We start from the raw sequence: 144,179 nt of genomic DNA, 5'->3' as shown, positions 1-144,179 counted from the left end.
CTCTATTTTCTATTCTGTTTCAGTGTTGAATTTAGAATGGGTCATGAAGGGAGGAACTGCTTCTTTCATAGTGGCTAGAACATAGGAGAGAGTGAGAGAAAAAGAGAGAGAGATATAGAGAGAGATACAGAGACAGAGAGAGACAGAAAGAGACAGAGACAGATGAGACAGAGAGACAGAGAGAGAGAACAGTTTCAATATCTCATTAGCGACATATCCCCAATTTCCACACTTTCTTTTTTTAGAATGCTTAGAATTTATTCTCAATTTTATTCTTAAAATATTTTTCCCAAAATTTATGTATTAGTTTATTTTTAATTGATTGTTTTTTTTTTATTTTTAAGGGCAATGGACTAAGGACAAGATCTCACAATCTTGCCTTGAGCTTTCCACTACCTCTAGTAGCACATAGACTGACCACAAATAGGCCCCTAAAACTGAGCCTTTCAGGAAAAATTTAAGTATTCTTTTTTTTTGGGAGGGGGCGGTTGTGGGGCGCTGTCCCTCGGCTCTTCAGCTCAAGACTAGCGCTCTACCACTTGAGCCATAGCACCACTTTCTACTGTTTCTGCTGATGTGGTGCTGAGTAATCAAATCCAGGGCCTCAGGCATTCAAGGCAAGCGCTCTACCACTGAGCCACCTTCCCAGCCCCTCAGGAAAAATTTAAATTCAAACACTATAGGATTTTCAATAATTTTTAACATAGCAAGAAAAAGGCTGCCCTACTTTATAACATTTTTAGAATAAAGGTATAAATGGAAGTTAAAAAAAATTCTTCAAAAAAGAAAAAAGAAGGCCCAGTGGAAATCACAGGTAGAATTAATATCTTTGCGTACTCAGCCAAGAATTCTCACTGCACTCTTCATCCAGTGAATGATTCATGCTATAAATTCTGAAACATAAAAGGTAAGTACCTTAAAGGATACAAAAGCCTCCAAAGTTGCCCAGGAATGGAATAAGAATTATTGAAAAATGATTTCTGTGACTACTAACTCAGGACTGCCATGATATAGCAGCAATTGGATGCTTGGTCATAACCTGGTATCTAAAGACTATCAGGAGTTTCCCATTCAATTTATGGTCATCAGGTGCAACTTGACCGTACAGACAAGACAGAATTTAGTTGTTGTTGTTTGTTTGTTTGTTTTAAGATGAGGAGGGAGGGAACAGTTTCTTTGGTTGATTTAGTTTAAGTAGTGTGGCACAACAGGGCATCTTAACAGTGATAATGATATGACACACTAGTATAGTGTGTCTTTGAAGACTAGTAAAGAGTGGATATTCAATAAAACAATAGTTTGATATTCACTTGATTGTTTGATGAAAATGACTTGCATTCTTTCTATATTAGGTACAAAATGTGGTTCTGATGTCAGTTGGGGGCTGATGTACTATAAGAGTAGTTATACTTTATTCCTTCCAACAGGCACATTATTATTCATTTCTGATTTCTTGTTTGTTTTTGTTTTTGATGCTTGTTCATCTTTTTAAATCACAATCCAGTGGTGTCATGGTTATGGAAAAGATGGTATGAGTAAAGTACCATAGTTAGCAATTTAAATCACAGCTAGAAGTGATAGGTGAGTAAAGGGAACACTACCGCCACTGCTGATGTGAGTGAATAATTAATATGAATCACTAGGATCATATATAGATTGGATCAACATCCTTTGTAAAATCACAGAAGTCCCGGGAAAATGCAATTGAGGAAAGGAAAACTAGAACTATTCCTAAAAATAGTTTCTTGTGCAAAAAATCATATACCTGTGTGTGTGTATTCACTGAGGATATAGTTATTGATGATGTGCTTTAGTGATAAGATTAAGAATATTTCTTTTTATTTTATTAGTTTACATTATGTATGAAGGTGCCACAGTTATATTTATACACATTTTGTAATATACTCCAATCAACCTCACCCCCTTACCCACTCTCCCTTTTCCTCTTCTCTTCCCCAAAATGTTTCAACAGATTCCTTATTCTTCCTTTATAGTTGTAAAAAAAATTCTTTCAATCTTATTCATCCTTTTATTAGCTCAGCCCTGTCCAGGAACCTATTTCTCTTTCTGTATCTACATTTTATGTATCAACAGTTTCAATTAAAGTTCTTTATGTTACTATTATATATTCACCTCTGTCTTTTTTTCTTTAGTAGTACCTCAGTGAGATTCACATTCTGTAATAAACTAGTTTTTCTCTGACTAGATTTTATTGCTCTTCTCTGCCATTAATGTATATAATATACATAATGTATATAATGAAAAGGAATATTAAATGATCCCGATGACATAATTTTTTCTTCTATTTTTTCACATAATGTTACTTCTTAATCCATGTATCAAATTTGAGGTTAAGAAAAAAAAATAATGACATAAGAAACCTCATTGAAAACTGTTGAACAGTAGAGGGATGGTGAAAAAGAGAACAACAGAGGAGGTTAATAGCACTAAAATATAATACATGCATATCTGAAGTATGGTAATGAAATTCCTCTGCATAAGTAATGCACTAAATATTGAAATAATAAAAATGAGTGACAGTAAATTAAAACAGGTTCTCTTGGTATTGAAAAGGGATAAAGCCAACAGAGATGAAAGAAAATGAGTATGGTCTACTTTACAAGCCTTTATGAATACAGAACAATAAAAGTTTTAGAAGTTGTTTTAAGATGTGAAGACTGGTATGAGAGAGAGTGATAGTGAGGTAAATTTGTTTGGGGTACTTTGGAAACTTGAATAAAATATTACATTTGTAAAACTTGTACTACAAGTATGTGGTAAGAAATATCTCAAAGAAAAGATAAGAAAATTAAAACCAAAACTAACCACAATGTTTAAGATACGTACTAAATAGGAAATGCTTACCTTATCTTAGTTAAAAAAATGCATTGTATGAAAAAATATTGATCACTGAGATTATGTGTTTTAATAATAACTTTTGTGCAAAAATTTAAAATAATTGTCTTATTTTTAAATTATATGCATACCTACATTTAAATAGCAATGCAAATTCTTGGAATCTCTAAAGTATAAAATCCTTGATTTAAATTAAAAAAATTAAGTTTCTACCATTATTAATATATAGACATTGCATTGAATTAATTTGACTTTTAAAACTATTATTCCAGAACATAAATATACAGTTTCTTTTATTAAAATGACAGGGCTGGGAAGGTGGCTTAGTGGTAGAGCGCTTGCCTTGCATGCATGAGGCCCTGGGTTCAATTCCTCAGCACCACATAAGCAGAAAGATAAAAGCCAGAAGTGGTGCTGTGGCTTAAGTAGTAGAGAGCTAGCCTTGAGCTGAAGAGCTGAGGGACAGCGCCCAGGCCCAGAGTTCAGGCCCCATGACCAGACCCCCCCCCAAAAAAAATTTAATTACAGATTACTATAATTAAGTGGGTGTCAAGAAATTCTACTTGAACAATTTTAGAAAAATTCTAAATATGAAGTAAAGACAAAATGAACATTTATATTCAAATTTTGAAACTGAGGCAAACCATTCAACAACATTACATTGTTTCTCATTAGAAAGAACCATTGAAACTTCAAACTCTTTTTTTTTTTTTTTGTCTGTCGTGGGGCTTGAACTCTGGGCCTGGGCGCTGTCCCTCAGCTCTTCAGCTCAAGGCGAGCGCTCTACCACTTTAGCTACAGCGCCATTTCCGGCTTTTTCTGGTGGTTTATTGGAGATAGGAGTCTCACAGTCTCTCCTGCTGGGGCTGGCTTTGAACGGCGATCCTCAGATCTCAGCCTCCTAAGTAGCTAGGATTACAGGCGTGAGCCACCAGCGCCCCTTCAAACTCTTAATAATTTTGAATTTTTTAAAATTTATGTTAAGTACTTTCTAGGTCAAAATATTTTCACCTGGATTTAATTTTCTATTTTTATTGCAGGATGACAATAGAAGTCTACAATCCAAACAAGTATTCTCTGAATATGTATTGATAAATTAGATTTATTTGCGCACACATATTTGCGTTTTTTATAATCACCTATCAAAATGTGACCTACTCTCTTTTCTCCAGAATATTCATTGATTATAATATATACCTATTCAAATGTTATCCATGAAATAAACAGGCAGTTTAACTACCAGGCCTGGTGTTTTTGAGGTACAGTAGCAAGCCTCATTAATGTCAAGGGAGGCATAGGATTAAAACATGTTGCACAATAGATTAGTTAATGACAAGTCTTAAATAACAAAGTAAGATATCCAGAAATAATAACATCATGCCTGTGCATTAAACATGCTTCATTATCTGAATTTTTAAGAAGGCCACTAAAGACAGATTAGATGCTCACACCTAGATGCCATCTACTTTCTGAGATTTACAGTCTGTCAAGAACTCCAAGAGGTATTTGCTATCCATGTGAGAAAAGAGAAACTCCAGGAGGTTAAGTGACTTGTAGAATCACAAAAGAATCCAACTAGATCCTTTTGATCCCAACATGTATGTTCCTTGAGATTTCATCTTATATTTGTTTTCCTTTGCTAATTTATGTTTGTTGGAATTATTGGATGAAGGCATATGCATTTGTAATACTTCTGAAATTAGTACATACTGTAGTGTTTTTTAACTTTATGACATTCATATTACATGTGAAAACACTAAAAATATAACAGTAAATTAGAATGTTAAAATGTGCACTTATGTACACTTTCATGCACATAATGGTATATACACATGCATAAAATTGCTCACTTGGACCTTTTTTTTTTTAATCTTGACTCTGACCGTACGATCCATATTCTAGTTTGATTAAAATATTGATAGAGAGCAAGTTAAACTTATCCATGACAGACCAATGCTAAACACAATATGGTGTTGGCTGATATGATATGAGTGTAAAATTGTCTCTTAGGAGATGCTAGGGAGAGTTCACCTTGTCTTCAGTGTGTTGATGCTGGTGTTCTAGATGGAAGTCTCCACAGAGGAACAGTTGTGAATTGTACATGGCTGAGCTGATCAGTGAATCAAACCTTTTGTGGCTTCTTCTGAAGCAAGAAATTCTCCAGGTTTGTGGACACATCTCCCAACAGGTATTTATCACAATCAAATCAGTGTCCACACTATGCATTGAAATAACCAGAACAGTGAGCCAAATAAACTACTTTTCAAATTAATAGGTTTTTGTTGGGGGGGGGGAGGGGCTTGAATTCTGGGCCTGGGCATTGTCCCTCAGCTATTCAGCTCAAGGCTAGGGCTCTACCACTTGAGCCACAGTGCCACTTTTGGTTTTGTGAGTGCCTTATTGGCAATAAGAGTCTCACAGACTTTCCTGCCTGGGTTAGCTTTGAACCGTGATCCTAAAGGAGCTCAGCCTCCTGAGTAGCTAGGATTACGTACATGAGCCATCAGTACACAGTTTTTGTTGGTTTTGTTAGTTTGTTTTTAATTTTTAGCTAAACACTATTCTGAGGTGCTGCTGTCTCTGAATTTTAGACAATTGACCTTGCTGGTATTTTATGCATTCAACTTGCTTGTTGCTGAATAAAAGCTCAGCTAAATTGAAACAAATCTAAAAGTTGTTTACATAAATAAAACTGTGGCAGTTTGTCTTCATTTTCAAATTCATGATTCAATTTTTAAAAATTTTGCTAGGAAAAAGATATACACTAAAATATATATATATAAAATATTGATAATTTTTAAAAATGTATTCAGTCTATTTAAGTAATCATACAAATAGCTACTAAATTAGAACACAAGTGCATCTCAAATTATACTTTCAATACAATAGAAAAATAAAAAATAGCATTTTTGTTTACTTCTGAACCTGGGTTGATAAAAGAAACCAAATTTAACTAAGGACACTATGCTTGTGCTATTATGTTATATATTTGGACTTGAAACGTAAATTTAATTCCAAAATATTAGAGAATGCCTAAATTTCAATATCAAATTTTACCTTTTTGTTCTTTTATTCATCAAAAATTTTGAATAAATACAATATAATAAGATCATCTGTTATATATTTATCAACAAATTACTCTAAATTCTAATAGTAAATGATAAATATTCTTGCAAGGTCTTTTAAAGGGTATTTATGAGCAAGGAAACTGGTAATATCAATTCCAAATATGATATAACCCCTTTCCAAGATTTTATGTGTTTTTTGGATATTAAAAAAAAAAACTGTATCAATTTTATAGTCCTAACATTTTGCTTTATACCACCAATTAGGAATCTATTTTTATGTAATATATTTTATCTTTTTTTATGAGAAGTAGAGGCTGGAAATAAATACACGTGGTTTTGCTCATTAGAGATTATTAAAAAGTGAGATTTATTTAATATATTTTGGTAAAAGAATAATATCTATAAAACAGATGTATGTATAATCTAAAAAAAAGCACTGTTTTCGAGTTCTTATGGAAGATCAATGAAGAAAGCCTCTATTGCATGAACTTCATCAAATATAGTTTGAACTCCGAACCTTCCACCCTTTAAAATGTTTTCTTCAAATGTTTGTTTCTCTCAAGATGTGATAAATAACCAAGCAACAGTGTGGCTCACATTTCACATCTAAGATGGGGTCACGTTGATTAAACCAGTAGGCCTAACCTCATTCTCTCATGTTTACTTTCTATGGTTTTACATGGCACTAATGGATAGTATTCTTTTTTTTTCTTTTTATTGTGAAAATACTGTACAGAGGGGTTACAATTACATGGGCAAGATAATGAGTACATTTCTTATCAAGCATTGTAGCTTCCTCCTTTGTTTCCCCTTCCCATCCTATTCTTCCCCTCTCCACCTAACCCTCCTCCCCCCCCCCCCACCAAAGTTGTAAAGTTCGTTTTTGACATAAGGACTTGTACTTTGTGAAAATATTGTACAGAGGGATTATTACAATTACATGAGCAAGGTAATGAGTACATTTTTTTTAAATTGTGAAAATACCGTACAGAGGGGTTACAATTACATGAGCAAGGTAATGGGTACATTTTTTATCAAGCATTGTTGCCTCCTCCTTTGTTTCCCCTTTCCATCCTTTCCCATCTCCCTCCCCTCCTCCTCCCTCCCCAACTCCTCCATGCCCCCCCCCCTGCATCAAAGTTGTAGAGTTCGTTTTTAGCATAACGCCTTGTACATCTCATTGTTGCAATGGGTCCACCTGTATCCCCATTTAAACAATTTGTTTTTCTCTTCCCCTCCCCAAATTATACCAACATCAAATACAGTCAAAACAGGGGTTAACCAAGGGGGGAGGGACATACAAAGCAACAAAGAAATCATCTTATAAATATGTTAGAAACAAAACAAGAAAGAAAACCATTTGAGTCATTATCTTAGGGTTCATTTCTCCTAACATCAACTTATCTGACTGTTTCTGCTTGTCTTAGACATATACTAGTTATTGCAAAATAAGGGAAACCATGGGACCTTTGTTTCATTGGGCCTGCTTTACTTCACTTAATATCATTTTTTCCAAGTCTTTCCATTTCCTTACAACTGGGGCAATGTCATTCTTTCTGATGGAGGAATAGAATTCCATATGTTTCTATACCACATTTTCTTGATCCATTCATCTACTGAGGGGCATCTGGGTTGGTTCCATATCTTAGTTATGGTAAATAATGCTTTAAACATTAATAATGCTTTAAATAATAGTAATAACAAATAATGCTTTAATTTAATGCTTAAAATAATAAATAATGCTTTAAACATAGTCGTGCTGGTAGCTTTAGTATGGTCTTGTTTGTGATCATTTGGGTAAATGCCCCAAAGTGGGATTGCTGGGTCATAGGGGAGCTCTATGTGGAGTCTTTTGAGGAACCTCCATACTACTTTCCAAAGTGGTTGAACAAGTTTACACTCCCACCAACAATGCAGTAGGGTTCCCTTCTGACCACATCCCTGCCAGGATCTGTTGTTATTAGAGTTCTTGATTATAGCCATTCTAACTGGGGGGAGGACAGCATTGAGATATTGGATTAGTATTCTTATGTTGGTTAACCTACTATGGCTTGAAACCATTCTTCAGCATTTCATCTCTATTTCAGTGTTGGTACCCAGTCCATGATCACTTCCTCCTGATTTTCTTTACATGTGTAAATATGTTCAAACTAACCAGCTTTCTCTGTTTCTTATATATTTATCATTGCATCTCTAGCTTTTAAGTGTACCTATAATATTCATAAGTTTTTTAAAATCTGTTTTTGTTTCTGTCTCTGTAATGGTACCCAGTGGCATTTTTGCTCAAGGCTCACCCTGTCACTTGAGCTACACATCTTTTTCCTCTATTCTGGTTAGTTGGAGGTAAGAGTCTCACAGACTTTTCTGACTGGGATGGAACCAACCTCTGAATCTCTCATCTCAATTTCCTGAGTAGCTAGGATTACAGTGTGAGCCACTGCTGTCACTGTTGTTCTGCTACCATACCTTGAGACAACAAAACAAGCAACATGTTAAAAAATTCTAAGCATGGATATACATAAAGTTCTTTTTGTTTTTGTTTTGCAATTGCAAACACTTCTGGGCAAGTAAATTAATAATAAAAGTATCCCATAGCTTTCCAACCATCTAGGAAATTTTAGAGAATAATATGAGTCTAAAATTTTATATTTTGAGTCACCAAGAAATGAAAAGCAAGTCTTTATAAAAATCGTACACTTAAAGTTCAGATGGCTTAATTAAACATTTCTAGTCCTCTGTATTTCAAGTAGTGAAATAAAAATCCATAATAATCTCAAATTTCCATGCTAAGTAAACTGTACTCTAGTGACTTAACTTTTTTATTATTTTTTTTCTTTACTTCTTCCTCTTAATGGCAGCAAGGTTTAAGAGCTTGAACTTCCTAGACAAGTAAGTACGCTACCAGTGCAGCCACACCTCAGCTTCTATGTGTATGTAGTGTTGCCTAGCACCTGTACTACCTACATTGCTTACAATTTTTGCAAGTTCATATGTATGAGGTATTGTTTTCTGTTTGGGTCTGGTTTTTGTTCTTGTTCTTTTCTTGAAGTCTGTGTTTTGTTAAATTATTTCCTCATGCTCTGGACATAGTTCTGGGGCCTCAGGGCTGCAATTTTACAATCTAGTCTACACAGGCAAATTGATGAAATATATATTAGTATATATAATTGTTTTGTTCTAAACTTAAACTTGAACTCTGTATCTGATGCTTTTGCTCATTGGCTGGAACTATTCCACCTAAGCCATGCCTCCATCCCCTGAAAGTGATCAATTTTAGTACCATTTTCAAATGGTAGCCCTTTAATAATTAAAATTTTTGCATCTTTGAAGTATGATGAATATTGATGTGTAAAAAACATACAACTTTCTGTAGTCTTTTTGGCCACATAAATACCTTACTTATAAAAACATATGGCTGGAGATTGTTAGGTAATGCAATGGCAAACATTTCATACTTTCTACTTCTTTGTCTTAGTCTCCATCTAAAATAATGGCCCAGATATTCCATTTCAGCTTTCTTGATAATTATTCATTTTGTGTTTTGTCTTAACACATATGTGCATAATTATGCACAAACTTGTTACAAAATAATTATATTTCCTTACAAAAATACATTCTGAACAATTTAAGGAATATTTATCCAGATATTTCCTTTGTGGTTTTCACCTGAAATGAGAAAATAAATGCAAATAGTATCTTTTTTCTCATTACCTGTAACTATTTAAAAGAAAACAAAATATCCATCCAGATGAACTGTATACACTTAGGCACAATTCAAAAGTTTATGAGCTGGAGATAAATCTCACAGAAAATAAATGAAAGACTACAATAAAGAGATTTATTGGACAGAATAAAAAAGTGTGCATAGAATTCAGAAGCTGTTCTCCCCTTCCTTGAAAAAAATGGAACAAATTATGTTTCTTCCCCATATCCCACTCCACATCAAACCTTGATTTCATTCATCATTCTCTTTGTCCACCAAATCTCAACCAGCTGTTGCTGTCACTCAAAAGTAGCATCCTAGGTCTGCAACTCTCAGATACCCAGCCAATTCTAAATGGAATATTTTCAGCCAGCACTTGGATGTCAACTCCTCATTTGTTTGTTCTTTGCCTTTTATCTTCCTTATAGCCCAGGAGCTGACTTTACCAGCAGAAATGCATATACCATGTGTTTAGTCCTGATAATGACTATCAATGTTTAATTATGTTTTAAATTCATAATGGAAAGAATTTATTAATGCATTGCGATAAACAGGCTATGCGAAATCTGTAACAACTTGGTGCTGACAAAGTTGTTGGATTTTATGACAAAGTTCCTGGATTGAAACTCAGTCATGCATGCCTAGAAAATTTACACAGCAGTTTGCTCAAATACAAAGGAGATGAACTATTTATTTATTTTTTTAGCATTTACATACAGTTATATGCTCTGCCTGCATTAAACTCAGGAATGTGGTTAAGTCGCCTATCTTTTCTAGAATATGAATTATAGACTTCTTGTCTTTTCAAGTGTTTTACAGTTGTATTATGTAATATCTATGAATATTTATCTTCTACAGTGTGCAAAAATAGACATGACGTATATGATATAAATGTGATTACTTTAATATTTATCTGTTTACACAAAATCATATGTCATGCTTTTAAGTATCATAGATATCATCTTACATAAGATTACATATTTATCTATTAAATTTTGTAATATGTATGTATATATGAATGAATGGTTGTATTCATGATGCACCATCTCAGTACTAGGGCTTGAACTCAGTCCCTCACATTTTTGTTGGACTTTTTCACACAATGATGGAATTTTCTAACTTGAGCAATGCCTCCTTTCTTAGCCTTCTAGCTTTTTCCCCCTTTTTTGATTAAAAAATATTGTAAAGGTGATGTACAGAGGGGTTACAGTTACATAAGCCTGGTAATGATTGCACTTCTTTTTGAACAACATCCTCCCTCTGTTGGTTTTTCTATCTTTTTTCTTTTCTTTTCTTTCCCCCTCCCCCCCAGTTAATTGGAGAGAAGAGTCTCATGGGCTTTGATGTCCATGTCAGCTTTGAACCACAGTTCTCAGATCTCATCCTCCTGAGTAGCTAGGAATACAGGTACAAGTCACCAGCACCTAACGGTTTTTTAGGGTTTTGCTTGTTAATTGGAGATAACAGTCTCAAACTTTTGTCTACCCAGGCTAGCTTTGAACAGTGATCTTCTATTGTAGCTCCTGGAGAGCAAAGAATATATGTATAAAGGACTTTTGTTCATATTTGGATAGAAGATATAGATGGACAGGCACAGACAGACAGACAGATAGATAGAAAATAGACGTGAAATATAGATGTGATATATAGATATATAGATGTGATATATATGATATATATCATATGACAGATTGCTTAAAATAATATGGACAATTTTTTGATCATCAGTGGGTCATAGTTTGGGGTCTGTAGCAAGTTCCTGAGTACTAGGAATATCTACTCTTAATTTTTCCCCAGAGATTAAAATAAACAATGCTCCTCAACCTGATCAGAATGACAATCATCAAGCAAACAAACAACAATGAATGCTGGCAAATATTTATGAAGAAATGAACCCTCATTCACTGTTGGCATAAATGTAATCTAGTACAGACACTACAGCCATAAGTTTCTCAAATAACTGAAAGGCACTACTTTTGATACCACATATCATTCTTAGGCATATAATCAAAGCAAAGTGTTCCAATATACAAAAAAAGCCCGCAGAGTGGTTTATTGTATTTCTCTGCACAGTATCTAAACTCTGCAATCAACTGAGGTGCTCAAACTCCAAGTATGAATAAAGAAAATACAGCATAAACTTATCAGATGTAAACTTACTCAGATGTAAAGAAACATGAAGTAATGCTATTTTCTAGAAACCTGAATGATCTGAAGATCATCATGTTGAACCTGATGAACCAAACTCAAAATGACAAAAATTGCATAGTCTCATTCATTTGTGGAGTAATGAACATAAAATGATGATGATGATGATGATGATGATGATGATGATGATGATACTAATAGCAGTGGGATAAGATGAAAATTAAGCAGAGAAGGCCTGGGGACAGGAGGGGATACTTTGAAATGAAGGGGATTGAAGGCTATTACATACATAAAATGTTTGTGAATATGTATTCCTATAAATGAATTCAGAATAATAAAATCCATCAAGCACTATCTGAAAATGGGGAGAGGAAGAAGAGGAGAAAAGGGAAGTGTAGGGAGTGAATTTGCTCAAAGTGTACTGGTGTATGTATGGAAATATCACAATGGAACTTTTTTCCCCTGCTTTCACTGTATTTGATGTTGGTATAATTTGTGGAGGGGAAGGGAAAAAACAATGGAACTTCTTTATTTTACAAATGCTTCTTTAAACAAATGTTCCTACATATATTAAAGTGTCCTCTGAGTGACAGAAAATAAAACCAAATGGGTAGAACATAGATTGTCCATATCTATGAATTGCTTTACTCTTCCTGGACAATTTTAGTGGTGGTGTTTATTGTTTGATTGTTTTTCAGTTTTGAGGTTGGAACTCTTCCAACAGGGCCATAAATCCTATCTTATTCTTCTGGTATATTCTCCAGGTTAAATATATAAACATATATGAGGAAGAGTTTACTTATTTACATGTTCATTTTCCCTCTGCATGGCTTCTGAACTAACTTTCAGTGCCAAAACCAACCAAACAAAGACACTTTTAAAAAGACAGTTTTGCTTATTTTGGTAAATGGTCATTCACTGTGATATTTTATATCATCATACCATAGCAGTCAATACATTGAAATGTTTTTCCTGCAATTTATATATGGCTTAACAGTTGTAGATATTTGATTCCTTTTTAATAATCTTGGCTATTTTTCTCATTTTCAGGTTCTCAGGTTATTCATAAAACACAGTGGAACGCCAAGGATATAGGTCATAATTAATCCATGTCCCAATGGCCAATTCATTCTCTTTCATTAGTCTTAAGACTGACAGGTGATCCAATACTGACAAAAGAATGTAAAAGAAGGAAAAGAAAGGAAATTATGGAAAACAATCTTCCTGGTAAGACTGAGATTCAAAAGGAGAGAATACCATTGTTGGCTCTTCTCCTTTGACCGTAGTTTAATGAGGACTAGAGGATTAGCTATGCAGAATCTGTTTGTAATTATGAAGAACAAACTCCAATGTGACAGACAGTGAAAGGCTTCATCTTTTACAACATTGTTGTCGCACCAACACAATACCAGAAGAGCTCACCTCTAGACATCATTCTGAGTATAACACATCCCATGGGTTAAAGTGGTATATTTTTGTATTCCCCATTCATTATGTAGTACAGTCTAATAGGAAAATCTTCCAAATCTGTACTCATAAAATAGATTTCAGAGGCCTAGATTTTTTTTAAGTCCTGTCTATTTTTTCAGTTAATAGGCTACATACTGAGACGGTAAGAACACAATCAGTCATCCAACATTTTGCTCATCAGAAAAAGATGCTGTAGTGTTATTACCAGAGTTTTACTTCCTTTATATAAGAGGTCCACAAAATAAAAGCCATTCATGACTCATGCCAAAATATGAGGGCGAGTATGATTAAACTTGAAGGAGAAAATGTAAACCTGGGTTGGAAGTAACCCAAAGAAAGTAACCCAAAAGACCACGCAGACAGAAGTTAAGAGGAAGGAAAGATTTATTGCCAGCAGAGCTGACAAGGCCAAGTTCTCATGAGGAAAGGGAGAAAATGGCTCTTTGGAGGCCCCTTTTATATTGGAGGTTGGAAGTGGGAGGTACCTTACTGCGCAAGCGCTGCCATCAAGGGCAGAGATCAGGCCTGAGCTAGGCGTTTCCTTACAAAATTGTATTACACACATGTTCAGAAATGAACAACCACGCTTTTTAGGTTGTTTTTTTTTTTTTTTTTTGGTCATGGGGCCTGAACTCTGGGCCTGGGCACTGTCCCTTGGCTCTTCAGCTCAAGGCTAGTCACAGCTCCACTTCTGGCTTTTTCTGCTTATGTGGTGCTGAGGAATCGAACCCAGGGCCTCATGCATGCAAGGCAAGCACTCTACCACTGAGCCACCTTCCCAGCCCCGCTTTTTAGGTTGTTTTTGAAGAAGTAGGAAGAGAATGGGAGAGTAAAGGGGATGAGTCTGATTAAAATTCTCTGTATGCATTTCTAGAGAAATCAAAACCCAATAACCTTGTTCAACTTAATTGATGCTAAGAAAAAATATGATGATGAGTTTGTTAACTTGAGGGTTGCTTATCATACAGAAGTATTTTAAAGCAAAATTGTTCATATTTTGGCACTAAAAGCTCTCTTTAGATGCTGTGAAACCTGAACAAAATATAGCAATTTTAGGCTTGGATTACATTTTGTCCAGGAAATATGTCAAAAACTCCCTTTAGTCCCCTTGGACCCAAATTCCAAGAGCAACCTTCTTTATGGTAAATTCCACTAACTACAGCTAATCAGCAGATAACAGGAAAAGCCCAAAGTTCCAGATGTTCCTGAAACTTAAAGACTACAGGATCGCGGCTCAGATCATCTCCTTTAGCCAATCATTTCGAAAACCTTCAACCCCATGAAACAGTCAATCCCCAGTTCCTGGTCAGTTCCCACCGCTGGTTACGCTAATCATCTTTTAGAATTATTTTATGATTTTCCCGCGGTGTGATATGATTTGTTAAGTGTTGCAATGATGCATAGAAGTCCCTAACAACCCTGCTAGAGAAAAGGGTCGGGGCTCTCAACTCTCATCCGCTGCGTTTGGGAAGGTTGTGAGTCCAGGCTCCAGCTTACAATAAACGACTCTCATGTAATTGCATCAGAATCAGCTCCTTGGTGGTCTTTGGGATCCTTATTTGGTCTTATTATTTTAAAAGCAGAAAGAATCTGACCTTTAGATTGACTCTAAGTTCTCTGGCAAAAATGTCAAATCTCCTGCCTATACATACCATAGTTAACCTTTCTCATCACAATGTACTACAACCCTGCTAATGACATTGGATATATCACTGTGGCATCCAATATTTTTTATATCATATTTTGTCCACTTTATAGGTGAGGAAATTGAGGTCTGAATAAATAATGTTTCCCATTTCACTGAGATAATTATAGGCTTCTTAGAATCACCATCTGTGTTCTAATGAACAAGCTTTGCTCTGACATGGCCAGACCTGGTCAGTTATTTTAAAATCAGCAAGTAAAAAAGATATAATAGTGTACTTTAAAACATGTAAAAAATATGTTCAAAACGAATGAGCAGGCATTACAAAAATAGAAATTGATTTCTTGATTGGGAAGTGAGGGCAGGGGAAAAACAAAGGAGGAGGTAATAATGCTTGATAAGAAATGTACTCATGACCTTGCTCATAAACTGTAACCCCTCTGTACAGTATTTTTACACTTAAAAAACGTATTTAAAATAAATAGAAATTGAAATAATCCCGTCTGTTCAGAAATTCATGAGAAAAAATATGGGATCAAAAGCAATTATTTCCTCCTCCTCCCCCTTCCCCCACCTCCTCTTTCGTGGTATTTGGATGCTAACAAAGCCATCACTTTGTTATTTAAGCCACACCTCCATCCCAATTAGCCACTCCATCGTTTTCAGGAGCTAGCCTCAGACCTTGACAGTCACAAAGGTCCCCTGAGTAGTTGGTATTACAGTCAGATGCTACCACGCCCTGCAGCACTGTACCTTGTTTTCTCCAATACACTTTAAAATTTCTGTGGACTACTGTGGGAGTCACAGACTTGCGTGACCCTGCCTAAGGATTCCTGTGCTATGCGAGGTTTATGTATGCCGGCAAACGAGGAGAAAGGTCCGGTACCCAGCTGCAGCCTCCAGGTTGAAAGAAGGAAGCTCTTTCCCTATCTGGACAAAGGTCAGGATGCCCAGCCACGACCTTGGTGGAGGACATGGAGAAAGTGCCCTTAGCTCTTCCAAATAATTCTATAGAACAACACCGCGATTCCATTCCTGTTTCTTAATGGATCCCACCTTCACCTTGCTTTCTCCTTCTCTTTGATCACATGGAATTGCTCCATCTTTGTTGACAACTCGTCCTGCACACTGATGAAAGGTTGTTAACTTTTATTGTCTGCATTCCCCGAAAACTGTTTAAGATTAACTTTCTGTCCTATGATTGTTCTAAGATTGTCCCGTGATAGTCCCCTGACTATAGAATTACTTTCTATGCCCCTATGCTATTTAAGCATATGATGTTTTAATAAACTTCGTCTATACCCACATGGTATGGTCCCTTTCTGCCTACCTGACGCGGGTTCCCAGGCCACCACTGAAGAATCAGCAACAGACTACAATAAAATCAGTACTCAAAAGCACCTTAAGAATGATTGTAAATTGGAATGAATTCTCTAGAAGGCAATGTTGTAGTACCCTAAAGAATTCTTTAAAATTTTCTAGTAACAGTTCCAAGATGTATTTTTTTAATATCTAAATGTTCTATATTGGCATCTTTGGATTGTTGTTGTTGTTTTTTTCTCTCTCTCTTTTTTATAGGCATAATCCATTTATATCTTTGTCTATTCTTTTCCTAAGCTTTAGGTGTTGAGTAGTATGATGAGGCAAGATTACATTTAATTTCAGAGAAAAAAGGAATTTCAAGGAATCACAAAGCAATTATAAAGCACATAAATACAGGCAGGCGAAAGCATCTCTCTGATCATGTAGATTTACTTCCTATTTACTGAAATACCATGCTTTATGGTTATATTATTTGCCCTTTATTATAGATCCAATCTTATTAGGTTTTTAATGTGTATAATTCATAACATTTTATGCTATTTTTGTTTATTTTGACAAAACTTAACCAGTACAGATAATATTATTACAGTGTTGTTTTTCCAATATGTAATAGTAAAAGTGAAAATAAGAACAAAATATCCAAAAGTAAGACTGTTCATCTACTGATACACAAAGAGAGAAAGAGAGAAAGAGAGAGAGAGTAAAGAGAGGGGGGAGGGTCCTGTGGCTTGAATTCAGGGCCTGCCTCCTTTTTCTTTAAAACTAGCACTGTACCATTTGAACCCACAGCTCCACTTACAGCTTTTTTTTTTTTATTGGTTTGTTTGACAGAGATAAGAGTCTCAGGCCTTTTCTGCCTAAGCTGGCTTCAAAATTAAATCCTTAGATCTCAGCTTCTTGTGTAGCTGGCTTATTGGCATGTGCCAGCTGTATTAGACTTTTTAGTAAGTTTAAGAATACACAAAATGCTGATGACCCATTGTAACAATGAGATGTGCAAGACAGTATATTGAAAACGAACTTTACAACTTTGCAGGGGGGGAGGAGTGGGGAGGTGAGAATGAACGGGATGATAGGGGAAATATAAAGGAGAGTGTAACAATGCTCAATAGGAAATGGACTCATTACCTTGCTCATGCATGTAACTGTAACCCCTCTGTACAGTAACTTTAAAATAATATATATTAATAATAATAATAAAAAGAATACACTTTCCTTATATTAGTAAAAATGAAGCAAAGCTATCATACCATGCAAGTGAAATAAAAGAGAAAGCAATTAATAGAGGAAAGTAAGTTACAACCTATAGAAGGGGAATTAGGAGTGTGTATAATTTTATTTTTAGAGTAGGGAGTTAATTGAAACTGTCTAAAATTGACAAATGAAGAAACAGAGTTAACATACTTAACATGATGCAAAGAATCAACAATGGCATCAATACTGAGAAAGCTTAAATTTGTTGTCTTTGAGTAGTGTCACTGGGATGAAGGTAATTCCAGAGTTTTGTAATATTTACTGTTGCAGTGCACAAATATTTATGTTGTAATAAAATAGTTTATGGGGCAGGCTCCTCATAATTTCAGTTGCTGTGGTTGGTAACAGGTTTCTAAAACATGAAGCAAAGTATGTTTACCTGGCTTTGAAACATTATAATTCACTCACAGTAGTTCAGTTCAGAGGAAACAAACCAATAAAAACCTCCTTTTCAGACTCTGCAAAGCAATCTCACTACAGATCAGCTGCAGAATTTCTGAAAACCAAATATTGAGGTCAATAGCTCAAGATGAGCAGCATGCCTTTGATTAGACTTCATTTATTTTATAAATGATACAACTTAGTTATTAATTAATATGTGCATAGGAGTCCATTGTAAATGAGGAAACACATTACTCAGTCCACATACAACACTTATGACTAACTGTGGATAAGTTCAGACTTTGAGATAAACCATTTATTGATAATTTTCAGGTGATAGTACTTTTTTTTAAGACTTTCATAAGTATATTTTCTCTACAAAGATGTGTATTTTTATGGTTGCAATTGTGGTCTTCTAAAATCTATATGGCAAAGCCATCATTTTAAATATATCTTCATTTGAAACAGTTGTTTCCTAATAGCATAGTTTTCTTTGTGAAAAATGTAATTAGTATACAACTGAAATTCTTCATATTTTAGGTAATATCAACATCAACATACACTGTATATAAAATGTAAAACACACATGTATTTTTGGCAAATGTCATAAACATGTTTTGAATACATCTTTTGTACTGTGAAAAATGAACTAGTTAAACAATAGACAGTATTGTAAATGTGACTTTAGTGAGTGTTCATTTCTCTGGCGTGTAGGTAGGAGGTTGAGAATATGAATGAATCTCAGTTTTCAATTTGTGAACCATTTAGTGTGATGGCATTCCCAGGAACAAAAAAGTGAGAAAATTTATGTGAGTGAGTATCAAAAACATTGAGAGTAGGTATTTTTCAGAGCTATGAGAAAGAAGGAAAGAAAAAGACAAATTATTTGTGATAATAGGGAGTAGGTGGCTATCCAAGTAGGCAGAGGAATAGTAGAAAGAGGGTTATTTATCATTGGCTTGAAACTTTGAAGTCATTCATTTGTTCTGCTAACATAGAAAGCTTGTTTTCAGTAACCTGAGATGTTAAGGTCAGCGATAAAATGGAAACATTTCTTTAACAACAACCATTTTTTTCTTGGAAGTCTTCTATTTGTGGAATATTTTTTGGATTAAACTAACTTTGGTAATCCTTTTGGTATCCTTAGCTCATAAACAAAATTGTCCCCTGAATGGTAATTAGTAGTAATCAATACACTCTTCCAAATCAATTGATATGATGATGATGATGATGTAATTTGATGATAGGGTTTTATATCAACAGGTTAGTTTATGAGTACAATGCATCTTGATCAATGTCACCCATTCCAATATTTTTCTCCTCATCTGATTCAATCCCACCTATCTTTGTCAAGCTAACTGGTTCCATTTACATATATGTTCATGGGTATTATGATTATTCATCTACCCTTCCTACCTCCATTTGTATGAAATAATATCCTTTAAAATTATGTATAGTTATGTTAAATATGGAAGAATTAATTTACAAAAATGAAAGTCATATAATGATAATTGAATCTATTTCTAATCTTATCTAAATGATTCTAAATATGAATGATGGCCCTATCTAATTTGTTAACTGTCAACAATATTTCTACATTATGGAACATTCAGGAAATTACATAGTATTCAAGGTATATAAATAGAATTAGGAAAATTGAAGCAATTGATGAAATTAGGTGAGAGGAGGGAGAATGATGAAAGAGGTGATATTGATTAAGATTCATTTTACCAAAACATTACAGGATGGAATAGGAGAAACCCTAGGTCTCCTTGGCACAGGCCGAAATTTTCTTAATAAAGACCCAGAAACACAACAAATCAAAGAAAGGTTGGACAAATAGGATTGCATGAAATTGTACAGCTTCTGCATGGCAAAGGACATAGCTAGCAAGATCAATAGGAAGCCCACGGATTGGTAGATCTTCACTAGCCATACAACAGACAAGGGTCTCATATCTAAAATATACCTGGAACTCAAAAAATTAAATCTCCCAACAACAAATCTTCAAAGAAACAACTGCCCAATAAATAAGTGGGCTAAAGACTTAAAGAGAAATTTCTCTGAAGAGGAAAGGATGTCCAATAGACACATGAAGAAATGCTCAGCCTCCCTAGCCATAAAAGAAATGCAAATCAAAACAACATTGAGATACCACCTCACCCCAGTTAGACTGGCTATAATCAAAAACTCTAATAACAACAGATGCTGGAGGGGATGTGGAGAGAAGGGAACCTTACTGCATTGTTGGTGGGACTTAAACTTGTTCAACCACTTTGGAAAGTAGTATGGAGGTTCCTCAAAAGACTCCACATAGAGCTCCCCTATGACCCAGCAATCCCACTTTGGAGCATTTACCCAAATGTTCACAAACAAGACCACACTAAAGCTACCAGCATGACTATGTTTATTGCAGCATTATTTACCATAGCTAAGATATGGAGCCAAGCCAAATGCCCCTCAGTAGATGAATGGATCAAGAAAATGTGGTATATATATACCATGGAATTCTATACCTCCATCAGGAAGAATAACATTGCCCCATTTGTTAGGAAATGGAAAGACTTGGAAAAAATTACATGAAGTGAAGTAAGCCAGGCCCAAAGAAACATATGTCCCATGGTTTCCCTTATTTGCAGTAACTAGTATATGTCTGAATCAAGCAGAAAAGGTCAGATAAGTTGATGTTAGAGAAATGAACCCTAAGACATGTATTCAAATGTTTTTTTTTCTTTCATGTGATTGTTTCTAATGCATTTATAAGATTATGTCTTTGTTGCTTTGTATGTCCCTCCCCCACAGTATAACCCCTCCTTTCACTGTATTTGATGTTGGTATAATTTGTGGAGGGGAAGGGAAAAAACAAATCTTTTAAATAGGCTACAATGCTTGATAAGAAATGTACTCATTATCTTGCCCATGTAATTGTAACCCCTCTGTACAGTATTTTCACATAAAAAAAGATTCATCTTACCATTAACTGACATGTTGAATTGAAACCTCTTTGTACAACTACTTAAAGATCATTTTAAAAGGAAACAAAAATAAATTAAACAAAATAAAAAGTAAATAAATAATGTTTATCTTAAAAAATAGGAAGACAACTCTTCTTCATAAACAGCAGAAATGTATGTCATTTGGGATAACTACAATAATCTGCTCCAAGAAAGGACAAACTAAGGCAGGTGGACAAATTAAACTCTCTGCTAATTTTCAAAAAATATTGTGAAATATTGTAGGGCATATATTATCAGTGGCAGATTTTCCATTAAAATGCCAGATTTGCAAGTTGCACTAAAAATATATGGCTATCAAAGTAACACTTGACTCGTTGCAGAAAGTCTGTCAACTCTATTAATTCACATTCTACTTGTCATAATTTTTTGTTTGTTATTGTAAAGGTGCTTTACAGAAGGATTCCAGTTACACAAGTCAAGTTTGTAAACAGTGTTGCATCTTCCTTTATTTTCTCCTAGTGTTGTCCTCCAGAACCTCCACCCCCCCCCCAAGTTGTATAATTCATTTTCAACATAACTTGTAGTAAGTGTCTCTGCTGCATTTGTTTACCCTTTGTCCCACCATTTCTGTGTTCTAACTCACCCTCCCCAGAATAGATACACTTACATACAGGACAAAAGGTACAGAAAAAAAAGTCACAAAGAGAAAAAATAGCACAAGTAAAATCACATCAAACCTCTTATTTCCCTTTCTTGGTGTTTTATTTCAATAAAAATCATTTTATATGATCATAGGCCCATAGCTATTGAGCCCCTGTGATCCTTGCCTTAGAAAATCCTCCTTTGGTCTCACTGCGTGATTGTCTAGAATCCTGTATAATTTATCATATCCACATGTAATCTTTGTCTTTTAAAATTCGGTGTGCTTACTTGTAGACTTATAGATACTTTCTTGTTACAACAAATGAAGGAAAAAACACAACCTATGTTTCTGGCTTACTTTGTTTAATATATTTTTTCTAAGTCTATATTTCCTTACAAATGAGGAAATTCTTTTGGATGGAAGCATAGAATTTCATTTTGTATGTACACCACATTTTCTTGATCCATTTTTCCAAGAAGGGGCATCTGTATGGATTCCATATCTTGGCTATAGTAAATAATTCTGCAGTAAACATGGTTGTGCTGATGGCTTAAGTGTGGCCTTGTTTGTGTTCTATTGGATAATTACCCAGTAGTGGAATTATTGTGTGAGAGGGGAGCTCTATGTGCAGTCTTTTGAGCATCCTTCATACTGCTTTTCAGAGTGGTTGAACAAGTTTACATTCCCACCAACAGTGCAGTACACTGTACATATCCCCACCAGCAACTGTTATTGTTAGTTTTCTTCTTTTTAATATGGGATTATTGTTTTTTAATTAATAAATTTATTATGAAAATACTGTTCAGAGGGCTTACAATTACATGAGCAAGGTAATGAGTACATTTCTTATCAAGCATTGTTGCCTCCTCTTTTGTTTCCCCTTCCCATCCCTGCCCTCCCATCTCCCCTCCCCCCACAGGTTGTAAAGTTCGTTTTTGTACATAGCATCTTGAACATTTCATTGTTATGATGGGTCCACCAGTATCCTTATTTAAACAATTTGTTTCTTCCCTTCCCCACCCCAAATGATACCATCAAAAACAGTGAAAACAAGGGTTATACCATGTGGGGAGGGACATACAAAGCAACAACAATAAAAAAAATTCACCTTATAAATATGTTAGAAAAAAACAGCAAGAAAGGAAAACCACTTGAGTCCTTATCTTGGGGTTCATTTCACCTGACATCAATTTATCTGACCTTTTCTGCTTGTCTCAAACATATACTAGTTATTGCAAATAAGGGAAACCATGAGACCTATGTTTCTTTGGGCCTGGCTTACTTGACTTAATATATTTTTTTTCCAAGTCTTTCCATTTCCTAACAAATGGGACAATGTTATTCTTTCTGATGGAGGCATAGAATTACACTGTGTTTATATACCACATTTTCTTGATCCATTCATCTACTGATGGGCATCTGGGTTGGTTCCATAACTTAGCTATGGTAAATAATGCTGAGATAAACATAGTTGTGCTGGTAGCTTTAGTATGGTCTTGTTTGTGATCATTTGGGTAAATGCCCAAAAGTGGGATTGCTGGGTCATAAGAGAGTTCTATGTGGAATCTTTTGAGGAACCTCCATACTACTTTCCAAAGTGGTTGAACAAGTTTACAGTCCCACCAACAATGCAGTAAGGATCCCTTCTGTCCACATCCCCTCCAGCATCTGTTGTTATTAGAGTTTTTGATTATAGCCATTCTAACTGGGGTGAGGTGGAATCTCAATGATGTTTTGATTTGCCTTTCTTTTATGGCCAGAGATATTGAACATGATTTATGTGTACATTCTTTCTTTTTCTGAGAAGTCTCTCTAAGTCTTTAGCCTACTTAGTAATTGGGTAGTTGTTCCTTTAAGGGTTCATTTTGGGGGTTTAATTTTTGAGCTCTAAGAATATTTTAGATTTGAGGACCTTGTCTCATGTATAGCTGTGGGCTTCCTATTTATCTTGTTAGCTATGTCCATTGCCATCTAGAAACTTTTCAGTTTGATACAATCCCATTTATACATGGTTTCTTTGATTTGTTGTGATTCTGCATCTTTAATAATGAAAATTTGACCCATGGTTAAGATCCCTAGAGTTTCCCCTGCCTTCCTGTAATATTTTCATGGTATCTGTCCTTTCAATGAAGTTTTTTATTCATTTGAAATGGATTCTGATGTGGGGTGATATAGAAGGGTGTACCTTCCGTTTTCTTCATGTGTATAGCCAATTCTGTCAACACCATTTGTTTAAAAAGCTGTCTTACTTTGATTCTGTGTTTTTGGCTCCCTTATCAAATATTAGGTGGCTATAGGTTTGTCATAGATTTTAGTTTAAGAGTGGTAGATAATACTACTATTCTTCATCTATTTTAACAGATAGAATCAAATATGTATATCTGCATTAACAATTAATGTTTGCCACGCCATGAAGAAATTGAGCTAAAAATAACAGGGTAATATTTATTCTTTTGCAGCATGTAGGCACTTGTTGACTAAGGCTTATTTTTATCACATGATAATTAAAGAAACATTGTCATATTTTCTAGATTAAATTGCATTTGCTTAACAAGAATAACTAATTCTGTGTACACATACACTTCCTTAAAAGTAAGTTTCAAATATATATGCATGTTATCAGTACTCAAGTATTTTATAATACATTCAATTGAATTGCCTTCCTCTTCTTTGTAGAATCATGTTTACTTCATTTATAACGGACTAGGGTAATACCTTCATAAAACAAAGTTAGGCAAGAAGAGAAATATGTAAATGCTTTTATAGCTTCTTTATTTGAAGTTTCTCCACTATGCTTATTTGAGAAAAATGCACAATTTTATCTAATGTTTGTTTCATTTGAGATCTTGTGTTCAGTGAAGGAATTGATTATTATTTTCCTTCACTACATTTACTTTAACTCTAAAACAATTGCCAGGCTTTGAGACTATAATTGTATTCTAATTTGATTTAAATAAAGCAATCTGGATGCCATTTTCATTTCTTCCCTAGGCACAAAGATAGAACAAAGAAGCATTTAGTCATGATGGAGTTCCTATTGCTATCGTATTCAATGTATGGCCTTAACAATCCATCTGGATATTATTTCATATACCTTGTGTTTCAAATATCAGAATGAAGATATGCTATTCTAAATACTTTAAGAGTATACTCAGAGCAGAATTTAAAAAAAATGCATAATGCCTTGCCATAATGAAAAGTATTAAAATACACCGACATAACCTGGATTTAGTTACTTGCTGCCTAAAACTTAATAGAATAGATATCACGCTGGCTGATAATTTATTGATTTTATGAATATAGTATTGAATGTTACTCATCTAATTTACAAGCATAGTTTTACATTTATATTTTATGTTCACAGGCAGTGTTAAAATTATTGGAACTATCTTACTATTGCCAGAAAAAATATTTTCAATGCTGTATTTCATATATTTCTCAACTAATCATTTTGCCCTTCATTTATTTCTTCTTTCATTTATTGTACACTATTTACAGACTACTTACTTTTGTTAGGCACTGTGTTTTTCTAGGTATATATTCTGGGTATATTTATATTTTCTAGGTAATACAAAGTTATTTATTTCAGAAAACACATTAGATCAGTGAAGAAAGTATAAGTAATATCTAATCTTCTAAAGATAATTTTCTCCTTATTATAATTCATAGAGTGGGTACACTTTTCCTAACAACCCTTGATTTAAAGTATTTCTGTATAACAAGACACTTGTTTGTTTTTCATCTATATTTTGCTCACTTCTACCTTCTGTACCTTGCCCATTTATGTTTTTTTCTGGTTCATCTATCTTTCCCTTCTCCATTTGCATATCTTATTCTTCTTCAATAATGACTTCCCAAATTTCACTTAATTTTAGAATTCTGGGTATATTGTTGTATTACTATTATTGAAAAAGCCTTGATTTGTAGCAAAAGTTAGTTAGAACAATTGTCCTGCCTTAGCCTCTTGAATGCTAGCACAGCAGGAATACAGCATCATACCTGGTTACTTTGGAAATCCTTGTTGGTTTTGTTTTTTCAATGAGTTCACTGTAAATGAATTTTACTTTAGTCCCTGGTTATTCTCTCATGAATTGAGTAATTTGTATATAATTGCCATCTTATTGTACTGAAAGATTTTCAAACTTATTTCATTTTAACGGAGTTTTATATCTTGGATTTTCAGAAAGTATATTCAACTTCTGTATCTCTAACAATGAAACAGAAGGAACAGTAATGGCATTTTATGAGAATTTGTTTTGTCAGAAGTTGGAATAAATTATGAGGTCTCAGTCAATACACTTCTATGTATTGGCTCCTTTGCTTCCAGAAACCAGCATTCTAAACCCTCTGAAAACCTTACACTACTCAAATAATAGATATATTTTTGCAAAGGGAAAATACTTTTAGGCTGTAATTTAAGTATATCACATGCATATCTTCAACTGTATGGTTTCTTGAAGCCTGTGGTAAACAGATATTTAACAGATCTTTAAGAAGGAAAGCTTGGTAAAGCTATACATAAAATAACATGATTGTTTACTCTTTGATATTACAGGGATCTAAGAAGTATGAAGGTACATGAAAGAATGCTGCTCTCACACACATACAGATATAGTCGAAAGTTAAATTATATATATAAAAGGACAAGAAAATAATGGACAGGTATAGTCGGTTTTTTTTTTTTAAAAAAAAAAACAGCCACTTTGCATTAAGTAGCAAAAAAAAGGACAGAATTGTGTCAACTATATAGTCTCTGTTCCCTGCCTTATCATAATAACTTTGAGGTCTATGTGGAAGAGAGACACTTAGGTAAGAAACAGAGACAACCAGAGACAGAGATAGATAGGGAAAGATGGTTTCTATTTAATTTATCTTTTGCATGATAGCTAACATCTCTCTTCTAAATTTTAGCATCAGTAAACTTATGTTTTCTATGTGGCAATCAAAACAGAATTACTATGATGGTCTAAAATATGAGCATTCATTTGTTCCCCATTTTCTCTTCATTTATATGGAACTTCAGTGAAAACTCTATATCTTTTTTAAAACTCATAATTATAAAGCTAAATTACCAAATCAGTATGATATTTGGGTAGATAAAGAGAAAAGGTAATAAAGAAATAAAAATTTTTTACAAAGATTTCTTACATTTTCTGTATTTTTTCCTCAGTCTAAAATGTTCAATGTAATACTTTATTACAGGATACAGAAATGATGAAAGCTTTGATAAATAACAGATAATTTCTTTTCTTTCTTTCTTTCTTTCTTTTTTTTTTTTTTTTTAAATTGGTCGTGGGGCTTGAACTCTGGGCCTGGGCACGGTCCCTCAGCTCTTCAGCTCAAGGCGAGCACTCTACCACTTGAGCCACAGCGCCACTTCCGGTTTATTAGTCTTTCCTGCCAGGGCTGACTTTGAACCACGACCCTCAGATCTCAGCCTCCTGAGTAGCTAAGATTACAGGCGTGAGCCACTGGGGCCCAGCAATAACAGCTAATTTCTTTACATAAAAATAATCAAATATTTAAATGAGTACTTTTAGTTTACCACTAATTAGCTCAATACCACTTTATTTTGTGTATATTTCATGTTTTCTCTATCCATTCCTTCATTGACCTGAATCTAGGCTGGTTCTTCTCTCAATAGTGCAAGAAAGTAGCTCCAAGGTGAGATATTTTGGATCTGGATACAAAGTGTTACAGCATGATCATTTGGAAGTTCTATTTCTAGTGTTTCCTTTGGAACTTCAATATAGATGTAAAGAGTGATTTGGGGCTGGGAAGGTGGCTCTGTGGTAGAGCCTTTGACTTGCATGCATGAGGTTCTGGGTTCAATTCCTCAGCACCACATAAGAAAAAATCTGGAAGTGGCGCTCTGGCTCAAGTGGTAGAGCGCTAGCCTTGAGCTGAAGAGCTGAGGGACAGCGCCCAAGCCCAGAGTTCAGGCCCCATGACCGGACCTCCCCCCCCCCCCAAAAAAAAGAAAGTAAAAGAGAAGAGTGATTAACTTACATCCACACCAACAATAAATAAGAATAACTTTCCCCTCCCCTCCTTTCCCTTGACAATATTTTCTGGGTTTTTCTTCCCCCCCTTGATAATACATACTCCAACTGGGGTAAGATGGAATTCCAATTTATATTTTACCTACATTTTCCTAACCAATAAAGAAATTTAATGTATTTTCATTTATATGTTGGGCATTTGTTCTTCTTCATTTGAATAATATCTACAAAGACTACTTGCCATTTATTAATTGAATTATTCACTTTTGGAGTTTTTTTTTGGAGTCCTTTATTCAATATTTACTCTTGTTGGATGAATTAATTGGAAATAATTATCTCCCTTTCTGTTATCTCTTGGTTGTAGGCTTCATTTGCAACGCAGACTTAATTAATTTAATGCAATCTCATACATTCAGTTGTACTTTCACTTCCTGAGCTTTTGGACCCTTGTCAGAAAGCCCATTGTCTTCAGTTGTGTCTTGAAAGGTTTCCTCTGTTTCCCTTTTGTATTTTTGAACTTTTAAGTCTAACAATAAAACTTTTAATCTCTTTTGGGTTGAAATTTGTACAGAGCATGAGATGGGGATCTATTTTCAATCTTGCACATGTGGATATCCAATGACCCAATAACCACTTAGTAAAGATGCTGCCTTTTTATTCGAATATATGGGTGTGTGCATTTTGAACCTTTGTGTAGAATCCCAAGACTTGATGTGTGAGTTGACTTATGTATGTGAGAGCTGATTTCTAGATTTCTCTTCTATACTAAGTTTACATACCTGTTTAGAAGACAGCAGCTTGCTGTTTTTGTTACTAAGGATCCACAGTGTGATTGGAAGTTAGATAGTCTGATATTTACAGGTTTTGTATGCTATTCAGGATCTTTTTATATTCGTACACTAATGTTGTTTTGTACTCATGCCTTGGCTGATTGTTCATTTGTATGATGTCTTTGAAATTCTGGTGGAAATACATCAAATGTGCAGATCACTTTTGGTGATTAGGCCATTTTAACAACATCAATTCTGGCAATCCAGAGAGTGGAAGGTCATTTGTGCTTCTCAATTTCAACATTCAGTGTTTCCTAATTTTCATTATAGAGATCATAAATATCTTTAAATTTAAGCCTAAGTGATTCATAGACAGCTATGAATGAGATTGTTTTCCTGATTTCTTTTCAGAGAAGTTAATATTTAGTACATAGAAAACCTACTGGATTTTTATGAAAGGTTTATCAGATTTAAGCATTATTGTATTGTTCAATATTCCAAGGTTTTTAAGTATAGATGCACACCATGTCTAAATGGAGATTAAAATTATTTTCCTGTTTGTATTCTCCTTTTTTCTTTCTCATACATTATTTCTCAGGATGCTGTCATTCCTCCTTTCTCTCTTTCTTTCTCTCTTTCTTTCTCTCTTTCTTTCTCTCTTTCTTTCTCTCTTTTTTTCTTTCTTTCTTTCTTTCTTTCTTTCCTTCTTCATATTTTTTATCCTCTTCTGCCTCCTCCTCTTCCTATTTCTTCTTCTTTTCTCCCACATATCTGAGATTTAACCAATGTATGATCATGTCTAGTTTACTTGTTTGGTGGTGATGTGCCTTCACTGAACTAGCTGCCAATCTCCCACTATTAAGCAGCTGATACTAGAAGCATGGATCATATCTTATAGCCATGCCAAAATTTGTTTCTTGCTAAGGAAATAACAGACTGGAGATGATTTGGAATTTTTCTTTAGGCTTGTTGCATATTGTCCATTTTGGGGATGGGGAGCAGAAAGCTGACATCTTATTCAAACCCAAAAGAGCTATTTTATAGCCTGAACTATAACCTGATTCACCAACGTGGCATATCTACTGCGCTACTGCTGGATTGAATTTTTCCCAATATTTCCATATACAGATGTTTTAGTATGATAACATGTACAGAAACTACTCTGGAACTGATGCCCCCTACCACCTCCACTAAAGCTGGAGGCCCAGATTCTCTCCAAATGTTCTATGCAAGTGTGGATGTGGGAATTCCTGAGAAGTAGTGTAGTGTCTCTGTGGCTCTTTCAGAGCATAGAAAGCAGTTAGGCCAAAGCCAACTCCACTGGACAGGTGAAATCTGTGCTCTGGTTTTGCAGGATTCTATTCCATTCTCTTGTCACTCATGTTCTACATAGTTGGTGTTCTGCCCAAAGTTAAGGCAGAAGTGTCCAGCTATAATAGCCCTTCATTTACCTCAGCAGCCGGATTAGCTCAATATCAAATATCAGTAAGTATAGCATATCATCTGATTGGAAAGATAACCAGAGCATGTAAATGATCAGAAACAGAAAATATAGTTTCAATGACAGCACCCAGTTATGGTGAAAATAAACTATCATAAATTAGAATAAATTGTTGTCAGAAATGTTCCAAAGCCAACTATAAAAGAAAACAATGATATGATTATATTGCCAATAAGACAAAGTGGAAAGAGAACAAATAAAAATAAATAGAGCATACACTGTAAGAAAATATTTTTCATTTTCAATCAGGAAACATTTATGAATAATACATTTCAAACTAATAATAGAAAAATGAATTGATAGAAATAGAGATGGAAGAAGTACCCACACTAAGATGGTAGATGCACAGTCTCTCAGCATTAGAAATCACAAATTAAAAGAGTGGACAGGAAACTTCACAGGAAAGAAAATTTATTTTGACTTTTCAAAGCTGCAACGTGTTAACACAATATCTAACATTGTCGAGAACATAAACCAATGAGAATTCACATGTGCCTCTTGGAATAGTGTGAACATTGGAAATCAATGTCTTTCATATTTTATTTCTTACAAACTTGTAATATACATACTGAAATGTACTCCAAAATATAGAGTTCTTTTTTTAGTCTTTAGGTTGTGATGATTATGTCTTATTTACTTTACAGATAGTATATTCAAGTGTAAATCTTCTGTGGGGTTGGTGGGAAGGCACAGAACTCAAATGAAAAAGGGTAAAGAAATGCAACAGTGTAGCTGGCTGGACAATGATGAAAGTGAACTATACAAGTGGTGGGAGAAGACAGGAGAGTGAAACTGGGAGAAAATGAGGGGACAAAAGCCACTATATAAAAGGAAATGTACGTTAAAACATTAACAATAAAGACAGACTTCTTGTGTGCATATCTTGGGGTTCATTTCACTTAGCATCATCTTATATGGTCATATATATATAGTTTTTGAGCTTTTCAGCTCATCTGATAAGATTAGCCTATATGTGCACTAATTATTGCAAATGTAGGAAACCATGGGACCTAATTTCTTTGGGACTGGGTAACATTAGTTAATACGATTTTTTCCAAATCTTCAATCAAACGGACGGTGCCATTCTTCCTGATGGAAGCATAGAATTCCATTGTGTATATATACCACATTTTCTTGAGCCAATCATCTACTGAGGGGCATCAGGGTTGGTTCCATATCTTAGCTATGGTAAATAATGCTGAGATAAACATAGTTGTGTTGGTAGCTTTAGTGTGGTCTTGTTTGTGAACATTTGGGTAAATGCCCAGAAGTGGGATTGCTACCTCATAAGGGAGCTCTATGTGAAGTCTTTTGAGGAACCTCCACACTGATTTCCAGACAAATTCACACTGCCACAAACCGTGTAGTAGGGTTCCCTTTTGGCTACATCCCCTTCCCCTTTAGCATCTATCATTATTAGATTTTTTGATTTTAGCCATTCTAACTGGGGTGAGTTTCCCTTTGTATGTTCTTTCCCCTATGGCATATCCTCTGTTTTCACTGTACTTGATTTTGGTACCCTGAACCTTGTATATACATATGGCTAACCTGGGGAGGGGAAGGGGACTAACAAAATGCTGAAATAAGAACACAAGATGATCCATTGCAACAAAGATAGCTACAGGACAGTATATTGGAAACGAACTTTACAACTTCAGGGTGTGGGGGGGGGTGGGAATGCAATGGGGAAAGGCATGTTGGCAGTAGGGGAGGGAGGGAAGGGATAGTGGGACAAAAACAAGGAAGGAAAAGGATAACAATGATCGACAAGTGATGTACGCATTCCCTTACTCGTGTAACTGTAACCTTTCTGTACAACATCCTTACAATAAAATAAAAATAATATATTGAAAAACATGAAATGTTCTCATTACCTCACTCATGTAATTGCAGTCCCTCTGTGCATCACCTCTATAATAACAAAGTAAATTAATTATATTCAAATTTCCTCTATAAGCATCTTTTTTTTGTAACTACATGAAAATCCTCCTTTTCTGAAGACCCATTATTCTTACGCTAGAATTACAGAACTTTAACTGTTTCATAAAATATTTTTTTCCCTATTTTACTTTCCTTTTCCCCTTATCTTCTTTTTTCCCTGTATTTTGCTTACTGCTTTTATTGGAAGTTTTAGTAAAGGAGAAACATATTTGTTCTACCACCTATGTTTTGAATCATAGATGTCTATGTGTAACATAGACTTAACAAAACTTTTTTTCTTTAAAATGAACTGAAAACTAGTTGCCTTTATGAATCATGCATGATTTTAAAACAGGGAACACAGAAGAAAAATATTCTTACTATGCTCTGAGTATTAGTGCCAAAACCTTGACATTCAGAGAATTCATTTATCAAACTGAAAAGAATTACCTAATGCTTTGTAGCAAAGTGATTAAACTCTAGGGTCTCTACAAACTGTAAGGTAAGACCTTCTTTCCTGACCTAAATGTAGGGCAATCGATAAACATGATGACTAGGGACAGAGATCACTATATTTAAGTACCCTTTCCCATTTATGCTGTCATTTATGCAAGAGAACCTACTCTAATTTGTTAGATGGACCCAGTTAACTCCATCTTTAAGTGTAGTCGAAGAGCCAATTTTCCAAACCATAGGGGAAAAATCAATTTATATTCATGGAACAGGATCACCTAATAAAATATTTTCTCCCTGAAAGATGTCATAAGTTAAGTACTGTATCACATGTACCTCATTAATTCCCACCACCTCTAGTGTCATTTAGGTAAGTAGTGATATTGGATATCCTTCAAAGTATAAAGAGGCTTCATGGGCTTCTAAGTTGAGTCCTATAAATGCTAATATCTTTGTTGAGTCTGCAAAAATGCTGATGTGTTTGTTTCATTTTAAAGCAAGGTGGGTTTTTGTTTTGTTTTGTTTTGTTTTTGGGGGGGGTCTCTACTTTAGGTATAGTTACATTAATCAGTGATAAGTTAAATGACTGACATTGCAAAATAATTCTTCCTTTCATTTTTGAAATTTGCTTCATTGTTTTAAAATTTAGGATTTAATCCTATATACCACTGTTGAAAATTAGTCCTTGCTAGTAGACTAAGTATATAACATTTCAGAATTATGCATAGATTTCAACTTTCACATATAGGTTGTAAGGATGAATTTAGATGCATATATATGTATCTCATTATAATCATGGAGAGATAAAAATTTAAATGTTAAATGCATTTTATTCAATTTATTGGATCATGCTGCTTATAAACAGCAGTTTCTGATTTACTACACAACCAGAAAAAATAAATATCAAAGGAGTTTGTTTTGGCAGGAAGTATAAAAACCTTTAAGCCACAGAGTTAGAACAATTCGTTAAGTTCATGGTCACATTACAAGGTAAATCTTTCAAACTGCAATTAAAAGAAACTATCATTGTGAAACTCTGACTTACAAAAGAAACTTTCTGAGAATGATGTGAATAGAAGGATACAAAGACTATATTCAGAACAACAGAATTCTAAATGAGCTGGAAATTTTTATTCTCAGTAGCTAAGGATTTCCTTTTTAAACAGATGTTTTACTTGTATTGGAAAAGTGATGTACACAGGTGTTAGTTACCATTATGTAAGTCAAGTATTGTGTACATTTCTTTTTGAACAATGTCACATCTTCCCTAGTTTTCTCCCAGCTTTTTCCCTCCTGACACTCCTTCCCCACAAGTTATGTAGTTCATTTTCAAAGAGTGTCTAGTGAGTCACTACTACATTTGCGCACCCTTTATCCCACCATTTCTGTGCTTCCCTTTCCCTTCCTTCAATCAAATAAACGTACATACAAGACAAAAGGTACAGAAATAAAAAAAGCAACAAAAGGGGAAAACAAAAGAACAAAATCTTGTTTCCATTTGTTGGAGTTCATTTCGAGAAGCATCATTTTATATGATCATATGCACATAGCTACTGAGCCATTGTTATCTTCTCCTAAGATTATCCTCCTTTGTTCTCACTGTGTGAATATTTAGAGTCCTGTTTAGGATATCATTCCAAGTATAACTTTTTTCTTTTACTTGTAGAATGAGGCACATTCTAATTAATACAATGAGGGCAACCATGCAACCTAAGTTTCTTTGGTTCTGGCTTACTTTGCTTTATATAATTTTTTCCAGGTCTTTCTATTTCCTTAAGAATTGGGTGATGTCATTCTGATGGAAATATAGAATTCCATTTTGTATATATAGCAGATTTTATTTATCCATTCATCCACTGAGGGGCATATAGGTTGATTCCATATCTTGGCTAAACAATGCTTCATTGAGCATGGTTGTACTGGTAGCTTTAGTATGGCCTTATTTGTGATTCTTTGGATAAATGCCCAGGAATGGGATTGCTGGGTCATAGGGAAGCTCTGTATTTAGTCCATTGAGGAACCTCCATACTGCTTTCCAGAGTGATTGACAAAATTTACATTCACGCAATATAGTAGCGTTCCCTTTTGGTCACATCCCTGCCAGGCTCTGTTATTGTTAGTTTTCTTTTTTTTTTTTTTTTTTTTTTTGTCGGTCGTGGGGCTTGAACTCTGGACCTGGGCACTGTCCCTCAGCTTTTCAGCTCAAGGCGAGCACTCTACCACTTGAGCTACAGCGCCACTTCCGGTTTTCTGGTGGTTTATTGGAGATAGGAGTCTCACAGTCTCTCCTGCCCGGGCTGGCTTTGAACCGCGATCCTCAGATCTCAGCCTCCTGAGTAGCTAGGATTACAGGCGTGAGCCACCAGCGCCCGGCTTAGTTTTCTTGATAATGGCCATTCAAACTGCGGTGAAGTGGAGTCTTAAAACTGATTTAATTTGCATTTGTCTTATGGCCAGAGATGTTAAACATCTCTTCAGGTGTTTATTGGTCATTTGTACTTCTTTTTTTGAGAAGTTTCTCCTTAAGTCTTTAGCTCACTTGTTAATCGGGTTGTTGTTCCTTCTTGCCCATGTAATTTTGTAACCTCTCTGTATGGTATTTTTACAATAAAAAAAAGATGATGACATATTGACAGAAAATATGTGTCAAGATCCTCAATACTAACAGGAGCCTATGTGAACCACCATACTAAGGTACACATTTTAATATTTAAGTCATCATAGTATTTACTAAATTAAATAGTAAGGTAGTGGACACACAAAAGAGCAAAGACAGCATGAAAGGGGAGGAATTATCGCCAATACTGAGTGAAACTCTGGTAATATCACCTCTTACATGACCTCCCAATTAGAGACTTCGACAATACATTAATATTAGTTATCTTCATCCTAAAATAGTTATATTTTTCATTCAATTGGTTACATTAGTTTGATTTTAAATGGAAAATAAAGTGTTTCAAAGAGAAAAATACTGAGCACTATCACTCAGAATAATTTTAATGAGTTGAGAAAAAAATGTGCATTATTGAGAATGAATTTTTCCAGTCATCCTCCTATTAATCCCATCTGTAAAATTGTAATGTTATAAAAATAGAAACTGTAAGTGTATGGAACATCAAACTCCACTTCTTTTAAATAGAAGAGAAGGATTGTGATTTTTTTAAAATTTCTGAATTATTGGGTTTATGTTTTATAGATTGCTTTAATTTATTTGCTAAGTAAAAAAAAAAGAAAAGCTAAATTTGGAAGTACAGTTCTGGAAAAAAATACACATTGTTTTTCTCCATTCTTTATCTTTTTTCACTTCCAATTGTGAAATTTTTATAGAAGGAGTTTTCACTTTGACACATCAATTATACAATTCCCTTGATCAAACTCTCCCTATCTGTCACTCACTCTGTCTCATTCCTCCTCTCAACTTCTGAAACAAATGTAAAGCTTTATTATTCTACTTTCACACATATAAAAGTAATATTTCACTAAATTAAGATGATAAATACTAAAGAAATAGTATACCCCATAGCACAAAGAAATACTGAGTGATATCAGAAAGATGGAAATGAGTCTAGAGGAAAAGATCACACTCTAGGAGAAATAGTAAGAATAGACCTTGTGAAATGAGACTTTCTGGAAATAGATTTGAAGTTCCCTAAACATACTTGATAACTATTGAATCAGGCCTTAGAAGAATGGCTCATCAGTGTTGGCTATGAGTCCTGGATAGTAAGGAAAATATGGTAGACCAATAGCTTCATAAACTACCAGAAGAAGAAGTTGCATTATAGTACATTCATTCCATTAGAGGGAATAACGTACACTATGGCAATTTTGTACACTCAGATTCTAATCATAAATAGATGTTGGATGTCCTGCCTTAAGAGTAACAGTTTATTTTCTTATTTTTCTTAACATCTGTCCAGTAAACTCATCTGAATTTCACTTTTCTGTCACAGTTCTGTCTTTTTACAAAGAACCTATGAAAATCAGGTTTTACAACCCATGATTACATTTGTGGCAGCAATGTGGTTAAGACCTTCAGACATTAGCTCATTTATTGTCACTGATATAATAGTGCACAAAAGAAAAAGAAACCAAATAATTCCAAGAAATCTTATTTTCTTCAGAGAAACATGTTATTTGTATTCAATGAGCGATGGAAATTTTATTACTACTTTTCTAAACCTTTTTTATTTAGGCTGTGAGAGAGCTAAGCACGGATTATGAATATATGACTCAGCCAGGGCTATCTTAATTCTCATCTGTCTCCTCAGGGGTATAAATTTTATGGTAATCTATGCTTTATGTCTTCTTTTGCTCTTCATTGATTCTTTTATTATTTATTATATTCATTTGACTACATTTTGTGCTGGTCCTAGAGCTAGAATCAGGATCTGTCTCTGTCTCTTAGCATTTTTGCTCACCACTAGAATTTTACTGTTTGAGCTACAGGTCCACTTTTGATTTTTATGATGGCTAATACAATAGAATCTCATGGATTTTCTTGCTTGTGATAGCTTTGAACCATGATCTTCATAGTTCAATCTTAGGCTGAGGTATCAGAATATGACTTTCATTTGATTTTTTTAACTAATCAAAAAGTTTTCAAATAATTTGTGTTGGTTAATTGATAATGATTGTTGCTTGCCATTTTCCTTTATGCAGAAAATAGGAAACAATGGAAAACTCCAACTCAAGATGGATCTTCTGGAGGAAGAATGGAAGATACTGGGCAAAGTTCTCTGATAGAGAACCTTCTCACATGGCCACTACCTGCTAAGTAGGGAAAGTTTCTGCTTCAGTTGCTGCTGGTTGAACCAAGCCAAGTAAACCTCCAATGTAAGATAGGCCAGAGACTCTCAAGCATCCCATAGCAATGTTCTAGCAGATCCTGCCTATAGAAGTCCAAGGAAATTACCATTGAAAATAAGCTATGAATGTTTAGGATTCGTAGAGTTTCATAATATAGGTTTCATTCCACATTTCTCATAATGCAATCTTTCAACATAGGTAAAATTTTCCTTTTTCATATTCTCATTCAACTTGCTTGTTCACAGATGACACTCAACCATGTTAACCATACCTCTAGTCCTGATTTGTTTGTGGTTAATGCAAGGTAGTTTTCTATGAAAGCTGGCTTTGAACTGTAATCTTCCAGGTCACAATGACCCAATTAATTAGGATTACAGATATAGGTCAATGTCTTTCATCCTGAAATGTGATTTTTGTCAGAAGTGAACCAGGATTAGTTAGTGAGCATTTAATTAGAAGATTAACATACATTATTTTTAAGTGGTTAAATGCTATGTTAGCTTCGTTTTTTTCTTGCAGATAATCTGAAACTCAATTTTCCTGCAGTCTTTATATTTCTATAGAACCTTTGGAGCCAACTTGCAAATTGCATTATTTTTCAATCTGTTCCTTTTCTCTTTCCCCTTGTTTTGTTCTCTGTAGAAATAAGAAAAATCTTGAAGGCACATGCTTTCTCAGGTAAATATTTTCTTTCATCAATAAATATGTGCTGAGAATGCTATTATTTCTTTGCTCAGCTTGTTTGTATTTATACATTTCTAGGTTTAGAAAACTCCACAGTTACTATTTAATCTCACTTGCAAATAATTCATTTCTTCTTACAGTTAATTATTTCTCAAATTTTACTATTTTGAGCCAAATTTGCCATATTTATTTAATATCTTTCTTAGGAGATATGTTTAGTTGAATTACATTTCTTGGTGATTTTTTCTGATTCTTCATTGTGATCACATATTGTCATAATATCCCAAAAGCATAAATAAATTTATAATTATTTCTGACCTTTTATATGCCATTAAGTAGATTATAAAATCCATGGCAACAATGCCAAGCATTAATTTGATTATAATTCTTGGAGCATCTAAGACAATTTATAGCACTGAAATGAATCTACAATGTTTGAATAAAAGGCATAAATAATTTAGGATTTTAATGTGAAACATTATTTTCAAGCACTATTAAAATATATCAAGTATATTTCAATGTTAAATGAATATATTTTGAGATTAATAACAATTAATAATTAGCAGATTAATAACAATACATTTATTAATTGAATGTTAATTTCTATTGACTTTTCAAATAAGCATGGTGGAAATTACATGTACATTGTTACAAATTCATAACCAGATTTGAAAGATTGCCTCCCATTTCAGCAAGCTCAATGTTTAATCCTGAAAATTCTTTTTTGCTCCATGGAATTATCCAAACATATTTAGGACTAAAGAATTAAACAGGAAAAATTTCCTGTACTATTGGGCATTGGTACTGGGAAAAAAGCTCACAAGCTCTTACAAGTAAAGATTTTTCTCAAGCAGGATATAGAAGGTATGAGGCAGAAGTCAGAAGGATTTAATGCACAAAGAACTCAGCCAAGTATTGCTGGTATTGACAATCAAGTAATTAGAAAGGTTTCTAGAAATAGATACCCTAAGCTAAAGCCCTCTAAGAGTCTTGACTGACATCTGCACAGCACTGAAATATGCAATTCCCTGAACACCTACAAAAGCACCTTCATCTCTATAGAGTCTGCCAAAAGGATGCAGCCCTGCTGATCATTTGATTTCAGCCTTGCAGGATTCCAACCACACCCAGCTGAGTTGAGCTGTCTATTGCTTACTCTTCTCTAGATGCTTAACTAAAAGTTTGTATGATGTTAGAGTAACAATTCTGTTCCAACATTGATATAACAGAACCAATACCCCTGCTTGATTTTGCATTCTAATAGGAGAGGGGAAAACACACAAGCCACAAATAAGGAAAGCATTCCAAGAGTTATATAAAGAAAAACATTATCAAGAAAAAATGATACAGAACAATCAACTTGGGAAAATATCAGATACAAATCTATCAGTGAAGAGGTCAGATAAAAAGCTGTCAGAGCAAAGAATGGGGACAGAGAAAAGTCTATATAAAGGATTCCTTATAAGTAGCAATTGGTGAGAAGATGGATATGGGAAAACTGATAGCATTTTCAAGGATCTATCATACTCAATATGAATAAAATTTCATGTTCCAGGGGAGCATAACATATGACTTCCAAGAAGTAAGAGAAGGCCAAATCAGTTTTGTTCTTTACTCTTGAATGTAGCAGAGGGTTATCAGTAAAAGAATAATTTCCACTTTAAAGATTACCTCCAAGGGAAGGAAAGAGAGGATGTCATGATGACGCAGATTTGTAGCCTGAGTACTCTGGAGACTGAGGCAAGATCTCCGTTTGCGATGCTAGTGCAGGCAAGAGCTGAGAAACTTTATCTTAAAACAAAAACACAACTTACTTGGGTTATATCTGGAATGGCAGATCAAGTGGTCTAGCAACAGTGAAACCCACTCAACTGTTAGTACAACAAAGAAAGGAAAAGGGGAATTGAGAGAAATCATATGTTAAATAATATTAATAATACAGTAAAAGTAAAAATATTGGAGTATTGGTGGCTAGAAGCACTGCAGTCGTTATCATAGTTGAGATTCTATAAAAGATATATGCTAATCTGTAGAGAGATTGCATTTATGGTGGGAAAATTGGAATCAATGATGAATTTAATGTTTGGGCTGAGTAACTAGAAAAACAAAATATTAATTAATTGGGATAGAAAACTGTATGGGAATGAGAAGGACACCTGAGAATAATGAAGAGCTTGAAGTTAGTAGATGCCTCTCTAAATTAAAAGAATGTAAAGAAAAACATATTACAGAGATTGGAAAGATTGGATCAGCGTGAATCTCAGGAAAATGTAGTTTATTGAAATAGACAATATCTGAGGAGAAGAAATTAGCTGTTTATTGTCTCTTTCATCTTGGGTCCATGTGTGAATATATACAGAAATTTCTATGAAGTAGAATAAGTACTGATAAAAACTGAAGGTCCAAATATTTGGTTTTGTTGGTATTCCAAATGAAATTAACAAGATAAGTGATATATCTCTATGTATCCATTCATTTATTTTTACTGTCTGTACCTTTAAAATGCTTTCTTATACATTTCATTGTCATCTATCATTTTCTTCATTTTAAAATGTTCTAATGCATCAATGATTTGCAAATTTCCCAGGGAATGTTTTGCTCTTTGTTGCGCTCTTGGTACGTATGTCAATATACATGAAAATTCCCCAGTGATTCCTCAGTTATCAGACTGTGGCACTTTTCCTCTTCAGCTTTGATGTGGTGTATAGGTCACATATTTGTGCACTGATTTCATTCTGTACTTTTCATATGATTATGGGGAGATCCTAGTCTAATAATACAGACATGCATGATCAAATTAGGGCTCAGATATATGTTTTATTAAGAATCAAAAGTTAAAACAAATAAACAGACTTCAAAAATCCTTACTCTATAGAGTACAAGCAAATCAGCTCACTCAGTATGCCATGTAGAGACTGAGAATCTGACATCCTCAGTTCATGACTATACTTCCTAATTATAATAAGCAGGTATGATTTCATTATAATTAGTCTATTAATGTCATGCTAGAGTATTTTCAGGATCATTACATTGATTTAATCCTTACTGTCATGGCACCTAAAAAGGAATCACTTAATCAAAATTATAATTTTAACACGAGTGAGATATTTCGAGTTAGTATAGAACTGTTTAATACTTCATTTTCAATTATAGACTCATAGTATCCACTCACCAATTGGAATATTTGAGTTAATACATAACAAGAAATCGACTTTACTCTAACATATGGTTTCTAACACATTCCCTGCCCACAGACAACTTACTTGTTAAATGAACACTACTTTCTCTGAGTCTTAAATTACATGAGATTTTTTTATTAGCTTATTTTCTAAAAATTCTCCATTTTACCCTAATGTCATTAATTAGTAAGACAAAAGCAATCAACTTAGTATCATGCACTTGAGCACTGGAAAATTAGAATGTTTTAATAAGGAAAATACTGAAAAAATGAAAATATGAATTCATATTCTCTAAGGCAAGCATCAGTTCATTTATGCTTCAATAGGAATCTACACATTCAATAGGAAACTAGATATTTTCTGCATCATTGAGTAAGGATATTTCCTTCATCTAGAAAATAGTATAGAACTGAAATCTTTGTGTATCTCATCTTATTAAACAAAACATAATCAACAAAATCCTCCCAGGATTCATTCTTCATAAAAGATGGTTGCTGCTTGGGTACTTCCAATATCATATATAAAAAATTATAGGGAAACTATATTTGACTTGGGAACAGAGCAGTCCATGAAATGGACCATGAATACTTTGTTAAAAGTTAAATAAGCAAGCCTGAGAAACTGTAGAAGTCAGATTCAGATTTGCAGAATAATTTTACAATGATAAGACACTTATTTAAAATATATTTTAAAATATCAGAGATGAAGAGAAACATGTCTGTCTTCTTTGTGTAGTGACATTTTGCTGATGTTCACACATTCATTGGGTATGAGTAGTAACAAGTTTTTTTTTGATATGTGATGATCAAAATAACACTTGTTTCAAATAATGTGAATGCTCCATCGTTTCACTAGAGTTAGCCTCAGTATATAACATAAGTAAACTAAGGCAAATTAAACCAACATAAATTTAAACAAAAAGATTTCCATTTCAATTTAACATAAGGATATGTAAGCTAAACATGTAGAAAACAATTCCGGTAAGTTATTTTTTATATTACTGGTTAGTCGGAAATAGTGAAAGAAATGTATTATCTGACCTTTGTCATTTCCTTCCTGTTAGTATTTGTTTATTTTGAAGGGGTTCAATTGTTTTAATGTTGGGATTGAAACCAATAACTTTTACCTGCTAAGCACATGCCCTATCACTGAGCTTTTTCTCAGTCCCTGCAACTGAGATAATTGAGAATTTCCACAATTACTTGTCCTTAATTGTTTTTATGTATTGATTTATTTTTCCAGTTCTGGGGCTTGAACTCTGGGCCTGAGTTTTTTGTTTTGTTTTGTTAGAGAGTAGCAGCTGGGACCAGGGGCGGGCCTAAGGCTCACAGGCTCTTGAACCTGTAAGCAAGCTTATTTATTAAGTTTAGTACAGGAACGATTACCACGGGTACGTGTGAAAACCAAAGCCGTCTATCCTTTCATTACAATCAAAGACCAAACAGAGTTGGTGAGAAGAATTGGCTCCCTTATTGTTTTGAGTGAAGACTGCAACTCAGGCATAATTCAAACATGTGTTCTACTTTATCTGGCTTTCAAGGTTCAGTTCTCAGCCCTTCCAGCACCAAGGAAAAGGGGCAATATTGCAGCCTCTTAATCCTCCAGAGCTGTCTGTTTTAACCCTTCCATGGACAGTTCTCAGAATTCCCAGTGAGCGCTCTACCACTTGAGTCACAGCGACACATCCGACTTTTCTGAACAGTTTATTGGAAATAAACTGCTGGCTTCTAACTTTCATCCTCAGATCTCAGCCTCTGAGCAACTGGAATTACAGGCATGAACCACCAACTCCTAGCTTGTCCTTAATTTTTTAAAACAGCAAGTAACACAAAGAATTCATTCATAGAAAAATTCTATGTAGTGCATGCCACATCACATTAAGAGCTAAAATTAAGCATATTAAAAGTAAAACATTCCAAAAATACATCTGATTGATCACTCTATATTTCCCATGTTATATAGCACACAATTTGTCCCATGAATGCAATTTTAATATTTTGGGCAATGTGAAAGATTAATATGAGCTGACTTCAGTTTTTACCATTGCCTGACAAAACAGAAACAAGGACCTGCAAAATCAAATTGAAATCAAATCTTCATAACACTTTCCATCATTATTTAGTAATACAAAATAAATTGTGCTGATATAAGAGTCATAAAAGCTTTGAACATCATTACATCACAATATGTCCTCTAGGAAAAAAATGACAGATGTTTTTATTAGCTTCTTATAAAAAATTAAAAATATGAGTAAGCAAAATAGATTAAAGTGAATGAAATTCACAATTATAATAGGGATAAAGATAAAAAGTAAATAAGTAAAGGGTGAACATATTAAGACTGAACTAGAAATTATGTTAAAATATAGCACACAAGGTAAGTATAACAAAATCAGTACAGCTTTTCACTTATATCTGTATGAAATTTTAAGTTATTAATCACAAAGTTCAGAAATCTTCATGGGCATAATCATGCATTACTGTTGACAATCTGGTCTTTGAGATTCTACCAGTATGACCTTGTGAGATCAGAATGGAGTCTTCTGGTAGCCAGAAAATAGAAAATAAAAGTGCTTGTGTTAGATGTATTTATTATCTCTTTTGATTCTACATGATCCCTACTGACATTAAGGTTGATCTTTCTCTCATAGTATACCTCTCTACCAACTTCATCCCAAGTATTCACAGGGGTACAATTTGCTAACTTCCTAGATGCATCTCAATTCAATCAAGTTGGCAAACCTGATTAATCATCATAACATATATTCTAAGATAATTGTCAGTTATATTGAGATACATAACTTGGAGAATTGGGAGTTGGTAGTAAGGATAGAAGTTAAGACAGGAAAAAGAAACTAGAGTAAACTTCCAGGGATAGTAGCAGTACTGAATAACATTCAATGCCAAAAATTATCACAACTTCATGTTATATTTAACAAATGCAGACATGTTATATACTTAATTTAACTATTTTAATCCCATTCAGTATATTCTGTCTTTGTGTTATTTGTAGGATATTTTAATTTTTTACTTATATGACAAGAGCTTATGTGTATTCAACAATTCACTAACTTTCTAGTTTAGAGTATTTACAACAATTGCCGTAATTTACAAATAGGCTATTTCTTGCATATCAATTATTTTTCCTGTAACACAAATAAATTAGATATTTTGTTTTGGCTATTAGTAATTTTTTCCTTTTTACATTCAGTATTTTCCAATATTCTGGTATCATTTATTCTAATAAAAAAGTGAGTTTTAATAATAAGCACATTGCCTTTGACCTTTTATTGAAGAGTGAGAAATTAAGACACTGAAACAAAAAGTGAGAGAAGTATATCCTGAAACTCGTATTTGAGTTCAAATTCTTATAATCCTAGGTATTACACTGTAACAATTCTCTGAAAAGCATTGGCTTAAGTAAGAACTTAATAATCATAGACATTAGTGAATGTCAGAGTATATTGTATTCCAACTTTTTAAACTTCTCTTGCCCATGGAAATATATACATGTATACACATTTATATTCACATAGTTATTTGCACATATATATGTGAAAATAATATGGGGCTTCATATATATACACACATACACATATACATAACATAGACCTTCTCTTCTTCTTTAGACTAAATTAAATTTAAACTTCTTTTATATTGGTACACTTTATTTTTCAGGTAATATTTATTACATAATCCCCTATGGATTTTTCACCTAGAAGTATCAAAAATACAGTAGTACACTTGCATTTGTGCTTTCCACTTTCAAATAGCTTTCTGTTTTACCCTGAACTTGAATTTAGAAATGGCAGAATCTCAATAGAGGGAGATGGTAATTTCCCACAAGACCTGGCTAATTTATAGCTTTCAACACACCAATGACCCCTGCAATTTGGCAGTTGCTTCATTAATTCCTCTACACCTGCACCATTTATCTTGGAAAAAGACAGTTAAAAAGCACATACTTTTCTTGCTGCAGCTATTGTGAAGAGCAGTTTTTCATGTCGTTCTAAAGTAAATTGTAACCAGCATTCTGGAGAACAAAAAACAATGGTGTTGGATGGATGTTTCCAGTTTGTCACTTGAATGTAGAAGAAGAGTTTGAGAGGCAACACATTTTTAGAATAAATGTTTACCTGTATTTTAAAAACCTATGCTTATACAGGAAAGAATTCAATTTTCATCACAAACTGTCATTTGATTTATATAACTTTACAGTTTAAAAAAGAAAAATTATAAAGATGGATTTAAGTAATGATATATTATAAATTGTATAAATATATTAATTATCTACTTATGTGTATATCTATGTATCTATCTACAAAATTTGCATATCTCTTCACAAAATTTCAGGATACTTATGAATTCCATACATATAATATCAAACAATTTATTTCCATAAAATACAAAGTATAAGTTAGAAATGTATGAGATAAAAATAAATTTTTATTAATATTCTTTATTACATTTAATACTAAAATACTTATTTTTACTTAACCGACATTATTAATGAAAGGTTTATTTTTGTCTCTCATAGATTTTAACTGATACTTCATATTTTATGGAAATAAGTTGTTTGATATTATAAATGAAAAGCAAATAACAGAAGATTTACCCTAGTTGGAATGATGGTGTGCTGTGTCTGCAGAATTAGTTATAACCAGATGACTATTTTAAATAACTATGTAAAATTCTAATTATTTCTTTTTATTACTTCCAAAGATTTGTCTCACAATACCATCCCAGTTTACTGTTTACTTCTGTAAAAATTCAACTGAAATAAGAAAAGGACTTTTGTTATCATTATTTGATGTATTTTCACTTCATTCTTTGTTCATTTCACAAATAGTTTTCTAAGGGTTGAATGAATGAATACTTAATTCAAAGGTTCTTTTTCTTAAATGTTTTTCTCTGAAATTATTGTGAAAAACAGATTCCCCTCCTTGAGGAAAATGTGCTAAAATATTAACACATGGAGAGATAGATAAGAGTGAGAGAGAGTGAGAGTGAGAGAGAGAGAGAGGGAGAAGAGAGAGAGAGAGAGAGAGAGAGAGAGAGAGAGAGAGAGAGAGAGAGAGAGAGAGAGAGAGAGAGAGAGAGAGAGAGAGAGAGAGAGAGAGAGAGAGAGAGAGAGAGAGAGATTTTAAGTAATATAAAAAACAAACACTTTGATGGTCTTTAAATAGTGAACTCCCAAAAGCTAGAGTCTTCAAATACTGGATCCTGCTTAGTAGAGTCACGCTGGTTCAACAAAAATAACTAATTTGTCTATTTTCTACATGATCTATAATTTTGCTTGCTTGTGTTTGAATTTCTTTTTATTTTATTTTATTTATGTTTAAATTTCAAACAGATTATTATACATAATTTTAGTGAACACAATATAAAAATTCAAAACTTGAAGTTGATCTCTTGGGATTCAAACCAGGAAGTCAATTATATATGGGATTTTCAGCTCAAAATTCAAGTCTTAGTTCTTAACATAAGGCCTATCTAGAGCAATAAAAGAAGAAAAACCATGTCAAAGATATGAGTACTATTTCATTGACATTAAAACAGAAAGTGTACTCCTTAATCAACCTGTAACAGTTAACATGGCAAAAATATATAGGATAAGAGTTTTAATACAATAAGTGTATTTTGTGATTTTTTAAAACAAAAATTATCTTGGGTCCTATAAAATAATTTTATTTTCTAAAAAGCATTTTTAGTATTCCTTATTTTGACTATTGAGATTAATACCAATAAGCTTAAAATTTGTTAACACATAGATGGATATTTGTTACAAAAATAAAGAGTAAAGCAATTGACTATGTGAAAGTCTAATTATATTTAGCACATTGCTTAAAGGTAAAATTATGGAAGAAAATCTAGAAGGGGATTTAATGCTAACGTCTTCTGTATGGCTGCCAACATTTTCACATGCATTGCTATAAAGAGTAGCACAACAATTTATCACAAATTATGTTATGAAATCACTTTTATAGGGAAATGAATCTGACATTCTAATGAAAATAGTTGTGATAAGATAAAATTCTAATTCACAAGTGCTCACCCAGTTCATGAACTTAAATAAATTATTTTTAGAGCTAAAGTGTACAGTGTAAAGTCAAACTATTATTAAGCTCACTGTGATAATTTCCTTTAATTGCCAAAAGGATATTGTTAAGGTTATACCACAATTTTACATGTAACAATATGTAATTCTTATAAAGTATTACAAATTCAAATATTAAATTAGAGAACATATTGCAAAACATAAAGCTATAAGATAGCTAATTTTAATGTAATAAAAATCCATGTTAAATTTTTCAAGAAATTCTAAATAAAAAATAGAAATTCATAATGCATTTTTTAATTAAAAAGACAGGATTAATTAAACACCAAATTGATTTCCAGGTATACAGACTGAATTAAGGATTGGTGAACTCAAATTACATTGGATAGTATGTATTATGATATCCAATAAGTCTTTAAAATATCTTTGTTCTACTAAATTTCTGGAAATATATAGAATAAAATGTATAATTATATCCAATAGAGCATTAATTTAATTAATATTGATATATACTTAAATATGCTACTCAAATGTACTTGCCAGCTTTTTTATGGTTACTGTAATGGAAGAAATACACCTTCAAAAGAAGTATGAATTTATCTCAAAGGCCAACCTACTCATTTCTGCTCAGTTTTGGCCAAATAAGAAAATTCTCATTAGTGAATAAATCTGTTTGATAGATTGGATTTGCTCCATTGAAGTAGAGGAAAACACAGATTTGCTTGGCAGAATTTGCTCTCAAGGATTCTAATTGAAATAAATGTCACTATCATACTTTCCAAAATCATGTGATAATTCATGGTATAGGAAAAAGTCATCCTGCAATTCTTATAAGTGTGACATCTATTTGGACATGATTTTATTATATCAAAGTCAAACATGAGCATAGTCAGTAACACTAATTACTACATATGTTTTTTTATAGTGCCTGAATATTATTATTCCCTCTCCTTTGATTATGTGATGTTGACATGCAATTAGTTATAAAGAATTTAGGAATTTAAAATAGGCTTTAGTTCAGCCTGGAAAGATATTGAATCTTTAAGTATGTGTACACAATTTCATTTTCTTCTGATCTTGACACATTTTTGATGGTTGGCAGAAAAGTCCCTCGGTGTCTGTATTTGGATATTTCCATTCACTGTTCAGTTTTAGATATCAGAAAATGGTTTCAGATATATATTTATTATTTTTAACTTTTTGATTTTTGAATCCATTAAGTTTTCATTCAAATAAACTCAAAGAGTTCTCATTTTTGACATTTGAAGAAACTGAAGTAAAGACACAGGCTCACAGAATGTGGAAGTATTTTTGGAGTTTCAAAATCCGTCCAAACTTCACTCAAATTTACTCAATATTTGAATGCTGTAATTTTGAGATTAACTTGTGCACCATTCTCACTTTTCTTTATCTAAAACTGTGCTGATTAGAGGATAACTATAAGCACAGTGTCCATTCAGATAAACTCCACAGGGAATGAAGAATGATAGAAAGTAATTACTCCATTGTTCAGCCTTTGAAAGGAGCCCGCCCAAAATGCACCATAAGAAATGTGATTAGCCAAAAAATCTAAAGCTTTTATTATTCTACAAACGGTTTTTGCTTCTCTGTGAAAATGCAAAATCATTTGACTGCTTAAGAATATTTTAAAAATGTATTTTATTGTTATTATAGAGGTGATATACAGAGGAGTTACATTTACATGAGTCAGGTAATAAGTCCATTTCCTTTTCTACGATGTCAGTGTTCCTCATCTCTCCCATTCCCTCCTTCCCATCTCCACTCACTAGTTGCATGCTTCGTTTCCATCAATGTCCAGTGTGCTCCACTGTTGTGAAATTTTCCCTCTTTTCCTCTGAGTTCTGTGCCCTCGTCCCACACCCTCCCACAGATATGCATGTGCATACAGGATCATCAGACAGAGAAAATCAAATTTTAAAAAGTCTTTTGTTTCCATATCCTAGGAGTTTGTTTCCTTATGTATATTATTTTATATAAATATGGAGAGCCACTTAGGCATTGCACCTTTGTGATTCTCTCCAAAGAGGGAGAATAGTAACAACATAAAATTGTTACTATTAAGAGAGTATAATAATGAAGGAAAGTTTTTATTTTTTTTTCAGCTATATGCTCATCTTTTTGTCTCTTTAACTATTTCTCTCAATGTCATTTCTTCTATAAATATTAAAACATCCCGCATGACACTAACTTGTATTCCTTAAGCAGACTTCATGTATTTGCTGTTTTTAGTAAAATATACTAATAAATTTGAATGAGTAGTGATGGCTAATTTAATTTAAAGATACTACACCTATTGCAGGATGACAAATTCAAGATAAAGAATAAAAATACACTTATATTTCTCCCGGGGTTTGAAACTCAAATACATGTGCTGGGTATGGGCTCTGCTACTCTAGCATTTTACCAATTATTTTGGTTGTGAGTCTCAAGATTTTAGTAGCTATTGTCTGAATAGCTATTATTACAGGTATAAACCATCAACACCTGACAAACACACACATGAAATCCCAACTTCCTAAATTATAGACAGACAGACACACTTACACACACATGCACATGCACATACACAGGTGTTGATAATGCTAAATCTATAAGAAATTAGAAATCAATAAATTATAAGTATTAAAAGTATCACAATATCAAGAATTATAAGCTAGATGCTGTTTCAAGGCTCCTTGTAAGAGACTGGGTTCAGAGGGACTCAGGTTAGAGGCCAGCCTGAAAATACATGTGACCCTTTCTCAACTAATATTTGGGCAGGGTGGCACACATCTGACATCCCAGCTATTTGAAAGACTGAGATCAGGAAGATATTATTGCAGCCCAACCTAGGTAAGGTGCTCATGCAATTCGGAATCAATGGAAGAAGTTGGGAGTGTAGGACTTCTACCTATTACCCTAGCTGTAGCAAGAGCATAAAAATGGATCTTGATCCAGGTACACACCTGAACAAAATATAAAACCGCATCTCAAAATCACCAGTGAAATGAGAGTTGATGGTATCTCTGAAACCTGAGTTCAAATCCTAGTGCTGTCAAAATAATTCATAAATATGAATACTATAAAGCTATCTTCTGACATACCTCATACAGTATATAAGCATATTATTTATAGTTAAAAGAACATACTTTCTTTAGTGATTATTTCCTTGCATGTGTCACATTGACTCATTGACATATTTCTTTATTTCCCCTTTTGCCTTCCTCAATTTGATTCAGGTAAATAATGAAGTCATTTAAATAAAAGCAAACTAGCAGGCTGAACTTTAGAGCCACTAGAGTTAATCTGTTTTGACAGAATGTTTTGAGAGTGATTTGTTTGTTTTATATATATATATAAAATGATTACAATCAAAAGTGCAGCACATTTAAAAGTTTATCTTTCCTTTTGGTCTATCTTGAGGCTCAGTGTAAAATAAAAATTCACATAAAACTGTTTTTAATACAATCTAAGCAAATTATTCTAGCTCAAGCTTCCTGTGTTTTTATTGTGTATAGAAAAGTGACAGGAGAAAAATGACTTCCAAGATCTATAGGAATCACTACAACTATTTAAAAATTTTTCATTTTCCAACACATCTAATTTATCTTTATAAAATAGAAATAAGTTTTTATTCACAGTCTTCTATAAAGACCATACAGCTTTATAATATAAATTGCACTCAGAAGCAAAAGATGAGTTTCTGCAATTAACTGCAAAATTAATAAGTATGTTTGCATATTAGGTTTGTAATTATATTGGATAATTATATTTGTTTTCATAGGTGATACTAATTATGCTGGTTTTATCAAAAAAATAAAATGAGTTATTTGAGGGCCATTAAGTAATAAATAGTATCCTTGAATATTGGTTTTTCTTATGTTCAATGTTGAGTTTAATGCAGTCTCAATTGTACTAACAGTGTTACATTAAAAAGTATTACATAAACCTATTCATTTTCTACCTAACATTTGCTTGATATCTACAGAACTATAAAAAAAATTGTAGAAGATAATAATCAGATGAGAACAGTCAAAAAAGTATAATGGACTATTCTGAAATATACACACCTGCTTATTTTCTATGATGTCACAGCATTCTTTAGTATTAATCTTTGACCTAGTAGTCTAATGAATAAAGCATGCAAAGAATTATCAGAAGTTCATTTCATAAACATGAATTCTTTTGATTGACACACTTGCATTAACATTCATAAACACTGCCATCACAATTTGACCATCTATCTCATAGAACAAAAACAATGAATAACTCATTGCAGATACTGGTAACAGTAACTTAGTCTACTCTCTTCTAGTTGCCTAAATAGCAAATTTGAAGAAAATATGCTACTCTATTCAGGCAAAAGATGTGTTATAAGTGCTATAAACAACTTGACAGAGGATGAATTAATTAAAAATAATAAAGATAATTTTCTATAAAAGATAGGAAGTAAAATTTTAGATGCTAGTAAAACTAAATAGATACAAATAAAACCTTTCCAACATATGAAATACAACCGCTAATAAATGTAAAGGAAACAGAAAGTTCTAAGCTATCATCAGACTAAGATGAACAAATTATTTAAAATACTGAAAAAAATTTGCAATAAATTTAAAAATTACAACTTAAAAATCAATGCAGTAACTCTTTTCATTAAACATAATAATACAGAATAATATTATACATATTATCAATTGAATAAACTATTAAAGCCTTAAATATCTTATGAATATAGGTTTAAAATGATGACTAAAATAAAATCTCAATATCATTCTTTATCATAAGTATTTGTGTTAATGTTGTTTATTCAAATGCAAATTTCCTTGCATAACTACAAATCAATGAATCTTACTTGCTAGGTTATAAGAGCAATTGGTAAATTGCATAAAGAAGTAGAAAAGTTAATTAAAGTAAATATTCTAGAAATTTCTGGTATACAATGTGTTTATACATATATATACACACACAAATATGTGTATATATTGTAATGGCCCAGTACAGAGAGATTAGAGTTATATAAATCAGGTAGTGAGTACATTTCTTTTTGAACAGTGTCACCTTTTCCCTTGTTTTCTTCCAGATTTTTATCTCCTGACCCTTCTCCCTCGACAAGGTGTATAGTTCATTTTCAACATAGTGTCTAGTGAGTATCACTGCTGCATTTGTTCACCCTTTAGCCTATTATTTCTGTGCTCCACCTCACCTAAAGTGTATATTTTATAAATTCAAAATCCACTCAAAGTTTTAAAAGTCCTAGCAACCAAGGAAGGAAAACTGATTTATAAGATTCAATGAGGAACCTTATAAAGAACCACCTGGGCACCAGTGGCTGGTGCCTGTAATCCTAGCTACTCAGGAGGCTGAGATCTGAGGATGCTGGTTCAAAGCCAGCCCAGGCAGGAACATCTCTGAGACTCTTATTTCCAATAAACCACTCAGAAAACCTGAAGTAGCTCTGTAGCTCAAGTGGTAGAGTGCTAGCATTGAGCTGAAGAGCTGAGGGACAGCACCCAGGCCCAGAGTTCAAGCCACATGACTGACAAAAAATAAATTAATTAAATTAAATTAAAAAGAAAAGAAATAATACAAATCCCCTCAATTATTTTATCCTATAATATGAAATGTTAACAATATCATTACTATTATTGAAAAGTACAATAGAATATAATTGCAACTTTTGTTGATTATTCTAGAAGCTATTCAGACAGCAAGACAATTATATAAAATCACAAGATAAAAATGGTAAAGGTAATATCGAACTTTTTTAAGAGAGTCTTTGATTATGTGAATGAAAAAGTCAGTTTCTAAACTACTAGAAATTGCTGGTTCCTAAATATACACACAAAAATAAATCTAAATAAAAATACCATTAAAGAATTAAATGTAGAAATGTCTAATATGTGTGTATATATATATATATATATACGTATCTGAAGTCTAATGCATTAGACATGTCTGATATGTACATACATATATATTAGATATTTCTATATCTATCAATACCTAGATATGTATTCCATCTAAAACCCTAAACTCCTGTAGCCATTTTGTGGAAATTGACAAATTGGCTTAAAAACGTGTGGTAATACATAGGAAAAAAAAATTCCAAGAATATCTTAAAGAATCAAAAATAAAGGTTTTACAATACTATCTAGTAGTAGAATACTAGTCATTTCATAAACAGGCATGAGCAGATGAATAAGTCAATGAAACAATGCAGTTTAGAAATAAAAACTGAACGTGAGTAGACCTTTTTTTTTTTGGTTGGTTGTGGGGTTTGAACTCTGGGCTTGGACACTGTCCCTCAGCTCTTCAGCTCAAGGCAAGAGCTCTACCACTTGAGCCACAGCGCCACTTCCGGTTTTCTCATGATTTATTGGAGATAAGATTCTCATGGACTTTCCTGGCCGGGGTTGGCTTTAAATCACGATCCTCAGATCTCAGCCTCCTGTGTAGCTAGGATTACAGATGTGAGCCACCAGCGCCTGGCATGAATAGACATTTGATTTACAACAATCGTTTCCATTGCAAATGACTCATCTACTGAAAAACTCACTCCTGACAGAGTAAGTCAATTTCAAGGTTTGCAATGCACAGGGTTGAGTCTTGTCTTCCTGAAGCCAATTTATTAATACTTCATACACGTGATTGTGCAGATTATAGTTAGACCTATAGGGTAACAACAGGTGCTTTCTATTTCATTCATTTGATCTTTATATCCTTTTGTCTTGGGGAAATTGTCTGTTTTTGTAATTGTGCATGTGTAAGAGTAGCTACAAGTATAACTTTGACTTAGACATGGTGTACACATATGCACAAAGTGCGCATTGTCAAAGGGATTCTCAGCAAGCTTCATAATGGCTTTGACATTCTTTTGTTATATATAATTACGTCTTTATTTTTGCTATTTGTCTTTTCTCAAAGCATCAAAAACCATATGAAAGGCATTGCTTGGAGAGAGCAGAAGCAATGATAACTAGCATAGTAATACTCTCTAAAAGGAGCAGTAAGTTGGTTGGAATATATGGACACTGAGTTAGATTTTTTTTGCACTTAACAGCAAGAGTCCAAGGGAAAAACCTGTATGTATTTCTTTTACTTAGCAGCAGGTGAGGCTAATTTGCTTAAGCCTATAACGTGAAGTCTCCTTTATTTCTCTTAAACAAGTGTGAGCATTTGCTTCCATTTCTCCTTCTTTATGACTTTGTGCCTTTTCAAGTTTTCTTTTCTGAAGCCTCTCTTTTCTTAAATGTTATTTAATTTAAGCAGTTAGAAGCAAAAACAGTCACTTTGGAGTTATCTTTAAACACAATATATACAATTTGACATTAATATATTATTTTTTTAATTCTAGGGATATACATTTGAAAAGTCATTTTTTAAGCTGGACACAATGCATCACACCCATAATCCTAGCTATTTGGACAGAAGACATCCTGACATCATGACTTGAAGCCAGTCCTGGACAAAAACAAGTTTGTAAGACTCCATCTCAAGCAATGACTGCCATGGTGGCACATGCCTATTATCCCATTTACAGGGGAATAACAATGTCTCTGAGCACAGAGGAAGGCATGTGCCTGTCATTTCCAACAACGAGGGAGAAAAGGGTGAGAAAATTGCAGTTCAGACCTCCCCCCAGGCATTAGGTAAGACAGGATATATACAACAGGATAAGCATCGTATAGATTCCATAAGTTTAAAAGAACTTTTCAAATCTATACAATAATATTGCTATAAAATCTGCAAAGAATAATGCTAGCTGTCATATTTATTAATAAACTGTGAATCACAGAGCTCTCTCATAATGCAAATGACTGTCATTACTTTCATAAAATATATGTTTACATATATATCACTGGCAGGATAAATGAAGGAAATCTGAATCCTCTTACTCTACCATTATTGCTATTTAATACAGCACATGACACTGGGTGGTTTAAAATTAATTTATTTCTGATCATAATATACGTTCAAAGTTAATATTTGTATAACTAAACAGAAGAAATGGATAACAACGCAGAAGATATGTTAGCTGTCTATCAGTTAAATTTTAATCATATGCTTTACTTACCATCTAAACTATACTTTTGGAATTTTTCAGTGAAGGAGTTGCAATTTTTCTTCTTTAACAAGAGAGGTGACCTCAGTAAGTGCTTGAAGGAAACATTTAGCACTGCAAAATTGCAAGAGCATCCCAGGAGAAAATGAACTGCCATTGATACAAATGCCCTTTATAGAACATGAACATCAAAACACATTTTTACTTTGGTAAAAGAATGAAGATAGAACTGATTAACTCCAAACTAATCAAAAGACTTGGCCAAAACACTAAGTGGAATAATCTCAAAGCTTTTTTAAAAAAAAAAAAAACAAAAGTAATCAAGAATCTGTACCATGCTAATGACTTTGATCATAAGATTCTGAAATATCTGTGTACTTAGTCAAAGGTGTTATTCCAAGATACAGATTGTCCTCAGCCTCTATTGTACTATGTGTTTGCCTTCCTTAATGACATTGGTATTGAGTGTGATGATTCTTTCAAAGTTACCAACTAAATAAAGTATTTCAGCAGATACAAGGCACATTAAGTCAAAAAATAAAGAGAAAAAAATAAATATACATCTACTTATTCAGGATTTTGTCTATATATATTGACAAATTTACAAATGATCACATGAAAATAAATCAGTCAAAGCCAGCAGCACTAATAAGTTGCAATTCTTTAGGACTGAGAACTCTTACACTCATAATTTGAAGCACATTGCTTCTAAAATGGTCTATTAATATTAAAATAAATTCAATTTACCTAACAGAAAGAAGGGATTTAAAGTTATCTACTTGATATTTGTTGATTTATGATATATTTTTGCTTGTTAAAAATTTATCACCATCTGAGTGGAAGACTTTCATGACTATGGAATTTCTCATAGTGCTCCCTTCCTACCCTTTACTTTGTGTGAACTACTTGTCGGTATTCACTTTCTCATGATAGAGTAACTGATTTTATTTCATTAATTTTTTTTTTTGGCTAAGAACTTATCAACTTTGAATTTCTTTTATACATGGGTTCTTGCTTTATTAACCTTGTCCTTTTTGTTTCTTTTTCTTTCTGCAGTACATGAGTATGAATGCATGACCAAGCTTGCATTACTAGACAGGTTTTCTAAAACTTAAGTCATATACGTAGTCTTTTGTTGAGCTAGTTATTCTTCAGACAGAAGCTCATTTCTTGATTGTCCAGTGTCCCTCCTACTTTGTATTTTGAACTTTGTATGGTAGCTGAGATAACAGGTTTGTGCCATCATCCCCGTTCAAATATAATGTAAGTCTTTTCTGCCTGGACTGGCCTCTAACCATGATCTTCCTGACGACAGTCTTTCACAAAGACAGAATTGTCTTTTATTTTCATCATTTCTGTTCTTCCTTCTTTATACATTGGAATTTTATTTTACAATATTTTGTTTATAATATTTATTTAAGGTATTTCTGCATGTGTAACGCAAACACTTAAGCACTGATTTAAGTGATCCCACACATTTTAGTGTATTTCACATTTCATTTAATTAATTGTGAAGTATATTTATGGTACTTTTTATGACTTGTCTATAGAAGTTTGGTGCTTAACTCCCAAAGGTTTTGAGACTTTATTGTGAATTTTTTTCCTGTTATTTCATTTCAGTGTCAGAAAACAGATTGTTTGATTTCACTTATTTGAACTTGACCTTGAACATAATTGAGAGTCTGAGAGTATCATTAGAGAAAGAATGCTAAACTAAAATGACCACTCTCAGATCTGTTAAGAAAGATTGAAAACAACTGAAAAAATATCCATGTGAAGAATTTCATGGGTACTGTTACTAATTAACCCTTTTTTTGTTATAATATGCTTTATACTAACTTGAATAGCATTTTTAGTGATTCCAAGTACCCTAAAATACTTAGGCTCTGAATATTGAAGAATAGTTTTACACTATGGAATAAGAAATAGAGAAAAAAATCATTAGTTTATATGTAAATACCAGTTGGATATTTAGAGTGATATTAATACATAGTGAGAAGAGAATGCAATCTAATACCCATCAATCAAAATCCACAAATATTTGATTTTATTAACACTTCCCATGATATAATTTGAAATATGACCTTTAATAGAATGCTATAAAGTAGTGATAGACTTAGAGAAATATATGTTACACATTCTGTATAAATAAGTACATAAAATTTAATCTTTTTGAATTAAGTGATTTTTATTAAAAAAGCAAACCAGTGGACCTGTTGCAACAATGAGAAGTACAAGTTGTCATGTCGAAAATGAGCTTCACAATGTTGGTTGGGGGGGGGAGGGGGGAGGATTGGGTGGGTGGGGGAGGCTGGGAAGGGATGTGAAGGGTAAACAAAGGAGGAGGCTGCAATGCTTGATAACAAATGTACGCATTATCCTGCCCATGTAATTGTAACCCCTCTGTACAGTATGTTTACAAAAAAATTATATTAAATTAAAAAAATAAAAATAAATAAATTCAAAAAATTGTATATGGAAACATGAAAAAAAATAAACAATAAAAAAACAAACCAGTTGTCTAGTTACATTTCTCTCCCCTCCAAAACTCAAATGAATTTGATAGTAACTGAATCTCTAGGCAATGTATTTAAAGTTGAGACGATTAAAATTAGTTGAAATAGAGTCCTCAGGGCCAATTAAGAGCCTTGTTTCATACATTCCAGTGGTCCTAGCTAGACTCTAGACAATATCCTAAAAACTCCACTAAGAACATTAATTTCAAGTAGTCTTTTTCCAGTTTTCAATTTGTAAATTAAAGATACATTTTGTTAATTCTATCAGGAATCTTATTGCAACTTGTTTTATTTATAATACCAACTTCTGCAAACTTAACTAAGGTTAACTAGACAATAAACTTGATTTTATAGAAAGAGAAATACTAAAATGCCAGTTACCACAGGGAACCCACAAGTTTTTTTATTCAGAGTAAAGAAAAGAGAAGCTTTCACTCTAACCAGAATAAACTCAGCCATAAGTATGGGATGTGCATTCAAACTACATATGCAGTGAGTTTGAATACAAACCCCACAATATTAAACTAATACAACTAATGTGCTGTTGGATCTGTCTCTTGTTTGTCTAATATTAACAATTATAAACAAAGCAGTGCAACTAGTATTTGGAACAATCCTTGTCACGTTACAGTGTCAGGCACATTTCACTTCTTTTCACACCCTGGTTCTCTTTGCGTACCTGGGTTTCCTTATCTTCAGTAAAGTCATTCTTGATGTTGAATGTTTTGAGACTCTCCTTAGGAGTATGCCCCTAATCATATTGACAACAGTCTTACATGTGACATCAAGCAAACCTTTGATGGTCTAAGTAGTTTTGCAGCCACAATAAGTCCTAAAAGTGTTTCTTGGTCAACTTTCAGGAATTCTTGGTCCTTAACAGGAATATTGTCTAAACTCTTTTCTTTGTTACCATCCTCAGGAGGAGGAGAAGGATCATCTTTGCCGTGGGTGCACCACTGAATGAGCTTTTATAACATGGCTGCATTCACATTTGGTAGAAGAACTGGGCAATCATGTCCTTCATCATCCATTCCCAAATCTTCCAACATGGTCTTGATGGTCACAGATTGTTTGGCCATTTCTATATCAACTTTAAATATTTCTTCATCAGAACTCTGCAACTCAATTGAAGGCAGGGTGTTTGGTCTGGAAAAGACAGAAGACGGGAGTCTGATGGGAGTGCGGCGCCATCCAGGCAAGGAGAAGAGTAAGATGAAGACAATGCCACTAAATTTAGTCTCTTTAGTCCACTATCTACAGGCAATGTATCAATTAAATAGAATTTAGGCCGTTTATTATGTTGACAGTTGATATAAACCCAGATTCTCTTATTCAGGTAATGTCAAAATGTAACAAAATAAATATTGGTGGTAAAAATATTTTTAAATTGTTTGTGTTACATGATTGTATCTTAAAACATAGTTTCTCAATCAAGTATTTGGAAACTTGATGTACAAATATATAAACTCTCTATGTGTGAGGCCTGCTACCCAACTAATGAAACAATGCAGAAAATGTCTTGTAGCTATCATGTATCAGAATACTATAGTTCATACTGGCAGATCATAACAGAAGCACACTTTCAAAATGATTTAAAGAAAAACCATAAGGCATGTGTGTTGTGAGGAAAAGGAATAGGAAGTACAAACATATCACAGGAGCCACAAATGGTAGTAGTTCTCTTTTCTTTCTTTTTTTTTCTTTTTTGTCAAAATCCCTCCATGTTATTTACCTCACTTTTATACAGTTAAAGGAAAGCTTACACAGGAAAACTTTAGAGCAGGAAAAGCTGGAATAAGTAAGCCTTTCCTTTCTTTCAGTTTAATGTCATTTTTTTCTGGATAAAGCATATCCAGCTTGATAGTATCCTCATGCTTTCCTCTTCTCATATTGAGTATTCAAAACACCTTTCTCAAGGTTGCTTAGGAGACATGGTGTAGGAAAATGGAAAAGATGACATTGAACAAGAGTCATTGTGCTCAAAAGTTGTTTCAAATGGAAACCTCTTAGTACAACTACTTAAAGATGACAAAAATTTTAGGTGGTTAAACTAAAAGTGAATTTAAAAAATAGAAAATTTAAATTGAAATTCATAAATGAGTAAATGTCTACCCATATACTTTAGCTAGCATGTGAAGTAACAACTTGCTAAATTTTAAGAAAACAATGGCACACTTAAACTCAGAACAAATTGAATATTATATTGTAATGAAAAATGAATGAAGCGTCAAGCAAAGCAAGTAATTGTGCTTTTTCATCTGCCCAAATGCTACCTTTGTAAGCACAGTTATACAGAGAGATGACTTTTATGAATGGCATTCATTAATATTGCATTAAAATAACAATGTCAAAGACAAACCTAATCATCAAAATAAATTTTTGCTTTAATTTTTAACCATTGTATTTTCAACTTTTATCATTGGACAAGATTTAATTCTTTGTTAACCTGGGAAAAAAAGCTATTTGAAAGGTAAAATTTAAATAGAATAATTTCATTAGCAACTTATACCCATGTAATTAATGAGGTAAGCCCTTTGCTCTTTGGTGGCTTACTTGTAACGGAGTAGATATGATGCAATTCATAAGAAACATGGGAAGAGTCATCAGATTTTGTGTATAAAATGGTGTTAAGTATAATAGTGTTATTCAGAGTGTACTGCCACCTACAGGTAAAAAAACAATGTATCCTATTGAGTAGCATAGGCGAATCCCTTAAAACTTACGTGACTGTAAATAAAACAAAACAAAACAAAAAACACAAATTAGGTCATATTTTGGAAAGCCAAATTGATAAAAAAAAATAGTGAATTTAAAAAGAAAAATCTCCTCGGAATCTGAAAGCTAAGCAAGATGTATCAAGAAAACACACACAAGTCATTCTAGACATATCTTTTCCAAGTGATCATAAATCAAATACTAGGAAGAAAATCGGACTCTATATGGAAGGCTGGATATAAATTTTGGATACATGTCAAATAAGAAGGAAAAGAAAGACAATTTTACACATATTTAACTGTATGAAAAGGTCTGCTTCTGAGACATGATATTAACTCCATGGCAGTGCTGATCACACCATAAATAGATCATCCAGGAGGCAAAGGATTTCTATTAGGCTGTTTCTGGTTCTAAACTCCCAAGTCAGAAGCTAAAATTGCATTTGCCGTATTCCCCAGAGCATTTCTTCTTTCTATCATTTCAGTCTTGGCTGCACTGACAGTGGAGTTCTGCACAGTCCTTTGCTTTATGAAAAGCTCAAAGAGGGTAATTGAGTACAAGGAAAGAAAAGAATTCACTTCAAGGTTATGTTAGACTCTTTAACCCTGAATTCCACCAGTAAGGAATGTGCTAGCTTAAAGCAAAGTAGAGCTAAGCAAAATAAATGAGCTCTTTGAGGTAAATGGTACATTTGTGGTACAGAAATTTCATGGAAGGATAGATGATACAGATGGGGAAGTTAGGAGAGCTGTTCTGTTTTCTTAAACAATATTGCATTAAAGTTACAACAGCCAGAATAAAAACTTGGAGAAGCATTTGTCCAATTTCCAATAACAGTATTCCATGAGTTTTTCTTGACTAATCTTTACATGAATTATATGAATAAACTATCTGCTGAGTAATAAGCAGTAATTCCTGATTAACTACATTCTGCTCTTCCAGAAATCTATTACTATGGTATCAACAGAATGACAGTCAGTCTATGACAAAAGACCAAATTTAACTGTGAGGGAAATACTAACTAATCTTTAGAATTTATCTAAGGCAAGAGGCTTTGTGCCTTTCTAAATTTCCACCAAATAGTTAATTTGCCACTAGGTATAATTTGAAAGTGAACTGATGTCAGTGTCCCAATTATTAATCAAAACAAGTTTTGATATCATTCATGTCCTGTTTGATCATTAAAAGAATTCTATTTTTAAAGTCTCTCATTTTGTATTAAAATCCAAATGATGACATCATGTTGGAAATCATACAATAGGTGATGCAATGTTCAATGTTACCTTTTTGGAACTTAAATAGACCTGAATGCACCAATGTTGAAAGTCGTGCATATTAAAAAGGCAACTCTATCCACACAGAACTCAATAGGCTTTTACTTCAGAAGAAATGAATGATTGTCCTCAGTAACAGTGCAAACAGTGAAAACTTTGCAGGAACTAGATAGCAAGCAATAACTCTGAGAACTTTATAATGGGCTCACAAGTAAGAGGACAATCTCATGGGCCCTGGTACACAATTAGGCAGTTGGGATACAGCAGAGCAAAAACTTCAGTTTGTCTATTACCCTAGAATCATTTGAAGATAAACAGGATTTAAGAGCAGCATTAAAAAGACTAAATAAAAAATAGATGAAAACTACAAATGTTTAACAGGGCATATAGTTATTTTGTTATAATGTTGTTTTAAATCCTGATACACATAACAAAGGCCAATGTTGTAAATATGTGCTTATAGCTGTTTTTATTAGGTGCATTGTGCAATTTTGTGAATCAATGCCACTAGTCAACATTCAGTAGCTACAAAATGAGGGATTAAATAATTTCAAATAATCCCATGGAGACATTTTCAACTTTATTTAATTCAGTGTATTTTGTTGGGATATTAAAGGATATAGGAGGAATAAAACACAGTTTATTATGTCCTTCTATTGTTTAATACTAGACTTTTAACTAGATGATATGATAATTTCCCTATCGATAGACATTTGAAAGACTTTCATATAGTTTAATTCAAACTACTCTTTAATTTCTACAAATAATGTATGTTGGTAGCATAATAGGAAGTAACTTCAAGGTCTCTAACAGACTCAGTAACCAATGGAACATTAAACTCTTTCATCTCATTTATTTTTTTGTATATAGACCTGGCACAAAAATATTAAAGAAACACTATGTTAAAATTAGACATAATTTTCTAGAGAAAAATCAGAGGAAAGGGAAATTTTTGTAAGTATTCTGTATTATTCATGAATTGAATGTAGGCAGTATTAACCATGAAAATGCACATTTTCCACTCATGAAGGGGGTTGACAATCCCATTTTTTACATAAACTTTGCATTTTATGTTCTTAGGCAGTGAAATGCCGACAGCTGTGCAACATTTTGAAATAATCCTTGTAATGTTTTTCTTGAGTAACTTCAAAGTTTGTCCTCCTGTTACCCTACCTCTGCATGGACCCATGTCATTACATATATCTATGAGAGAATTTTTCTGTGGATAACAGAAACAAATCTAAAATACCCTTCTCTTCTTTTACTACAGAAATCATAGAGACAGTAGTGCACTTGTGATCTACAATAATACTACTTGAATTCAGGGAATAAAGCCCTTGGGCATTTAAATTTTTTCCTTTTTCTGGTGGCATATGTTCACTATGGTAAATATTTAATTAAATTTTGTTGATGCTAGGAGAATGGTTCAAATGTTTTATTAAATTGATTATCGAATTGTACAAAGGAATTCCAGATGCTGGTGGTTCTGTTGTACCCTATGTCAGATATATAAATCCAGTCACAAGAAAAGGGAGAAGTCTCATTTTAAGAGGTTGAATTTTGGAAACTTTATTGGAGTGCTAGCTTCTGCAGGCAGCCAATTACAAAGACCTACAGCTAGCAAACTTAACAATTAGGAAACAGAACTAAGAAGGCCAGAGAGGAAAGAAAGAACAAAAGAAATCCCAACAAACCAATTCATCTCCAATGGAGAACTGAATTGGGATGCCATGATGACCGGAGAACAGCCAGGAGACAGGAGACAGGACACAAACATGTATAGACACGTGACATGGCTAACATTGCTTTAGCTGGTCTAAGCCTAATAGGGTCAGGACAGGGGGCAGGGTCACAGGAAGCTCCCAGTCCCACTCACTGGACTGACAGGTTCAGTAACCTATAGGCCAAGTGCCCACCCCTATCAACAGGGATTCAGGCATGCCCATTACATGAGGGTGGGACGTCCTTTCCCCCAGCGTGAAGACAAGATTCTGGACTCTACCATTCACCTTGTGGCCATTATGGCACAGGGCAGACCTGACCTCGGTACATCAGCTCAGGCCTGTAATCTTAGCTATTCGGGAGGCTGAGATCTAAGGATTACATTCCACGAGACTCTTACCTCTGATAGAAAAGCCTTAATGGCACTGTGGCTCAAGTGGTGGACCACTAGCCTTGAGGAAAAGAAGCTCAGGGACAGAGCCCAGGCCGAGAATAACCTAGAATAACCACTTGCCTGGGTAGTATGTTTTTAGAATATCATGGGATATACCAAAATCTTGCCTTGTCTATATGAGTAGGTCTACAGTTTCCTCCAACTGCTTTCACTTAAATATATATATATATATATATATATATATATATATATATATATATATATATATATATTGTATCTGTATCTTCATAGCAAATGTGATTTAACAAAACGTGCTTGTTTAATAGTTTATCCTGATCTCCCAAACAAAATAAACATTACTTTCTATGAGTTCTCAGTTTTGAAATCAAACTAAGGGGCTCCCATACAGCAATTTTTGATTATGTGCAATTGTCAAACATAGCTCAAGATCCAAGGGCCGCCATGTCCTCATTTGCTAAGTGGCTATTTCTATGAGATATGTTCCAAGTATATTGTCAAACTAAATGTGTTTTTCGCAAGGAAATTCCATCACTGTAATGGAAGAGCAACAGCAGAGAACAAATGAATTGTGGGTTTCTTTGTAGAAACCTTGGCTTCCATTGAGTGGTAACCCCCAAATACCAAAAGTCTTTATAAAATATCCATCCTTTTCCTATAAGGAAGCTGTCTTATACTAAATAAAATTACAACATTAATACCAAAGACACAAACCATTTCACTGGTCTCATCTCTTATATTCTGAATGTTATCTGTTAGCTTTTTCACTAAATAAAGGATTCATGCCAGGAAAATCTGGTTAGTCTTTCTACAAAGCAGGATTAAATGAGGATTAACACACACAAAAATAGGTCTTAAAAATACCAGTTTTCTGCTCTTATGCACTCTTTTGGGAGGGTGAAGATAAGGAAGTCAATTAACATCAAAAGGAGACAAGCTTAGGCAGGCCAAAGAGAATGGAGTCCAAGCCATTACTAGGAATTAAGAATGTAAAGAGAAATCCTGGTTTAACCTATAGCATTGCAACAGGTACAATAACATATAAGTATTGCAAAAATGAAAAGTCATTTTATTGCAATGAGCAAACTTGCTCCAGCAGAACAAAATAACGAATCAATAGCAAAAGCTCATATTCATAGCTTCCTCCAACCAATAAAGATGGAGCTGTGTTTGTACAACAATATTGAAAATATAATCTTGGTTTCATTTTGTAGAGTATTACATTTTCAGCATAGTGCTCATAGTTCATATTCAGAAAGTTCACATTGTGTCAATTGCTATAAATAGAATGTTATTAAAAAAGCAAAGGGTAATCAGTCACTTTAGCACATATGGGTTTGGTAAACTGTGTATAGTAGTTGTACTGCAGGGCGTTATGCCAACTAGCATTATAAAACATACTATTATGAATGATTCTTGTAATTACAATTAATTATATAGCAGGCTAACATTCTTTAATTGTGAAAGGGTAGTAATTCCTTTATACACTGATGTTACCAATGCAGCAAATTCATCTCTCCTAGTCAGAAATTTACTAGAAAAATCCATCCTGACAATGAAACTAAACCTATAGAATATTGTAATTGCTATTAAAATTCTACAAACTTGCTGACTTGTATTGTTTTGATTCTAACTATAATAGAGTTGTCTTTTTACAAGCTGCAGGGATTCTGAATTACATGTAATCAGATATAGTACCAGACTTTAATAACTGGTGTCAGAAACTAATATGCAGGCCACATAATGCCTGAACTATTTTTCAGCCACTGGGAGATGTATCATCCCAAATGGACTTTTTCATTTTACCACTGAAATTTTGCCATGTGGGATTGAGGACTTATAAAACAGAGTATATTTCTTCTGCATTTAAAAAAATGTGGAGGAATAACTATTAATGTCTGACATTGCAAATCAAATTGTCCTCAGACATTTGGACAAGTCTGTCTTTAGTCACTGTTCCTGTTGAGACTTCAGTGTGCCTGAGCTGGAGGAGTGTGATGGTTCCTAGCCATACTCAATGGATAAACTACCCAACAATTTAATATAGAGATGTTTAATGTAATACTTAAAAATAACTTAACTTTTCTATTATATATGGGCTCTAAGTTTACAAAACAGAGTATATGTAAACTGTTCTTGCATGTCTCATATTAGGGTTCACATTTATTTTGATTTTGCTCCATTTCTCACAGATCAATAAAATAATAGGATGTGGCTTAGTGTTTTACCACTTGATTACCATGTGCACAGCCCTAGTTTATTTTCAAAATATAATTTTACGATTATTTACATCATGTTTTACATTGTTACATGATATTTTGGGGGCATATGGATATTTCTAAAAATCATGTCATTTAACGTAATTAATATGCAGCTTATATATCAGTTTTTTGCTATGCCAACATAATTATTAATTACATACTAAGAGGGCTATTGTGATGCAAAATATTCCTTCATTATTAGTTCGAATTAGGTAGATTAAGATAATATTTTATTTAGTCTCTTTAATACAAGCTGATAATCTAGATACTCTATCTGTAAAACATCATGTGTTATATGAATGTGAGAGAGTATGTGTGGGTATGCATATTTGTGTATGTGTGTGTGTGTGTGTGTGTGTGTGTGTGTGCATACTTGTGTGTGTTTGTGTATAGGTGTGTGTCCTGGCCTTGAACTCAGGCCCTAGGTGCTGTCCCTGAGTTTCGTTACTCAATGCTAGTGTTACCACAGCTCTACTTCAGACTTCTTGGTGGTTAATTGGAGATAAGAATCTCAACAGACATTTCTGCTCAGTCTGGCTATGAACTGCAGTCCTCAGTTCTTACTTAGCCTCCTGATAAGTGTGGATTACAGACATGAGCCACCAGTGCTCAGCAGCATATTACATTTAAATATTGCCATAAAGGTTTTACTTTATCCTAAGGTCTTGGCAGCTCTGTAACCAAAAGCTACAGTGTTTATTGATACTCCAGTCAAGCTTCTTGACTATACTTTTACTTCAATGAAGGCCTAGACCTTTCCTTTCTCACTAGAACTATGGTGGAATCTTATGTCTAAGTTTACTTATCCAGGCTTTTTCCTTGGGGTTAGACCATGAGCAACCTACTTCTCATTATGTTCTGGCAGTCAATTCCATAGAGCATAGCTTTAGTACCAAACACAACTCTAAACCTTGTAGTATAATACCTTCCACAAATTTTAAACTCTTTCTCTCTCTCTGTATATATATATATATATATATATATATATATATATATATATGTGTGTGTGTGTGTGTGTGTGTGTGTGTGTGTGTGTGTGTGTGTGTGTGTGTGTGTGTGTGTGTTTCACAACTGTAGACCACTGGGTAACTGTATAATAAACAGTATATCTTATGATATTGTGCCTGAGCTTTGCCACAGTTCACAATCAATTTATCCCACTTTTCTTTCTTCTGTTGTTCATTTAGGACAGAAGACTGAGCAAGTGTGATAGAGTTTTGACATACACAATACAAGTCTACCTCATATTTGAACTTAGTTTTCTCTGGGAAGGTGGCTCAGTGGTAGAGCGCTTGCCTTGCATGCATGAGGCCCTGGGTTCGATTCCTCAGCAACACATAAGCAAAAAGAAAAAAACTCGGAAGTGGAGCTGTGGCTCAAGTGGTAGAGCGCTAGCCTTGAGCTGAAGAGCTGAGGAACAGCGCCCAGGCCCAGAGTTCAGGCCCCACGACCGGACCCCGTCTCTCAAAAAAAAAAAGAAAATTGACATTCATTACTCAATTTTAAGTATATAATTTCTTTTCTATGTCTTTGTAGAGACACAGAATAAAATGTTTGTTAAATTTCTTTCTGTGTACATAAATAATGGCTAGAGGTAGAAGCAAAGAGATGATGTTGATAGTAATCAACATCAAGTGTTGCTAATAAAAACAATAACTAAGAATATTACATTGAAAATATATTCCAGGATGAAACAATGAAGGTTGAATTTAAAAAATGTATTCTATAGAATATGTTTATTTTATATTTATTGTTCTGTAACATATGTTTATTCTATAGAATAAATCAGATTCTAAAATCTTTCATGAAAATCTAATGCCCTCCTATTCTATTCATTCAATATTTTATATAGATCTATTTTGTTTTTGTTTTCCAGTTATTACAATATTACTAATGTAAAAAAAGTTATTTGGTCTCTTTCAAGTTTACTTTTTGATGTTACATTATAATATCAAAACTTTTCATAAATTTTTTTTCATAAATATTTTTATTGTGAAAATACCATATAGAGGGTTTACAATTACATGGGCAAGATAATGAGTACATTAATATCAAAACTTTTCTTTATCTTAATAGAGCCTTGTCTTTCAGGACACAAATTGAACAAATTAGCTCAGTGTAATAGTTACCTAGCCTTATGCTTAGTTCAACAGAAAGCATATTCACACCTTTATGACTATCATTTAAGTGTGAATGTATTATAGCAGCAAGTCCTTGCATCCTTCTTAATTGATTCATAAACTTGCTGTGTTTAATTCAATTGCAGGTTGTAGTTTATGACCTTTTTGATATAATGGGGACTGTCTAAGCATCAATTTACATCTTAAATTATGTCTCCATATGACTCTCTGTCTTTTTAAAGAGAAATATCCTTTCACATTTTAGTAATTTAGATTGCTAAATGTGATCTCCAAGAATATAACATATTATTTCATAATCTACAGTTATCACTAATATTTCCCATCATTAATATCAAAGAGGATAATAAGCAATACCCTATATTTATAGCACTTTAATAAAGTTAAAAGTTGTTAACCATATCCTTACAAAGTAAACAATGTATACGGGAGAAAAATAACAACTCCTTGGACATAGCAGGGGACTGAGGTCACAAGAACCCATCACCCTGAAAAGATTTAGATCGATAGTTACCCCTGTATTTTGTTCGGGGAGACCTGGGGGACCAGAAGAGATAAATGGTAATTTACAAAAATTTCTGGAGAAGAAATCAGGACTAATATGACAGCATGAGTACTTCAACTCAAGATCTCCACTTTTAAGGATCGTAGCATTGGGAACTATGGTCTCACTGGGAAACGTGGGAAAACATTACCTCTTTACTTCATATATATGGTCTATGTTTTCCTTGTTAATATTTTTGTTAACTGGTTCATAAAATATAAATATGCATACTCATGGTGAAACACATGGTATCTGTTGGAGGTGTACATTTTAATGTTAAAATAATTTTAAATATCCTTGAACATTTGTCATCTCTATATGGTAAAACTTCCTAAATACATTCTTCTATCTTATCTTTTAAAATGTCATTACTTTAGTTTCCATTTATCATCTTCTTGTGAAAATGTTCAGTGCAGATTAACTATAAAGACAATTCAAGTAATGAAAACAGAAAACACAGAAATTTTATTAAATGGATATGAAGTTAAAAAGCTAGTGTCACCAGTGCTGATAAAAATCTGACAAAGAACACAGCTTCAGGAACTGTGAGTGAGGGGAATATGAAAGATGGCTGCTAGAAGTAGACAATAGAAACTACAGCGAAGTGGCAGCCCCATTGGTAGAATTCTAGCGGCTTGAGTCATGTTTCTCTCTGATCTGAAGAGTGGCCCAAAGGAAACTTCCGTGGCTAATTGCCATGAACAATGTTTAATTTAATAAAGTCACAGCTGCAGAACTCTCCAATAGGGAAATCTCCTGAGTTCGCATTACTTGAGGGTTTGATATCCATAAACGCACAACATTCTTCTGAGTGAACATGTACGTTTAGTATTTAAAATTAAACATTCTTCTGAATCCATGCACCGAATTCAATGAGTTTGAAACTGGATTAACCTTTAATTTCTGAGTAATGCTATTTTGTAGTTTCAAGGTATATATGTTATAAAGTCTGAAAAATAAAATAAAAGCTGAGAACCATTGGGCATAAGAATATTGATGGTTTTCTATGTACATCAATCAGAAAACATGGTAAAAATTTATAGAGATACAGATATAGATATAAACTCTCTTGTTAATGTAATCAACATTATTGTTTCCCCACACATAAAACATTGTCTGGCTAAGAGTAGATGTAAAACAGTGCTTTTTGATCACATGAACAAGTTCAAGAACCATATAGATACACAAATAATTATGAAAAAGAAGTTGGCAATCATTTAAGCCCATTCAGTACACATTACTGATATTTTTATAATATCACTGAAAAATAATATCTAAGCATACATTTAGATGAGTAAAAAGTAAATTTCAAAAAGTCATTGCATAAGAAAAACATCAGGTCAAATTTTCTATATAGAGTATAGAGTAGTTTGGGAAGAGTGTGTTTGATTTTTCCTGTCATAGAGTTAGTATTAATTTCCTCTATATAAGTGCATTCTTTTGCTTGGTACTTTGGTAAAAATAGTCAAGGTTAATTAAACAGTAGAGTTCTTGACAAAAAACAAAGTTGACAAAGGTATTTCATCCATTGTGAGCTTCATATCATGATAACTAATTGAAAGCATTTCTTTCCAAAATTTCCTAATTCAAAATCAGTCATTGTCTTCCACAGTCATTGATTTTAATAGAGAGAAAAGCTGAATGGTCATGGAGCCATTGAAAGAATAAGTATAAAGATAGAAAAATGTGGTTTAAAGAACAGAAAATGTACTAGTTAAAACTGTCTTCCATTACCCGGATGAAGGGTAATTGTAAGAATTACATATAAGCAAGAAACATAAAAAATAAGGTAAGACTGTAGTTAATTCAGTAATGTTTTAAAATTTATGGAAAAGACAGTAGATGTGACTATGTATCTATTCCCTATTAATCTGGAGTACAGAGAACAAGAATGCGCAGTTATTTGGTCCATTTTAATAATGGAAGTGAGTTTGTAATCTGTGGCATAGAATGCTTTACTTGAGAAACATAAATTTCTTGAGAAAACACCACCATTCATTTCTACAAAATATCAAATTATTTACTTAAGATGCAGCACTATGAAACTAATTTTATTATTTTTTCTTCTAGATTTTGTACTCTGTGAGCAATGCTTCATACTGTTCCTGAAGCCAACAGTGAAGGGGCATAAGACTTAAGAGAATGACAGTTGGGAACATGTGTTATATTTTCTGTGTTTTGGCCTTAGTTTCAGAATGCAGCTCAGTAGTTCACAGAGGAGATTGTTGTGATGACTAATTTAAATTGTTAACTAGGTCATGTGGTGCCAAGGTATTTGGTTAAATGTTTCTGGATGTTTTTTTTAACACAGTTATTTCTAGAAAAGATCAGCATTTGGGAAAGGGTATCAGAAATCCAGATGGGCAGCCTGAAAGAGCAAAATATGTGGAAGAAGTTTAAATTATTTCTGTGTTGGTTGAATTGAGCTGCACATGTTTTCTCCTCTGGGTGATTCTGGTTCTCAGCCTCCCAGACTTAGGCAAAAACCTACACTACTGGTTCTGTGGTTCACATTTACACTATAATTAACAGTTGTCCTTGTTTTCTGGGTTGTAGATGTCAAAAATAGTTTCAACAATCATAGAAATGATGTTATATTGGTATATAAAAATAAATGCTTATAGGTGTATGAATGTGATATCTTGGTTGTTCTGTTTTTCTTGAGAGCCTGTACCAATTATTTCAAGGTATAATTCCATATTTATTTTGACCAGAACTTTCCAAACTACTATTGATAATGCAGTAATTTATGCTTATTTCTGTTTTTCATTTCTCACTAATCTGTGTGTTATATGTAGATGTTCAAATGTTCTAATGGATGAATTATTACTAGTAGTATTTGGTCTATTTACCAAATATTTAGTCCTACTCATGCATCTGGATGCAGGAACAATAAAAGAATAATTGAAACCATGTCGACATAACTTTTCTCTTTCATTTCAGTCTTTTCTTTTGATAAAACTTGTGTAGAGACACCACAGAACACAGCCTAATTATAATATTTTAATTGACGTTGGCAAAAACAATTGCACTGAGATAGTCACAGTACAATCATTATCTAATATTCTTTCTCCCAAGGAATTTTATAATAGAAATCATGCATACATCTTCATGAACTTCAGGTAAAGTAGAAATTTTTTCAGAATTTACATTTCTAGTTCTGGTGTTTGTGGTGTATGTGATAGAAGATGGTTTAGAAATCAGCTATGAATCCAGCTTTTCTTGGACTTATTCATACCACTTCTGTATATAACTGTACAGAATTTGTACAGAATAGGTTAAAAAAATGTAAGCCTTCCCTCATTTGCTAAGACTTCAGAATTTCCTCAATGCACAAAGTCCAAGTAAATACAACTTAGATATAACTTCATACTGACATTACCTTTGTAGAATAGAATTACAAGAAAATGAGGGAAAATATTCCATGGTTCTTATTAGTTAAAATCATTTCTTTTCACTTCTTATAACTCTTCAGAATATTTTATATCATTTTCAGCCTCAGCATGTTTATAATTTATGATCTATATGTTTGCAAAAGCATAGTCACACACTGACTGAATATTGCGAAAAAACTATGTGCATACATTCAAATTTCAAATATTATTTCATGAAATAGTTAAATGACAATCAGTTAGTCATCAATTCTATGACCATGAATATAAAGGAATATTTTCCACTATTAAAATCTAAAGTTTAATTTCTGAAGATAGAGAACTATTTTTATATGGTAACTGTGGATGGCCAATATGTTCTGTGATGCATTAACATAAGATAATCACACCACGCCTTTGGCCAAGAGCTCAGGTACTTACAAATCCTTTTGAAATATTTTTCTTTTTTTTTTTTAAGACTATTTGTCCTTTTTTATTCTTTGAATAATAAAGTTCAACGTCTTTCAGTAAACTGATCGTCACTATATTTCTGTTATTTCAGATTGGTTTGATTGATAGTTTTCTACTATTTATGAAAACATACACATATACAATTTTGTAATTTTCAGTTTTCAAAATTGATGAGTCAAAAGAGTAATCAAAATTTTTAGTACCTAATACTCTTTTTCATATTCAACAAACATGAGAAATCACTGTAAAAATATGAAAAGAATCTGATAGACAAATGAATTACATGTGTGAATGAGCTGAGGATGTTGTAAAAATTAATTGAAATTGTTTTATGAAAATGAACACTAGTAAAAAATACTTCATTTTCATGAATAAATCCCATTTGGAATGCTATATTTTTGTTAACTAAAAAATTTATAAGTACATCAAGTGTATCCTTACAAATATGTTCAATTAAATTTCCAACATTTTAAAATTATTTGTGAGACGTTGAATATTGCAGAAATAGCTCATCTAAAACTCTAAATTTTTAGATAGTTTTTGATATTCTTCTAGTTACAGCAATCAAAATTTAATATATCAAAGAAAGCAATAGTGAGAGGAATGATAAATAATTTGCAGCTTTAATAAAGAAAATGCTCTTGAAACAAATTTGCCCAAATTTAATTTTTTCCAAGTTTAATCAACAGTGCCACCAGGTGGTCAGATTAATGCAGAAAAATATTACTTTTAAAGTGATTTAATACCTGAACAGTTTGTTGGGCTTTGAATACCACACAAGAAAACAAGTACTCTGTGTACCTGTATTTAATGCATTGTCACCTAAAATTTTCTTTAGTTAACTTCCATTTCTTTATAGTTAGCTATTATTAGTTACCCAATTTTATTATTAGTTACCCAGTTTCATAAAGACTTGGTAAAATGTGACTCCCTCTTCTCTTGTAAACACAAATCTCACTTTATTCAATTAGTCAGGTTCAAATAACATATAGATGTCAAGAGTTAAAAAATGTAACGTACAAAACACATCAGTGATGATTTAGTATATATATTTTCTTCTTGCTGACATTATCCCAAACGTGATTCTTAATAAATACTCATGATTGGAACACACCACCTTAGCCTACCAGTCATCCTGGCTGCAGGAGAATGAAGTGAATAATTCATGGTGTATGCCACAAAATTAGGAACAATAAGGGAATGTAGGGCCAAGGCAAGCGTAATGCTGAAGGGAGTAGAAAGAGGGTGAGAATGTTGAAGGGGATGACACAGATCAAGATGCATTGTATACATACATTGTTTTGTTAAATGGCAAAAAGTTCAATACATACCCTACAAAAAGTGAGGGAAAGGGCGTGTTGGGAAGGAGGGGTGAGAAACGGTGAGAGCGGTAACATTGATCAAGACACATTGTATGTATAAATTCTCAAGATCTGTTACTTTTGCTGGTGTTCTGGCTTTCTCAAAATGAGTAGCAATTATAACAACACTTTCTGCCAATATTAGTATTTGTCATGAGCCCTGAGCCATTCTCATATAAACATTTGGACCCACGTGCTATCTTTCCTTCTTTATGCTGCCTTAGATCTGACATTCAATCTCCTATACTAGAAATCCAGCCCAACTATCTGCGGAGGGTGGCCTGAAAAAGAAACTGGCCTCCTATATTTCTGTCCCTGTTCTTTGATCTTGAGTTGTCATCGCAGAAGTAAATATGTTTCTTGTGTTGCTTTCTTCTGTGAACAGTCTGGAAGTTGTGTGTGGTCTTCCAGAATAGCTGATATCCAGAGCGTTATGATGATCTAGTTCTAGAGAAATTGTGAAGCACAAACACCATGCAGAAAAGATATTCTATTGTTCAATATTTTCTTTAGAAACAACAATTAGATTATATGTCCCATGATATTTTCACTAATATCCTAATTAGATGCCCATTTCAATGGGGAAGAATATACAGAGCAACAACAAGTATAAATATACTTAAAAGAATTTTGTTGCTTTAAGAATGGCTCCAGCAGCAGCGTTGGTGATGTTGTTCCTCTGGAACTCCAGACACCTGGATACAAGTTGATACTGAGCTCCAGGCCAGGCTGAAAAAAGTTAGCATGATCGTCTCTCAAAAAATAAAGATCAAAGTGCTTTAAGTGTGGTTCAAGTGTAGAACTCTTGCAAAGAATACCTAAAATTCTCGGTTCAGTACCTAGAGTAAAATAAGAAGTAAAATAACACCTGTCAATACTTGGAAACTTGTGACCCAGAATCCTGAAATATTGTTATGTAAGCCATTAAATTCTAAGAAGTTGATAAATAATAAATCCATGGACTGATGATGGACAGTAAAAAAACCAGCATGTCGAAAGATTTGTCAAAGGAACTGGTTAAGTCTTGATTCTTCCCCTCGCTGGGTCAGAAAGAATCCAGGGCTCCTGTAAGTCAGAATAGCAGAGTCTTGGTTTTGTAGCCAACTTGCTACAAAGTTCTATACATTGGTGTTTCCCAAACATTTTGGAGCACAATTCTAGAGAATTAGAGTTTTATGGCACAATTTACTGAATTGGATGATTCTCTGTCACTAAAGTATCATCCAATTCAGCCCACTGAGAAAATGGGAGGCTTTGAGCCCAAAGCTTTTAACATCAAAACCAATGTAGAAATTCTTATCAAGTAAATTTTCAATAATAAGTGATATTATTTTTCCCTAGTAGAAACTGAGCACTGAATCATGAACATGTCTTGGCTATGTACAAATTATAGAAATGTCAAATGGCAGGAGGAAGGTTGATAGGAAGTCTTAACGACTGTGCCAGAGGATTCATAGGGCACGTGAAATATCTGTGGTCTTGATCTTAAGGTGACTTGGAGATTTGGCAAGCAATAAATTAAACCTAATAGGCACAAACTGTAAGAAATTCAGGAAAGGGAGTTGGAGTGAATTCATATGTGAATGTATAAATGGGCCATAGAAAACATTCTAAGATATTCCTGTTCAAACTTAAAGCTTCGTTCCAACAACATAAGGCAAGCTATCCACACATTTTTACACACAATTATCTTTGTCAAACTGGATTTGTGCCACGTCAATGTTCCATTACAGAAAAAAGATTGAATTCATGGTGACTTTTTCATGTAATGTGGGTCACTGGTAAAAATAATAACTTGGCTAGTTTCATAAAATTAGAGGGTTCCAAATCAGTAACATACCAAATTAATAATAAACCATTTAACACAGACCCTTGAGGGAGACCAGATGTTCCTGCCTAATTAGAGAAGACCTGACCCCGTATGACAATATATTTCAATTACTTTTAAAGTGAGCATAAATTCACTCGATGTGGTTATACCAAAGGCTAGGCATGCACTTTCAGCATGAAGGCAACTTCAGTGAAAACCCAAATGATGAAAACAATGAAAGAAAGTCAATGATACTATAAAGAAAGGCACAAGACTCCCTCTCGTCCTTATGGAATACAGAAATCAGGTTGTCTGTTGCCATCATTGTTGAATGATTCAAAAACAAACAAACCTCTAAATCAACAGTTGAGCAATAGCATCAGGGAAAAATCACAAAACACTGACTAATCCTAAGTGTACAGATTAGAATCTTAAAATCAAACACAATAACATAAACATCATGAGTTTTTAAAAATCCCCCAAATTATAAAATTGAAAATGTTAAACATGATTAAATCAAATTCTCTGATTTTAAAATATAAATAATTTATACAAACTCTCCCTGAAACTTGACAGTGAAAAACGGACATAGTGTTAAAATAGGAAAGAACCACAGTAAGAAATACAAAATTAAGCCATACTTGAAAATTTCAGAACAACAGTTCAAGAAACACTGCCCTTTATCAATCAAATATTTTTCTTATATTGTGTGTTACAATGGCAGTTCACAAACATTATTTGCATTTGTTTATAGCTGCTACTGGACTATAAAGTTACAGAGTTGACAAATTGTGGCATTATTACAGGAAATAAAAAGTTTTCTAATTCTTAGCCTAAAAGAAATTTATAATTTTGAAGACTCAGAATAAAATTACTAAATGTATTAATATTAAAGAAACTGAGACAATAAGAAAATAATCACAAATGAGTAGAATTCTACTTAGGATTAAAATTGCCAAAAGAATACAAATAATTATACCTGGACATGATTAATTAAAAAAGCAGTCTAATAGTCACACAGAGAAAATAAAGGAGGATATTCTTAGGAAAGGATTGCAAGGGCTCAAATGCTATGTGCATAAGATCATATAAAGATGCTTATTGAAATGAACTCCCAGAAATGGAAGAAGTTTTTCATTATATTGCTTGTTGTCCTTTTATTTTTCTTTCTTTTCTTTTCTTCTTCGCTTTTTCTTTGGTATATTCCCTTCTGTCCCTGTTCACGATTTCTGTACCCTTTGTCTTGTATATAAGGTTTTCTCTGATTTGGGGAGATCAGGAAGGACAGAAACGGTGAGACAAAGGGTGAACCAGTACAGCAGTGAATCCCACTAGACACTCTCTTGAAAATGAACTGTACAACTTTGAATGGAGGGAAAACAGGAGGGTATAAACTGGGAGAGAATGAGGGAGGGGGTAACACTGTTCAAAAGGAAATGTACTCCTTACCTAAATCACGTAACTGTAACCCTTCTGTATATCATCTTTACAATAAAATTAAAAACAAAAACAAAAAAAGAAACTATATCCTTTATCTTTGCTCTCTAGAAAGTTTTAGCGATATCATGGTTTTTAGAAATTCTCTAGTGACAGAAACTTCAGGAAAAGAATCAGAAAAGTTCTGAAGATCACTGAGAACGTGGAGATAAAGCACAGAAATCAAGGAAGTGCTGGGTGAGAACTCCAAGGATGCCATATGCCCAGAATGTGTACTGAATAGGCAGTTCTCAAACTGTAAGAAACCACAGCCACCTAGAAAAGCCCTGGTGGATGAGAAGCCATGTAAAGAGAGAGCAAAAGGGAAGAGGAAGCCCCCAAGCACATTCCAGAAGTGGGTTCCTCCAGCCTTTGTGGGTTTACTGGTCAGGAACAGATGACCACTCTGCAAATTCTGAGTCCACACTTTGATGACGAAAACAAAGGCTTGTTTCACCCACAACGTTTTGGGTTAGTTTGTTGTACAGCCATTAGAAGTTGTAACACACATTGTTGGGGGAAGTTTTATAGCAATATGTTTCAAGAGTATCTACTTTCTTTAGTGTTGCTCACACGTGCATAAAGAGGATAAATGAGAATGAATCTCTTGGAAGGAGAAGCAAATAAGCAATGGAAATTGCTTGAAGAATGGAGAATGATAGAGGTGGTTATTCATACACACACACACACACACACACACACACACACACACACACACACACACACACACATCTGCCATGTTGGATCAGTTAAGTTTTGAAAGCTCTTTTTTCTAATTTTTGCTTGATTTTTAATCAATTGCTACCTATAATAAAAAAAACTGACTCTGAAATTGTGCTTCTGCTGGGCAAGTTACTTACAAAATTTTAATCTAAGAAATAGATAATCGTTAACTCAGACATTTTGCTTTATAAGGCATATAATAATAATTTAATCTAATGATAACATCTCAAATTTCATTTATGGCACAGAAATTTGTGGCATAAAAATTTTCCAACTGATTTTTCTCCACGGAGTAGATAGCAAGTAGTTTAATTATTGATTGGAGAGCTAGTTCATTATCTTTTGATCTCTCATTTGGGGAAAGCTCAAATATAAAATACAATTTTACATGAACACAAGGAATATTCCAGGAAAACAGATTAAAAAAATTATTCATTAGGGTAATATGAAGATTTTCATATACTTTTGCAATAAAGAAATAAAATTTTAGCATATAAACTTATATAATTGTTCTAACAAATTATATTTTCAGAGAAAAATAATATATGTATATTTAAAAATAGAAAATTTTCTTTCACATAAAGTATTTTCTTTTCTTATAATCTATACCTCTTGTTCTGAATATTAGTTCTACATTTTCCCTTTCTAAGCATTTAAAAAATGGCTTCATTATGTTTCTGAGAAACTGCCTAGTTTTCCAAAATGTGTCTTCATATTACACTTTTATGCCACTTTTTACAAAAATATTTAATGAATTAATATTTTAGTGGAATTTGTCCCTGAATTGATAGCTACAAAACCATATTCTTACCATATTCTTTGTTCTAATATTAAAAATTTTAATAGCTATTGTCAGTAGCATAGTGATCATCATTGCCAGTTTTACAACAGTTTCAGAAATGGGAAGCATAATTGTAAAAGCCCTTTCTTGTCTTCAAGTTGAAAGAAAAGCTAAGAAATGAGAAGTCTATTCAACATCAGAAACACAAATCAGAGCAAAGCAGTAAATGCAAAGGTATTACAGCCTATTTTACTGTCAAGAGTTTAGAGACAACAAATGATTTTATAGTTTCAACTGCCAACACAACATAAGCTTAAATTAAATGATAGATCTGGAGAGAAGTGAGAATTGAGGGCAGCTCAAAATTACAGTTACATAATTGAATAGAAATCTATTTCTTTTACTTCTTCATCCAAAGTAAACAAATTGCATCCACATTATGGTTAAGTCAGATTGGATAAGGTAATTTTCTCTGAGAATTTTGCAATTGGGAATACTGTAACTGGAGGGAGAGAGGCAGATATACTGCATTGTATTGAATAGAAAACCAGTTTCCTGTAGAACAAGTAACCATATCTATCAGAAACAATTTCATTACTTTTGAATAGAAGTTAATTTTCTAGATTGGATGGTGAAATTGGAAGAGCCATTGTGTCTTTCTCATTCCTGGTATAGATGACTTTTGGCAAAAGTCTTCCATTTCTCACCACATGGCCTTCTGTAAAGCTTCTTAAGTGCATTCAAGATATGGCATCCAGCTTCCTCCCCAATAAGTTATCCCAGAAAGCAAACACGATAGAAGCCCCAAAGTCTTACAGAATATATTATGACAGTCTTGTGTGCCCATAACTTTGCATAAATAAATAAATATATCTAATATGCATATAAATAAGAATAGATAAATTAGATTGTACTTCTTAAGGAAGAAGTGTTGATGAACAGATATATATATATATATATATATTAAAACTATTATAGAAGAATTACATAGCAAAAGTTCTTGACTGTAACAATGTTTACAGTACTTTAGTATGGACAATGAAAACAAGAGGTGCTATGCTTGTGCAATAAAAATTCATTATTGAAATGCTTCCTAAGAGAAGGTTAAAAAAAAGTAGATAATATGAAGTGTCTAGGGAAAAATGATTTCAGAAGTTAGAAGTTAAAAGAACTTCATGGTTACAATGGAGAAGTCTTTGGGCAAAATCCTTTGGTGTGCTGATGTAGACTTTCATGTCTCCTTTCAATGTTAATTTTGGAGGTGTAAGAGATATATGAAAGAATTTCTTGGGTGCCCATCGCCATATAGAACATCATATTTTTAAAATTCATTGGCATAATCAGTACCTGCTTGTTTATTAGGACAGAAATACTGAAATGTTAAGCATTTGCCTGGTTGGAAGTAGGGATCAAATCTGTAGCTTTGGGGAAAAAATTCTCTTTTATGTACCAAGTGTTCTAAAATGAGAAATATGTACCAGTAAGTTTCAGGAGCTGATTTCTGCACACAAGTTATTAAGTAAAATCTTTAGAGAGGAAGTCTTCCTCTCTCATGTATTCTGATTATGAGTAGAAGAGAAATATTATGAGGTTTTTATTTAGAGTTCAGTGGATGTCTTACCAAGTAGCAAAAATTGTAGTACACTTATACTCTAATTTGGTTGTATTTGGAATATCTTGTAAGTCATTCCATGAAATAACTTCATTCTTTGTAGAATAAACTATATTCTTGCAGTAAAGATATATATCTTAATCAATAATAGTGCCATACAGAATAAAGTAGGACTCTAAATAGCATTATGGAAATTGTAATTGTGTAATTGTAAAGAAATCTGAAAGCCAGTCATGTATATTTATGAAAAATATATGTGTGCTTAATTGTTTAAAGTTTGCATACTCACAAAATAATTTTATTATCTCAGATGCAATAATGTAATAATTCTGGATTTATATTTTTATCTAAAATCAATGTACAGTTCATTTGGTGGCAAAAGAAAAAGTAGATAAAAGATACCATCATTCTATAAAAGCTTAAAAAATGAAAATTCAAATTATACATCTATGCTTATTTTTAAAAAATACAACTTTATTTTCTTGAGGTACAAAAGAATTGCTATTCAACAAAGCAGTGTCTGACTACATTCCTTTTGGATCAATGTCACTCTTTTTAACATTCCCATCTACCCCTCCTCTCCTATTCCTTCCCTCCCTTTTTTAAAATTTTAGGTCATTAATTATTTTTTTGCCTGTTAACAGCACAATATATGCATACAATGCATCTTGAGCTGTGTCATCCCTTTAATATCTGCATTCCCTCTTTCCACTCACCCTTTCCCTTATTTTTCTCAGTTCTGTGGCATAGACACTCCACACCACTGCAGCCACTGTCAGAGACAATTCCTATCCTTAACTTTTATAGGGATGAATTTTTCATAAAAGTTATTATATGCTTTTTGGAAGATGGTAGCAAACTTCCCATCATTGGGAAATTTTATAAAGGGAATTTTCATGGAGTTGGAATTACTTGGAGTATTTTACAAGATTATCTTTGGAGGAAAGGGTCTAAATTTAAAAGAATTAATACAATCAGTTTCTGATTTGAAGGTCTGTTTGCTTCTACTTTCAAGTATGGGATATCTTGTCATTTTCTTCCAGATGTAAGACTCGAGTGTTACTAAAATCAACAAGCCCCTGCTACCCCACTCCCCTGTCTAATTAATAGAGCAAGAATTAGACAGGCAGTTTGCCTGCACTCTTTCCACTTCCCTTCATAAGTTCAAGTTTCAAGTTCTTTTTTTTTTCTGTTCAGTTATTTCTTCTTTGATTTTATTTAAAATTTAGTACTGGAAACTCTATGCTTAAAAAAGCAAAAACATCAGCCAGAAAATATCATTCTTTCAAAACTGTCTCCAATATTTGTTATGAAAGCTTAGCTGAGATATAAAAAAACATGTCAAAAGACTTATGAAAACTGGAGTAATTATTAAGTACAATGCTAATAAGCATTACTTCAACAGATTCCAAAATTTAAGTGAGAAATATCTCCTTTTTCATTTTTGCAGTACTCTGTATCCATTTTTAAGTTTAGAAGGAGGGTATTCAGGAGATGATGAATGGAGTTAAAACTTGCCTTTGTTGTCTTAGTTTTGGTGGCATTTGTTAAGAGACTTTCTAATGAGGAAGTTGAACTTACTAAAGATGTGATCCTTATCAAGGAAATAGAGGTGATTAATTCCTTAATTAAAAAGATGTGAATTGGTTATTTTCATTATTTGAAACTGAAACAGTGAAGAATAAATCTTTTTCTGCTCTCATAAGGTTAACATTATAATGGATAAATGAGAATTAATGATTTGAGTGATGAGGGGACATATTCAGGGTTATCTTTTATTTTAGGCCCAAATATTTTCTATTGATATACAGTGCTCCATCACCTATTATTCATTCTGCTTGCATACATACACATACATGAATGATAGCCAATGAAATATCTTTGTATTTCCCTCGTTTTTGAACATAATATAAATAGTTACTAGTACATAAACACTTAATTAATGTTTCTTGAGTTTTGTCAAGTTTAAAACAAGAAAATCCTGGAAAGATTAATTACTACTTCTTTACTTTGGTTTTGCACAATGTTTTCCCTCTAGATTTTTGTTTAATTTTGATTTCAGTTCAGGTTTAAAAGATAGAATAGTGAGACAGCTATGTTGGGTGCAAAGAGAATCAGGGCCAGAGCATCAACTGAGCTGAGACAGATGTAATGGATCGTGACCTCGAGGAAGCACAGGTACTCAGAAGACTGCAGTGTGATGAGAATCTACAGAGTGCAAAATCAGTGACATGCATTGGATGCAAGCCCCGAGAAAGGAAGAAACTAACCAACCCTAGACAAAACCTTGATTTACATCGCTCCCTTAAAACTTCTCCTTTGAATTAAACCTTAAAATTATCTTATCGAAAGGGTTTTGCCTGTTGACATTTAATTTAAAAAATCACGTCTCTAAATTCTTTTCTTGTCTTAGCCTGTTTCTAGTTATTCAGAAATGTATCCTGTAAAACATTAAATAGTAGAAGAATTTGGACAATTACTCAATGAGCATATATATATATTTCAATATTTTGATAGTACAAAAGGAAAGTAGCATATACTCAGAATTATTTACATTTTCCCTTTTCCTCTTGTGGAAACATTTATGTTTCTCATGTCTAACATTATTATAGAATTTATATTCTATTTCTTAAAGTTATAGTTTTTAAAATACTAATTTGATAGAGTGGATTATTTTGTCATAAATTTTCTGCCTCCAAGCAAAAAAATCAATATAGAATTTTGTAACATTATGTTACAGTTTTTTTCTTTCTACATAATTGTGAGATCATAATAACAATTTTTCTTAACAATCTTGACGCAAGTCATAAAAATCTATGATAAAGAAATACATGCTGATTACTTGAGAAGATGAGATCTGAGGATCAAGGTTTGAAGCCAGCCTGAGAAGAAAAGTTAATGAGACTTTTGTCTCCAGTTAAATATATAAAAGCCAGAAGTGGAAGTCATCCAGTGAAGATACAACCTTAAGCAGAAAAGCCAAAAGAGAATATGAAGCTGTAATTAATATAAACCAATTCCAGCACAAAGACATAACATAGGAAGGAAGGAAAGAAAGAAGGAAGGAAGGAAGGAAGGAAGGAAGGAAGGAAGGAAGGAAGGAAGGAAGGAAGGAAGGAAGGAAGGAAGGAAGGGAGGGAGGGAAGGAGGGAGGGAGGGAAGGAGGGAGGGAGGGAGGGAGGGAAAAAGGGAAGGGAGGGAGGGAACAAGAAAGAAAGAGAGAAAGAAAGATGAGAAAGAGGAAAATTGTACAGAACTTTTATTCTGTTTTCTTCAACTAGGAAAGAAGAATTAGATACTGTGGAAGAAATCAAACAACTATACAGAAAATGTGATAACTAAAAAATTTAGATTGATATGTATGTGTAAATATAAATAATGAAAATTGTAATAAAATAAAATCCTCGCTGAAATAATTATTTTCACCTTTTTTGGCAATATTTACAGTTTTTTTTTTTTAAAAAAACTCTGTTGCTAGATGGATCATCTCAACTTTTGAAAATTTAGATTTGTTTAACTAACCAAAAGTCCTTGTCTGTAGACAAATATCTTTGATTTTGGTGATTCATAGTCCTTCCCCAAGCCTATTGAGTTTGTTTTCTGGGATAATTTTTTATTCAACTTACTTTGTTAGAGGTAATATTGTTCTTTCCCTTCATTTATAAATTGGTTCTGTGATCACTCCTAAGCTCATGATAAAAGCAGTTCTTGGCACATACCATTCAAATGTTACCTCTATGTTTGACATGTTTTCACATATGTATTTTCAAAAGCACCATTAAAGTTCAGACTCTTGGGACTCAAGACTTCTGTGGAGTCTTTCCTATGACTCTGACTTATTATTATTATTATTAAAAACATTTATATCTGTTTGGAGTAAGCAAATGAACTGCATGCAGAATTAAATTTAAATTATGAGCTTTCATATGCATTTTTTTTTTGGGTGCGGTCGTGGGGCCTGAACTCTGGGCCTGGGTGCTGTCCCTCAGCTCTTCAGCTCAAGGCTAGCACTCTACCACTTGAGCCACAGCGCCACTTCCGGCTTTTTTCTTTTTTGCTTATGTGGTGCTAAGGAATCGAACCCAGGGCCTCATGCATGCAAGGCAAGCGCTCTACCACTGAGCCACCTTCCCAGCCCTCATATACATTTTTATGACACAAGGCTACACAAAATTTTATGAAATAAATACATATTTTTCCTCAATGTTTAAATATGTAGAAACCCGATGAAAACTTGTAATTCAGTTTTATTTTTAAACAACTTACAATCACATTTAAATATTTTTGTCATACAAGGGCCCAAGAGAAATGAAATCTGTTATATAACTCAGATTTATCATTGAAGATTTTAAAAATATGATTTCATGACTAAGTTTTGTTCTTGAACAATATCACACCTTCCTGGCTCTCTCCCAGTTTTGTGTAAGTCATCGTATTTACTCTTATTTTGCTCTCAAAATTTTCAGGTCGTCTGTATTTGATCATGTTACAGGTAAAGAAGGAGAAGTGTTCAGTGTATAAAGTGTGATTTGCTAGATTAGGAGACTTTTCAGATCATAAACATTGTTCCTAAGTAACATGTTTTCAAGGTTATTTAACTCTTGAATTTAAAATCTCTATTCTTAATTGTTTTAATTAAATACCTCTGTAAGTTTGTGATTCAAAACCGTAAGGGAAAAGTAAATGTAAAAATGATTATGATGAGATTTAAACTTGTAATCATTTCCTAAGGGCATATCAAGGAACTGTTGATGAAAGTGAAACCTAATTTTCATTAAAATTAGTCCTTAAAATATCAGTGCATTGAATTTGGATTGTTAGACCTAAGTGAATAAACTCTTTCTTTATAAAAGTGAGTCGCTGATATATTTGAATTAGAATAGTTCACAAATGTACTGTAGTAATCTTAAATACTAGCTGTAAAATATGAGCAATTTAATCAATTATAAGAGAAAGTCCATTACAAAGCCGAGATAGAAGCCACAAAGAACTTTATGAGAGCATAATGCATGGCTTAAATTGAACATGAATACCCTGAAATTCGGTCGGTACAGTCAATGGAGTGGTTGTGAAATGTTCTCAGTTTGAATGATAATCAAGTCTCCATTTACATTATCCAATGGTCAGTATGAAATATGCAGTGTTTACCAGTGTCCTTAATTGGTCCCAAGAAATCTCTCGGTATTCCGCCTCCATCTGTATTACATTCTTTTAAGCATATGTTTTATTAGTGTATTATAACTATGTCATTTATGGTACCTATCAGTGGAGCAAAATGAGGGAGGAGTTGGGGAGGTGGAAGGGGAAGAGATAGAGGAAAAATCAAAGGAGGGGGTAAACATGCTCTATAAGAAATGTACATCATTACTCATGTAACTGTAACCCCTCTGTACAATATCTTTACAATAAAAATATTTTAAAAATATGCCATTTCAATTATCCATGTTATTTTCTCCAAGGACTTGAAATGGAATTAAGATTGCCTAACATCATTTTTAATGTCTATGATGCACTAGTAGATAAATCAGTTTTAGAAAGTAAATAATTTGTTTTCATTCAAGCTGTTATCATAGAGGTAATCTCTTCTTTCTAAACGGAAATCTTGAAAGTTAAGCGTTTTGTCAACAATTTCACAGCATTACTGGGGGCTGTCCTGAGCTCTTTTTTCTCAAGGCTAGTGGTCTAACACTTTGAACCACAATGTCACTTCCAGTTTTCTAGTGGTTAATTAGAGATAAGAGTCTCATAGAGTTTCTAAACAAAAAACGTATTAAGTGAAGTAAGCCAGGCCCAAAGAAACATAGATCCCATGGTTTCCTTTATTTGCAATAACTAGTATATGTCTGAGATAAGCAGGTCAGATAAGTTGATGTTAGGTGAAATGAACTCCAAGATAAGGACTCAAATGTTTTTGCTTTCATGCAATTGTTTCTAACATATTTATAAGATGATTTCTTTGTTGCTTTGTATGTCCCTCCCCCACGGTATAACCCTTGCTTTCACTGTATTCGATGTTGGTATAATTTGTGGAGGGGAAGGGAAAAAACAAATCGTATAACTAGGGATACAGGTGGACCCATTGCAACAATGAGATGTACAATACGTTATTTCGAAAAACAAACTTTACAACTTTGGCGCGGAGGGGGGGTGGGTGGTAGGAAGGGATGGGAAGGGGAAACAAAGGAAGAGGCAACAATGCTTGATAAGAAATGTACTCATTACCTTGCTCATGTAATTGTAACCCTTCTGTATGGTAGTTTCACAATAAAAAAAAAGATAACATTGTTCAAAATGAAAAAAAGAAAAAGAAATAAGAAATTTATTTGGAAATAAATGGTAGCTTTCATTACAATATTTTAGTACAATATTTAGTGGGGTACGGTCGGGGGGCCTGAATTCTGGGCCTGGGCGCTGTCACTCAGCTCTTCAGCTCAAGGCTAGCGTTCTACCACTTGAGCCACAGTGCCACTTCTGGCTTTTTTCTTACGTAGTGCTGAGGAATCGAACCCAGGGCCTCAGGCATGCAAGGCAAGCATCCTACCACTGAGCCACCTTCCCAGCTCTGATTTTTTTCTTTAATTTAGCTTTCTTCAAAGTATTTTTCAAAAGTAAGTTCTATGTTATAGCAATTTTTCTTTCAATATTGTTGAGAGAAATCTCCTCTCAATTGTTATTAGTAACATTCCATATTTATATAAACAAGCAACACCCTCAAAGATTTTAGTTAAGGTGAAACTTACATTTCTTGTTCTCCAATTTCTTTTGATTTATTTATTTATAGAACTATTTTATATCATTTCCTCAGTATGACCAAATTTTCTTCACATTCTGGGGAAACACTTCCTTATGGGTATTTAATCTTAGATTGTCAAATATTCCCTCTTAATTGTTTATGGACCTATGAAAGTCTACATTTGGTGTCAGTAAAACACAAATCTTTCTATTGGGAAAGTAATTATAACAGTGATATATAGGTCAGAGATTTTTATAAGGACTAAATGAGAAAATAAATATACAACTCTTCAACAAAAATCTTTTGTATGCAGATTTTCCCACACAGTTTTTACTTAGGACCTTGTTGGCTCATGTGAATCACAGTTCAGATACGATTTCTCTAGAAGCACAGTAAAAATATCATATTGTTTTTTTAAAAAAGTTTCAGGTGGCTAGATGAAGGAATATACAGACTACAATCTACCTAAAATCACTTTGGTAATTCAGTGACTACATACATGGATTTATCTCTTTTTCAGGTTGATAACTATCACTACAGTCTTTCATCTTCCCACCAATTTGCACTCCATGTGTATTTACAACTCTTTCTTTGAATGGTATAGTATATTCTGTTGAAGAGAATTATTGTTTGTTTTGCATTTGTATTGCAGTTTGATCATAATAAGTGATTTATTGTTTATCTGCAATTATACTAATCGTCCTACTGATTTGCTCACTCAAAATGTACTTGGCTTTTGCTTCCCTTTTACTCTGCCATACAATTTTTAAAATTAACTTGGCAAGTTTTACCTTGTGTACCTTTAATTAAAATTTTATAAGTTAATTTGTTCGAAAACTCAGTATACCCTGCTTTCACTGTATTTGATGTTGGTATAATTTGTGTAGGGGAAGGAAAAAAAGCAAATTGTTTACATAGGGATACAGGTGGACCCATTGCTACAATGAGATGTACAAGACTTTATGTCCAAAAATGAATTTTATAACTTTGGCGGGAGAGTGCGGGGAACAGAGAGGGGGGAGTGGAGGGTGGGGGAAGGGTTTGGGAGAAGGGGGATGGGGGACTTGGGGAGGGAGATGGGAAGGGATGGGAAAGGGAAACAAAGGAGCAGCAACAATGCTTGATAAGAAATATACTCATTATCTTACTCATGTAATTATAAACCCTCTGTGCAGTATTTTCACAATAAAAATTAATAAAAAAAGAAATGATGTTAAAAATAATAATTCCAGGGGAAAATAAACTTCAAATAAAATAAAAAAACTCAATATACTGTCTCTCCCTTAATTTATGAATTTTAATTAAGACAGTTTTAAATATCCATACAAACTTCTATAATGTACTTGATGTTAGCCTCATACTTTTTAGCTAAGATACAGTTCTGAACACATTAGTGTTTGATTTGATATTATGGTGATTTGATATTATATGATGCTTAGTCTGATTAAAGTACCATACCTGCTTATATGCAATAGCATGGTGAAACCCCTTTGAACAATTAACACACAGTTGAAAAAAAATGAACAGCAGCAATGTAAAACAAGTCCTGTCCATGATATGACTACTAGTGGGACTAAGGGAGAATGAACCAAGTAGTAGAAGATGGATAAATATACTCAATATACGATATGTATAGCTGTAAAATTGTAACAACAAACTCATTGAAGTCAATTTGGAAAGTGTGAAAGAGAATGAGGGAAACTGTTGGAGGGAGAGAGTCTGATCAAGTAAATGTATGCTTTATTTGCAGATTACACTGAACTAACTAAGTGGCTATTTACATAATGGAGGAACAGGAACCATTTTGCTATTTCCTCTGGAATCCTCAAACGTGTATTTTAAAAAAATAGGATGGTGACATATTGTTGAATATAAATAAAGATTTTATTTATTTTTTGAAAGGATTCTAGTATTTTAGTAGTCAGCATTATAGAGTTGAATGGTTTGATTTAAGTGTTATTTGGTTTGCAACCAAATCACCAGTTGGTTCATCATAAATATTAGGCTCAAAATTATCTGAAGTATATGTTCTTAATAAGTCGATCTTCTTGTACATTACTTCCTTGTCCATACTTTCCTTCATATTGCCATTGTGCTTCATATGTATTGTTTTTGATGGTGTTAGGTTTACATTTTTTTCAAATAAAGTCTCATGGCTGAAAGCCTACATTGCTACAGGACTGAAAACATAATTGTCTGGGAAGTCATTTGGAAATATTTTATTAAGAACTTAAAACTAACCCCAGTGCTGGTGGTTCATGCCTGTAAACCTAGCTACTTAGGAGGCCTAGCTACTAACTTGGAAGCCAGAGCAGGTAAGAAAGTCCATGAGACTCCAGTTAACAGAAAACCTGTTAACTAGAGGAGCTGTGCCACAAGTAGTAGAGTGCTAGTCTTGAACAAATAGCCCAGGGATAGCTCCCAGGTCTTTAATTCAAGCCTTAGGACCAACGAAAGTATAAATACAAACTTATATATGAAGATAGATGCTGTAGTAACAAATTGATTCTACAAAATTTGGAAGGAAACACAATGTCCAACAGGAGGATAATGTTATCTAATTTAAATTGTTTCTTTTTGTAAACTTTTTTTGGATAAGTATTATAGATTGCTGACAAAATAAAATGATACTTATCTAATATTGTATATACCAAAATATATATAACATTTTCTCAGCTCCACAAACAGGAAAACAAAATAAAAAATCTTCACACTAATTGTTCATAGAAATATATTCTATACCCTTAGATATGTATTTTGATGTTTTTTTCTTTCATGCATTTGTTTTTAACGCATTTATAAGATTATCTCTTTGTTTCTTTGTATGTCCCTCCCCCACAGTATAACCCCTGCTTTCAGTATATTTGATGTCAGTATAACTTGTGGAGGAGATGGGGAAAAACAAGTCGTTAAATGGATACAGGTGGACCTGTTGCAACAATGAGAAGTACAAGTTGTCATGTCGAAAACGAGCTTTACAACGTTGGTGCGGTGGGGGGGGGAGGATTCAGTGAGGGGGGGGGGAGGCTGGGAAGGGATGTGAAGGGTAAACAAAGGAGGAGGCTGCAGTGCTTGATAGGAAATGTATGCATTATCCTGTCCATGTAATTGTAACTCCTCTGTACAGTATGTTCACAAAAAAAAATTAAATTAAAAAAAATTTAAAAAAAGAAATATATTCTATGTGTTAATCCTTAATTATTTTTTAACAAGAGCACATATTTTCTCACAATGGTTACAAAACTAATAAATAAAATGTAATACACAATTGTTTCCAAGAAAATTAGTTTAGGTATTTTGATAGAATTGTGTTGATAATGATAGTTTTAGTGGTAATGTATATCAAGATATGTATTTATCATCATAAAAGGGCAATGGGAGGGGCTGGGAAGGTGGCTCAGTGGTAGAGTGCTTGCCTTGCATGCATGAGGCCCTGGGTTCAATTCCTCAGCACCACATAAGCAAAAAAGAAAAAAGCCGGAAGTGGCGCTGTGGTTCAAGTGGTAGAGCTAGAGCGCTAGCCTTCAGCTGAAGAGCTGAGAGACAGCGCTCAGGCCCCACGACCGGACCCAAAAAAAAAAAAAAGGGCAATGGGAGCAAAACCCTCTATGTGATTGACACAGGAAGCAACCATGGAAGAACCAGCATCCCATGACTGTTTCCTGTGTTACATTAGCTCATTCAGACTATGACTATCTAATCTCAAAATATTTTCACAAAACCAGGAGATATTGAAGCTTTGGAAGAGTCCAATTAATTCTTGTAGGAATGAAGCAACTATGTACTGTTATTGTTATTTAAATTTGGCATAAAATATTTTAAATGAATGATTAGCATACATTACAAAATATATGCAAAAATATTCATGTTAGTAAAGGAGTACAGATATTGTTAATAACATAGACAGGCAAAGAATGTAGAGACATATTTGAGCTGCACAAAATGACTTAATTTTCTTTTAATTTTTATACTTGTTATGTCAAAAAAACTATCTACATACCTGCTATGTGTAAAACTATAACATTATAATAAATAACATTGTGATAAGAAAGGAAATTTAGCTATCATGAAGAATAAACACATTGCCAAAACAAGTAAAAGAAAATGTAAGAAAAATCGGTTAACAAATCTCTGAGTTTCAAAACAAGTAAAAGAAAATGTAAGAAAAATCGGCTAACAAAAACTCTGAGTTTGGTTGAATATGCTATCTCAAAATTTTACATTATTTTATTCATTTCCTATATTCTAATGGAAGCTTTTAATCCTGTCAATTTTCATAAATGCAATAAAATTATGTATAATAGTAGCAGAAAGCATAGTTGATAGTTTTGTAATAACAATTTCTGAAAGCATGTTTATTTAAAGGAAATACAATTTAAAGTTCATTTTTTGAGGCTCTTCAGATTATTTTTCCATATTATATTTATGATTTTTACAATTATATATATATTTATAATTTATTTGAAAGTATGTTAATATTATGTAGTGAGAATTCTGGAATTATAAATTCCAAACACCAGGAAAAGTCACTTTACATACTAGTCCAAAATTAGCAAAGAGAAATAAAAAAATATAAAATAATTTAAAAAGTTGGTTAACTTTGGTAATGAAAAGTAATTTACATGAATTTCTAGAACTTGCATTCTTCTGTAATTTTAGTCAATCATTTATTTTAATGAAAGTACTACTCTGTGGTGTATTTTAACTCAAAATTATCTTGTTTTTCATTGTTTTGTTAAATATAGAGATGTGGATATGTATTAATGTATTTCCACAGATCTCACCTGTATACATTGACTTTATGGCTGCATATGTTTTAAACAGTCAATTTTTTCCCTGCCTACTACTTTCTGAAGGTCCCTCCTGCCAGAGAGCTACTCCGGCTGATTTTCTGGGGACAGTGGTCATTTTGACAATGTCTGTAACGTGGGACATTGCCAGTTATATCTTGGCTGAAATGTTGTTAGAATTGTACAAGGTCTATGAATAGAAAATGTCAAAATTATTCCAGATGAAGTTTACATATGACACATACTGACTAAAGCTTTCCAAACCTTTTTTTCTATTTCTTCTCTTTTTAATTTATTAATCTTCTACTACACAGTGTATATAAAGCACAATAAAACATTTCAAAATTCATATAGTCCTTTCAAGGAATGTTTGCATTACTTGTTACATCATTTATGCTGTGGCACAAATTTTCTATCATGAGCTATCCTAAGGCTTTGACATGGTTTTAAAACTTCTCCTAAGGTTATAAAAAAAAAATAGAAGCTCAGTTAACTTTTTATGTCATTGTTGATCATATTAACAATCCCAGACAAATTTTGCTGTCCACAACATTGAGCAATGGTATAACTTTGCCAAAGACAAATGTTATATGTAATTTGAAGGTCAGAGAAAGTAGCGGAAGCATTGCCAAGAAGCACTTAATATCACCTTACCCTTAATCATCTTGTCATCCAGTGAATACTTAAAGCATTTAAAGGAATCAATTATAGAGATAAAGAGGCCAAATGTGTTTTAGGGAGAGGCATATCACTTTTACATTTACATGATGCTGAATTATCTTGAGATGAAGCCACTGGGAGAAGAAAATAAATCTATTGCAATTCCTATTCATGCATATTACTCTAAACGAAACAAAATGTTGATTTTTGAATTTGTTACTATAATAAGTAATAATGTCAGCAGATTCCAGAATGCTATCAATATGTAATGAGAACTTGCTTTGCACATCAAGAAAGAATGGTTATGGTTATTTTTATTGCTGTCTTTCTATACCTTTATAATTTTCTTTCTTAATTGATGCTTTAATTCATATCAATTGATTAGCAAAATTCTTGACATAACCATTAAAAATGTTGAAGAAACTTCATGGATTTACAATGTATTAGTTAAACATAGCTCAGTATTTCACTGCCTTATATGTAATATGCTGATTAAGATTTCATGTGTACTTCTGTAAGGAGAAAATTACAGTTTTGGGGTGTGTGTGTGTGTGTGTGTGTGTGTGTGTGTGTGTGTGTGTGTGTGTGTGTGTGTGTGTGTGTGTGTGTGTGTGTGTGTGTGTGTGTGTGTGTGTGTGTGTGTGTGTGATGAGCTAATTCATTTTATTTAAATAAAGGAGCATAGCATGGTAATTTGATTAGCATTGCACCCGGGTAACCTAGGGAAAATTAGAAGGAAATATTTCACAGTAGCCAAAAGAAGAGAACTTCTATTACATAAAGATATTAACTAATCAGTCTTTGTACATCGGACCACAATGCTATAGCAACAAACACAATTGACATTCTATTTGCATAAAACATCTACAAACATTCTTTTTATCCTGTAACTAAAAGAAAACTTCAAATAATTCTGAGCAGGGGACCAAAAGATCAATGAAAAATATACGTAAACTAGAAATAATATCATGGATTCTTTACAGTGCAATGTTGTTTGCTACTACCAATGTGTGTCCTGTGTCTGATTTAGAATCTGTTATATTTTCATTTCAAATTGATCTGCTTTATGCTTTATATCATCTATTAGCATCTCTCAGATCATACAAGTTTATGAGTGGTACTTTCTCTAATCTGTCATCATGTTCAAGTTTCCTACTACAAGCATCAAAACAATAAAGGAATCTGAGTGGTTGGCCTGTCAGTGCACAGGTCTTCTATGCCTGCCTGTTGAGTTTCAGACACAGCTAATTGAAAAGCTCTTCTTGACTTTGTAATATGAAAACAACATGAAATTGAAAGCTTCCTGAAATACTTTCCATTCCTTAAAAGTCTTTTGTATTGCCCCATCCTGTGCTATACCATTTAAATGTTATTTGCAACACTTGGCTTTTATTGTCAAATCTGACTACTTGAGCTTCCTCTGAACTGTGCAGCCTCACCCTTTATGTATTTTTACATTTGAAATATACTGAATGCAAGTGGTAATGCTCTAGCAAGTAATGCTCTAGCCAAGTCTAGTGGTCTGAGCAGTCTGGACTTGCTTACCCACTTTCTGCATTACTAAATGCAACTGCTATGTGGGTTTCTCACTAGATGAAAACAAATCACCTAAAAGTTTTAAACAGGAGTTAATAGATAGAGTACAATTAGCACCACGTCTTACTCTAATGATAACAACTTTGCGCTTTAATTTACAACATTTAGAAGAAAATTGTTGATCTAACAGACAATAACAAAAAAGAAATCACTACATATTTCCCTACAGTTAAATCCTGTATACCTTTTCTACTTTTCATTTATTACTAATTTTCTTTTCCAAATATGGCTAGAGATCAATTGTACATGATTAGAAATCGTTAACTGTTAATTTAAATTCAAGTTGGTATTTGCTGTCAATATCTTTGTCGTATGTGGCCGTTCTGGTATATTCTTTCTCAATTTGGGAACATTAGGCCAATGTTATGATTTGGGTCTGCTGTGTCTCCCAAGGGCTCATGTGTTAAAAAGCTTGGTTCCTCAGTAGACAGCATTATTCTGTGGTGTGGAAATTTTATTCTGTGGAATTTTAGCAGGTGGAACCTAGTTAGAGGGAGTAGGTCATCAAGGGTATGTCCGTAGGCTCCTAGTCCCTTTCTTTATCCTTTCTGCTTCCTAGCCATAAAAACTCAGCAAGTTTGCTCGATTATATGCTGCTGGTCCTGCCAAGTGACTGTAAACAGAACTCTCTGAATCTATGAGCTCAATCTTTCTTCCTTTAACTTGCTTATTTCAGGTTATTTTGTTACAGTGATGTAAAGCTGGACAATGTTCTATTTTTTAAATTATAAAAATTCTGCCATGTTTTGAAATTTCTTTCTAGTTTAATGCATATGAACTTGGGCATGTAGGCCACTGAAGTGGTTTATGATTTACTCTTTCGGCTGAAGAGTTGTATATCTATTATGGAAATTTATCCAGAAAAGTAGTCATTTTGAAAATATTTCCTAAACCACAGAGTACAGTCAAACATTAGGGCAGAGATAGCTTAGGTTGGATGCTTTCATTCTATTGGAAGAGGTTTAAGAAAATATAATTAGGTTTCTCATGATTTAAAATTAAATATATCTCCTAGTTGAAAAAGTCTCTCCATGCCCTAAGAAAAGGAGCTATGTCATTCTTTCTGATGGAAGCATAGAATTAAATTATATATATATATATATATATATAATATACACTACATTTTCTTGATTCATTCATCTATTGAGAGGCATGGAGGGGCATCTGGGTTGGTTCTATAACTTTGCTATGGTGAATAATGCTGTGATAAACATAGTTGTGCTGGTAGCTTGAGTATGGCCTTGGGAAATATAGGTCACATGGATTCCCTTATTTCCAACAAGTAATATACGTCTAGGATAATCTTGGCAGATGAGCAGAATAGCTAATATGTATATGTACATATGACATGTACATATCACCATTTAAGAGGATGCTAAGCAAAATGAACTCCAAGACAAGGACACCAGAGGTTTTTCTTTCTTGTTGTTGTTTTTTTAAATACGTTATGTGATTTTTTGTTTCTTTTGCATGTTCTTCCCCCTATGGTATATCCCCTGTTGTCACTGTATTTGATTTTGGCATTGTATATACATTTATTTGAATTAGGGAAGGGAAGGGGAACAACAGAATGGTGAGACAAAGGACAAGGGGAACCAGTGCAACAGTGACATTCACAAGACAATATGTTGGAAACGATCTGTACAATTGGGTGGGGGTTTGAGGGGAGGGAAAGCAGGAGAAAAATGAAGGAAGGGCTAACAAGATTGACAAGAAATGTACTTATTACCTTACTCATGTAACTGTTAACCCCTCTGTACATCGCCTTGACAATAAAAAAGTTTCTCTCTCTCCCTCTTCCTCTCCCTCTTCTGCTGCTTTCCTCTCCCTCTCATCATCTCCCCCTGTCTCTCCTTTGCCCTCTCATCACCCTCTCTCTCCACAAGATTTCACAACATAGACCAGAATTGTTTGGCTTGGAATTCTTTTTTTTTTTTTTTTTTTTTTGTCAGTCATGATCGGCTTGAACTCTGGGCTTGGGCGCTGTCCCTCAGCTCTTCAGCTCAAGGCTAGTGCTCTACCACTTGAGCTACAGCGCTATTTCCGGTTTTCTTGTGGTTTATTGGAGATAAGAGTGTCACAGACTTTCTTGCTCAGGCTGGCTTTGAACTGTGATCCTCAGATCTCAGCTTCCAGAGTAGCTAGAATTACAGGCATGAGCTACCGGTGCCTGGCTTGGCTTCGAATTCTATTTTTTTTTTTTTTTAATTGTGAAAATACCGTACAGAGCGGTTACAATTACATGGGCAAGATGAGTACATTTCTTATCAAGCATTGTTGCCTCCTTCTTTGTTTCCCCTTCCCATCCCTTCCCATCTCCCCCACCTGCCCACCCCACTTTCCTCCTTAACCCCCCCCACCCCAGTTCCGCCAAAGTTGTAAATAAAGTTCGTTTTTCAACATAACGAATTCTGGACTGTCCTATTTAAACCTTGTGGTTTAGGAATTGCATAAGTACATTATTGTAGTAGCCTGATTGTGTTATTTTTTAATCTGCAGCTTTTCGACAAAACATACTGCGGGAAAGATCGCTGATAAAGGAAATGGTTAGTTTTCTGCCAGAAGAAATACATAAAATACATCCCTAGATTTTTACAAGTGAAATAAGTCATTTTTTTAATAACTGTTAGAAATCATTCTTAAAGAGAACTCAGAAAGGATTAAACTTATTGTGTGATAAAGATCAAATTAATAGAGGACCTCTGCCCACTTTAAATTAATATCATATATAGCCTAAGTTAACCTCCATTAAGAGACCAAGAGATAAAGTGTATGAAAAAATTTTAGCCTTCTATGGACACATAGAAATGATTTAGAAGATAATGACATTGGATGCTACTAATAATCAAGGAAAGAGTCACAAATTTAAACTAAAAAAATGTCTTTATCTCTCTGAGTCCCAAAAGAATCCTTTTGATTCCAAATATGTGCATTCAAATTGAGATGAAAACAATCACAAAACATCATCAATGAGTGAAAAGAAACCATTAGTTTTTTGGTTTTGGTTTTTTTCTTAAGACTTCAACATGATAGACCATGTTGGTTCTACAGGGAGCAAACAGCCTGAAGGGTTGACAAATTCAGTTGGGGAAGATCAGAGACAGTGTTTTCTCCAGAGTTTCTTAGGTTCCACAGTCATGGCAGATGTAAGGAATTAAAACTGCATTAGAAAGGGGGCGGGATTCAGTAACTGCAAACTGAGACCACAGATTTAGCATGCATTACTTAGTCAATTTGAGTTCAACAGGAGTAGTGAGACAGAACCATTACTATAGTCAGTAGAAAGTTTTCAGGGCCTCAGCCTTTTGTAGTTGCTGCTGCTGTTTTATAAAGGACCTTTAATTACCAAAATAGTAGGCTGTAGTGGAAGACAATTTGTCTACCCCAACCTGTTTCTCCTTTGTAGAAAGACAACAGGGAGAGGAGGCGGGGAGGGGGAATGGGAGGGCAGGAATGGTAAGGGGAAACAAAAGAGGCAACAATGCTTGATAGGAAATGTACTCCTTACCTTGCTCATGTAATTGCAACAATGCTTGATAGGAAATGTACTCATTACATTGCTCATGTAATTGCAACAATGCTTGATAGGAAATGTACTCATTACCTTGCTCATGTAATTGTAACCCCTCTGTACAGTATTTTCACAATAAGAATTTTATTAATAAAAAAAGAAAGAGAGCAGAGTATATGAACAGCTTCTCTCAGCCACATGTGTCCCAATCTCAAGCCTTCCCATGCATTTCAAGTCCTACTCCAGGAAAGCCCATGGCATCCTTCTTTTATGGCTTGAGTCAAGTAAATGTAGTGTTCAGGCAAAGACTAGAGAATTAGGGGTGAGAAGAGCTAGAGATATTTAAACGACTGCTTGGGAAAGTCTTTCCAGCCTATCAAAAATACAGATTTTTAATACAAAAGTAAGAAAAAAAATTAAGTATCTTCTGAGTCAGAACATACATTTTCTATATTATATGCTCCTACAAATAACTATGGAATGGTTGCTGAGCACATATGAATTGATTAAAGTCAAAAGTACAAATAAATAAAATTAAACCAAAAAATGAATTATAGATGTTCAAAACTCTATTCTTGAAATAAAGGTGCAAGGTGTAACTTTTAATGAAAATATGAAAGTAATTTGTGGGGTATCTCCATCAAAATATATGGTGTGTTTTTTTTTTTTTTTTATAAATGGAATGAGCAAGGTTGAGTCAGAAGCTTGAGTTATTCACATGTTTAGGTTCAAAGAAAGAGCATGCACACTGATGAAAGTAAACTACATAACTCCTGGGAGGAGATGGGAGGGAGGGACTGGGAGAGAATGAGGGAACAGAAGGAAATGTGCCCATTACCTGACTCAAATAATTGTAATCCCTGTGAACATCACCTTTTTAGTAACAATGAAGTAAATTAATTAAAAAGATATATAAAAGGTTGGTATCCCAGAAAACGTTTTTGGTAACTTCTGTGGACCTTAGAAAATAGGGGCCTCATGAGTGGTTTTTAGGTCTTTGGTGTACTGTTGGCAAAACATTAGAACTGGTCTCTCACTGTTTCCTGGGTTAAGATATGAGTGTTTGCACTTACATATTTCCAAAAGCATATATTGCCTAATGTTTAGTTGAATTTCAAAATTCATAAATCAACATTAACTTCTGTACTTGGTGAGTAACTTGCTAGGTATTTTACTGTAGTAATGTGACACTGGCAAGAATGGATGCTCTTGGAGCACAAGTAGATAGCCAAAATGAATAAATGAAGCTAATCAATTGTTAAGAACTTATGTTATACTACCCTGAAGATATATTCTGTCAAAATGGAAAATTGCATTATATTACTACTAATAACAATAACAGCTATCAAATAAAATCAAATAAAACAAATTAAAACATTATATTAAAAATTAAGAAAACTTGCCAAGCCAAGTTATCATTTAATATTGCATGGTTTCTCAAACACTAGTGCAATACTCTTAATACTAAATCTATTTCTAGCAAATGATGGAAAAATAGTATCAGATATTAGGTCTTAATATATGTAGAACTACACATACAACTTTGGATAATTTGTATTTTACCATTTTGCAAAGTATCCTGAGCAGCAGTGCAGAATTCTTGAATGGTGTACTTATTTGTATATTTATTTTGTTGGGTCCAGAATACATATTTGTAGGTGTGAAAATGAAAGATGTGTAAAATGTTACAAAACAATATAATTGGAAGTTATTCACATATATTACCTATATCTATGTAAAAAATTGCTTGGAAAAGAGATTCCAAAAATTTCCTTCAATGGGAACATGTTTTATTTTTTGATTTTACCTTTTAGCCTTCATGCTTTCTGAATTTGCTAAGATAATCACTTTAAACTCTCCTTTGGTATAGTTTACATTAAGCTTTGTGGTTCATGTCTTACTCACATCAGTGTCTATAACAGATGCTTTTTAAAATGCGAATGCAGTTTTCAGCCCCAATCACTGAGTCAGAGTTTAAATCCAACATCTGGCACTATGTGTCAGCACCTGAGGTAAATAACACTCTTAGTGATGTACTTGTCTGGCCCAATAAACGTGTTCATTTGAAACTGTCATTGGTAGATGCCGTGATTTATTAGAACACACGCTCCTTCAAAACACCCTACCTGCCACGGTTCAGCAGAATATTTACGAACAATGCTTGCATTTCCAACACCAGGCTCTCTGCTATTCAGGCACCAGAAAGAGAGGCTAGGAAATAAGGAATTGAGTAATAGGGTAAAGAATTCTGCAAAAAGGTTCTTAACTCAGTGACAGAGAGAAATAAAATGACAATCAAGTAAGACAGCTGATGACTGCTTTCACCACTCTGGAACTTCTTGCTAGTTTCAAATCAACAGAATCACTGACTCTTAGCTAAGTGACAGGCTTGTTAAGCCTTACCATGAATATGTCTATGAAACATATACTCTGAGTTCTTATGAAAAATGATTTCCAGAAACAGCAGAAATAAGAAAATGACTACTTCAAGTGACAAGATAGACAGAGTACAATGCATTCAAATGAAGCAGTATACTAGGAAAATAAAATGAAACTTATCTCCAGAAACAAAACAGAGATGCAAAATTTTAATCATTAATGTTAGACTTGTACACTTTGTTTCTGAAATTACTGTATTTAAAGATCATTAATGAAGAAATTAATATACAAAAGATATTGTCAGTAGTCCAGCTTGTTGGGTTATTTTCTTCATACTACAGTATTTCCTTATTAAAAATATGACATTTATTTTCAGATGCCCTTGTGATTTATAGCTTTAATTTATAAAACTGTTTCAGAAGATATCCTCTTTCACTAGTTAAGTATTTTTATATACCTAGAAAAAATAAACTTTCTATATTTTTATGAGTGTATCCTGGTTCACTAAAGGAACTTGACAAATACAGAGAAATATGGTCACATCTATAAACTTTGTTGTACATTTAAAGAGAAATGAACTGAAATATCACATATAAGCATTGAGTTGGCAGAAATTTGACTAAAATTTTATTAAGTTGCTAATACATACCATGAACTTGTGGTATGTTGAATGAGGCAAAATATGTATTTTTTTAATTTCTATATCACTATTAAATATGACAAGTGAACAGAAGGTTGGCATGAACCCATGAAAATACTAAGAAGTTAAATAGGATCTTTTATATTAATTGTCAACAGATGACAAAATATTCCTTTTCATTGGCTATCTGAACCCCCAGAAAACCAATGATGGCCTTTTCCAGACAGTTTATTGCAACATATTGACTGTGCTTAATTATCATGACTTGGCTTAATTGTTCACATAGTTGCCATTAGTATGGCTTTTGAATGTTTAGGTATATTGAAAGTATGAGTATCAATAATTTGGTACTTTAATCTATTTAAAAACAACCATGAGGGCTAGGAAGGTGGCTCAGTGGTAGAGCGCTTGTGTTGCATGCATGAGACCTTGGGTTCCTTTCCTCAGCACCACATAAGCAAAATAGAAAAAATCCAGAAGTGACACTGTGGCTCAAGTGGTAGAGAGCTAGCCTTGAGCTGAAGAGCTGAGGGACAGTGCCCAGGCCCAGAGTTCAGGCCCCACAACCGGACCCCCCCCCCAAAAAAAAATCCATGACTTAGCAGTGCTTGTTTAGAAAATGAGAGTTATTTTATTACTATTTTATCTTAATTCCTTACATTTAAATAAGTTAAGGTTTAAAAACATTCATTTAAAGTCATTAATAAATGATTATTCATTTCTATAGTATATTATCAACTGTATTCTCTTGGAAAAAGTTATTTGATGTGTCAGAGAGTCTCTTAATTCTACTGAATGACAAATATCAGAATCCAGTGACAAGTCTGAGTGATGAAAGATGAAGAAAAATTCTCCATGATGTCCTATAAATCTAACCCTATGCAAAGGATACAAGGAGTCTCAAATATTTTATTTCCAGAGGCCTTTAATAAATGTCTCAAGCCTAAATACCAAAATATTAAATTTCCAGTCCTGATCCTAAGGCTGTCTTGTACAATTTGATTTATTAGAAAGATTTCATAATAGGTCACCTTTATAAAAATCAATAAAAATTGATGAAGCTAAAAATGAAGTGTTAAATAGGTATTGAACATACAAGCCACTTCTGTAGCTACTTAAATATATTCACTGACTATGGAAAACAAGGAATAATATGTTTTTATAAATGTAACAAAATGATATGACATTCTGGGAATAATATTTAGGATTATAAAATAATAGTAAAGATGTTAAAATAATAGTATTCTGTTCCTTTTAAAATCACATTTATTGTAGTGGAATTGCTAATATTTGTTTAAACTTAACAAAATAATGACACGCGTTAGCTTTAGATCCTCCAAAATCAGCCAACTTGCTAAAGAATGTTCTACAATGTCCCATTCTGGGACATGCAGTAATCCTCATTTCCTGCAGGAGACAAGTTCTAAGACTTATAGTCAATGGCTCCAATGCAATAGACAACCCATATATAACACCAAGATGTTTTCCTGCTTTGCCTGAAGTATGGCCATCTAGTGCCAGAGCTATTCTTTTCCCCAGGGTTTCATACCCAGGAGCTTCCTTTACATCACTTCTGTTGCACTGTGGTGCTATTATTAGGCAAAAGAGAACTGAGAAATCAATTAAGTGACCAATGGATGGATGGTGGATAAAATACTGATGCACTATGTAAAGGAATGTGTCATGCCTTTGGTAGAAAAGAACTGGATGGAGTAAAGTTTCATCACGATATACAAATAGCATACATATTTACATTTATGAGTTATTTATTTCTAAAAATTTACATAGCATATTTTTAGACAGCAGCTGAACACAAGTAAATGAAAGTACAAATCACAAATCCTTACATAAAAATGAATTACTTTATTGAACACATAGACTCACTAAGTTGGTGTGTGTTCAATGGTGTTAAAACTGGCATTATCAATCAGGGGAAATATGGGTCATTAAATTGTATTATCTAAAAATAGCATAAGATATTTATTGCTATCTGTGAAAGTGTTGCTGTAGTGTGTCCTTATGACTCAAGGTAAAAAGTGGCATTCACTCTTGTGTTCCCTTTGCATCCAGATTATCAGGCAGGCATATGATCTCAACATTATTATTCATAGATATCTAGTAAAACTTCCAGCTCAGCAGAAAAGTTGAAAACCCATTTTTTTGCAATATATTACTTCCATGCAGTAGTTGGAGATTTGATTGTGGTAGTCCAGTCCAGAAGAATCAGCTGTCTTGGATACAGAGTCGTAGTTTTGATTTTCATGGGATGAAGTGAGATCACACACACTGGCAGTTCAGCAACATCAGTGGCTTATGTATTCTAGAAATTCTATAAACTAATAAACTATAACAAATGGCTTTTGGGATTAAACTAAGTAAATTCAATTATAGTTCTTTATTAACAAATATTCCTCAGTAAAGAAGATACACACATAGTGAATATGTATAGAATAACATTCTCCATGTTTAATGTCATCAGAAATACACATTAACACAAAAATGAGACACCAACACCACTATGTACTTCTTGGAATGGCTAAAATGCAAACCTTGACAACTTCCAAAGCTGGTGAGCATTTTTAGCAGAAGAAACATTCATTATTTGCTTATGGGAAGCAAATTGCCATATCCACTTTGGAAAACAATTTGGAAGCTTTTGTAAGAATAAATATACACGGTACAGCAATTACATTCTATGGCATTTTCCCAAAGATGCTGAAAAGTGTATTACCATCATCAACCTGCACTTTGATGCTTAAGGCAGCTTTATGTATAATTTTCATAGTCAAGAAAACTTGAAAACAACCAAGATGTTCTTCAGGAGGGTAATGGATAATTAAAGTGAGATACGATAGGCATATAATGGAAGACTGTCCATAGTAAAAAATGTATGTGATATCATTCCATGAAACTTCTTAAATGGGTCATACTGATGATAGAACATAATTTGAAAATTGTATATATTGCATGTTTCCAAATATAAGATACTTCAGAAAAGGCAAACCTAGAATACATGATAACTGGTTAGAAAAGAAGTGTGTGTGTGTGTGTGTGTGTGTGTGTGTGTGTGTGTGTGATATCTAGATAGATAATAGTCAATTGTATATACACACAAACATATATACATATTTTTTTTTATTTGAGACACTGTTATGATATGCAACTCAGGCTGATTTTAGCTTAACAATCTTAGTGCATCAGCACCATGGGTGTTAGGATAAAGGCAAGTTCCACAACACCCAGAAGTAATATTTTTAATTAAAGTTTTTATTGTGAAAATACTGTACAGAGGGGTTATATTTAAAGGTAATGAGTACATTTCTCATTCAGCATTGTTGCCTCCTCCTTTGTTTTTACCCTACCATCCTGTCCCTCCCACCTCCTCAACTACACTCTCCCCAACCCGTTTTCACTGTATTTGAAAAGTAATATTTTTAATCTCTTCTTCCTCAAATGATGCAAAAATATGTGATTAGAAATTGATAAAGAGATCAGAACAGAACTTACAATACTATTGACTTAAATCTGAGCATTTTGGTGTGGCTTTGGGTTTCTTGCATCTGTCATGACAAGATGTCAAAGCCTGGGAGAAATAAAGTGGAATTATAGATATGACACCTTCTATAATGAACATGATTCAGAATAGTCAATAAAGTACATGGGCCATTACTCAATTTCCTTATGAAAATGAGTACAGTGAGCATCTAATTCAGTGCTAGAGTGTTTCCAAGGCATGATCAAGGCCATGGCTTCAATCTGAAGCCACAGAATAAGAAAAGAAATTAGTACCTCAGTCATTCCTTTAAATCAATTGGGGCTGCTTCCCTTGTGTTTCTGTATTGTGTCATTTCTTCAGACTGAAGCTGGGACTGGAAAAAAGATAATAAGTAAGCCCAACCTACATGTTGGTAAAGAGATCCAGGAAATTTAACAACTTGTTTTGGAGAACTTTTTTCAAGTTATTCTTTATTTTTTAATGTATATTTTTATTTTTATTTAAAGATACTGTACAGAGGGGTTACAGTTATGAGTAAGGTAATGAGTACATTTCCCATCAAGCATTGTTATCCCCTCCTTTGTTTTTCCCTACCATCCCTTCCCTCCCCACCCCCAACTCCTCCCTCCCCCGATTTACTGCATTTTTAAAAATAAATCTGCAATACAAAAAACTCTATGAAAAAAAGCTTACAGTTTTCATTTCTTTATTTTTATTTTATTGTAAAGATGTTGTACAGAGGGTTACAGTCACATGAGTAAGGCAGTGAGTACATTCCTCGTTGATCATTGTTACTCCCTCCCTTGTTGCTCTTCCACTGTTGCTTCCTTCCCACACCTCCCCCATTCCTCTCCACCCTGAAATTGTAAAGTTCATTTCCAACATACTGTCTTGTGGATGCTAAGTGAAATGAACCCCAAGATATGGACACAAGAGGTCGGTCTTTGTTGTTGTTGTTTTTAATGTACTATGTGATTTTTTTTGTTTCCTTTGTATGTTCTTCCCACTATGGTGTATCCCCTGTTGTCACTGTACTTGATTTTGGTACCCTGCCTCATGTATACATATATACGTATATATAATATAGATGTATATATTATATATATATATAATTTGGAGAGGAGAAGGGGAATAACAAAATGCTGAAACAAGGACACAGGATGACCCATCACAGTTTTCTTTTGCAGAAATTAATTAACTCTAATATGTGCATAATTAACTCTAATATGTACAATAATTTTTTTTGCAAATTTAACATTTCTGAAGCCAAGATGATTTAATCCAATATGTGTGAGTAATATACTTTTTATTCTTTTTCAAAATACTATTTTGCCCTAGGGAAAACTTCCTATATTAAAACAAAAGTTATGATTTGTGTAGCAATATATTCTATTAATATTAATGTTCAGTAATAAAATGTATAAATGATTTTCATAACTATGTTCTAAGTGATGGCAATAATTGACACATGGATTTAAATCCCTAAGTGGGCCTTTAGCATTTTCAATGCAAGAACAAATTAAAGACATCACCTACTCTTAAAATTGTAACACACACCAGTACATGGGGCAGCACATTAGTCTTGTTTTATAAGGTGCATTTTCTGTAGACCTTTGGTAGATCTTTTCTAATATTTTCATGCAGTGGTTGACTTATTTTTCTAAAAAGTATCACATGTCATATCAGTAAAGAATTAAAAAAACTTGTATATAGTTCAAAAATAAATTAAAGTCCTCAATATTCTTTTTAGTATATATTGAGAAACATAATTTTAAAATAATCATACATTTAAAATAACCCTTCATTTTGAGTTCAGATATGTGGCTAGATTTGCAATAAAATAACATTTCATTTAGTTGTATTTTTATTTTATTCTCTTTTTTCATTACACATTGAAGGCTAAAAATAAACTTGTTAGTTAATAAGGTAAGTGGATTGCAAATATTAAATATTGTATTTCCTTTAGTATGGAGGTTCCTTAAAAGACTACATATAGATCTCGCCAATGACCCAGCAATCCCACTTTTGGGCATTTACCCGAATGAAAACAAACAAGGCCATACTAAAGCTATGAGCACAACTATGTTTATTGAAGCTAAGATATGGAACCAACCAAAATGCCCCTCAGTAGATGAGTGGATCAAGAAAATGTGATATATGTGTGTGTGTTTGTGTGTGTGTGTGTGTGTGTGTATATATATATATATATATATATATATATATATATATACACACACACACAATGGAATTCTATGCTATCAGAAAGAGCGTTATCACCCCATTTGTAAGGAAATGAAAAGACCTGGAAAAAGTCATATTAAATGAAGTAACCTAGTCCCAAAGAAATTTAGGTCCCATTCTAGTTGGGGTGAGGTGGAAGCTCAATGTTTTGATTTGCATTTTCTTATGGCTAGAGAAGTTGAGCATTTCCTCACATATCTATTGGCCATTCTTATTTCCTCTTCAGAGAAGTTTGTCTTTAAGTCTTTAGACTCCTTGTTTATCGGGCAGTTATTTGAGGATTTGTTGTTGGGGGATTTAACTTTTTGAGTTCCAGGTATATTTTAGTTATTAGACCCTTATCCTTTGTATGGCTAGTGAAGATCTTCTCCCAATCCGTGGGCTTTCTATTGATCTTGCTAGCTATGTCTTTTGCCATGCAGAAGCTCTGCAACTTCATACAAATCCCATTTGTTCAACCTTTGATTTGTAGTGATTCTTGGCCTCTATTGAGAAATTTTCACCCTTTACCTAGGAGACCTAGGGTTTCTCCTATTCCATCCTGTAATGTTTTCAGGTTATCTGCTTTGACTTTGAGGTCTTTGATCCATTTGGAGTTGATTCTGATGCAGGGTGATATATAAGGATCTAATTTAGTTTTCTACATGTATTTAACCAATTTTGCCAGCACCATTTACTGAAGAGGCTGTCTTTCTTCCCTTCTATTTTTTTTTAGCTCCCTTATCAAAAATTAGGTGGCTAAAGGTCTGTGGGTTCATTTCTGGGTTTTCAATTCTATTCCATTGATCCTGAGGTCTGTTCTTGTGCCAGTACCAAGCTGTTTTGATTACTATGGCTTTGTAGTAGACTTTGAAATTTGGTATTGATATTCCTCCAGCACTATTCTTCCTGTTAAGGATCGTTTTTGCTATTCAGGGTCTTTTATTGTTCCGTTTGAATTTTTGGATTGCTTCCAAGGAAAATGGCTATAATCAAGAAATTATAAACAACAGATGCTGAGGAGATGTAGCCAGAATGGAACACTATTGCATTGTTGGTAGGAGTGTAAACTTGTTCAACCATTTTGAAAATAGCATGGAGGTTCCTCAAAAGACTACACATAAGCTCGGTGCCGGTGGGTGGCTCATGCCTGTAATCCTAACTACTCAGGAGACTAAGATCTGAGGATCGCGGGTCAAAACCAGCCCAAGAAGGAAAGTCTGTGAAACTCTTATCTCCAAAAAACCACCAGAAAACCAGAAGTGGTGCTGTAGCTCAAGTGGTAAAGCGCCAGCCTTGAGCTGAAGAGCTGAGGGACAGCGCCCAAGCCCAGAGTTCAAGCCCCATGACATAAGAAAAAAGACTCCACCTAGAACTCCCTTATGACCCAGCAATCCCACTTTTGGGCATTTACCCAAATAATCACAAACAAGACCATACTAAAACTACCAGCACAACTATACTTATTGCAGCACTTTTTTTTGCCATAGCTTAAGATATGGAACCAACCCAGATGCCCCTCAGTAGATGAATGTATGAAGAAAATGTGATATACATACATACATATATATATATATATATACACACACACATATATATATATACATATACATATAATGGAATTCTATGTCTCCATCAGAATGACATTGCCCCACTTGTTAGGAAATAGAAAGACTTGGAAAAAAATTATATTAAGTGAAGTAAGCCAGGCCCAAAGAAACATAGGTCCTATGGTTTCCCTTATTTGCAATAACTAGTATATATCTAGGACAAGCAATAAAGGTCAAAAGCTATGTACATATGACCAGATAAGATGATGTTAAGTGAAATGAACCCCAAGATAGGGACATAAGTGGTTTTTTTCTTTCTTGTTATTGTTCCTAACTTATTTATAATGTACCATGTGATTTTTTGTTGCTTTTTATGTTCCTCCTCCATGTTATAACCCCTGTTTTCACTGTATTTGATTTGGATGCCCTCCATCTTGTATACACTACTCTAGCTTGGGGAGGGGAAGGGAAAAATCACAATGATTAAACAGGGATACAGGTTGACCCATTGTAACAATGAGATGTACAAGACACTATGTTGAAAAAAGAACTTTACAATTTATTCTGGGAGGGGGACAGAGGGGAAGGAGGGAGTGTAGTTGTGGAGTTCGGAGGGTAGGGAGGGTAGGGGAAAAACAAAGGAGGAGGTAACAATGCTTGATAGGAGATGTACTCATTACCTTGCTCATGGAACTGTAACCCCTCTGTACAGTATTTTTTTTACAATAAAAACATATTAAAAAGAAAGAAATTTAGGTCCCATGGCTTCCTTATTTGCAATAATTAGTATACATATAGGATAATTTTATCAGATGAGCTGAAAAGTTCAAAAGCCATGTACAAATGCCCATATAAGATGATGCTAAGTGAAATGCACACCAAGGTATGGACACAAGAGGTCTGTCTTTATTGTTATTGTTTTAAATATACCATGTGATTTTATTTTTGTTGTTGTCATTTCCTTTATATATTCTTTGCCCTATGGTATAGGGCCTGTTGTCACTGTACTTAATTTTGGTACCCTGAATCGTGTGATAGTGTGTGTGTGTGTGTGTGTGTGTGTGTGTCTAATCTGGGGAGGGAAAGGGGAATAACAAAAAGCTAAAACAAGGACACAGGATGACCTATTGCAGCAAGGATACCCACAGGAGAGTATATTGGAAATGAACTTTACAACTTCAGGCGGTAGGGGGTTGGGCAGCAGGAAGGGAGGAGGGGGGGAAGGAATGGATAGTGGGACAACAATGAGGTAACAATGATCGACAAGTAATGTACTCATTGCCTTACTCATGTAATTGTAACCCCTCTGTACAGCATCTTTATAATGAAAAAGAAAATAAATTAAATAATGTATTTCCTTTATTCACTATATTTCCCTGTAAATAGATCCATACATTATATAATTTTCCATATATAACTATTGTAAAAATACTGACAGAGGGGTTACAGTTAAGTGAGTAGGGTAATGAGTACATTTCCTATGGAGCATTGTTACCTCCTCCTTTGTTTTTCCCCTACCATCCCTTTCCTCCCTACTTCCCCAACACCTCCTTCCCTCCCTACCCTGAATTTGTGAAGTTCATTTGCAACATAGTGTCTTGTGTATCTTATTGTTACAATGGGTCAACCTGTATCCTTATTTAAGCATTTTTCTATATCCCTTCCCCTCTCCAAATTAGAAAAATATATATACAAGATGTGGGACACTGGAATCAGATACAGTGTAAACAGGGGTTATACCATGGGGGAAGAGCATACAAAAAATCCAAGAGAATCACATAGTGCATTATAAGCACATTAAAAACAATAGCAAGCAAGAAAAAAAAACTTGTGTCCTTGTCTTGGGGTTCATTTCGCTTAACATCATCTTATCTGGTCATATGTACATAGTTTTTGACCTTTTTATGCTTGTCCTAGACATGTACTAGTTATTGTATATTATATCATTTTTGATGAAATATTGCTTTATGCTCTGACTTTACCTTTTATTATTCAGCTATTTTTACATTGTTCACATTCAAATTTTAAAAGTGTGGAATATTGAATTTATTCTTATAATGCTAAAATTACTAATTTCCTTTTTCTACAAGGAAATTATGCTCCTAGACCTAAGTAGGTAGGCAGTCCTCACAACGATGCATCCTATATTATTTCCCATGGCCCTGTAATAAATGGGGCTGGGAAGGTGGCTCAGTGGTAGAACACTTGCCTTGCACGCATGAGGCCCTGGGTTCCATTCCTCAGTACCACATAAGCAAAAAGAAAAAAGCCAGAAGTGGCACTGTGGCTCAAGTGGTAGAGTGCTAGCCTTGAGCTGAAGAGCTGAGGGACAGCACCCAGACCCAGAGTTCAGGCCCCACTACCGGACCCCCCCCAAAAAAATACCACAAATTTAGTGTGTAGAGTATCAGAAAATGTTCTATTACTATTCTAAAGGCTAGAAATCTGTAACCTGGATTGATAGGACCATATCTAACACAAAAGTCTAGGGAAAAATTCCAGGAATCTTTCTCCTGGACTTTTGGTGTTTGGCTTGAAATCTTTGGCATTCCTTGAGTTTATTCAGCATTTTCCCTGTGGACATTTTTCACCAGTTCCATTTCACTAAGTCCCACACTAATTAATGGCTTTACTTGAACTTAGCGAAATTTATTGACCATGGCCTATTTCCAAACAATGACACATTGTAAAGTATTTGAAAATCAGCACATGTAAATTTGAAAGACAGAATTCCATCCATAATATACCTTCAGAATGTGTGCTGTAGGAATTTTTGACCCATTCCTTTGCTTAAAAGCTACATGCTATCTCTGCAATAAAAATTTGTTTTCTTTGGCTAAGCTAAGTGCTAGAATGCTTTCCTAGTATGTGTTAAATTGTAGGTTTGAAATCCAGTGCTTCAGAAAAAAATTGTACTTGTTTCTGAAATATTTAAGTCTTTAAAAACAATCCACTTCAAAAGACTGACATTTTTTATATAAATTTAAGAATGCATATGTTTAAAATTAAAAAAAAAAATTACCCCTAATAATATGTTCTGACTTGTCTTGTTTCTTGTATCTAAATGTAATATTAGAGAGGAGAGGGAAGAGACATCATTAGAAATGACACCAATAATTGATGGTGGGATTTGAAAATTCTTTTTTTCTCTCTAGCATTCCATTATTTTTACAAAAAGTATCTTATTACCCAAGTTCTTAATATTTAAGTGTTTCTGATTGCATTCTTTTTGTTGTTATTTCTATTACCTCAGAAATGAAAACAGTCCTACACAAACAGATATACAGATAACAGATATACAGATAACATTCTGTATATTTTGTTCTCTTCTGCTCATAAATACAGGTTTACAAATATAAGACTTATCTTATTTTTTAATTTGACATAATGGTACATTTTAATACTCATTTTAAATAGAGTTTACTATGAACTGCCATATAGCTCTCATAAAATGCATAAAGGTTTAGATTTCTCATACAGGATACCATTATTTTCCTGATGATATTATGGCATGGAAACATTTTTGTGGGACATCTGAGTGACTATAGTTCATGTTGTATAGATCGAAAAAGATCATGTCAAAACTCTTTCATTACACAGCCCATTAATCAGTGAATTGCTGCATATTTCTATTTTATCACTTTTGATATTGGGACTTGGTTTTGTTTTGTTTTTCTCTTGAATGGAAAACTGTCTATTAATATTTTTTTCCTCTTCATTTTTTTCAAGTCTTGATGGTCCCAACAAAATGTCCTGTGTGTATGTGTGTGTGTTAGAAGTAATTGGTGGTTGCATTGTGTTGCTGAAATTTTATGTTTTAAAACTCACTCTAAAGTTTGATCAGTATCTGCAGGTAAGAATCCATATTTATCTCAGCCTTATCTGTGTGTATTTGGAAGGTAGAAAGCAGAAAGCATAAAAACCAGGTAGTCACTAGAACATCACCTGACCAGCAACCTATTTCTTTCTGAATATATTTAGAGAAATGGTATTTTAATCTGAGATACAATTTATGTCCCTCCCATATGGAATTTTATTTTTACCTCAAAAGACTTTACATCATTTGCTCTCTTTCTATTTTGAGACAAGAAAGTCATGAAAGATGATTAGAGATAATAAGCCAATATTTTCTAATTATCAAAGGGTCTGTAGAGTATTGGATAAAGAAATTCACTCATTTGTTTTATACATATAATATATGTGTCTTCTATTCATGTAAAAAATGGAGATACAAATCCTTTTCATATATGCCAAGTAAGCAACTCTTCCTTTTAATTCTTTAACCTGTTCTCAGTCAAATGTACTATGATTAGATTAATTTGTGTCTGTAATTTCTGTTCATAAAATCATTGAAACTACTCAAGAACTTCAACTCTTTATTGGTTTATCTCCTAATTCAAAGACTGAAAATTAATCATTACATTATATTGGAAAAACTAAGTGCAATGTATATAAGCACACTTAAGAAAATATATGGAATTCCAAGTTACTTGGATATAGCTTTACATAGTGTTGTAATTTACGGATTAGATGGTGAGAATAGACAACTCCTGAGTGAATCTTGTGAAAGATTTCAAGGAAGTTGGTTTATTCCTAAAGCTATGCTGTCATTTGGGCTTATGGGGTAGAGATTTCCATCTATGAAGAAAGCAGGCTTTCAGCAGATATTGAATCTGTGATATACTTGACCTAAGAGATCCTTGCCTCTAGTTCCATAAGAAATAAATTTCTTTGGTTTAGAAACTTCCCAATGTCAGGTATTTTGTTGGTGTACTCAGAACAGACTAACATACATATGTCTTATAAATACATCTAGTCAATCTATATTTGGTCAGTACTGGAATTTGCTTGATGACCCTCTACTATCTGAGTCATATACTCAGCCTTTTTGGTTTTAATTATTTTTTGAGGATAAGGATTTCTGGTTTTGTATGGTATCTGCCTTTTGTCAATTATCCATCAATCAATGCCTCCCTGGGATTATTGGCATATGCTACCAGGTGGAGGTTATTTTTCTTTTTAATAAGTTTTTTATTCAGAAAATACTGTACCGAGGGGTTACAGTTACATGAGTAAGGTAATGAGTACATTTCATATCAAGCATTTTTGCCTCTTCCTTTGTTTTTCCCCAAGATGAGGGTCTTGCTAAGTTTTTGCCACTACCACCCTCAAAACATGATCATCTCTTCTCTACTTTCTCAGTAGCTTGAGATTACAGGCATACATCACCATGCACGGCTATCTATGTCTATTATATAGTCAACTACAATAGATAATTGTAGTTGAATGGAAGATATCAAGGAAAACACACAGAAAAACTTGCAATAGTAAAATCTGTCCATTTTTGTCCAGGATTTTGCTGGACACCAGAAGTATAGAGTGGTTTTTTTGACTCAGGTGGTCTAAGCAAGTAATAGTAACAGAAATCCAATAGATGTTCTTGGGAAAGCACTGAAATAAGGTAGTGACAAAAACCACCTGCTACTGTTGCACTCCACATTGTTGCTGGGTAGCCACTGACAGGATGTATCAAGTGGGTATGAACAGGAAAGAACAAATTTTTGTGTTTCTTCTTGCTTTTAAATTCCTTGCCATTGTTCTTGACCTGCATATTCTGATAAAAAGCTCGCTAGAAAATAAAATCTGAAATTGGCAATGTATCATCCCCGGAATCAAAAATTAAGGTACAAAGGGGACAGAAAAGCTCATGATAAAGTGATTGCCTACCATCTGTGAGTTGCTGGGATCAATTCCAGCACCGCAAAATTCTCTCTCTCTCTCCCTCTAATACACACACACCTCTCTTTCTTTCTCTCTCTCTCTCTCTCTCTCTCTCTCTCTCTCACACACACACACACACATTTACATATACCACTGAGTTTAGAATTTAAAAGATATCTTTCAACAACTGGCAAAAAAACCTTTATCAGTACCTTTTATCTTTCTCCACAAACTTGTTCCTGTCCACCCTATCAATATTTGGCATTAACCTGAGAACAATATTCTATGAACCTTGTCTGTGGGTCTTAGTGCCCATTTAAACCATCTCATCCCTGCCAGGGGCGTTGGTAAGGATTTAGTCTCAAAGAATCTCAGAGGTAAAAACCTAAAGCAACTTTTAGAAAAAAATACTTTTGTCATATTAATTAATTATGTGATGATATTTTAGCTGGAATTTCAAAGGGATAATCTGTTTAGTAGGAAATTGATATAAAAATATTCAAATAGTTTAGGGAAAGGAAGAGAAACTTGATCTCTCTGCTAGTAGATAGCTTTATTAAGCAGTAAAGTCATATACCAAAAGTGATTACAGAGTCCAGAAATGTAAGGGAACGTTTCAGTATTGTAATGCAGGTTAAAAAAAAAAACGTGTTTTCATGATAGCCTCTCCTTTAAATTTTTGGACATAGAAGATATAAACAAGGAACACTTCAGATTCTATATTTAACAGTTATCAATTATCACTTCAAAGACTAAGCAATTCATGAAACTACTCAAAATCTGAGCATTCTCAGGAAAAGACCAAACAACCAAAATCGTAAGAAATATCGAAAATAAAGTACTAATAGGAAATGTACTAAATTTTGAAAAAGAGAAGCCTATCTAGGTACAATAAACATGGTTGTCTGTTCTACCCAACAAAAAGAACATCTTCATGATATATGTTCATGGAAATGTTAAGAAAATAAAGAGAAAAGATATTTGTGAGATAAATCAGGTTACTTACATGAGAAAATATGTATGGACAACACCAGATTTCTCAGCATAAACCATAAAAGCAAAGAGAGCTTGGAAGAAAGTATTTCAAGCATTGAAAGCAAACAACTGCCAACCCAGAATATTCTATTCAGCCAAGTTTTCATTCACAGCTAAGGGGCAAGTAAAAACATTCCATGACAAACAAAAATTAAAATGAGTAACAGCACTAAACCATTATACAGAAGATACTTAAAGAAATCCTGAATAGAAATCAAAATGGAAAAGTGAGAAAACAAATCCTACCCAGATAATTAGATAAACATAGGAGGAACAGAAAGAGACACAATTCCAAAATCAGGGGTAAGATGATAGAATCCACTGCATACTCTTCAATGCAATTATAATTTAGGTGTAAGACAGAGTTTAACTTCTGCTTAGGACTAGTCTTAACACTTTATATTAGCTATCTCTTTAGATACACCCTCCCAAGAGCCATGTGTTATTTGTATGGCTCTAGACTATGTTGCTATTGTGAGGCGGTGGAACCCTTATAAGGTAGGGTCTAGTGAAAGGAAGCTACTAAGTCACTATATATGTGTCCTAAAGTGGACTATGGGAACTTAGTACTTCAGCTTTTGCTTTTTTTTCTCTCTCTTTCCTTCCTGACCATATGAGGTGAACAGGCCTCTGTGACTGTGATTGCTATTATACAATAGGTTATAATAGACCCCAGAGAAAATGGATTGAAACCATAAGCCAAAGTCACCCATTCCTCCTTTCAGGGTTATCTTAGGTCTTTCAAGGCTATTTATCTTAGTTATCATAGATGACTAGCACAATAGTTTTTAAAACCACAAGGTTATACAGATGCTGTCATTATTTTCCAACATCAGTTTTCAACATGCTATCAACAACATTTCCACTGGTATACCAGTATACCAAGATGACAAATAAATTAACCCAACTACTATCAGCATATGTTAAAAAGCAGGCCCAATGTGTATTATCTGAGATCATAAGAATTTGAACAACTAGACATCATCAGTGACTCATACCTGCAATCTTAGCAACACAGGAAACTATACTCTACAGGATTAGTTCAAAGCCAGTCCAAGAAGAAAATTCAGTAAGATTTTTATCTCCAAAAATATCCAGGAAAAATAAAAGGCTAGAAGCTAGCTCAAGTGGCAGTAAGACATTTTAGCAAATACAAAGTCTTAAGTAGCTTACCCTTAGTTGTACTAGTCAACCAATCAAAGGCTTGCGTTCATAACCAGGTACTAGCAAAAATACATACATACATGCACACATACATGTACGTACGCATACATCATCCTTAAATAGTCACAGAAGAGTAAGAAAGGGAAGGTGTGTGAGAGAGTGAGCAACTGAGAGAGAGAGAGACAGACAGACAGAGAGAGAATGCCTAGAGTGAAAGGAAGAAAAAAAATTGTGTCATGGAAAAACTCAATCATTATTATAAGCTAAGGAAATATTTCTATAAAGAGAAAGATTTAACTCATGGGAAAATAAGAATTATTGATGTAGCCATGCTCACCACAAAAACAAAGCCGTATCTTTTTTAAATCAATATTTTCTTATGTTTCATAGGGAAGTTTATAATATTGTAAAGTTGAATTACAAACATAAATGAATTAATATTGAATTATACAGAAATTCCTACTAGAATACTTTATTAATATTGACCAATTATATCAACAATTAGTGAAAAATAAACTACTAGCTCTTATTACCTTTGTAAATTATTAAGACTTATTAATAGGCTGTGGTCACACTGCTAATTAACAAATTTAAATTCTCAGTATCATCTATTGGGTTCAAGCTATTAGAAATGAATTAATAAAACTTATTAACTGAGCTTAGAGTAAATCTTCAGTCATGTGGGATTTTCACCCTTATTAAATGTTTAAATATGTTCTGATTTAGTACTATTATGAATTAATTTAGAATAACCCCTCACAATACAGTTTAAAATTTAAATCTTACTTATTTTTAGCATTAATTTTTTATAACTTAGAAATTCGAATGCAAACAAGCTTTAACATTTGACAAGTATTCATATTCTTTGTTCAAATATATACAATTATAAAAATATTGATATTGTCATACACTTTGTACATTAACAAGCTTGGAACTTAATTGACTCCTCCACATTTACCTGATATTACATTTTATTTCTCCTATTTCATATCATGATTATTGTAAAGATTATTGTATTATTTATAATAGCTATGGAAGTTTCTTTTGTTACTTAAGTGACTATTTGTAAATATTTACATTATTGTAAATGACATAAAATTATGTCCTGTAGATGCATACATTTGCATGTATACAACATAGAGCCCTAGGAAATCTTAGTGTGAGCCAATGCACTGATAGCTTACATGAAGACTATATTGGAAAATGATTAACTAAACAAGAATGTGATATTGGGAATAGCAATAACTAAAATATTGAAAAAATTCCTTAGAAAGAATATTTATTGTTCATTTCTTCACTAAAAGGCTCTTTATTTCACCATCATCCTTTCCTAGAGGTGCTTAAATATCATGGATAATGAAGGATTATATGAATTCTCTTTAGTTTGAATAAAAAGCTAGATATGTACTTATGAACAATAGAAAATATGTAATGCTTACATCAATATAAAATTTATCCATAAAACGCTTACATTAAGGCACACATTCTAAAAACCTAAAAGACACAACTTTGTCTACCATTTGTTTTTTATGCATTGAGAGAAAAAAATACAATGGGTCTCCCTGTGAGAATCATGCATAAATGTAAAGAAAATGAGATCTTAAGGCTGACAGATTACAAGAGAGAATCAGATTTTTAAGAAACAGTTGTCACAAGAGCAGTAAGGACCTATTTGATTTGCACAAAATATTTGCATACAGTGTGGTAAAGTCAGTTTTAAAATCGAATGTTTTTCAGCCTGATTTCCTTTCATTGTTACAAAGGCAGATGTATTCACAATCTGTGATATGTTGTTTAAAGACTACCAAATGTTTTAGCTCACCTTTGTCATTTACTACATGTGCTTTTCTCATTAGATTTAACTTACTTTTGAAATCCAGGAAAATGTGTTGGCATATGGTACACAGTAGATACACATAATATTCTGTTTCTCAATTTTCAAGAAGAGTGATATACACTATATTTAATTGTTTGGACTCAGTTCCCTTTGTAATACAGCCTGTGAATTAGCAATTCATTTCTGTATCTTTTTTTCTGAAAAAATAATGGTTTCTTTAGTTTTCTTTCCTTTTTAATTAAAAAAAATTTCTCAAAATGACATAAGAAGAAATCTAGGTAACATTATATTTGATAATTATTTTTACACAAAGACAAATATAACCATCATAAGGAAAAAAATAAAAGAAAATTTGAATTTCATACACACATAATAAATCAGTCTCTGTCCCAGGGGTTCATAACCCCAGTAATCCTAATTACTCAAGAAGTAAAGATCCAGAAGATAGTAGTTCAATACCAGCCTATCCAAGAAGTTTGCCAGAGTCCATATTTCTATGCCTCAAGGCTGTAATTCTAGCAATGCAGCAGGCTGAGATCTGAGGCAGTTCAAAGTCATCCTGACAGGAAAGTCTATGATACTCTTATGCAAATCAACCAGTGAAAAGATGGAAGTAAGCTGTGGCTTAAATGGTAGAGCATTATCCTTGATTACAAAAGAAAAAAAAAGAAACCATCCTTGCTCTGAGTTCAAGCCCAATACAAAAAAAAAAATTAAAAATGGGGAAAGAAAGGATTAATTTCTAAAACAATGATTAGATGGGCACCAGTGGCTCACGCCTGTAATCCTTTCTAATCAAGAAGCTGAGATCTGAAGATCCTGGTTGGAAGCTAGCCTGTGAGACCCTTATATCCAACTAACTACTCAAAAACCCGAAGTGGTGCCATGGCTCAACTGACAGAGTGCTAGCCAAGGCACAGGGACAGGACCAGGCCTTGAGTTCATGCCTCATAACTGACAAAAGAAAAGAAAAGAAAACACTGATCAGTCCCAGGGAACAGAATCTTTGACTTTACTAATAAGAATCATGAATTCAAAGTTTCATTATTGTTGTTTAGTTCCATTATGCCCATACCTTTAATGGTAGTCAATTACTAGAGTAATAATCACGATCATATTTTCTCACACCCTAAATCATAATGGCTAGAATTGCAAATATTTACTATGACTTTCTCTTTATATATCAGGAAAGGAAGGTTCCCAAGATACTTCTCTTTAGTTCTTATCAAAGCAGTATAGGTATATTTATCCAACCAAAAATTAACCTGATAATTTCAATGCAATTTTCAAAATTATGTGGACTAGAGCCAATAGCCAGTATTATCTATAATAAGAGTTATGTCTATGTCTTTATGCCAAATAAAGGCCGTGGGTAATCTGGAAGTAAAAAGTGATTAATATGAGTGAACATTTTTGAGGGCTAATTTTATACCCTGCTACTTTGCCAAAATTTCGAATCAGCTCAAGTAATTTGGGAGTGGAGTCTTTGAGATTCGTTAAATACAAGATCATGTCATCTGAACAGAGGATCCATTTATGTTTGCATCTTGTCTTATTGTTGAAGCTAGGCATTCTAATACTAAATTGAAGAGAAGTGGAAATATTGGCATCCTAGTCTCATTCCTGAGTGTAGAGGAAGTGGCTTTAGCTTTTCAGTACTAAGTATAATGCTGTCTGTAGGTCTGCCTTAATTATATTGAGGAATGTTCCATGGATTCTAGTTTTCCAGAGCCTTCATAATAAAAGTGTTGGATCCTGTCAAATGCTTTTTCTGCATCTTTGAGATAATCATGTGGTTGTTATCCTTGCTCTTGTTGATGTGATGAATTATATTGATTTGCATATATTGAACCAGCTTTGCATCACTGAAAGGAAATTCAAATGAATCCTGTTTGATCGTCATGTATGATTTTTTTGATTTGTTGAAGTTGATTGGCCAAAATTTTGTTGAGAAGTTTTTCATCAATATTCACCAAAGAAATGGTCTATTTTTATTTGAATATCATGAATATTTGAATTTCCTTTCTCTCTCTCTCTCTCTCTTTTTTTTTTGGTTGGTCATGAGGCTTGAACTCTGGGCCTGGGTGCTGTCCCTCAGCTCTTCAGCTCAAGGCAAGTGCTCTATCTCTTGAGCCACAGCACCACTTCTGGTTATCTGGTGGTCAATTAGAGAGAAGAGTCTCATGGACTTTCCTGCCCAGGCTAGCTTTGAACCACGATCCTCAGATCTCAGCCTCTTGAGTAGCTAGGATTACAGGCATAAGCCACTGGAACCTAGTTGAATTTCCTTTCTAATCTCTTCCATGACCCATTGGTGGTTCAACAGTGTGTTGTTCAGGCTCGATTTGTTACAGGACTTTCTTTGATGGCATTTGGCGTTGAGTTCTAATTTTATTCTCTTGTGGTCTGAGAGATGAAGGGCATAATTCTAATTTTACTGAATTTGGACTAGTTTGCTTTGTGACCTAAAATGTGGTCTATTTTGAAAAATGTTCTGTGTATTCTGAGAAGAATGTGTATTCTGATGCTGCTGGGTGATATATTCAGTAGATATCTGTTAAATCTAGTTGATCGACGCAGTTGTTTAGATCTGTGGTTTTTCTGTTGGTTTTGCAGGGTTGATCTCTCTAGTGGGGATAGTGGTGTGTTAAAGTCCCCAACAATTAATGTCTTTGGATCTATCTGAGATTTGAGGGAAAGTAGTGTTTCTTGGATAAAATTGGGTGCTCTGTTGTTTGGCGAATAGAAATTTAGAATTGTAATATCGTCCTGAAGGAGAGATCCTTTAATTAGTATGTAGCAAGCTTCTTTATCTCTTCTCACTAATTTTAATTTGAAGCTTATTTTATCTGATATTAGGATTGCAACTCCCACCTGTTTATGGGGGCTGTTTGCTTGGTAAATTTTATTCCAGCCTTTCACTTTCAGAATATATATATACACACACACACACACATATATATATATATATATATATATATATATATATATATATATAGGCAAGGTATGACTCTTGAAGGCAGTGGAAAGAAGGATCTTGCTTTTTAAACCAACTAGACAGTCTATGTTGCTTAATTGGAGAGTTAAGTCCATTAGTGTTGAGAGTTAGGACTGAGAGGTGTTTGGGAATTCCTGCCATGTTATTCACCTTCTTGGGGCTGCGGCAACTGGGTTCTTCCTATGGTTCTTGGATTCTCAGTTTGGGTGAGGTTTCTTGGCCTTTATTGTGGTCTTGTTGGTTTTTCTATGTGTAGGACATCTTTAAGTAGCTTTTGTAGGGCTGGTTTGGTGGAGATATATTGTTTCAGCTTTTCTTTACTATGGAAGGTTTTTATTTGACCTTTGGTTATGAAGGAGAGTTTAGCTGGGTACAATATTCATAGTTGATAGTTGTCTTTAGGGCATGACATACATTATTCCAGGTTTTTCTTGCTTTAATTGTCTCTGTTGAGAAATCAGAGGTGATTCTAATTGGTTTCCCTTTATAAGTCATTGATCTCTTCTCCTTGATAGCTTGAAGAATCTTTTCCTTGGTCTGAATTGATCCAGTGAGTATTATAATGTGATGATGGGATGTCCTGTTCTGGTCTGGTCTATTTGAGTTTTAAAAGCTTCTTGTATGTGAATAGGCCTATCTTTTTGCATGTTTGGGAAGTTCTCTGCTAGGATCCTGTTAAATAACTTTCCTAGACCATTAACTTCTGTCTCTAGTTGCTCCTCTCCATCCATTATCCTCAGATTAGGCCTTCTGATGATGTCTTCTAAATGTTGAATAGATCTGTCATATTTCTTGGATTTGTCTAGGATGGATGGATGTTCTTTCTCTATAATATCTAGGCTGTCTTCAATCCTCGAGATTCAATCTTCTGCAAGGTCTAACCTACTGTCAAGACTTTCTACTTTGTTTTTTATTTCCTTTCCTTTGAATGGGTCAGCTTTGATGGCTTCAAATTATTTGTTGGAGCTTTGTTTTAGATCTTGTGTGTACTTCTTTATTTCCTTTATTTGGTTTTCAGTGTTCATTCTCAAATCCCTAGGTTGATTGGTTTGGTTCCTTAGACTCTCATTCCTTCTGTTGGGCTCCATTCAGCATTCCCTTTGTGGCCTCCCTGGATTCCTTCAACTGTTTATGGATTCCATGAATGCCTTTATTGATCTTTGTCTATTCCCATCTTGCTCAGGCAATTCCTGGATTACTCTTTGATTAGCTTCCTCATGGTCAGGCGATTCCTGTATTAATTTTTAGTTAGATTCATTAAGCTCACGAAGTTCCTGTATTAATCTTAGCTTCCTGTATTAATCTTAGCTTCATCCCTGCTCCCTATCATGCTCACACTGAGCCCTCTGCAGGCTTTCAATCTTTTCATTAACCATGTTTACCAGTACTGTTTGTAGAGATTTGTGGCAACTCTCCTCTGGAGTATTCATTAACTGTTCTGTCACCAGCTTATCATGAGTGGCTGTTGAGATACCTGTACTTGACATTTTTCTTGTGTTTCTCCAGCTTGTTCTGCCCATTTGGTATGAAAGTAACACCAATTTCATGCTAGAACACTATTTTAAGGCAAGCATCAACCAGAGTGCTATAATTGCACAGATTGATTGAGACAGTCAAAATAGCTGCAGATAAAATCTATTTCGACAAATACAATCTAATTCAACTATGGATTAATGAACTAAGAATGTCAAAGAGGGATTCAGCAGACCAGAAATGAACAGGTTTAGGGAGAATTGTGGGGGAAAATAAGATTAGAGGAATGTGGAGAGGTAAAATGAAAGAGTGAATTTAACCAAGCCGTAATTTCAGAGAGGAAATGGATATACCACAATGAAAGGAGGAGAGTTATAAAGAAATAAAAAAAAAAGAAAAAAACAAAATGTAAATTAAAAATAATGAAAACACTTAAAATTATGTAAGTATAAAAAATAATACTGACAGAAGAAAAGGATAGAATGAGATAAGGAGAGAGATAAAAAGGAAAAATGAAAAAATAAAGAAAAAATTTAAAAATGGTATGTTTAAAAATTAGATAAGTATAAAGAAATAATACTATTATTAAAGGAGTTAAGCCTAACAGGTTGTGAATTGAGTAATCAATTTCTGAATTAAGTACATACACAATAAAGAATAAAGTCTCTTAATTGAGGATGGGTATATATATGGAGATGAGTAGAACAGCAATTGAGTCACGTGCAAAAAAGAAAAAGGACCAAAAAGTTAGAAGAGGTTTAAAACACACACACACACACACACACACACACACACACACACACACACACACACACACACACACACAGAGAGACCTAAAGTACAAATTGTGAAAAAAAATAGAAAACAATTTTTTTTAATTTTAAAAAATCAGATAGAAAAAAGGGTATTTTAATTTTTAATTAATTAATTTATTTATTTGCGGGGATGATCTTGTATCTCCCCTGTGTCCGAACCCAGTCTCTTGGTGGAGTTTCTGGTTTGCTTGTTGTGGCTTGATTGGTTTCTTCATTCAGTTTGTGTGAGCAAGGAGAAAGCTCTGTCTTACCCAGGACTTTGTTATCCATCTCTAGTTCAATGGGAGGGCGATCTGCTTTGAGTATCACTAAAGGGGGAGAGGGCTGTTTCCTCAAGCTTGGAGTTGCTGTGATTATGCTCATTGCTGTGATGAGCTTTTCCCTGAGGGGCTAGATACTGAGACACTACAAAGCCCAGTGTGGAGCCATTCTCAGGATTTATGTTTACTGAGTTTCAATTGTGTTTCTTTTACCTCTCCTGCTGTTGAGTCTGTAGTGGGGAGGGGCAGCCTCTGCTCTGTATACCCAGTGAAGAAAGTCACTTCTGTGTGTGTGTGTGTGTGTGTGTGTGTGTGTGTGTGTGTGTGTGTAGAGCTTCCTATGCCTGGGAAGGGCAATTTTCCCCTGGGTGTAAGTGAGCAGGGCAGACCAGGTTCCTGTAACCTGTTGAATGGCCCCTATTGTTTTCTTCCAAGGCCTGAGTTAGAGCTTGCTGCTGAATCAGGCCTTGGTCAGTATCAAAGATGGGATTCTTCTTTGGTGGTGGGGGAGGGGCTACCTTCCCAACCTGCTCCTTGAGGAGTGAGGATGTCTTCGGGTTACTCATGCCAGTCTCTTGGTTTCCAGGCTGTCCATGGTCTGCAATCAGCAAGATGAACATTTCTGCTTCTTGTCAGTTCTTGCTGGTGATGAGTAGAATCTGCTTGCACACTGTGTCTGGGGCTTTTGTTCCAGGCTCTCTCTGTTGATCAGATTGATTAATTTTTATTCCAAGTTTAAGGTGGCAGCAAAATAAGCCAGACTGAAAAAGACAAATATTGTGTATTTTCTCTTATCTGCAGAACCTAGATTAGAAAAAAATGTACAGAAATATGAAGGAGGATTAGTGAGAGATTCCTGTTGTTAGGAGAAAGAAAAGAAGAGCAATGCAGAGGGTTCTATATGATCATAGCACATCTTAAACACGTATGGATATGTCATAATGAAATAAATTTTAAAAATTACAACTATTGAAAGGTGCAGAGAGGTAAGTAAATAATCGAAGGCGTGAATATGACCAAAAAGATTGCTATTGCAAAGCTAGATATGGGAAGTCTAAGGTACACACTCAATCATTGTAAATAAGTGACTTATTTTATGGATAAGGAAATTTGGGTGCTATTGATTTTGTTTTGTAGCCTTTTTTATATAAAGTTACTTGATTTCAATTTTACCATAAATTATTGACATAGTCATCATCAATAAATTATGTAAGTTCTTTCTGTATTAGATTTTGCCTTTGAGCATGAGCTACTGGTATTAAGTATTACAGATTATCTGCAGGCCTTTGCTAATGCTCTTCTTGTGCCAAACAATGTGAATTCTACAGATCCTTATTTTATGAGCAATTCTTGGGGACCACACATTTAGAGTCTCTGTAAGGTCACCTTCTGCATCTGACTCTTTAATAAGGCTAGGAAACAACAGTAATATTTAGAACCAAATTCTTTTCCAGCAGCAAGCCATCAGAAAGCCTTGCAGGGCACTGAACCAACAGTTAATAAAATTATCTATTAAGAATAAAAGAATCACTTGCAAGATTTCATCACTGGAAAAGGAACACACAGAGAAAAAAATCTGAGATGGAGGTCACATTTTGAATGCTTATTTTCATCAATATAAAAGTAATTACGTGGGACAAGGAGAAAATGTCACTTTAATAGAAATAAATTATTATTTCAAATCACTTGTAAAAGAAAAAAATCTGAAATAACTGATCACTGAAGACAGTGAATTGTCATAATGGCTTAAAAAATAACCTGGAATGTATTACACTAAACGAAATTATAAAATCGTCTTTCCTGAAGTTCTCATAATGGAATGAAATAATAAAGTGTCTTAAAGAATTCAAAAAAGGAGAAAGACTAATTGCATTCTCAAGGTTCTTTTCAAACCTATAATTTTATGAATACCTCATTAGCTGTAGTCATATTAAATAAAAACTGTCATAAAACAAAAATTCATTTCATAATCACAAATGTTATACTTTTAGCCATGGTATCTTCTCTTTCTGACAATTTCAGAAAATATTTAATTGTACAGTCCTATGGGCAAAAAAGACTATGAGTTAAAAATAATAATAGGTTTAAAATTAACCACCACAAACTTAGCTAAGGCTCAAAACTTGACAGCAGTCCTACTTCAAATGCAATCTCTGAAAGTATTAAAGAAAAATAGTTAAAAAGGAAATATGTATGAGTATTATCTAATTTTACTAAAAATATTTGTCCAAATGTAGGTTTCTTTAAATCTTATTTTAGCTTAAATTTTATAATATTTTAAAGTCAGGCAAAATGTTTTTACAGTATTTTCTTTTTTTTGCAATTTCATTTAAATTGTCTTTGACCCTGGATGAAACCCTGGATTTAAATTGTTTTTACTCTGGATTGCAAATATTCTCTGGATCAAAATTAAATGCACTAGATCTATTACCTTAACTGAGTGTATTATTTCAACTAAAGAAGTACACATTCATTTCAAATTTTATTTGAAATTCAAAAAATAAACTGCATAAAATTTCAGGGACTATCACTTCTTCAAAATGATCTTTGAAAATAGACTAAAATACAATTTATAATTATATGTGTGTCTATTGTAAACACTTTGGATATAAGACTAAATGCTGTGATTTGGATAAGAGTACTATCTACCTTTTATATTTGTACTCCTAGCCCAAACTAATCTCTATGCATAGATCCTAATGGAACTCTCAGTTTAAGTGCATAGGTTGTTGTAAATTGTAATTTTAAAATGTTACTGAAATTATTCACATATGACCCTTTTTTGGAATAGTGGTTTTTCCAAGTCAGTGGTTTCATTTACTATTTTCTAACACTGAATCTATTGAAGAAGCTGCAGTTTTCTTTGAGCTAATCTTGCAGAGTAACATTTGTGAAGATAACATCATCATTAGCTTGAATCATTATAAATAACTAATGAGATAATGAAGATGGCTTTAGATAATTGGAAGAAAGCCTGAAACTGTTCCATTTCCTGGTCAATCAATAAGAAGCCACCCGACCAAGAGTTGAGTCAGATGTTCTCTAAAAAATGTATCCTTTCAGTAATTATGCTGATGTTAATAAAGTTAGACAATCTCTATTTCTTTTGACCTTATGATGGTATTATTATTGACTTACATAAAAATGCAGCTAATTTTTGACTATAATAATTTCAAGTTTATGAAATAAAATACCCTGCTTTAACATTAAGATCTCTTAGTTCTTTAATTGAAAGGTGTAGCCAAGATTAAAATACATCGAAGAGAATGATGGAGGATGCTTAATGTACAAATATGTCCTTTAAAACATAAAGACAATGCCGTTGATATGATATGTTGGAAAGATTCAATATTTAATCAATATTATTACTTTATCTTATACTATTTTTGTACACAAAATTGTCATTTATTAAAGACTTCTCTTCATGGCAAGAGAAAAATTAAGCCAAGCTAGTTACAATGTACCAGTAACTCTATTAAAAATATGTACTACTAGCTGGGCACAGGTGGCTCACGCCTATAATCCGAGCTATTCAGGAGGCTGAGATCTGAGGATCACGGTTCAAAGACAGCCAGGGCAGGAAAGTCTGTGAGACTCTTATCTCCAAGAAACCACTAGAAAATAGGAAGTGGCGCTGTGGCTCAAGCGGTAGAGCCTCACCTTGAGCTGAAGAGAGCAGGGACAGCGCCCAGGCCCCGCAACCAACAAAAATAAATAAATAAATTATGTATATATATACACATATATTACTATAAGTTATTCAGTCACAGATATTCAGTCACAAAGAGAACGATTATGTCATTTGTAGGAAACTGTGTTGAACTAGAAATGTTAACATTAAGTGAATAAGGTGGATTCAGAAAGATAAATACTACACGTTTATCATATTGCAGAGGTTGGATCTAAAGGGAAAAAGTGGACATGAGCATAAAATCGCAAATTATGCCACATTGAAACCAGGAAAACATGGGATAAGAGAAAAGAAGAGTAGGGGGGGGAGACAGAATTGAGTAAATTTGATTGTATGAATGTATAAAAATGTGACAATAAAACCATTTTTTAATTGCAAGAAAAAATGGGGTATTGGTAAAAATAAATAAGGAAGATAAATAGAGGGGTTGAATATGATGAAAGTATATTTTGGGCATGTATGAAAATATCACAAAACCCTACTCACTGAACAATAAATATCCACTAATAAAATATAAAAAAGCCAAATTAGTATCAGGTAAAAGTTTAATATTTTATATTAGTTTATTTGTTAAAAGGTAATTTAAGAAATAACCAGATATACCCAGATGCTAGGGGCTTGTAAATTGAGTTCCTGATGATAGCAGTTTAGGTCCTACTGAGGAAAAACTGTACCCTAAGGTCCATCTCCAAAATAACCAGCAAATACGTATCTAGAGGAATGGATCATGATCACGTGGATCAGCTAGAGCAACCTTGAGGCCTTGAGTTCAAACTCCAGTAGAATAATGCTATGGAAGGCAGGGAGGGAGGGAGGGAGGGAGGGAGGGAGGGAGGAAGGAAGGAAGGAAGGAAGGAAGGAAGGAAGGAAGGAAGGAAGGAAGGAAGGAAGGAAGGAAGGAAGGAAGGAAGGAATTTCTGATAGGAGTCTTATTTTTCCTAACTTTTTCTCAATATATACTTTGTGCTTTTTATTTATTTGACATAAATGATATTATAGAATATTTATTTTAATGATGTATTGAGGAATATATCTTAGGTTCCTTCCCTTTTTATGTTTTAAATTTGTAAAAATACTGTTGGCAAGATATTGGCCATATGCTCACTGTGTCATACTACATTAATAGAAAAAATTTTCAAGCCTACCTGTTTTTAAGTGATAGAAGGATTAAGAAAATACTGCCAAATGGTATCCTGGGATAACTACACCCAAGCACAGTTATCATCCCACAATGTAAATAATTAGTTTTGAATTGTATTGGAAAAGGTTTCCAAGTGAAGTAAGCCAAACCCAAAGAAGATTGCATGGTTTTCTTCATTTGTGATAACCAGAATGTACTTGAAAATCTTCAAGTAAACATACTGGATGCTAAAAAATTAAATAAATAAACACTCTGGGACATGGTAATATATACAGTTATCTAGGCATATACATACGTAGTGAAACTAAAGGAAGAGGATGACAAAGGCTCAATAGCTATGTGTGTGTGATCATATAAAATAATATTTTTATCAAATGAACTCCAGGAAATGGAAACAAGAGGATTTGTTTTGTTTTGTTTTGTTTTGTGTTTTTGTTGGTCCTGGGCTCTGTCATGGGTTTCTTTTTGCTCAAGGATAGAATTATATCACTTGAGCCACAGCAGCACTTCCAACTTTTTTTCTGTGGTTGATTGGAGATAAGAGTCTCATGGATTTTCTTACCCAGGGTGGCTTTGAACCGCAATCCTCAGATCTTAGCCTCCTGAGTGGCTAGAATTACAGGCGTGAGCCACTGGTACCAGGCACAGGAGGTGCTTTTCTTGATTGAAGTTTTTGTTTTCGTCACCTTTTGTCTTGTATGTTGTTTTATCTGTCTTTGGGAGGGTAAAGGGGTGCACAGAAATGATGGCACAAATGCTGCAGTGATGCTCACTAGACACTATGTTGAAAATGAACTACACACCTTGTGGTGTGGATGGAGGGAAAAACTAGGAGAAACAAGAAATGGGTGACACTATTTAAGTAGAAATGTACTCATTATCTGACTTATGTAACTGGAATTCCTCCACATGCTGTCTTTACAAAAATTCAGTTAAAAAAGAACAAAAAGAAAGAAAAACATTTCCCAACTTTTCTTTGCACCTGGGACACAAAAATAAATGTTGTGAAAGAAGAGTAATTAATTTACACATAAATTCATTCATAATGACATAATGAGAGAGACGTATGTGACAATGGATAGACAGCATAAAGGCATAACATCAAGTTGTTTCTGCTACTGGAATTGAACCCAGGGCCTTGTACTTGCCTACTGATCCCTTGATTTGATTTGATTTTGGTGAGATAAGGTCTCTTGCTAACTCTGTCCAATTGTTCCTGACCCGGATACTACTGACTTCTATTCCAAAGGATCAGTGATTAAATACATGACTCACCACATTGATACAGGAATGAATAAATAAAAAGTGGTTCACATCACATTTTAGGACACAAAAACAATGCAATTTTCTGGATTTAGTATTTAAAAGGAATACAATAAGAATTAAGGTAATTTTTGTTTTGTTTTGTTTTGCTTTGTGTGTGTACTTCCATTAAAGTTTGAACTCTGGGTTTCTTCACTTGATAGATTTGGGTCAACAATTTTAGCCATACCTTCACTTCTGGCTTTTTGCTAGTTTCATCAGAAATAATTATCTCATGCACTTTTATTCCCAGCCTGGCTTCAAGTCACTTCAGATCTCAACCTTTTGCTTAAGTAACTAGGATGACAAGCATGAGTCATCAAAGTGCAGTTTAAATTAAGATAATCGTAAGGAAGTATCTTTTATTTTCAATACATAAAGTCAAGCACGAATTTACTGCTTAGTCACAAAACTATAATAATATAAAACCCTTAAGACTTTTTTTTTGAGAAATATAAATTGAACACATAAAAGTGCTATGGAAAAAATTAGGTAGAACTCATAAAAATAATTAGATTTTTTTCTCTTTTTGTTTCATTAGAAACATTATTTTATTTCAATTTATATGTTACATGGTAGATAACATTGTAGTCCTAGTTGGCTTTTAGGGTACCTATTTCCAGTTGAATTACTTTTTATACCACTTTACATCTCCTGAATATATTTCACACTCCTCACATCACACACATATTGACTATTCGTTTAATCTGTGGACTAATATATTTTGATTTTCTTTATTAAGGATTTTTTTATTTCACAGATAATGTTAAAACAATATTTTCAGAAAAACATGTGAAGGGTGGAGGTGACAGTGTATAACTTTTATCTTTTCTTTTTCCTCATCCTATTTACACACTCACCTGCTACATAATGTTGTCCCCAAACAGACCTTAGCAGCCTAACAAATCCTGTGCTCACTGTATTCTTCTGTCTGCCATATAAATTCAGAACCATGTTCACTTACTTACAAGGAATTGATTTTCACCTGAGTGGGCAGAATCAATGGATCAACGGTTACAGATTTTACTACTTGTACCTCTGGCAAGACTGTGATTTGTGTTTACAATCCATAAGAGTTTGCAGCCCCTTTACATCTGCCTGTACAGAAAATGTTTTTAAAAAATTATAGTAGAAAAAATTCTATGTTTCCGCCATTAACAACAAATCCTATGTTGGGGATTGTAAACGTTGAAAATTAAGAATTAGAAATATACTTACTTTCTATATAAACAATTAAGACATTAAAATTGCTTCAGTCTTTATAACTTTTTTTGTAATGTTAGTAACAATCTTGTAGGAACATAGTCATTCTTAAGTTTAGATGGAAACTAGAAAACACTGCAACTATAAATTGGATTTTTGTTTTACCATTTGAACTGCAAAGGATTAATGTCATTGAATAAATAATAAAGGCACTTGTTAGTAAAAGTTTTACAAAAGGTACTGTTTCATCTTTTCAAAGTTTTATTAGTTGAACCATGAATGTGAAAGAAATAGGAAGAATACATGGATCTACACAAGTAAAAAGAGCAAAGATAATAAATATAGAATAGCGAAGTTAACCAAAAGGAAATTAAGAAAAACATTGTCTTAAAACTGACTTATGTACCTCCCACTTGCAAACACATAAGAAAAATGTGTATCTGCTGTTTATACAAGGTTTTTGAAATGCATTTTCTTAACACTTAAGATGTATTATTGTTTTGGTTCTTTTTCCCCCCCATGAGCTAAAGGCTCAGTATTGACATTCCATTGGTTCACAACAAAAGGGCATTTCAAAGACAAAAACCCATCAGAGAATACAAATGGCATCTCAGTCTTCAAAGCTCAAATGCAATAACCATTTGCAAGAGCAGTTTTGGGGATAGCAACTGCCATTGAGATTGCATTCACTTAAAGAGAACAGTAAAGTAAACCAGAGTGCTTGTCACATCATGATTTATAAATCTGATTGAATGCTTGTAATTACTTCTATTTCCTTAGCTCCCAGTATAAGTTTATACATGACCCCAAGCAAGTGGAATTCCTGCAGAACGAGATAGGACACTGTTCTTTCCTTTTTTCTTCTTTCTCTGTTTTCTTTTCTTTTTACTGGTGATACCTCACAGTATAAGGATCAAAATAGTGTGAAGAAGTTTACTGATTTCTTACTTTCTATTTTTTAACATAGACTAGTCTTTAAATCCTTCTATTAAAATGCACAGAAAAAGCTTTTACAAAATACATCTTACTGAGAACTTTTGCCTGAATAAAAGAACAAATTGCACCTAAGTTCATTAATATCCATAATCTAAGATACATAAATATTCATAAGACTCTGAGACATTTATACTTTAAATACTAATACTTTTTCCAACATATCATGTCAAAAAATTCAAGTGCTCAGACATAACTTATACCTTGTATACTTGGCCACTTCCTTTTTTTGGTACAGTTAAAATAATGCATTATGATTATAGGCTTCAGAAGTCTATTTTATTCACAATATTTTAGGAAATTATAATATCCTGCTATGTTGCTTAAACCATTGTACTCAAATTGTCTAAAGAAAAACATCTCTGCATAAAATAATAAAATATACTTGAATTTTTAAAAGACTGTACATGAATACTTACATTTTATGAAAAGGGCTAATTAAGATATTTGAAATGCAACAGTACTGTCATTAATTATCTTTTACTTTACCACTTGCTTGTTAATATACAAGATTAATATTGAGGGTTAAAAGGTGACCCTCCAAAGTGGGCTGCCTTGGCATGCTGAGTACTACTTTGAAAATGACTGGAAAATGCCTTAAAAGCAATGTCTCCCTGGCATAGCTTTTGTTCTATCATTAGCTCTTCTTTCCTTTCTGAAGTGAATTACTGGATGTCAGAATTCCTTTTCTCCAAGACAGTCATAGATCTTAATTTTTTTCTTTGATAAAGCAAGCCATAAATGTAGAAAGGGCATTCTTTCTGTCTTTTTCCCTCAAGACTCACCAGAGAGGCCTTCCTAGGAAGTACAGAGACACCATGAAGATTTAGAAAGACCTTGCAGAGTCCCCAACACTAGGTCACGCACTTTCTTCCAAATGTATTTCTTCATAACAATCCATTCTTCATCATCATGAAATAGTCAGACCCTCTTGGGTCTGCTAGCTTTCATTTCTGTGACTCCTGAATCTTTAAATCTTATTAAATGGAATCAAGTCATTAAAAATTTCTCTTGTCCTCTGTGATCTTTATGATGGCTAACGAAAGATATTTTACCTTTCTTTTCTATGAGTAATGAAGTTAATCAAGAAGAACAAAAGCAAAATCTTACAAAGGTTAAACAGGTTAAGACTATAACCAAATATTTCTAAAACATAACCTATCAAAGAGATACATACACTTTGATTATTTTGTGGAAGCTATTATCATGCATTTTAAACAATATTGCATGATTAACAAAGCTTAATCTGAATAAAGTTTTGTATGGGAAAATATCCCCATTCAATTAATCTTTATGCATACATCCGATTATAGCTATGGGATGTGTTGTATTTGAATTAGACTTAACTGTTTATATTTAATATCTAACATAGTTCAGTTCATGCCATCATATGTATCTAAGTACCTACCCACACACCTGCTTGGAACAGAGTTGATTTAAGGAAATCTTTATGAAGTTCAATAATCATTAGTTGGAAGCATGTGAAGGTTCTAATGACTTTTCAGTTATGTATTAAAATGATAGAAAAATGACACACTGAAATGAATGTGCTGCCACTGCATATTCTGATGACAGCTACATCTAAAGCATTATGACACTGATGGTTTTTTATCATTTCATTAAAAGTGGGAAAGAAGAAAGCCTTACTCTTTCACCTTGACGATGAAAGTGTGATTAAAATCTGATTATGTAACTGTGACCAGAAAATCAATCACTTCTAAGCGCACACTTTTAGGAGAAATTAAGTTAACATTGAAAATAGCCTGATGGTTATGGCTGAAAAGAAAAGATCTAGAGACCATGCTAGCATTTAATAGTCTGTGTTCACCTTTGTTGCTAGGTCACATATAACGTAGTCATGTTTTGATAAATTGTGAGAATAACACTTGTGTTTTAGGATTATTCTTGTCTTATACTACAGTAAGCCTATACTATTTCTACAGAATACATAACTCTCGTATTTCTTAGTCAACAGGTCATTTCAGTTATCTCTCTTGGAGAACTCCCCTCAAAGTTTAACTTCCCCAACATGGTAATTTCAATTGCGAGAATATGCCATTATCTTTACCTTCTTTAAGCTTAGCAGGCTTGGAAAGAAATAGAGGGGGCTGACATTTTAGAAGATTTTAGGGAGAGATAGAGATTGGAGTAGTTGTAGAAATTTCTTATTTTCATCAATGGATTTATTTCTAGAACTGATGGTATGGACCAAGTAAAGCAGGTTCTAGAAAATGACAAGACTTAACTTCCAGTGCCAGTTCCACAAAACAAACAACAATGACAAAACTAATGGGCTTCCAATTCTCTGTTTAAAAAGTTAGGAAATGTTATTTTCCTACATTTCCTGTGAAACAACGAGGTACATTAAGTAGACGGAATAGGACTGGTAACAGTCTAAACAACCATGACTTGACTTTACATTGAGGATTAGTGCCACAAATATATTTTTATTATTTATTATGAGCAACTTTAGCACCATTGAAAACTATCTCTATGACAGCCTCGATTTTCATACCAATGTGGTGCTGTTCACTTAAAATGAACTTTACAACCTGGGGGAAAGGGGATTTGGGGGAGGGAAAGTGGGAGAAAACAAGGGAGGGGGTAACATTTCAAAATCCCTCTGTACATCACCTTTAAACATTAAAAAAAAAACCTGTAAAAAATAATAAAGTGAAAAACTTTAAATCTGGGAAACCCTAATTTGTCCCTAATTTGGTTCAGAATTTACATTTCTGTTTTTAATGTTCTCTTCACTATTAATAGTAACTTATTATTTCTTCCCAATGAATCTCATTTATTTTCTGAAGCCTTCTACAACATTTTAATGGATTTGGTCCTCTGGATCACATTTTTATTGATATTTTTGAGAGAATATTTTGTTTTTATTTCATTTTTAAAGTATTATTAGAATTATCCTTAATAATTAGCAAAATAGAATGCTGTCAAAATATGCCAACACTTTCTTTTCCCTTAAATCCACACTCTACATGAATTTAAAGTAATTTTATTTTTTTATTATCTAGTAGTTTTAGCTCCAAAATTTTTTATATTATACAGACAGCAATTTTTTAGACTTAGAAAATAAATCAAGTATGTTACCATTTTTAAAAAGTTCTCTACTAGCAGATTTCAATCTAAGTGTTAGGAGATCTTTATACAATGATTTTTCAAATAACTTCAAACTGATTCATTGAACTTCATATAAAGCATTTGCTTGAAAAAAGTATTTTTATTTAAGAGATATCAAATTTGTACATTTTTATCTGTAAGGCAAATGAGGATAAGCATTTGGAAATGGCATTTTCTCCTTTCTCTTCAATAATGCATCCTCAAATATTTTGATGAATCCTTAAATGTTTTAACTAACAGAATGTTAGTGGAATCCAGCAGGACAGGTTTATAAATTCAACAGAAAACTCTTCTATGGTTCTGAGCAAGTGCTTTTATTTCAATATACACAAGATATATTTTTATGTTTTTTTTACTAACATTAGGTAGTGTATCATTTTCAACTAGAAAAATAAATTTTATGGCTTCATTTGTGAATGTTTGCAAATATATTTTTTCACAGTGTTTCTAATGCTGTACTCTCTGATTACTTTATGAAATATATGAACATAGACATGTTTGAAATAATATGGCTCTTATATGAAAATGTATATGCTAGACATTATCTTCAAGGGAATATTATAAGGGCTTATCTGGATATGGAGCTATTGTGCTCAGTATAGGGGAGCTACAGAGCAGGCTTTGGTTTTCTATGAAATATGATTGGGTCCTTCAACAACGATGAATAAAGCATAAAACATTTCAACTTTTGTGTTCACTCAGCACACATCAAACCTCTCACATAACAAAGCTGGGAAGAGCATCCTTGAAAACCAGATACAGACATATACAGACAACATTTTCTTAGACACCAACTAGAAGACTAAAGTTCAAGTTACAAATAGGAAATACATTGAAAACCCATTGAAAGATGTTGATACTCAAAATGAAGAATTCTGATGGGAAAACTCAAATATAAAACTGTTTTTTACTTATAGTGCATACTTATCATTGCATCTTGTATACATGTATTTTATGGTATCCGTTTATGATGTGCTTCCTCGTTTATAATGGCTATAAATTTTTGCAAAGTTCAAGGACACATTATATATGTCCATTATATATGTTTCAGTCTCTTAATTTTTTGTCAGATTGGAAATAAAATAACCAATGAAATGTGTCTATTCCTCAAATTAAATTAGGGATTTGACTTTATGCAACTGTCTCTTAAGATATATGGCACAGAGAACTAAATAAGATCTTCCTACTCCTCCTCCTCCCCCTCCTCCTCCTCCTCCTCCTTGTCCTCTTCTTCTTCTTCTCTTCTTCTTCTTCTTCTCTTCTTCTTCTCCTTCTCCTTCTCCTTCTCCTTCTCCTCCTCCTCCTTCTCGTTCTCCTTCTCCTTCTCCTCTTTCTTCTCCTTCTTCTCCCTCTTCTTCCTTCTCCTCTTCCACCTTCACCTCCTCTTCCTCCTCCTCTTCCTTCTCTTCTTCTTCCTCCTCCTCCATTTTTTCTTTACAATAGATAAAGAAATAATAGATGCTTAGGCTCACCTAATTTAGCAACCAGAGGCAAAAATGTTTTAACACCCATAATTGTTCCTAGGTTTGAAAGTATGAAGTACAAGTTAAGCTTCAGGAGTTTCTCAACTTTTCATTTCTCCAAGTTTATCTACCAGAACACATCTACTGTATTTCAAGCTGTCTATGTGTGTTATCAAACTATTAAAGAAAAAGGAGAAAAGATTCTTATCATCAAGGAACTCATAGCCAAAAAGGTATAAACACGGTTAAAAATTAAGTGCAGTAAAATATTAACGATATTATCGGTAGGTTGGTATGAATGTTTCAAAGGCTCTCTTTCCTAAAAAAAAAAAAAAAAAAAAAAAAAAAGAAAGATTTTCTGTAGGATTAGAAACAGAAAGTTAGAAAGAAAAATCCAGAGAAGTTATAATGCTATTCTTCTTTAACACTTTCTTGATCTTTTTTTCTTGTGAAGTGAATAAAATTTAGGAAGAAAAACTTCTGAATTTTTAAGAGATGTTGGTCACATATACTTCATTTACTAATCAAATACAAATTGAGCACTGATTTGTATAGATCATTCGACTTGTGCATTGGGAGTGGTAGCTTTGAAGAACTATTGGCTTTTCAATGTCATAGAAGGTCTACTATTCTGGCATGACTTTGGGAAGGATACCTGATGTCTGTTTCTGATGTGATACCCCTGAGAAGATAAAGGTGATGGTTAATTTGATATAAATTTAACTAACATATTCAGAAGGTTTGAAAGAGAGGAGACTTAAATAAAATAAGAGGAAACACTGAACAGATGGTTTTTATACAGCCTTTTGTGGCTCTCTCTCTTTCTCTCTCTCTCACACACATATATTCTCTCTCCCTCCCTTCCTCCCCTCCTTTCTTCTTTCTCTCCCTCCTTTTCCTTAATCTGAAACAACCATCTATTTCTATTCTCATACATTCAGAACCTTTGGGCTTAAGATCTCATATCTTTTGATTTCCTAGTTTTCAGATATTGTGACTAAACTGTAATTCACCCATGGCTGTTCTGATTCTCTAGCTTAGAAACAGTAGTGGGAGTACTTAGACTATATGATCATGTGAACAAAATCCCACAATAAAACTCTTTGTATTTCTCTTAGTCTCTAGTATTCTGGAGAACTCTACTACAGAAATATGAAAATATATATTACTGACATTGGTGATAATTTTTAATACAGTGAAAACTAAATCTTAATTTTACATGAATTTTTCAAACTTGAAAACTGAGATTGATTCCCCATTTTAGAAAGACATAATGGGAAGTAATCTATGAGAGAGTAAAGCATATGTGGTAAACAAGAATTCATTACATAATGTTTTATTCCACAGACATCTCTCCTAGGAGCAGATATTTTCCTTTTGCTTGCTAATGATATTTTCCTGTCATTAAGCACCAATATCTCTACATTTTGGTTCCTACTGCCCAGAGCCAAATGAAAAAATCTTAATTGTCCTGCTGTATCTGTTCAACTCTTGAGTATTTTGCCACAGTCTAACAATACAAACATCTCATTTATAGTGCTGCACCTAAAGGGACTGTTACAATAAACAAACAAGTTATTTTCTTTAAGTAGTTTTGGAAGTTCATTTAATCAAGTGTATACAAAGTATTTTACTTCTTCAGTGATTTATATACAACAAGTAGTTCATGAGAGACAGAGCATTTACATTGCTCAAGATATAGCTCTAAAGAGTCATAACAGCATTCAATCCACTGTGCAATAACCTATGTAGGTAAGTTATTGAGATCCTGACATGAACTGTCCAAAGTCAACATGTAAGTACTAAATGTCATAGTTAAGATGCATATGTATATGGTGGTTTAAAACCATTTATTTCAGTATCTGGATGTGTCTTAATAAGAGGCCAATAGGTAAACAAACACTCATTTTTGAAAAAAAAAGTGTTAGAAACAAGCCAAATATTTTCTGCTAGCATCTTGACACTCTTCAGTTGTCACTGAAAAAAAAAAGAATTGTTAACAATTCATACTTAAGGGGGATGAAAATTATAAACTGATATTGAAAGAATTAATGTAATTTCCAAGGCCTGGAAAGATGGGGAAAGTTGCAGAGTCTCCACTAAAAGGAAGGATGGGATCATTGTAGGAACACGAATTGAAGTCAAGAGGTGAGAATCTCATGTCCATAATGAGGTCACAGAAGTCCACAAAAAGTAGATAATTACTTAATATTTCTGTTATAGGCACTTAGGATCTCAGCTCATTTGAATTTAATATGCACTTGAGTTTTACATATAGATAGGTAGACAGACAGACAGACAGACAGACAGACAGACAGACAGACAGACAGACAGACAGATAGATAGATAGATAGATAGATAGATAGATAGATAGATAGATAGATAGATAGATTCATTTTTGTAATAGACAAGAATGAACAATGTGGATATTTTCAATGGTAAAGATAGGAAAAGATGAGCATGAGTGATAAAATACTGGGATCCAAAGAACCAGAGTTTGGCATGATACAAAACACTTTACAGTCTGAATTTATGTGGGTTTTTTGTTGCTGTTGTTGTTTTTCTTTTCTTTTTGTCTTCTGAGACTATGACTTCTCCGTTCTCCATTCAATATTATGAATTGGTATTTTATGGTATTTATTTTGTGGGAGAGGAACACTGACCATCATAAAGATTACCTTTGAATTAATCTTCAATAATAATGGATGCCTAACTACAATTAAATTGCAGCTAATAAACATTGGTTCAACTCCAAGAATCATTGATATGAATGAATAAAAACAAAAAGAAAGACATAAAAGCAAGACTAAGTCTGCATTAGAAGAGTATCTTTATGGAAATTAAAAAAATAAATGAGTGAATGCATAAGAAATCATAGTGGGAACATTAGCTAAGGACAAAAAATAATTATCAGATAACATTATTTGATTTTAAAGAAAGTGGGCTTAAGAAGTTCAAGGTATACCTCATATTAATCAGGAACCACTTATCAAAAATAGTCTATGAACTAGTCAACTTGAGGCACCACATTCAAAAAACACCACTAACTGGGTGGTTTAGGCAACAGAAAGTTATTATCAGAGGGCTGGAAGCAGGGAAGTGTGCGATGAAGGATGTCTGATTTATACATAGAAGTTAGAGAATAAACCTGTTGCCTAGTTGGATATGAAAAATATAGCCAGAATATTTTTTTTTGTCATGAGCAGTTGGTATGTTATGTTCCTTTTCAGTATTTGTGGAAAAAGAAAGAGATGGCATATGTAATATTACTTGTGCTTCCAGATTTTACGTATTTATTAACTATGTACATTTGATGTAGTATGTCTTATTTTTACAATCAGTAACATAAGGATACAAAGAGTATTTTGCTTACAATGTTGCTTTGAAGATTAAATTGAATATATAATCAGTCCAATTGTGTAAGTAGTTAAGTAAAAAATGTTCAGTAAGATTGGGCCATACAATACTTAGGGAGAAATAGGACCAGTGTGATGGCATACATCTTATGCATTATCCCCAGGCCCAAGTGAGAATTCATTAAATTCCATTTTTTTCCAAGTTGTCTCTCTTATTAGTGACACTAGTCACATATTGGTCATGGCAACTATCAATAATCAATGACAATATTATTTCTACAAAGTGATATGGTGCGATTTTTTTCCCCTTGAGCTATATGTAGTATGTGCTAGAGTTAGTTTGACGAATTTATTAAAGTAGAATTTCAAATTTTGAACAATGTTGCATCTTTGTGGTAAGTTAAAATATTTAACAATCACTTTTTCATTTTTTATTTAACTCAATTCCTATCTTATTATTAGAATATTTTAATATATAGGATTAAAATTCTATAATATGTTAACCATATCAGATTACCTCTCCATTTTATTTCCACTCTCAATACATAAATATTCAGAAAACTGAATTCATCTACATGTTCAAGAATGGGAAAAGAGTTAATGGCAAATTTTAAAGAGGTGCATCCGTTGGGAAAGGTGACTCACAAAAATTACCTATGCCTTGATGATTAATGCTTGTAATTTTTTGGGGGGGTCCAGTATTGGGGCCTGAACTCTGGGCCTGGGTGCTGTCCCTCAGCTCTTCAGCTCAAGGCTAGCGCTCTACCACTTGAGCCACAGCCCCACTTTCAGCTTTTTTCTTTTTGCTTATGTGGTGCTGAGGAATTGAACCCAGGGCTTCACGCATGCAAGGCAAGCACTCTACCACTGAGCCACCTTCCCAGCCTTGCTTGTAATTTTTTTAAACTTAGAAGCTAAGCTTGAATAGTTCTTAGAATTAGTAAACAATGAAAATTGATATTATAACAAATGGGAGATATATTCAAAAGCATTAAGATAAAAAGAAGACATAGAGCAACTAAAGTCATAAATTCTATTTGTTTTGGAGGATATACCTTGGATTAAATTATACAACTTAGGTTGATGATGGTGGAAGAGATATGGTTAGTGATTCTATGGCACTATCCGAAAATTATATCATGAAATGTTAGAAATTACCATGAAGCTACAAGAAGTGGGACTAGAAGGAACATATGAAATATAGGCATGAAAGTAGAGTGCTTGCCTCGCATGCATGAGGCCCTGGGTTCGATTCCTCAGCACCACATAAGCACACACACACATAAAAGCCACACACACACTGTGGCTCAAGTGGTAGAGTACTAGCTTTGAGCTAAATAGCTGAGGGACAGCGCTCCTAAGCTCAGAGTTCAGGCCCCATGACTGACCAAAAAAGAAAATAAGAGAATAGGAAAAGGCATAGCCGGGGTTGAGTTCAATACTGTCCATCAAGAAAATGTATCTCATATGGACAAGAGATTCATATGTAGACTACAACATCTGGTGAGAGCAGTATCTAAAATCTGCCTTTTTGATCTACTATCCCCACTTTCTGAACTCCTGGGGTGTTTTAGCTCAGAGGTGAGTCTTTGTCCTCTTCCAGTGTAGGAAACGGGCAACAATATGGCTAAATGGGTGGAGGGGAGAGGCTAACTTGTCTTTCCCTACACATTCAATCACTTCTGCCTTAATGCTTTCTGGCCCATCTTGCTCCATTTGTTTTCAGCAGTCTCTGGTGAATTCCCCCTCCAATTCTTCAGTCTTTGAGCCCTGCAGTAACTGCATGCTTGCTTCTTACTGGCTTCTCTCACGCAGGAAATTAGGTTCTGCTTTTCTCTGCTTCGTTCAGTGAATTACCAGGCAACTGGCCTTGTTCCATTTTCTAAATAGACACTTGTGCTTTAGTCTTCTTTCAGTCTCTTTGCTCTCATATTACTTTTCTATTTTTCTTAAATTTTTATTGCAAAGGTGATGTTCTGAGGGGTTGCAGTTGCATAAGTCAGGTAATGAGTACCTTTCTTTTGAACAGTAGCACCTCTACCCTAGGTTTCTCCCAATTGTTTCCCATCTGCCCCCACCCAACCCCACAAGTTGTACAGTTCATTTATTTAAGAAAAATGAATAATCTAGAAATATTAATATGTATTATTTAATCATAGTTACGATCATTGCAGTTGTTTTGAACTTTTTCCAATAGGTCCAATCTGAGAAATAAGTTAGTAATGGCTAACTACATTTTCTGCATATATGGAAATACTACAGTGGATAACCTTAATTTATACAAATGGTATTGATAATTATAATATTAATGATTTGGAAGGAGATATTTTTGGTTCTTATGGAAGAGAAAGAGCGCTGTTTGTTTGTTTGCTTTTAAATCCAGATGCTTTTTATTTTACTTTTTGCAGTTCGTTTGTATTGATTTCTTCCCTTAAGAAGTTCTTTTGTTTTTAATTTTTTAATTTTACTTTATTGTAAAGGTAATGTACATAGGGCTTATAGTTACATAAGTAAGGTAATTATTACATTACTTTTCAAACAGTGTTACTCCCTCCCTCATTTTCTCCCTCTTTCTCTCCGTGCAGCCTTCCCTCCCTTCCAAGCTATAAAGTGTCTAGTGTTCGGTGAGTTTCACTGCTGAATTGTTCACCCTTTGTTCCACCATTTCTGTGCTTCCCCATTTACCTTCCCAAATCAGATAAACTTACATTCAAGAGAAAAGATACATAAATCAAAAACAGTGACAAAAGAGGAAAAAACAGAAAAATGAAAGAAAAAACACAAGTAAAATAAAAGACATCTTGTTTTTATTTCTTCGAGTTCCATATCAAATTTAAATGTTTTAAATTTTGTTTTAACAGGGAGTGAGAAAATATCATTTAATCTCAACTCAAATTTATTATTTGTTTACACATACTTCTAAAATTCATTGCTATAAAAAGGAAATAAACTAATTTGTAGTGTATCTTTATCCAGATAGATTTAGAGAACTTCCTTACCTTAGATCATTTAGAAATTCTTTACCCTTGTTAGTATCTCCCAGAGTGGATAATAAATCTCTGTCCCTAACATTTTCCAAAAGGAGAGAATATTTTTTAAATTTTATTTTATTTTAAAGTGATGTCAGAAGATAAGGTAATGAGTACATCGTGTACATCGTTATGCCCTTCATTGTTTTTTCCCTCCCCTCCACTCCGATTCCCCTCTCCCCAAGTTGTAAAGTTCATTTCTAACATAGTGTCTGGTGATATCACTGTTGTTTTGGCTGACCTTTTATCTTTTGTCTCACCATTTTGTGACTCCCCTTCCCTTCCTCAAATCAGATAATGTATATACAAGTATACACAACTATACAGTGGTATTTGTATATAGGTTTATATACAAATATATATACATGTGTATTACTATTTTTATTTTTATCGAATATTTGTATTTACATACAAGTGTATATAATGCATATACAACAGAATACCAAAACAAAAATCTGTGACAACAGGGGATAAGCCAAAGGGGATTTTTAAAAGAAAGAAAAAAGAAATAACTTCATACAGTTCATTAAAAAACAACAATGCCCTCCACATCTTGGAGTTCATTTAGAGCAGCATCATTTTAAGTGGTGATACGTACATAGCTATTGAACTATTGTGATCATCTGCTAGGACTATCCTAGTCATATACTAATTATTACAAATGAAGGAAACCATAGAGCTATGTTTCTTTGCATCTGGGTTACTTCATTTAATATGTAGTTCTATGAAAAATTTTAGAAAAGTTTTGCCGTATTTAACAGGCTCATTTACTTACTTATACAATGTTCTTTACATTCACTTTCACGATAATTATCTCAAACTATTATTAATTTTTATTCAATCTTAGTTTTTGCTTACTTGTAATTTCTTTCATTTTCTTTTTTTTTTTTTGGGGGGGACTGCAGATTGAAGGTCCTGTATGCAGTCCAGACACATGCCAGGCTAGTACTATTTTGCTTGAGCCAAAATTATACATTGCTAAGAAGATACTACTCTTATTCATGAACTGCAACTTAGATGACTAGATTAAGTAATCCAGCATGTAACACACATTATTTGCTGAATCAATAGCCAAGTGTCCCCTACAGATTTGGTGATTCTTTAATATACATGTTCAAATTTAAAATAAATCCTACTTTAATGTATATGTCTGGCTAGGTTAAACATTGCTCAGTTTACAAATGATATCAGATTACACTACCTCCACTGATGATTGCCTGAGTTTCTTAAGTAAAGATTTAAGAATATTTCTCCATCAGATATATAGGTAAATTAAAATTTTTATAGTGCCTTTATATTTTGTTTTCTGTACTCTAATAGATGCTGTGATCATGCATGCCTTTTAAAATGTATCAGTTCAGAAATTTGTAATACAAAAGATCTAAAAGCCTTTGAGTGACTGTTTACATGGGTACTTGTCTTTCTTCACTATGTATTGAAACTAGCATTGCTTTCTTTCAATAGATCTTGGAATGATTTTGTATTTTCCTTGACTATTTCCAAAGGATGACATATAGAACACATTCATGGTATCCACAGGAACCTGAGAGATGTACCCTCACAATTTATATTGTAACTAAAACATGATATTTAAATACACTGTAGCTTTTTCTTTTTAATAATTCCTGTGGGGAGAAGATATCCTATTTCTCCCTAAACCAGTAATTTTATAGTACCACTTCTACAATTACATATTTTATACAAGCCAATAATAATCTCTTATATTTGTAGTATATAAGAAAATATGGCTTTTCATTTGAAGTAGGGAGAGAAAAATGTCTAAACCTGCCAGTTCTCTTCCTTTTGTATTATCTTTCCTGGAGGCAATTTCTGAGAAAAGAGGAGAATCTATAATGACTTTGGAGCAATTCTATATGATACTTCTGTATCTATTGACAACTTTTAGTCAAAATAATTTC

At 33.5% G+C, this 144,179-nt stretch overlaps 1 pseudogene; it reads right to left on the bottom strand.

Moving 5' to 3' along the window:
- Nucleotides 1-58,026: 58,026 nt before the first annotated feature.
- On the bottom strand, nucleotides 58,027-123,570 carry LOC138831881 (S-phase kinase-associated protein 1 pseudogene; annotated as a pseudogene).
- Nucleotides 123,571-144,179: the final 20,609 nt, after the last annotated feature.

This window comes from Dipodomys merriami, unplaced genomic scaffold, assembly GCF_024711535.1.
Source record: "Dipodomys merriami isolate MVZ:Mamm:240054 unplaced genomic scaffold, mDipMer1.0.p SCAF_2, whole genome shotgun sequence".
NCBI lineage: Eukaryota > Metazoa > Chordata > Mammalia > Rodentia > Heteromyidae > Dipodomys > Dipodomys merriami.
This window is presented reverse-complemented; position numbering and strand designations above follow the sequence as displayed.